The sequence below is a fragment of the Erinaceus europaeus genome, chromosome 2, assembly GCF_950295315.1.
Source record: "Erinaceus europaeus chromosome 2, mEriEur2.1, whole genome shotgun sequence".
Classification (NCBI taxonomy): domain Eukaryota; kingdom Metazoa; phylum Chordata; class Mammalia; order Eulipotyphla; family Erinaceidae; genus Erinaceus; species Erinaceus europaeus.
This window is the reverse complement of record NC_080163.1, coordinates 200,618,486-200,744,839: the sequence shown is the minus strand read 5'-3', so window position 1 is coordinate 200,744,839 and position 126,354 is coordinate 200,618,486. Positions and strand designations below refer to the sequence as shown.

General features: G+C 53.3%; 1 protein-coding gene across 5 annotated transcripts; it reads left to right on the top strand.

Annotated features, from left to right (window-relative positions):
* The first annotated feature begins 12,488 nt into the window (after nt 1–12,488).
* LEF1 (lymphoid enhancer binding factor 1) lies at nt 12,489–110,552 on the top strand. 5 transcript variants are annotated; one of them, XM_060186285.1, is made up of 12 exons: nt 12,490–13,277; nt 15,293–15,359; nt 16,796–16,929; nt 82,666–82,798; nt 89,515–89,605; nt 93,206–93,289; nt 94,579–94,701; nt 95,682–95,844; nt 97,668–97,775; nt 104,455–104,503; nt 104,673–104,713; nt 105,545–105,867. In XM_060186285.1, the coding sequence occupies exons 1-11, from the start codon at nt 13,068–13,070 to the stop codon at nt 104,705–104,707; spliced, it is 1,197 nt and encodes a 398-aa protein (XP_060042268.1). In that variant the 5' UTR covers nt 12,490–13,067; the 3' UTR covers nt 104,708–104,713; nt 105,545–105,867. The 5 variants fall into 5 exon arrangements, with proteins under 5 accessions (XP_060042266.1, XP_060042269.1, XP_060042268.1 ...); XM_060186284.1 differs by lacking the exon at nt 105,545–105,867 and adding an exon at nt 109,617–110,552 and having other exon boundaries at nt 12,492–13,277; XM_060186283.1 differs by lacking the exons at nt 104,673–104,713; nt 105,545–105,867 and adding an exon at nt 109,617–110,552 and having other exon boundaries at nt 12,489–13,277.
* The last annotated feature ends 15,802 nt before the right edge of the window (nt 110,553–126,354 follow it).

Sequence of the window (126,354 nt, the reverse complement as noted above, 5' to 3'; positions counted from 1 at the left end):
GCACAGCGTCAAGCAACCAGGACAGTCCACTAGCGGGGCCAACCCTCAGCCAGTCCCCTCCAGACCACAGGCGGCTGGCTGTCACCCCTACCTGTGACCCTGGGCGCAAGTTCAGTTTCCCTCTCCTACAAGTCCAAGTTCATGAAGAGAAGCAAGGAAGGAAGGAAGGAAGGAAGGAGGAAAGGAAGGGAGGGAGGGAGGGAGGGAGGGAGGGAGGGAGGGAAGAAGGAAGGGAGGGAGGGAGGGAGGGAGGGAGGGAGGGAGGGAGGGAGGAAAAAAGAAATGAGAAAAAGAACGCCTTCCAGATTTCTCTTATGGGAAGTGTTCAGAGTTGCAGAGGGAAGCAGCCTGAGTGCCGCATTGATGATAAAATAGTTGAAGTTCTTGGCCTCCACCCCTACCCCTCAAACACATCCATCCATTCTTCCTTCCTTCCTTCCTTCCTTCCTTCCTCCCTCCCTCCCTCCCTCCCTCCCTCCCCCCCCCCCCTCTCTCTCTCCTTTCTTTCATTTCTTCTTCGTATTTATCCATTACTTTGGATATAGACAGAAATTGAGAGGGGAGGGGAAGATAGGGAGAAAGAGACACCCTGCTCTGCCATTCCTGAAGCTTCCCCCTGCAGGTGCAGACCAGGCGGGGGCTTAAACCAGATGCTTGTACCTAGTAACGTTCTCTACTAAGGACACTGCCACCCAGCTCCCTCTTCCATCTTATTCTTCCTTCCTTTCTTATCTTTCCTTTTTCTTCTTTTTAATTTTCTTTTCTTCCTCCTCCTTCTTTCCCTCTTCTTTTTCTTTAACAGAGCACTGCTCAGCTCTGGTTTATGGTGGTGCAGGGGATCGAACTGGAACTTTTGATGCTTCAAGTTCCAAAGCCCTTTTGCATAAGCGCTCGTGCACAGGCACACACACACAGACACACACACAGACACACACAGAGACACACACAGAGACACACACAGACACACACACAGACACACACACAGACACACACACAGACACACACAGACACACAGAGACACACACAGAGACACACACAGAGACACACACACAGACACACACACACACACAGACACACACAGAGACACACAGAGACACACAGAGACACACACACAGACACACACAGACACACACACAGACACACACACAGACACACACACAGAGACACACACAGAGACACACACAGACACACACACAGACACACACAGAGACACACACACAGACACACACAGAGACACACACAGACACACACACAGACACACACACAGACACACACACAGACACACACAGACAGACACACACAGACACACACAGAGACACACACAGACACACACACAGACACACACAGACAAACACAGACACACACACAGACACACACAGAGACACACACAGACACACACAGACACACACAGACAAACACAGACACACACACAGACACACACACGCACACACAGACACACACGCACACACAGACAGACACACACACACAGACACACACAGAGACACACACAGACACACAGACACACACGCACACACAGACAGACACACACACACAGACACACACACGTGTGCGCCTTCTTTCCTTTCTCTTGGCACCAGAAAGTCCTCCTGCTTGCTCTGTTCAGCTGCCTGGGCTCTCTGGGGGCTGCACGCCACAGAGTTCTGGGAATGCCAAGCCCTGGAGACAGAACCACAGGGAGAAAGCCCACTATGCTGTCTCCACACCCACCCACTTTCCCACCCTCCCACCAGGATCTTCCCCTAGTGCCTGGGGGGGCTCTTGCCTCTGGAAATCTCTCCATCCTCCCTTCCCTACTAACAGCCATACCCAGAGCAGTGGGGACCTTGTGCGCCTTCGCCAGTGGGGCAGCCCAGCTTGTTGACACCAGCCTGGTCCCCCGACTTGCACCCTGCTCTTCCATGAGTCCCTTCCGGGCTGGGATTCGGGAAAGGCACACTTTTTTTTTCTTTTTATTTATTCCCTTTTGTTGCCCTTGTTGTTTTATTGTTGTAGTTATTATTGCTGTCACCGTTGTTGGATAGGACAGAGAGAAGCAGAGGAGAGGAAGACAGAGGGGGAGAGAAAGACAGACCCCTGAAGACCTGCTTCACTGCCTGTGAAGCGACTCCCCTGCAGGTGGGGAGCCGGGGGCTGGAACGGGGACCCTTATGGCGGTCCTTGCGCTTTGCGCCACGTGCGCTTAACCCGCTGCATACCGCCCGACTCCCCCATAGGAAAGGCACCCTTTAATCTACCCAGCTTTCCCCACAAAGCAATAAAATCACCGTTTCAGGGCCATGTCCCAAGCTGCCCATCAGAAATGGGCACGCTAACTGCATGCGCGATTTCACCCCAAAAATTCGGCTTCGGGGGCTGGGGAGCTGGCACAATGGCTATGCAGGAAGCACAGCCAGCGAGGCTCCCACTTCAGAGTGGATTCACCCCTCTGGCCGGTGCCTGGCTGCCCTGCACCTCTTGGAGTAACAGGTCTGGCATGTGCGCCTTTGCCCAAACTCCAAGGTCGGTGGGTGAAGCTCAGCCTGTGCCTGGCACTTCCCACTAGCGTCTGCACACACCACACCCGGGGTTCCCACACCCCAAGGCTCCTGCATCCTCTCCCTTCCTCCTCTCACGTGTGATTCCTTTCTTCCTGTTCCTTTTTCTCCAAGCCTGGGTCTAGTATATGAGTGACTGCACTGGACTGGCTTTTTCCAAACAGAGCAGACAGAGAGAGAGAGAGAGAGAGAGAGAGGAGGAGGAGGAGGAGGAGGAGGAGGAGGAGGAGGAAGAGGAGGAGGAGACAGTGTCCGAGTTTTCCCAGGTCCTGTGGCAGTCTCATGTGGTGCCAACGCTCAAGCCTGGGCTGTACCCCTGGAAGGCAGGTACCTTCCCCGGTGAGCTCCCTCCAACCCCTATTTTTTCCCTTTTCTGTTATCACTGTCAAGAGGTCCTAGTAGTAGTATTTTCATTTTTTTCCTTCAAATCTTTATTCCAGCTGCCCCCTCATCACCCCAGCTTTGGTCAAGAATAAATGCCCAAATAGTACACCTCTTAAGGAAAGGGAACGGCAAGAAGGACACCGGCCAGTGGTCAGCATCTATGGCTCACCTGGGGCTTTGGGGAAAGATGCTAACAATGAACAGGGAGCACCCTCACCTCTCCCCTCCCAGGCCCCAGTCTACAGGGCTGTTGGCAGTGGGTAGCAGAGGGGGCATCTTTATACTCCGTTGATTTTTTTTAAAGTTCAACTTTAACAATATCAATTCAGTTCATGTATGTGCTTATAAAAATCACCCTTGGGGGCCAGGTGGTGGCCACCCGGTTGTGGTTGTTTGTGCACACAGTACCACGTGTAAGGACCCAGGAGAAAGCTTCAGGAGTAGTGATGGGGACCTGTAGGTGTCTCTCTATCTTCCCTGCTCCACTCCCCCATTTCTCGCTGAACTATCCAATAAAATGGAAAGGAAAAGGGCAGAAAGGGGAAATGGTTGCCTGGAGGGATGGATTCTTTTTTTTTTTTCCCTCCAGGGTTATTGTGGGGCTTGGTGCCTGCACTAGGAATCCACTGCTCCTGGCCACCATTTTTTCCATTGTTGTTGTTGTTGGATAGGACAGAGAGAAATGGAGAAAAGGGGGAGACAGAGAGGGGGGAGAGAAAGACAGACACCTGCAGACCTGCTTCACTGCTTATGAAGTGACCCCCCTGCAGGTGGGGAGCCAGGGGCTCGAACCAGGATCCTTGCGCCAGTCCTAGCACTTTGCACTATGGAGTTACTGCCTGATCCCCGGGAGGTGGATTCTAATCAGTCATTCAAATAATTAAGAATTTTAAATCACGTCTAGTTGCACTATTCGGAGATAGCTACTGTCAGGAGTCCACCCTCCTCTTTCTTTTTCTTACTCTTGTAGAAAGACTCAGGAGATAATGTGCCCACTTTGTGGCAGGAATTTGTGCCAGAAAAATGGTTTCAGAGCTCGTTCCTGACACAGCGGGTTTTCATCTGAACCTCCTTCACCTGAGCAGGAGTGGCAAAGACTACACCCTGTACTGAGGAAAGACTCCAGGTCACTGCATAGAATGTCACGTCTGTGTCCTGGTGTCAAGGCCTGGGATGCTGGTCTCTCACAGGGAGCCTGTGTACTCACTTCTTCCTGGAAATTATTCTGCCCATGAATTGCACCTGGGCTGGAATCTCCGAGACGGACAAAGTGGCAGCCAGCGCTGACGGCCTTACTGAGCACGTGACTCGGGGCACAGGGAGACATGGCCCAAGAGTGACTGGGGGAGAAAGTTCATCTGAAAATGACAGCTGGGTGGGGTGGGAGCCCCAGCGAGATTTCCCGAGAAGCCCACCATCTGAACTGGCACCCAGAGAGCTCTGAGCTGAGCAGTTTTGCAGGGGAGGGACTGTTCCAGAAAATGGAACACAGGAAATCTTCAACCTCGGTTACTTCCTCGTGTTCAGTGGCAAGTCCATTATCCAGAATGCAGACAGATAATAAGAGAAAGCAAGTTCAGCCGTACACTTGAACTGTGACCATTTATTGAGACCAAATAACGTACAAAAGCACTGTCTTATGCCCTTGAAATCATCACACCTCCAGCCATGTCACAAAGACTTATTTCAGCCTCCTGTGAAGATCAAAGTCTGCATTTGTCATTAAAAAATAACATGGAGCCACAGCATCCATATATATGTATTACGGCTTTGTGTACTTTATTTTGTACTATTTTGTTTATTACTTTTTGGATAGAGACAGAGAGAAATTGAGAGGGGAGAGGGAGATAGAGAAGGAGACAGAGAGACACCAGTAGACCTGCTTCACTGATCATGAAGTTTCTCTCCTGCAGGTGGGACCCCGGGGTTTGTGTGCTCAACTGAGCATGCCCCTCGGCCCCCCGCCACACCTTATTAGTTTTTTAAAAATTTTTATTCTCTTTATTTACTGGATGGAGACAGCCAGAAATTAAGAAGGTAGGGGGAGATAGAGAGGGTGAAAGACAGAGAGACACCTGCAGCACTGTCTCAACACTTGTGAAGCTTTTCCCTGCAGGTGGGGACTGGGGTCTCGAACCTGGGTCCTTGCACACTGTAATGTGTGCACTCAACCACGTGCACCACCACCCAGCCTCCCACCACACCTTATTATAATGTTCTCTGATGCAGTTTTGACCATCCAAGTGATACAAGGAGGGGGGAGTTGTCTGAGGACTCCAAGGGGCTACAAAGGGGGAATCATTTAAGTGTGTGCCATCACCTTGGCAGTGCCTCTCCCTCCCGAATCACGTGGGAAAGCAATGACAACACAGCCCCAAGCCTCAACGTCAAGGTGAGAAAGTGAGCGCTTTCCTTAGTGAGTGAGATTTTAGGTTGACTGCTTATTGGACTGGTAGCAGTGAGTCAAAGGTCATCTATTATTCAAATCAGTGTTTCCCTCTAGCTTCTGCACCAAGAGTGACAGATGTGATTTGTGTTACAGTCCTTCTGCTGACATTGGTCCGCACGGGAGCAGCTTCTGCTTGCTGAGAGTCTGCTGTGTGCCGGGGGGCCCCTTCCGTCGAGTATCCATCCCAGAAGGGAGGCATTCCAGGTGAGGACGCAGGCATAAGAGGTAGTGTCAGCAAGGGCATTGCTGAGGCCTGCTGGAGGCGGTGTGGTTACAGGACAAAGCCTGCCCCTCTCTCGGAACTGACATCCTCACGGGAGAGAGATAAGTGGTATATCGGCAGGGGTGGGGGGGGGGGTAGGGTCCGGGAGGTGGCCCACCTGGCTGAGCACACACGTTACAGTGCTCAAGGATCTGGGGCTATGTGGGGGCAGGGGGTGATCTTAGCAGAAGCAAGCAGTGAAGATAGGAGTCCTGGACTTTCCAGCCTGTTCACAGCTTCTCACACAGGCAGCAACAGGCAAGGGGTGTGTGCACATGTACACACTCTTCACACCTGGAGGGCCGGGCCCAAAGAGCAGGGCAGGAACTCAGTGGAGGCACTTGGAAGTCCCAGGCCCTGGACATATCGAGGCTCCTCCCCAAGCCTGAGAGAGCTCCCCCCCCCACCGGGGCTGGCCTGACACAGTCACTGAGATTTGCTGTTCCCACAATGCAAAGGACAATAATCTGAACATTATCCAGTGAATCTGAACTGCAGAGGTCAAATAGCTGGAGAACTTGAGCTTTGGGCTACACTCAGGAGGGAGTCTATGGGCGGTGGGGAGTCTCAGTCTAGCTTTGGGGTGGCCACGGGTCTCTGTCCCCTGCCTTCTGCCTGGCGCCCCTCAGGGGAGTGGACTCAGATCCATAATTAGCAGAGTGGGGTTTCGAGACCCTTCAGTCAGAGTTCACATCAAGCCGACAGCTTTCTCATCATCATCTTCATCATAATTATTACTTTGCCAAAGCAAAGTGTTCCGTTAAGACAGACGACAGTTTTGTTGCCCAAACTATTTGTGTCGGCTCCCCACACCTTTCAAATCAGTCTCGAAAGTGGTCATTCTCAACTCAGACACAAGTGCTTAAAGGAGCTGGGGAGAAACCCAACAGTCTGGGAGAAGTGCACGTGTCCAACGCTCTCACTCTGGGTAACATGTCCTGAAGAGACTCTCTTCTTTGGCACCTGCCCTCACGGTACAGTGGCCTGTAGGCCAGTCGCTCCTCTGAGGAGTGAGGGTCTGAGATAGTCATCCGGTTTCCAGTGAAAGCAAGTGCAAGTCGAGACCGCCCCCCCCCCAGGTCATGCCATGATTTAAAAAAAAAAAAAGCCTGGTGGGGACCTCAATCTTGACCCTCAGGCCAGTTTATTTACTTGGATGGAACCCAGTGGAAGATCGGCCCTGCTTCCGGCTTCATGCAGCTGTGTTTTCTGGTCATTGGCCGGAGCTGCTGTCAGTCAGGCTGGGAGCCCTTTGATGTGTGATGACACACATCAAAGGCAGAAGGCAGGCTGCACCCGGGCTGCTCTCACACAAATCTGCACTGGGAGGAACCGAGAGACAATGAGACTAATGACCTTGCTCTGTGTTCATCTCCATGCCGTGCTGGTGGTTCTGCTCTGGCCTTTAGGCAAGAAGGTTGTGGCTTTGGCTGCTAGCCCCAAACTGGGGATTAGGCGCCTGCCCAAAGCTGACAGAGCCCAGGGCCCTACACCCCGGAAGGCCCAGAAGGCTGCAGAAGGGTCTTGAAAAGGCGCAGTTAGCACAGTTCCAGAGGCAGCCCCGCTACTGTGCTCGCTCAGGGCTTGCAGGAAGAGTAAGACCGACGCCTTTACCAGGCCTGCTCCTTCAGAGTCTTTTCCTTGAGTGCTTTGTTCCAGCTGCCCCTCATCACCCCAGCTTTGGTCAAGAGTAAATGCCCAAATAGTACACCTCTTAAGGAAAGGGAACGGCAAGATGGACACCGGCCAGTGGTCAGCATCTATGGCTCACCTGGGGCTTTGGGGAAAGGTGCTAACAATGAACAGGGAGCGCCCTCACCTCTCCCCGCCCAGGCCCCAGTCTACAGGGCTGTTGGCAGTGGGCAGCAGAGGGGGCATCTTGGAAGCTGCTGTGGCCAGCCGCCAGAACCCATCCAGGGGTTACCTCAGGCTAAGAGAGGCTGTGCTGGAGGCCACCCAGGACTCCAGAGCGGGACCCCACGCCTCGCCCAGCCCCGCTCAGCCCCGCTGTTCTGCCCTACAAGTGTCTCTGTCTGCTGTCTGGGCAGCTCTCGGGCATACTCTGCCCTGCCTGCAGGCCTGTGCCTCTGAGCTGAGCCGTGCCAGCCCTGGCCTGTTCCAGTTTCCTTCTTCTGCACCCAGGGCCCCCGACGCCACCAGGCCGACATGGGACACAGTCTCCCTTCTTTTTAGCTAACAGATGCTAAGGTGCCTGGTTCACACCAGGGCTGCAGACCATTTGCTCCTGGGACAAAGACTCCCAGCGCTGGGAGCACCCTTGTTTGGCCTGGTCTTGAGTCTCCTGATGCCTGAGGTTGGTATCTCCTTTTCCAGCCAGGACCTCCCCGAGCTGGGACCTGGACCTCTTCTGCTGGGAGCCCCTAAAGACTTGACCTAAGGTCGCCAAAGCAGAAATGACAGAGCCCATTGCTGAATCCTTGCAGTGAACTGTCTCAGCGGTCGCTCCCTACCCCCCATCTTTGTTGCTGGGACTTCACTGCTCAGAGCTGCCATTTTTCCCTTGTTTTTGTTTGCTTTTACCAGGCTTCCCTGGTGTGGCTGGGGCCAGGCTGGAACCCCAGCCTCCAGCCTGAGGAGCTGTCTTGCAAGCCCTCAAAACTTTTGTTTTTGTGTCAGTTCCTTCGAAAACAGGGAAGGGCACACAGCCCAGAAGTGGAGCCTTCGAGTTCCCTGGGCTGGGGTTCCACCCAGTGCAGTTTAGGGCTGAAGCCCCTACTCTGCTCCTTTCTCCTATATGATGGAAAAATGAAGGCGCCTCAGAATTCTTTTTTTTTTTTTTTAATTTTTATTAGTGATTTACCAACGGCTTACAAATTTGTAAGATTCCAGGGGAACAGTCCCACACCACACCGCCTTCACCACCACAGTTCGGCGCCCTCCCCACCGCTCCCCCTGGACCCCCTGGGAGCTAGAGATTTTTTAAGCACAAAGAGAAACTTTTTGGCCTGGGTAAGACAAGACCCCCACTCCCACGCCCCAAGGCGATCAATTAGAGAGCTTCAAATCCAGGAGTCCTGTCACGCACCAGGATGCCTTCGGAACAATCCGACCCACCCAGGGTTCGGTGGCCACTAGCTGGAGCCTCTGCTGGCAGACAGGCCGGGCGGGCTGCGTGGAGGAGGCAAAGCGCGAAGCCTTGCAGAAACGGCACAGTATTTATGACCGAAGAAATCCGGCTTCGCATAACGGTAATTACGAACAAGCTCTTTCCCCCCAATAAAACCAGTGCTGAACACGACCCGGAGGAGCTAAGTGCTTCCCCATGGCGCCCGGAGAGGCCGGCCCGGCGCTCCCTCCGCCCCGGCTGGGCTGCGCTTTAGCAACTGGAATGTGTCCAGGCTTGATTTTTATTTTCAATTCGCATTTCAGATCCAGCTCTCCCCCCACCCCAAACTCTTTGATCTTTCTGCCTGTCTCCTTACCCGGAAGAGAACCCTTGGCCTTCTCAGCTGGGAGCTGGGCGCACACGTGGAGAGGCTGGCGGGGCTCCAGGTCCTCGCCAAATTTAGTCACACAAAGGGGCCTGCGAGGGCGCGCCGAGGATGAAAGCCGGGAGCCGCCACTTCAAAGCCGCCGCCGCCCGCCCCGCGCAGGCGCCGCCCCGCGCCCCGGCCGGCTGGGGTACAGGGGGGCCGCCACCCACGCCCGGGGGAGCCGGGGGAGCCGGGGCCCGGCTCAGATTCAGACCTCGGCGCCCCAGACGCCCCCGTCCCCCTGCTCCTTCCTTCCAGCGCCGGGCACCCCTCTGCGCCCAGGCCCTGCACCCTGGGCTGGAGAGTCCATGACAACCCGGTCGGGGGCCCCGGACCTCCTGGGTGCTTCTTCCCGGAGGCCCGTCGGTGGTCACCCCGGCTCTGAAGCTGCTCCAGCGAGTGCTAGGGACGTGGCGCCCGCCTCCCACTGGGCTGGGCGGGTGGGGGGCGAAGGGGGCGCCCCGGGGGATGAGGAGGACTGGGCGGGCTGGCGAGGGGGACCCGGGGGAGGGAGGGGGCGCGGCCCCGCGGATGCCGGGCGGGGAGCTTAGCCGGGGCGCAGCGGGCGGAGGAGGCCTGCCCGGAGGAAGCGGCCCCGGGACGCGGGTGGTCACAACCGGCCCGGCCAGGCCCCTCCCCGCGAGTCCGTCAGTGGGGGACGCCCGCTCGGGGCCACTCAGGGCGCAGCACCCTCCTCCCCGTCCCGCCGCCCGTCTCCGGGGATCCCACCAAAGTCGAGGCTGGGAGATCACCCGCCCAGGCCACGCACTGGGGTCGCCCCGCAGTCGGTGGGAGGTTGAGGGAAGGGGCCTCGGCGCCTTGTAATTAAGGGCTCCACGCCAGGCCCGCAGCCGCCTCCAGTCGGCGGGGGAGGGGTCCCCGGGCCGCAGTGCCGGTCACCCCCCGCCCCAAGCTATGGACAGCCGAGGGCGCACAGAAATGCCGATGGAGAGGCGCAGCGAGCGCCCGCCGCCCTGGCATCGCCGCCCGGCCAGGACTCCCGTCTCACCCGAGCGCAGCCAGACACTCACAGCCCCTGGGCGCGGGCCCTTCTCCCCGCTGTTCGGACGCACGGACGCGCCTCTTCTTCTCCTCCGCGGCCGGGGTGGGGGGCATCCCGGGTACCCAGACCGCAGAGGGCCACCCAGACCCGGGGACCCTGCGCCTACACCCGGGGGCCCCGTACCGGCGCGCAGAGAGCGCCCGGCGTCGCCCTTCCAGCTTGTCCGGGTGTCCTGGCCGCTCTGGGAGCCTGCGGTCAGGGGAAGCCTTGGGGGGCCCGGGGCCCCCGGGGGGGGGGTGCAGGCGTGTGGAGACTTCGTTAGAGGCCGGGTCTCCTGAGGAGACGGTGGGGTAGAGCAGCCAGGACATCCCCCGCAGCCCAGTCCTTCCAGTCAACAGGCCTCCCACCGTCCAGCTGCCGCTGCTCCCCCAAACCCCCTCTTCCCGGGGAGCCCGTGACTCAGGCTGTGCAGACAATTAAGAAGCAGAAAATGGGGTTCAAAGGAGACGCATCAATTAGACTGGGGGTGGGGGAGGTGGGAGCTGTGTCTCTCTCTCCCGGGCTCCCAGACGCACCCCCCCACCCCCATGTTGTGCTCCCTACCTGATGGACTTGGGCCACAGGCGCCGCGCAAAAACTGTTTTCCCCTGTTCTACCCCCATTGGTCACCCAGGGCCATCCCTGCGCCTTTTTCTCTGCTGCATCTTCTGTATCAGACTGGGGGGTCCTGTGTGACAGCCTGGGAGGCAGTGATATTGGCTGTCACCCTCCCAAATATTCTCGGGTTTATTTTGTTTTTTATATCTTATTTTTCTGCTTCTTTAAAAAAAACATTTTATTTATCTTAGTGAAAGAGATACCTAGAGGAAGACCAGAGCCCTGTTCAGCTCTGGCTGGTGCTGTAGATTGAACCTAGGACCTCAGAGCCTCAGGCATGAAAGGCTTTTGCAGAACCATTGTGCTGTCTCCTCAGTACCCCCCCAGTCCCCTCTTCTCCCCAATTTCTCTCTAATGTGCAGCGCTGTGGGTCACTTCAGGGGGAATCTAGGGCTTCCTCATCCAGGGCCCCAGCCCCTGCCCAGAACGGACCTCCCCCAATCCCTCAGAACCCTCCTGCCCCTGGTGTGACTAAATGAATGGGAGGGGGGCAGTTTGACAGAGGCCAAGCTTTTGGGCCCGCTAGTACCATCCGCTAAACATCATGGCTCACAGGTGTCTGGGCTGGGCCACAGCAGTGGGGGACAGGGCTATCGCCTGACTGTGAACATCTGGTGCAGGGAGAGGCATTTGTAACTGCCCCTTGTTACTGTTCTGGGTTCTTACACATGATGACTGTATCGGGTATAATAATGTTGCCTGGACTTTTTTTTTTTAACTGAGGAGTTGGTGTGTGTGTGTGTGAGTGTGTGTGTGTGTGTGTGTGTGTGTGTGTGTGTGTGTAGCCGGTGAACAATATGCAGTGTGTTCCCAAACTTGGGCTTTGTGTCTCCTGTAACTTTCACAAAACAGGATCTTTTGAAAGTCCCATCCTTGTGCAAAAGCTAATCAAAGAGGTGGCCGAGTGTTGGGAGGAAGGGGGCTTGATTTCTAAGGTGGGCTTCAGATTTGCATCCTCTGAAGTGTAGGGGCCCTGAGGTGGCCCAGCCTCCCCCTCCCTTGGCTGGCCCTGGCCTTGTTGTTCACCAGGGATACTGTTTTTTCAGAAAAAGTGGCCCCTGAGGGCTGGCCTCATCCCTCCTTTTGCCCTGGAGTCCAGGGCCCCTGCTGTTCGGCCTCGGGTTCAGGACAGGGGCAGCTTCTGCAGCTCTCCCCATCCCTTCCCAGCCTGGCACACCCCCATGGGACTGAGTGCCCCCTCCCGGAGCTGGGGACCCCCCAGGAGCTAGGCATCCCTCCCCGCCTCGGAGCTGCCACCCCTCCTCCGGAGCTTGGCACCCTCACCCTCCTCCAGCCCATCCATCAGCTCCGAGTCCATCACCACCCGGCGGCTCCTTTCATCCCCCGGCCCAAGCACTGGGAGCCTGGGGGGGGGGGGGGAGAAAGGGTTAGTTGTACGTGAGGGGGGCTCTGCCGTTGAAGTTGGGACGCCCACCCTTGGGTGCCCAACTGCGCGGGGCCTCGCCTGCGCCAAGTGGCGGGCCCTCCGCCTCCCCCTCCCGGTGCCCACAGGTCCCGCAGCCCCGGGAGGCTAGGAGGGGCGGAGAACGGGGAGGGGGGCGAGGAGGGGCGGGCTGGGGGCCTCCCTCGCCGCCTCCTCCGCACCGCCCCCTGCGCCCCAGCGCAGCCAAGCAGAGCCGGCGGCGGGGGAGGGCGGGAGGCGGCGACGGGCGGTAGCTTTTCAGCGCCGGCGAGGCGAGGCGCGGGCGGGCTGGCGGGCGGGCGGCGCTCACCTGCGGGCAGGCGCGGGCGGACAGGCGGACAGACCGGCGGACGGGCGGGCTCCCCCGTGGAACAAAGAGCGCTGGGCCCGCCGCCTGCCGCCACCAACTTTCTTCTTGGCCAACTTCGGGGGCTCCGAGCACTCCCCAACAGCCCCGCCCGAGCCGGGGTTGTCGGGCCTGGGAAGGGCCCCGCGCTCCGAGCCGCGCCGTGCCGGGCGAAGCTCGCCGCCCCTCTCCGCGCTCTCGCCTCCTCTCCGGGAAGCGGGCGCCCGCCGACTCCGCGGGGCACTCCCCGCCGTTTTGCTTGATCTCATTTCATTTCTTTTCTTTTCTTTTTTTTTGGGGTACGAGGAAGCAGCTGCCGGCCCCGCGTCCGGGCGGGCGGAGGGGTCTGCGCGCAGCCGCCCCGACGGAGCCCCGACCGCGCTGGGGCCCCAGCCAGCCCCCGCGCTCCCGGCCCCGCAGCTCGGCCCCGCGCGCCCCGCTCCCGCCGCGCCCCGCCGCGCCCCGCCGCCCGGCCCCGCGCTCTCCCGGGCGGGATGCCCCAGCTCTCGGGGGCCGGCGGCGGCGGGGGGGACCCGGAGCTCTGCGCCACCGACGAGATGATCCCCTTCAAGGACGAGGGCGACCCGCAGAAGGAGAAGATCTTCGCGGAGATCAGTCATCCCGAGGAGGAGGGCGACCTGGCCGACATCAAGTCCTCGCTGGTCAACGAGTCGGAGACCATCCCGGCCAGCAACGGGCACGAGGTGAGGGCGCGGGGCGGGGGGGGTGTCCGCTCCGGGGGTTCGGGGCCGGGGAAGGACCCCGCGCTCCGAGCCGCGCCGTGCTGGCTCTGGGGGAGCCGGGCTGGGAGAGCCCCGCCTGGGGGTGCCGGGCCTGGGAGCGCGCGGCTTCTGGGGCGCGGGCAAGGCGGGAGCCGGGCCCCGGGGTGTCGTCGCGTTTGGGGGCGCGGGTCTTGAGCGTTCCGGGTCTGGGGCACCTTGGAGGGGCTGGCCTTGGAGTGCCGGGTCTGGGAGGGCGAGCGTTGGGGTCCCCGAACTGGGGGAGGCTGGGGCAGCCGGCCTGAGCACGCCGGGTCTGGGGCCGCCCAGCTTGGAGTTGCCAGGTCTGGGGGTGCGGGGCCTGGGGGCCCGGTCTGGGGGGCGCCCGGTCTGGGGACCCGGGGTCTGGAGGCTCCTGGTCTGGGGGTGCTCGCCGCCGGCTTTGTGTGCCGGGGTGCACCGAAAAGCTGTTATCCGGGCGCGGGTGGCCACGCCGGCCGCTGCAGCAGGACCGGCCGCTGGAGCCCCGTGTGCACCGTGGACAACCTCCCCTTGGGGGTGGGGGGCTGGGGGCGCTTCCCGCCGGGACACGGGGCTCCGCGCCTCCACCCGCCCTGGGCGCTCGCAGGGGAAGCGGAGCCCGGAGCCGGGCGGCGGGCCCGCGGGGGCGCAATCGGCCTCTATCTCGGCGGAAGCGGGGCCCGACTGGGGCGCGGGGCGCTATCAGATGCCGAGCGGACGGGTGCGGCCGGAGCAGTAAATACAGACACGTGGGCGCCGGGCCGGCCTCCCCGGCACTTTCCGGCCGCACCGGGTCAGTGGGGGCGGATGGACCCCGCTACCTGACGCCCCCGGGCTTGGGCTTTCGCGACCGGAGACGGGCGCATTGGGGGAGGAAGTGCAGTGTTAGGGTCCCACACGGATGGGGGCGGGGGCGGAGGAGCTTTCTCTGCCTGGCAGCTGGAGGCCGGACCCTTTGCCTTAAATGGCAGCTTCTACCCCCAGAAAGTGTGGTTTTGGGGGCGGGGACACTTGGGGTTTAAACCACGTTTTGGTGCGCCTCTGAGTTACCTAGAGCCTTGATCTCCATGGCAGGGGTGAGTCTTAAGCAAAGCTGGGGGCAGCTTTGTCTCAGACCGCCAGTTTGAGGGGGACCTGAGCCTTGGGGTGACTAGGGTTAGGGACTAGGGTACAACCAAGCTGTGCCAGGAGGTGTGTGAGTTTTGGGGTGAGGGGCGCACAGCACACATGATCCCTAAGGGGCCACAGAGGCCACTTGGAAGAGCACACTTCCTTTCCTTCAGCTCCGTGTCCATAAATAAGTAGGGGGCAGCTCCCTTTTCCCTGCACCTTCCTGTGGCTTTGCAGCTGAACCCAGGTGTCCAGGCTGACCCTCCCCCGCCTCCAAGCCTCTAGAGAGGCTCCTGGCACCTCCCCCCCATCCACCCAGGGGAGACATAACCCCACGTGGCTGCCCTGGGTGCATAGTGGTTACCAGGCCCAGGAGAGCAGGGGAGCTGGGCCTCCTCAAGTCTGGAAGCTGCTAGCTCCCTAGCAACTTCCCCAGAGCTGGTCTTCTAGATTCTCAGGAGTGGGCTCCCCCCCCCCCTGCTGCCCCAGGCTGGGGTGACTGCCTCCCACTGCATATGGGAAAAGCCACTGTGAATAGAGCATGCCAGCTGACTGGAGTGAAGGCCAGGGAGTAGAGGCCACAGGACCTCAGCCCACTCCCTCACACTGTCTTCTCACAGAGCTGGTGGTTCAGCACGAACAGCCCCAGCGGGTGGCTCTGCTGCCCACCCTCCAGCTTCAGCTGTTGTGTTTTTCCCAGGAGACTCCCCCAGGGCACACACTAGGAAAGGAAAGGTGCCCCCAGCCTCTTGGGCTCATTCGCCTCGTCCTGTCCCATTGGGTGACCGGCAGACAGGCACTTAGCGCCCTGTAGTCACAAACTCTAAAGTGATCTTCTTTCTCTTGGGGGTGGGTTTTCCCGCTGTTAGGTGACCAGACAAGCACAAGCCTCTCAGGAAGCCTATCACGACAAGGCCAGAGACCACCCGGATGACGGTAAGGCCCTGCGTCCGCTGCCCCACTGCCGTGTGTGTGTGTGTGTGTGTGTGTGTGTGTGTGTGAGTGTGAGTGTGTGAGTGGTGAGTGTACAGAGCTGCCTCCCTCTGGGGTCCCTCCGAGAAGCCAGGGTCAGCTGTGCTCAGACTCATGCAGCTAGTTCAACAGCCCAGGAGAGAAACCCCAGGAAGCCCACACCCCTCCTGTCTGCATGGCAACACGGTTTGAAAGCTCCTTTGGAGTAGTGAAGGGTCTGTGGGTCTCAGCTGCTCCCGGCTCCTTTGTGAAAAGGAGAGAATGCCCCCCAAATGGTTTTTTTTTCCCTCTGTTCCCCCATCACCTGAAGTCCTAATCCGCTTACATTCTCTGTCATTTTTCCCCACCACGTTGTTATAGAGAGAGTTACGGTCTAGGCCGGTTTGTTGCCTGGAAGAATAGTGTCAAGTGGATTTTCTTTTTTGGTTTGTAAGACTGCTGTGTCTGGTACTGTGGGCAGACAGTGGTGATGCAGGCTGAAATGGTTCAGGGAAAGAGAACCTAACAGCTAGACACACACAAGCTTCTCCCAAAAATGAGAGACTCTGCTTCTCCTTTCTCCCCATTTTAGCTTCTTGCTCAAAACTTTAAAAATTGTGTGTTTTTAAAGCTGTACAGGTGAATTGTCTGCAACTTTAACAGAGACAAATATAGGCTCTTCTTCTTCTGAAGTCCATTTCCCCCCTCCTTTTATTATTAATTATGGCCAGCCAGCATGGAGTGGGCAGCTGGCTAAAGTGTCAGCTGGCAAGAGGGGAAGGGGCTACCCTCAGCCTGGCTCCCCCAAGTCACACAGAGACTGGAAGGGAGAAACAAAGAGGCCGGGCTCACCCCAGTTTCTCTGGTAGCACCATGGCAATGTAGCATAGAGAATTGAGTCTCCTGGAGTTAATAGCCCGTGTGTTTGGGTAGTCCCCGTGTGCTGTGAGTGACCCGGTAAAATCTAGGAGACAGTTTTGAGTCTGCCTGAAGGTAGAGCATTCCTTCACCGTGTGTGCGTGTGTGTGTGTGTGTGTGTGTGTGTGTGCGCGCGTGCACCCTGGCATTTGTTTCTACGACTCAGGTCTGTGTGCGTTCCTTCCTCATGTCTGCGTTTCTTATTCTGGTTTGTTAGCATTACAGCAAATTAAGTTAGATGGGTCACACTTCATTTTGTAAAAAAAAAAAACAACAACAACAAAAAAAAAAGACACCAGTCAGTAGTGGAAGTAAACCGAACCACATGTCTCTAGAACATCTGTTTGGCTGTGGAGCCTTCGAGGAGAATAGAATAAATACTGTCAATCTCGCAGAGAGCACAATAATCCAGCGACGGCTGTTTTGGAAACATGCCTTTTTACGTGGTAGCTCTTCCAGCTAGAGAAGAGGAAGTCGTCACTGACTGTTCTCTGGCTCTTCAGGAAAGCACCCAGATGGAGGCCTCTACAGCAAGGGACCCCCCTACTCGAGCTACTCGGGGTACATCATGATGCCAAATATGAACGGTGACCCCTACATGCCCAACGGATCTCTGTCTCCTCCCATCCCGAGAACAGTGAGTACCACACTGGTGCTGCTAATGATTTTCAGAAGTGCAAATTAGGCGGCGTGGTGACACGTCTGCCGTGTGAAGCGTCTGGGTGTGTTTGCGTGGTGGTAGGGGCAGTTGGGCTGGCTCTGGGGACGCCCCCAGTCCACCGCCGCCTTCCCGGCCAACCCTCGGGATGCCTGCCCCGGGGGCTTTCCTGGCTAAATGAGTGCAAAGCCCTGATACCAGGAGGCAGTGTGACGCCAGGTGGACATAAGTCAGCAGACTCAGCTTAGCGAGCATGGTGTGTGGCTTTCTGTGCCAGCCAGGGGGAGCAGATTGGATGTGACCTTTCGGTTAACAGTATGGCTTCCGCTACCCGGGAATGATCTCGAATTTGAACACCTTTGGCTCACGGGGTGCTGGCCTTTGGGAATGTTTGAACTGTGTCTTGCCTTAGTGCACATTTTGTGTGTGTGTGTGTGTGTGTGTGTGTGTGTGTGTGTGTGTAGGGAGAGGGGCTAGTTTTACCGAGTTGATGCTGGTTGAGTTCCCAGTGCACTAGAATCACCGCTTGGTCGTCTCACAGAGTCAGATTTTCCGTCGGTTCTAAGAATGCAGTGAGTGGGCTAAAACTCTCAGTGTGTGCTGTTTGCCGACTGAAGCAAACCTCCTTTGCCTGGTGAGAGAGGGCTTGCTTGTATAGGAATGTGTGTGTGCCGGGTGGAGGGCGTTCTTGAGAAGACACCCACCCTGCAGAGGACGGACTGGACTTCTGGGGGGTTCCGGTTTGAAGCCAGACTGACTGTCTTTCCAGCCTCACTGCCCTCCACCCCCCCCCCCCATCCCACCATCTCCAGGGCAACACACTGGTGTGAGTGTACGTGCGGGTCCGGACTTCAGACTCACTGGCCGCCCGGGAGAGAGCAAGGCTGGCTGGTGGATGGGGCTGGTGGATGGGGCTGGTGGATGGGGCTGGTGGCTCCTGCCTTCTTAGCTGTGCTGCCACTGAGCAAGGCAGTGGCACCTGGGAAAGGAGTGACCTGCCTCAGAGCCCAGGAGGGAGCGTCTCCAGAGGGACAGCCTGCCCTCCAGTGTGGAGGAAGGTTTTCTGTGTCCATCTAGTTATTTTTCTGTCCATTTCCAAAAGGCTGCTGGACCTTTCCAGCCAGGAATCGGTTTCTCCCAATGTCTGTGCTTGTGGCTGCGGTGGTACTCTCAGGGGGAGGGCATGGGGGCGGGGCTGTGCTGCTTGTGAGGGGTTTCACAGCTGCCTTCCAAAGGCTTTTTGGATGTGTAACGTCAGGGTGTCTGTGTGGGGCAGGGGTGACTCCCAGACTCGCAGAATGAACGCAGAAGCAAACACGGGGCTACACAGAGAATACCCGTGTGCTTGCTTCCTAGACACAGAATTGTGGGAATGACTCTCCACTGGGTTAGATATGCAGCCTGTGAGACTTTTATCTCCTAGCTGTTTTTTTTTTTTGGGGGGGGGTGAGATTGTTGGGGGAAAGAGAATGTATTTTCATTCAGGACCACTTGAAGATTCCTGCTGCAAACCTTCTTCGAACAACAGGTGACCTCTATTGTAAATAAATTCTTGCATGTGTCAGCGGTGGCTTTCTGGGACCTGACCTCGGGGTTAATGCTTCGACAGTGTAACGTGTGGTTTTGAGTCCTTGTTTGGCTGCAAAGACCGTCCTCTTCAACTGTCGGGTCTAGGAAAAGTGTTCCCAATATGCAAGGCTGAGTGACTCAAACATCACTGACCCCATGCCCCTGGGGGACCGACTAGTCCTTTGAGCTGCCTGCAAGGAAGGTATCATCGCTGGCTTCTGTATGAAAATTTTGAGGTCAGCAGATCCAGCCGTCATTCACTGGGAAAGATTTGTGGCCAACAGATTTGGTGGGTGTGGAGGGGAGGGCAGAGATGGGGGGTAGGGGGGGAGGTGTGGTCAGGAAACCAGCCCTGGCCCTGTCACCTGCCCTCGGGCCTCGTCCACTTCGTGGCACTCTGCTGCATGCACTCTGCCAGAAGCTTCCCAGCTCCAGACCACAAGGCTCCATCCAGTATTGTTCTGGGGCCTAGCTGAAGCCGATTGTAATCTTGGTGTGTGTGTGTGTGTGTGTGTGTGTGTGTGTGTGTGTGTGTCTAGAGTCTGTTTCCTTGTTTGTGTTCTAACACCTCCTAGCTCTTTTGAATGAGTCTGAGAGCCAGAGCACTCGACACCGGAAGGCTTCTTCGCCCCTCACCACATTCTGCCTCCTCGCCAGCCTGGTGTTTGTGTGATAGGCTTCCCTCTGGGGACTGGGGGTGGGGGCTGGGGGTGGGCACTGAAGCTGGGGGCAGCTTCCCCCTTTTCTCGTGGATTTGCATCGCTGACAACTGCTTGCCGGGGTAGCAGCTGGCGCCCTGATGACGGCGGGTCTCAGGGCTGGAGACCATGTCACCCTGCTGCTTGTCTGGCCTCGTAGGTAGGTCCAGAGAATTCCAGCAGGGACCACCTGTAGGAAAGAGCTCTTCCATGGGTGGACACGCTGGGCTTTGTCCCTGTCTCCCCACCCAGCCTGGCTCCTCCTCCTCAGTCCATGCCATCTTCCCCTTGCTGAAATTCCTAGAGGTGTGTCTCTCTCAGGAGCCTCCTGAGTGAGTGCCTCACAGAACACTCTAGAATTCTGAGCTCGGAAAAAGCCAGACAGGCAGGGCAGGAAGGTGAAGGACGAGACCTGGGGTGGGGGGGGGACGTTGGCAGAGGCTGGCCTCAGAGTTGATGACCACAGTCAAACCTCCCTCTCCCCCAGCCTGTTCGGTGAGCTTGTTTAGCGAAGCACTTTGGAAAACATCCCTTTAAGAGAGGCCAGACCCTCCCCCCCAACCCCGTCCCTGCTGTGCCCCCTGCCTGGCACTGTGGGTGAGACCATGGGAGCCCAGGGCCTGCCCTCCCAGCCTCTCACGGGGCTGTGGTTACTCATCCCGGTGTGAGTCTTCCTTTCGTCCCTCACACAGCTCAGATGTTTAGCCCCTCAGGAGAGAAACACCTTGCAGGTTCTCGCTGCAAGGCAGGCTGGGGGACAAGGTGGCAGCTGGATGCAGGAAGCTGGCGGCCACAGGAACACCCGGAGGCAGCTCACCCGGGTTGTGTTTGAGGACCAGGCCTCGTGGGAAAGGGAGGCATCTGCGTTCACATCCCAGCTGGCTTCCTCTTTCCTTACTTTTCACCTACCGATGGCTGTCTCTGCGTCCCTCTGTTGCCGTTCTGAGCGATTCAGTTTTGTCCTGTGCGTTTTTCCCCCCCTTCTCCTCTTTATCCTAAGAGGATCAACATTTTGCTTTCTGATAGCGCTGAAAACTGTCTCCCTCCCCCTCTCCCCGGAACTTGCCCTGGCTTCAAGGGGCTGGAGTCACAGAGGGGCAGCGAGCGAGGCTCTTCTCTGGGGCAAGATTCTCAAGGCAGGTGTCTATGTTGCACTTGGCTGCAAGGAGCCATTTCATTTGACTTTACTGATGGGAAACTTTGACTTCATTTCTTTTTCCCCTCTCTCCCTTCCTTCTTTCCTTCCTTCCTTCCTTCCTTCCTTCCTTCTCCCCCCCGCCCCATGTGTGTGTGTTTCTTTCTTTTTCTTTCTCTGTTGAGTGACTAAGACTGGAGCCAGTGTTCATTTGCCATGTATCATTATTATTTTTGGTTGTAGTGCCAGGACTCAGAACTCAGCGCCATGTCCATGCAAGGCAGTCGCCGTACCGTACTGCGGAGCTGCCTCCCCAGCCCCTCTGGGGATCTTCTAGTCTACATCCTGTACTTGAAGCTCAGCGTGCTGAGGCGGAGGCCCTCTTACCCCCTCGGAGCTGAGACCGGCCTTGAGAAAGTGCATTCTAGCTCAGATGTGAACAGTGGCACGGTGGAGGGAGAAAAGGGAGAAAAAGGCTCAGGCTCCCTCATTTGCTGCCTCCTTGGCTGAAGTCGGTGGCGGGGGTTGTCAGAGAGCAGCCGGGACCTGTCACAGCCCCCGGGTTCCTCCCACAGCTTGGGACCACATGGTCCCCCTCCACAGGTGTCCCCAGGGGCCTGTGACCCTCAGTAGTTAGTTCCTTGCGTCTGGTCTGCCCAGCCTTTGTGTCACCCCCCCACCCCCCACCCCCATTCTGACATCCCCTGGATGTGTCATATGATGTGAGGATGGCAGGGATCCTGCTCTTGGAGGCCCCCCCCCCCCGGCCCCAACAGGCCCCAGATGGCCCTAATGGGCAGGTTGTTGGCAGTCTCTCACGTGGTCTGAAACGGAGTGGGTTCAAGGCTGGAGGTCGGGTCGTCGCAGATGGGCCTGAAGGGATGCAGCCTGTTGAGTCTTGCCTTGCTTCTGCTTTTAGTTTGCTCTCTGGTCCTGTCAGTTCTTTCAGCAGAACCTCGCTCGGGCTGTGTGGCTGGAGCTTTTAAAGGAGTCCGGTCATCCTATTCCTGTCTGGCTTCTCAGTTTCCCCTGGATGTGTCGTGGATGTGAATGGGGTTTGGCAAAGCTGGTTTCTCTTGGCTGTGGGGGGTAGACCTGGCGTCAAAGGGGCCTGGTGTAGGTACTGCCTGTGGAGCACCCCAGAAGACTATTCTCAGGCAGTGCAGAGGCCCTTCAATGCAAACGCGGGTCCCTGAATTTGGTGGTGGGTGCAGTGTGGAGCCATCCAGTGTAATCTTACAGTCCTGTAACCCCCTATAATGAAGTGAGAGAGGGAGAGGGAGAGAGGAAATAAGATAAAAAGGGACTGGGCAGAGGGGCCGGGTGGTGGTGCACCTGGTAGAGTGCACACCTGCACAAGGACTCAGCTTGGAGCCCCCAGTCCCCACCTGCAGGGGGGAAAGCTTCACGAGTGGTGAATCGGGGCTGCAGGTGTCTCTCGCCCTCTCTGTCTCCCCCTTCTGTCTCAATTCTGGGTTTCTCTATCCAACAAATAAATAAATCTGGGGGGGTGGGGTGAGGGAGCACAGGGAATGGAGAGCTGGGAGAGCAGGGAATGGAGAGCTCCCGCTAGTCTAGTGGGAGGCCAGTCACTGGCAGAGAGGGGGCATCGCAGACGAGAAAGGTGCCTCCCTGTGGTTCGGGAGGCAGTGAGATGGCCACAGACTTTGGGTTCAGCCCCCAGCGTTGCACGGGCCTGAGGGATGCTCAGGTTTTCCATAAATCGTTAAAAGATTTTGCAAAGTTGACCTGGCTGGACTGTGTTTAGAAGTCGTTTTGCTGGTTTTAATTCTGAGAAAGGTGTAGAAAGAGCAGCCTGGCCAGTGGAGGAACACGGCCTACTGGTGAGTTAGGAGGATGCTTCTCCAGGCCCACAGAACGAACAAAGACTGTACTAGAGACATTGAAGACTGCGTCGTGCAAACCCAAGAGGTCTGCTCTGTAATCCTGCCGGTTTGATTGCCTTACCTTTTCTCTGACTGGCGGTGCCAGCGGGAGAGCATTGGGCCCGTGTCTTTGGTGCGGGCCTCAGAGGGCCTCCCTCCAGAACGCTGAGTTTCCCGGGAGCAGCTAAGGAGGGTCCACACTGGAGGGAAAGAGGATGGTCCCCCTCTGCTGAGGACTGAGCTGAAGCTGAAGGAGTACTTGTCTCTCACTTAGGGCCTGGAATCCGAGGGGAGAAAAAGAGGCGTGATAGCAGCACTTTCCTGTCAGAAGGGTGCTTGAGAGAAATACAATCACAAGAATACAAAGAACGGCCGCCTTCAGTTGCCTCTCTGCATCATGCAGTTAATGCTTCTCCGTTCATTTTTATTCTTTCCCAGATAGAAAGGACTTGCCCCCCGGAATACACATTTACCCAGTGGCGTGGCTGTGCCTCCTCCATTGGTGGGTGTGCAGTGTCCCCGGCACATAACAGGTCACTGGGAGTGGGCTGGCGCCCTGAGCCCTCCTGGGACGGGGGTGGGGGGGTGGGGGGGGGATGGGGGAATTCTGCAGCTCAGAGCTGCTGGGCTGAAGCCAGGAAGCACCTGAGGCCGGGAGGAGTCTGGGGGACTCTGCCCTGCTGGCGCTGGGGTATGGTTGTCAGGGTGTACATCTGCCTAAATGGAGGCTGGGGGACGGTCCTTGGCTGGGGTCCTTGGCTCCTCTTTGTCCCTGACTTAGAAGAAGCGCCTCTGAGCCCCCCCCCCAAACCCTCTGCTAGAGAGAGTGAGCTGTCTCGACATCAGCTGCTGGGAACACCCCCCCACACACACGCTTTCTGACGCTGGAGACTCCCAGGCCAGCCGGGAGACTGCAGCCTCCATCCCTGTGGCCTTGGTAGGGCCTTCTCCCTGCGGCAAGCCCTGCAGAGTGACCCCCCCCGCAACCCCCCCCCCCGAGTGTTCTTCTGACTCGAATCTTTCTCACTTTCATGGCACTTGTGTGGATTCGAGCCCACGGTGGGGAGAAGTCAGTGTTTTTCTCAGCTCACGGGAAATTTCAGCTTCTGCCCTGCTGTCAAGACTGTCCCCTCAGCCAAGGCCCCCGGGTGGGGCATCTGTCTCGGCGTGGAGCCCCAGCTCATGCTGCCGAGTTCTTCCAGTTCGGACACTAGCGTCCCTCGGGGTGGTGATCACATGGCTTCTTGGTGCAGCGCTGGCCCAGGCACTCAGCAGGGGGAAGGTGCTGAGGTTTGACCTCAAGGACTGTCGGCTTTGTCTCAGATGCCAACATGGTGGACGCATGCAGTCTGAAGTGAGTGGCCCAGGAGGGGTGCAGTGAGCTGAGCGGGCAAAGTGCTGGACTCTCAAGCATGAGGTCCCCAGCTAGGTCCCTGGCATCACATGTGCCAGAGTGATGCTCTGGCTCCTTCCCTCTCTTCTCCTTCTCCTCCTCCTCCTCCTTCTTCTCCTTCTCCTCCTCCTCCTCCTTCTCCTTCTCCTTCTGCTCCTTCTTTTTCTTCCTTTTGTTTCCCTTGTTTTTATTACTGTTGTTACTGATGTCTTCGTTGTTGGGTAGGACAGAGAGAACTGGAGAGAGGAGGGGAAGACAGAGAGGGGGAGAGAAAGACAGACACCTGCAGACCTGCTTCACCGCCTGTGAAGCGACTCCCCTGCAGGTGGGGAGCCGGGGGCTCGCACCGGGATCCTTATGCGGGTCCCTTGCACTTTGCACCACGTGCGCTTAACCTGCTGTGCCACCGCCCGACCTTCCCTCTTCTTCTTTTACAAATAATCATCTTTAAAATGTCTGAAATAAAACCCAGTGCACCAAAGTAAAAATTACTCTTCACATCAGTTTAGCCATTCAAGATTGAGGAAAAAAAGAATCCAGTCCATTGTGTTGATTAAATCAAATAGTAAAAAATAATTTTCCACACATACTAAATATTTCTGATTTAAACTTGATATTTTGTGTTGTAAGGAGAAGCAATAAACATTGAAAAAAATCCCTTCACCTTGCTAGGAAGATAGCTCAGCACTGGAAGCTCAGGACTGGTAGGCCAGAGGCCCTGGGGTCAGTCTCCAGCACCACCAGATGCGGTAGCTTGGCCCTCTCTCCTCTCTCCTCTCTCCTCTCTCTCCTCTCTCTTCTCCCCTCCCCTCCCCTCCCCTCCCCTCCCCTCCCCTCCCCTCTCTCTCTCTCTCTCTCTCAAAAAGTTGCAACAACAACAGAAAGCTTCACCCTGACAGCTGCAGTGTGGGCAGTTTGCATGCTTGTGTCTGTAGCTGGACGATGATTGTGGAGAACAGTGACCTGAGGCCTCTCAGCTAGAGACCAGCTTCCCGAAAAGGTGCGAAAGCTCGTCCGTCCATCTTCACTGGAGACAATTGTACTTGCCCTTAAGCACACAGTGAATCACAGGATTAAAAGGGAACGCAGAAAAGCAATGTCTGAAGTGAGGATGGCTTTGTTGCAGATTCTTTTCAACAGTGATTACCTGTTTGTATGAAAACAATTTTATGAGACGCCTTGAGTCTTCACGGAAATGTCAGAAAGCCCGGGTGAGCGGGGGGGGGGGGGGGGGGTAGGGGGTGGGGAGCAGTAAGGGTCTCCAGACGCTGCTGTCGGTGACGGCTCTGAAATCAGGTAGAGCTTCCTGCGACCCTCCTGTGACGTGGGTCCTGCGTGTCCCTTCTCGCCGTCACCAGTCTCTGTTGGGAGGTGCTCCCCAGGCGTCACCCCTGAAGAGAGGCAGGTGTCCCCAGTAGAGCCACGGCACAAATTCTCCTCTTTGCATCACTGGCCAGAGGCCTGTGCCTGTTTCACCAAAAGGTGTGCTCGCTTGTTTACTTACTTTTACTGATTATTTATTTTCCCTTTTTGTTGCCCTTTTTGTTTAATATTGTTGTGGTTATTATTGTTGTTGTTATTGATGCTGTGTTGTTGTTGGATAGGACAGAGAGAAATGGAGAGAGGAGGGGAAGACAGAGAGGGGGAGAGAAAGACAGACACCTGCAGACCTGCTTCACCGCCTCTGAAGCGACTCCTCTGCAGGTGGGGAGCCGGGGGCTCCAACCGGGATCCTTATGCTGGTCCCTGCGCTTAGCCCACTGCGCTACCCCCCAACCCCCTTATTGATTATTTTTTATACTACGTAGCATGACCTAGCCTTTCCCTCCCATTCCCAGGATTCTTATGCCTGTTTTTTTAAGCCATCTTTTTTTTTAATATAAGTTCTTTTTTAAGAAATAGCTTATTTGTTATTGGCTAGAGACAGAAATTGAGAGGGAGGAGAGAGACAGACACCTGCAGCCCTGCTCCACCACTCGGGAAGTTTTCCCTCTGCAGGTGGAGACCAGGGGCTTGAACCCGGGTCCTTGTGCCCCGTAACATGGGCGCCACAACCTGTTTGTTTTTACTGATGAGAGAGACAAGAATGGAAGGAGGGAGGTGGGGGCTCTGAACAAGAACCACAACCGCGGCGGCTCGGCTTTGGCATTCGCTACCTTGGGAACCTCACGTTGAACTTGCGAAGTACTCATTCATTCTCCCCCCACCCCCGTGCCACATCCCTGGCTGGCCTTGTCCAGAGTTTGTGTGTTTTGCCACCAGGGTTGTTGCTGGGGCTCAGTATGAAACCACCGTTCCCGGAGGCCATTTCCCCCCATTTTTATTAGATTTGATAAGGACAGAGAGAAATTGAGAGGGGATGGGGAGATAGAAAAGGAGAGAGACAGAGAGACACCTGTAGACCCGCTTTACCACTCCTGAATCTTCCCCCCTTAAGGTGGGGAGCAGGGGCTTGAACCTGGGTCCTTGTGAGCTCAGCTGGGTGTGCCTGGCCCCCCCAGAGATTTCTTTCAGCCGGGATGTGAAGGGCTGTACTCAGCTCAGCTGTTGATCAGATCCAACAGGGGACGTGGCCTTCCTGGGACCCCTCCCAGAGAGGCCAACCATTCTCAGAGATGATGTCCCCCAGGGGAACATCGTGCAGGGCAGGCCAGGGAGGGGACGGGGACACAGGCCGCAGGTCCACCAGGGACGTTTGTCCTGCCATAGTCGTCTCTGAGCTGGAGCCATGGAGCTGAGGGGGGACATGTGGTGGGGACAGTGGGGATACAGGCCTGCACACATGTGCACATTACACACACACACACACACACACACACACACACACACGCACACAACATACAGACGTGCAACACCAGGCAGCCACACACCTGGGACGGGACATGCAGACACATGCACAGCTTGCAAACAGCCCTGCAAGAGACACACACCTCCCCCGCCCCAGACTGCGGACTGAGTTCCCCACACCTGCACCTCCTTTCCAGAGCTCCTCACAGACTGGAAGCGTCCACACCTGCCCCTGCTGATGGCCTTTCCAGACCTGCCCCCCCTCCCCACCCTACATCCCTGCCTGCAGGGTTCTGGCTGTCCTCAGAGGGCCAGGTGGAGTGGTACCTCCTCCAGGAAGCCCCTCCTGACACCACCTCAAGTAGAGAAGGGGTTCTCTGTGGAACTCTGGTCCTAGGGGTCCAGGGGCCTGACAACTCATTGTTTCTCTTGGTCTTAGTCAGCCTTGTGGCCCTGAACCTGCTGTTCCTCCTTGTGCAATACATCAGGGAGGAACAATACCTACAAAACATCAGGGAGGTCAGGGCTCCTGATCAAGGGGTGGGGGCAGCCTCTGAGATGTGACACCATAGATCACAGGGAGTCCCAAGGCTGCCAGAAGCGGCCTCTCAGTGTGGAGTGCAGAGCCCAGGACTGGCTGCTCTCTGTGGAGCCAGGAGCCCTGCCTTGAGCCCAGGATGCAGCCTGGTTCCCACCCAGGCCAGCTCTCTAGTGCTCACAAGACCCAGTGGACTCACAGACACAAGACTGGGGACTGGAGGCCACCAGGCTCAGGGCTAGGGATGGAGAGGTGAGAACACCTCCTGTCCTGAAGGCAGTATCAGTCAAAATCATGGGTGTAACTTATTATTACAGTTTTTAAAACGTTTTGCTTATTTTATTTGAATGAGAGATACAGAAAGACACAGAAAGAAGCAGCAGAGCCCTGCTCAGCTCTGGCTGATGGTGGTGCTGGGACTTGAACCTGGGACCTCAGGGCCTCAGGCAGGAAAGACTTTTTTTGAACAATCAACTAGTCTGTCCAGCCCATAGAACAGAAACCATGGGCTTAAAGATCTGCTTTCTGGGGGGAGAGATAGTGACATGCCCTGCTGAGCACACACACCACCATGCATAAGGACCCAGGTTTGAGACCTTCTTCCTCACCTACGCGGGGGGGACTCTTTACAAGTGATGAAGCTGATCTCCACTTCCCCTCAGTTTCTATCTCTTCAAATAATAAAGGGGGGCTGCCAGGCTGGTGGATTCGTAGTGCTGGCACCCAGCCCCAGTGATAACTCTGTCGGCAACAATTTTTTGTAAGCTAGAGAAACCAGATCATCACCTGCGGTGCTGGGAGTGGAACTCAGGGCCTGTGCTTCACCACTGAGCTCCCTCCGCAGGCCCAGAATGATGACTGCAGAGGAGCAATGTTGAGGGTAGACAGACAGGCATAACTTTGGTTCAGGGCTTCTCTCTTACTTGTTTCTCTTTCACCCCAAGAAAGCAGCGCCAGCAAAAATGACCCTTGTCTGGAATGAAACGCTTTACATTATGAACATAACATTTCTGTGGTCCAGAATTTATCTGTGTGATGCTAAGTATGACTACGTCTTGTCCGGAGATGGAGAGAGAGCCCAATGGTATTATGACTACACTGGCTTGTGATGTTTTTAAAAGCTTTCTTTCTTTGTTTTGAAAAACAGAGATAGAGAGACAGAGAGAGCTATCACAGCACTGAAACTTCCTTCAGTGAGGTGGGGCGCAAATGTGGGTCGCACATGGGCAAAGTAGCACACTGAGTAAGCTGTTTTGCGAGCCCAAGACGGATTTCTTAGGTTAGAGAAAAAGGGACCGAGAGAGGGTAAGAAAGATACCACCTAGCATAAGGCAGTGGTGGGGATTGAACCTCTGGCGTGCAAGATGGTCTCTCTCAACAAGCGGAGCTCTCTCCCCAGTGCTGCCTTGTGAAATGGAGTGAATGTTGCCTGGCACACATGGTTCTCTTAAGTCCGCTCGACACGGTGGCATGGACATGCCAGTCTGTTTCTAGTCCAGAAAGGGGGTAGGGCCCTGAGCAGTGGCTCAGTTACTGTCCTCCCCAAGTCCAGTGACAGGATTTGAACTCAGAACCACTCTCCCCGACTGAAGAGCCACAGCCCAATTCACAAACTGGATCCCTCCTGGAAAGGCTATCGAGAAGAATCCTCGGTCGATGTCCCTGAACTGCTTTGAAGGTTAGCAGCATTTGCAGAGAGAGAGAGAGAGAGAGAAGAGGGAGAAGGAGAAGGAGAAGGAGGAGGAGGAGGAGGAGGAGGAGGAGGAGGAGGAGGAGAAGGAGAGGGAGGAGGAGGAGAAAGGAGAAGAAGAGAGGGGAGGGGAGGGGAGGGGAAGGGGGAGGGGAGGGGAGAGGAGGGAAGAGGAGAGGAGAGTGTGTTTTACTAAGCAGCGAGGCCCAGGTTGGCTTCAGTGGTGGCTGAAATAACAGGTTCTGAGAACACTGGAAGCCTTGTCTTCTGGCTCATTCAACACACAAGCGAGTAATCGCTCAGCACACTTGAAATTGCCCAGCGAGTGTGTGTGCCTGGCTGGGGCAGGTGTGTTTCTGTCGGTGTCCAGTTCCTGTGGGAATCCCTGTCGCTCCCCGTGGGAGTGCCGTGTCCCGCATCTTGAGGACAGACAGGCGAATGGCTCTGATGCTCCCCCTCTCTCCGCTCAGGGGTGTCTCCCCCACTCCCGTGAGACCTGAGCGTTGGCAGGCAAAATGCTGCCATGCCAGTGAGTGCTCTCGGCACAACACACAATTTGAAAGTGGTGTGACTGCTGATCCCAGAAGCTCTTGTGGTGATTTTTCTTGTGGTATGGGCTGAGGGAGAGAAATCAGCTTAGGGCTGACTGGAATCGCAAAGCATTCCTGAGAAGTCACAACAAGCCGTTTCCTCTAAATTTAGGTGAGGAAACTCCCCTTGTCAGGGAGACGCTTACTAGAAATGCACTTTTCTCTCTCTCTCTCTCTCTCTCTCTCGCAAACTCCCCTTGTCAGGGAGACACTTACTAGAAATGCACTTCTCTCTCTCTCTCTCTCAAATGACAATGTACTTTGTTGTGGTGGTTTCAGTGTGACATTTTAAAAAGTTGGGAAGCTCATTAAGGGACAGATGCAAGTCCGAAGTTCCTAGACTACTGTCATTGAGATCAGGTGATTTCTTTCTTACACAGTTATTCCCCAATGCTTTTCCTCATCTAGGCCTATAATCCAAGTATTTTTATTCTTATTATTTATTGTTACTATTTTTGATAAGAGATAGAGAAGGCAGAGAGAGTGAAAGGGGACCCCAGTGCGGGAACTCCCTTCAGTGAGGTGCACGCCAAAGCAGCACAGAGATCGGAGACAGAGCCCCGTAATATAAAGTATTTTATAAAGGGGACCGTTAGGCTATTACTGTATTCTTATTCAGATGTACTGTGTGGCAGAGGGGGATGGCATAATTAGGTTTCTGTGGCTTGTGCTTTTCTGCACCCTATGTGTGTGTGAATTGCTTATTCATGTCTTTCTCAAAGTTTTTATATACATAGCACATAAACTGTATTGATCAGCTACTCTTAAAATCACATTGGTCCAGGGCTGGTGAGACAGCATAACGGTTCTGCAAAAAGACTCTCATGTCTGAGGCTCCAAAGACCCAGGTTCAACCCCCTGCACTACTGTCAGCCGGAGCTGAGCAGAGCACAGGCTCTGGTCTTTGCCTCTCTGCCTTTCTATCTCTCTTTCTCTCTCTCTCTCTCTCTCTCTCTCTCTCTCTCTCTCTCTCTCAGTTTGGAAAGGGGCCCATGCTATGTCTCCTGGACAGGCTAGTGGGGCCTCCCACAGTGGGCTGCCCCTCACAGCACCCCCTGCCTGCCTGACAGCCTCCTTCAGCCTCCAGGTCAGCTGGCCCACCCTGTACAGGTGGGGGCAGCAGTTGGGTTCACTTGCTTAAAGGTGCCAGTGAAGAGCATTCTGAGACCAGGGTAGACAGCATAATGTTTATGCAGACTCTCAGGCCTGAGGCTACAGTCCCAGGTTCAATCCCTCAAACCACCATAAGCCAGAGCCAAGCAGTGCTCTGGTAAAACAAAACAAAGCAAAACCACTGTGTTTGGACTGAGCCACAAAAGCTACTTGGTGAACAGTAGTGTCCTGGAAGGTCAGTATTAGGTGATCTAAGGTGATTTAAGAAAACTCTGACTTTTTTTTTTTTCCCCATCACCAAGACCTCACCAATCTTGGTCAGTTTCTTCAGATAGAAAGAGGGATAAACTCCACGGTACCTGAGCTTCCCCCAGTGCAGTGGGGGCTTGGCTCAAACCTGAGGCCCAGATTTGATAAAGCCGGAACCGCCCCCTCCCCGAGGTGGGCTATTTTGATGGCCTGGAGATATTTTTATAGAGCTTTCCAGATAATGAATTTTGCCATTTCTTTCATTCGTGATTCAATATTGATTTACAAAAATATGAGAGGGCAGGGATCTAATTCCACACCATTCCCACCACCAGAGTTCTGTGTCCCCAGTCCCTCCATTAGAAACCACAGTGGTTCTCCCAAGGTCACAGCTATGGGCTGACTATTACTGCACACACGCGCACACACACGCACACACACACGCGCGCGCACACACGCACGCACACACACGCACACACGCAAACACACACGCGCGCACACACACGCGCGCACGTGCACACACACGCACACGCATACACATGCACGCACACGCACACACACACACCCCTTTTTCCTATGGTCCTGCCTTCTCTTCCTTTCCAAGTGACAGCTACACCTCTTACTACTTGCAGGTGTTCCTTCCTTTTCCTCTTCTCTCTCCAGGTCCTGATGGAATTGGGGTTCAGAGTCCTCTGGTCATCTTCCCCTAACATTTCTCCCTCTCTGGAAAACCAAAAAACGGACCAAAAAAAAAAAAAAAAAGAATGTTTAATTTTTAGGTTGATGAATTTATTCATTGACAAAAGGGAGGGAGTCAGAGCCTCCTTCTGACTCATGGGATGCTGGGGGTGGTGTCATGCCTGCAAGTCCTGAGCTCTAGCCACTGTACAACCTCCCGGGCTAGGGAATTGATCTGTTAGTAAAGCGAGCCAATGCTGCTGCTATCTCTATAGCATCCGAGTGCCACCAGGCCTTCACTGCTCCAGGAACAGGACCTTCTTCATAAAGGGAGCTGCGTCTGGGGAGTAGGAAGGCTGGCTGCCTCCACTCTCCTGTGCTGGCTGCCTCCACTCTCCTGTGCTGGCTTCATATCCTGTTGCCCCAGGACACCCCCACCTCCAGCCTGTGCTGCTAGCATGCTTGCTCTGGGGACTCTTCAACCTTGTTGATGGCTACCACTATTACCGATTTATTTATTTTTATTTGCAATTAATAGTGGGTTACAAGTTTGTCCGATTACAGTGTACAGGTCCACACCACACCCACCACCAGGGTTCCGGGTCTCTGTCCTCCCACCTCCCAGAGATTACCACCGGAGTTCTCACAAGTCTCAGAAACGGTTTGGTTGCTTCTAATGTTTGTTTGGTTGGTTGGTTGGCTGGTTGGTTGGTTTTGTTTTTGTTTTCATTTTTGGGGGGCAAGTCCGTTGAATCAAATATCTAGATTCCACACGAGTGAAACTATCTAGTAGCTGTCTTTCATCTCTACTTATTTCACTAAGCATCATCACCTCCAGTTCCATCCCTTTTGTCCCAAAGGACACAACATCATCTTTTTTGATGGCAGAGTAGTCTTTTTTTTCTTTATTTATTCCCTTTTGTTGCCCTTGTTGTTTTATTGTTATAGTTATTATTGTTGTTATTGATGTCATTGTTGTTGGATAGGACAGAGAGAAATGGAGAGAGGAGGGAAAGACAGAGAGGGGGAGAGAAAGACAGACACCTGCAGACCTGCTTCACCGCCTGTGAAGCGACTCCCCCTGCAAATGGGGAGCCGGGGATTCGAACCGGGATCCTTACGCTGGTCCTTGCACTTTGCACCATGTGCACTTAACCTGCTGCGCTGCTGCCCACCCACCCCCCATTTTTATTTCTTTAAGGGCTTCCAAAGGGCTGCCCCAGTTTGCATCCCCACCAGCAGTGGAGCAGAGCTCCCTTTTTCTCCACAACCTCTCCAACGCCTGTCGTTTCCTGTTTTGTTGATGGAAGCCATTTTCTCAAGTGTGAGATGGGATCTCGGTGTATTTTTAATTTTAATTTCTCTAATGAAAATTAAGTGAAGTGGAACATTTCTTCATGTGTCACAGTTTTCTTTTTTATAAGAAAATCATTCTGTTTATTTTAGTAAGAGAGCGAGAACACCAGAACACTACTCAGCTCTGGCTTATACTGGTGCTGGGGATTGAACCTGGGACCTCAGAGCCTTGGATAGAAAAGTCTTTTGCAGAACCTCTGTGCTGTGTCCCCAGCTCCACTTGACTTTATGTGTTTCCAGGGGTTTTTCCTGAGGTCACACACACACACAATTTTATTTTATTTTATTTTATTTTTTAAACATTTAATTAATTAATTTTTCTTTTGTTGCCCTTGTTTATCATCGTTGTTATTGTTGTTATTGCTGTCATCGTTGTCGGATAGGACAGAGAGAAATGGAGAGAGGAGGGGGAGACAGAGAGGGGGAGAGAAAGACAGACACCTGCAGACCTGCTTCACCGCCTGTGAAGCGACTCCCCTGCAGGTGGGGAGCCGGGGGCTCGAACCGGATCCTTACGCTCGAACCGGGATCCTCACGCCGGTCCCTGCTGTGCCACCGCCGGCTCCCACACACATAATTTTAAAAGGGAGCCAGGGAGCCAGAGAGGAGTGCCACTGGTCCCTGTGCTTGGGGTCCTCTTGGGGTGCAGGGTCTGGAACCCAGCGCACTGTGTTCTACCCGTTGAGCCACCTCTTGGGGCCTTGAACCCATTGAGGTCTAGGTTCCTGGTTTGGTTTGGTTTTTATTCAGGGGATTAATGGTTTACAGTAAGTTCCATTTGTTTATGCTTGTATAAAATCGCTCAGTGTCCTGCAGAACACTCGCTCCCAGCCTAGGTCCTCCTCCGCCATCGGCACCAAGACCCGAAAGACCCCCACCCCCACCCCCAGGTCTTTGACTTCGGTGCAGGACACCAACTCCAGTCCATGCTCTGCTTAGTGTTTCCCCTTCTGTTCTTATTTCCCCACTTCTGTCCCTGAGTGAGATCATCCCACCTTCACCCTTCTCTTTCTGGCTTCTCTCATGTGACATGGTTCCTTCAGCCTCCGTCCAACATGAGATGATAAAGGCATCCTTCTTGACAGTTGAGTAGTGTTCCCTTGTGTCCGTAGACCACAGCCCCTCATTTGTTTTTGGACACCAGGGTTGCTTCCAGGTTTTGAGTGTTACAGGTTGTGCTTCTGTAAACGTAGGTGTCGTGTCCACAAGTCTTTTTGGGTGGGTCCAGGTTCCCGGTTTCATGAAGTGTCTGCTGCCGCGGTGGTCCTGGGAAGGCAAGGCAGAAGGAGGGGACAGAGGGACTGTTGGGACTGTGTTTCCCTTGACCTGTCAGTTTTCTTTCTCAAAAAATAAAGCAATAAATCTTATTTTAAACCTAGATTTGAAGGCTGGTTGGTAGCTTAGGTTGACCACATAGGCTACAAAACGTAAGGACCTGGGTTCAAGCCCCAGGTCCCCACTTGCATGCAGGAGGGAAGCTTCATGAGCAGTGAAGCAGGTCTGCAAGTCTCTCTCTCTTTTCTCTCTCTCTCTCTTTCCCTTTCTCTCTCTCCCTTCCATTTCAGTTTCTCTCAGTATCTATCCAGTAAATGTCTAAATAAATAAATATTTTTTAAAAGCTTAGTTGCTAAGAAAACTATGGACTTTCTATGGAAGGGCAGGGTGCTGGGCTTGTGGTGCTGGGCTCAAGGTGGGGTTCACACTGCATGGGGAGGGCCGACCTGCCTACTTGTCTGTCTTTCTGTCTGTCCGTTGAAGTCAAGCTGTCCCAGCATGAGAGACCCACACCTGTGTCCTGACTCCTCACCCAGCACTCTGCCCGCCGGGTGTTTCCCTAGCTCTGGATGCTCCAGGGGAAGCAGCTGCAGACTCTGAAACATCTGGGGACTGGCCAGACAGCCCAGTGGGTGGCACGCTGCCTTGCCGTGTGCACAACCCAGTTTCGGACCCGGCTCCCACTGCACTGAAGGAAGCTTCGGTGCGTGGTCCCTTTCACACTCTCTGCTTCCTCAGTCTCAGTCTTAAGAAAGCATTTTTGGGAGCCGGGCGGTAGCATATGGCGCAAGGTGCAAGGACCGGCATAAGGATCCCAGTTCGAGCACCTGGCTCCCCACCTGCAGGGGAGTCGCTTCACAGGTGGTGAAACAGGTCTGCAGGTGTCTGTCTTTCTCTCCCCCTCTGTCTTCCCCTCCTCTCTCCATTTCTCTCTGTCCTCTCCAACAATGATGACATCAATAACAACAACAACAATAATTACAGCAATAAAAAAGGGCAACAAAAGGGAATAAGTAAATATTAAAAGAAAAAGAAAGCATTGTCACTCATAGCTGTCATCGCTGTCGTTGCATTTCCCTTGCTGAAGCTCACTGTTGCACTCGAGACTTGTAGGGTCTTTGCCCCTCGATCACAACCCCTCCCCCAAGGGAAACAAAGTCGAAGCAGCAACTGGGTAAACTGAGGCAGGCCGGTGGGTGGAGGGGCTTGTTGGCTCAGGAGTGTTGCAGACACAGCCTCCACAGGACCTTTGCAGTCGGGGTCTCCCACACCAGGCCGGCAGATTCTAGACCCTTGCAGGCAGACAAAGGTGGCTTGTGTGTGTCCGGTGCCTGCTCTCTGAGAAGCAGATCCCTCAGAAGGGCCAGGGCCCGCTGACTTGACAGACGCACAGCCCGCGGCTTGGAGCAGGGAGAGACAGCCAGCTCTTTCACGACTCCCCTCCACATCCGTCACCTCACCCCTGCGCAGAGGGAGTGTCTGCCCCGGGTGAACCACATTCAGCACAGAAGTCTGTGTGCCCCTACCCCCCCCCCCCCCGTGGCTTTGCCACGTTTTTGCGTTTGGAGTTTCTGTGGGTATTTTCAAAACCAGCAAATTAATCCCCAGAGGTGGAATTTCAGAGGCTGCTGCAAGCCTTTGGTTGGAGACCCATGGCCACCCATGAATAGCTTTCGAGGTCGCCCCAGCAATGGGCTGTGGTGATTTGGGGGGAAGATGCGGGTTTTCTAGGCCGATGTTTTAAACGCAGTGATGGGGGAGTTGGGCTGTAGCGCAGCGGGTTAAGTGCAGGTGACGCAAAGCACAAGGACCAGCATAAAGATCCCGGTTCGAACCCCGGCTCCCCACCTGCAGGGGAGTCGCTTCACAGGCGGTGAAGCAGGTCTGCAGGTGTCTATCTTTCTCTCCTCCTCTCTGTCTTCCCCTCCTCTCTCCATTTCTCTCCGTCCTATCCAACAACGACAACAACAATAAAACAATAAGGGCAACAAAAGGGAATAAATAAATTAAATTAAATTAAACGCAGTGATGGATCCTGTCCTAAGTCATCTTTCATAGCAGCTGAGATGCCTGTGTTGGGGGGAAAAAGTAAATCAGAAACTCCTTCCTTCACCTCATTTGCTGTTGTGAGGAAGCTTGGAATGGGGGCTGCTGACCTGCTTGGGGGTTGCACCCAGAAGGGTCAGCCTGTGGGCTTGCTGGCACTGCCCCTGGTGACTGGACAGCAGCCTGTGTGTCCTTCCTGCCTATGAGGAGTGCTGCCCACATGGTCCCCAGATCACCCTGTCCCGTGTCACAAGCAGGTTACTGCTCTGCGTCTGTGATTGACACCGGGATGAGGGGTTGGAGACGTCACCTGTGCCAGTTGTGCCCAGCAATCCTGGTCCTGGTCCTGGGGGAGGGGAGAGTGGGCACTGCCAGTGGGAATCACCCACCCTCTAGTTTTGCATCTGACCTTCCAGGCTTATGAAAGCGTGCCTTCTGCCCTCAGCTCATTTTGTGTGGTCCAAGTCATTAAAAAAAAAAAAAAAAAAAAAACTAAAAGAAAAGAAAAATGCCCCTGCTGATTTTCCCATCTGCAAAGCATGGTTTTCATTTGCAGAAACTTGTGTGTGTGTGTGTGTGTGTGTGTGTGTGTGTGTTTATTGGGGAGAGGGGGAGAGAGAGTGTGTGTATTGGAGAAAGAGAGAGTGAGTGTGTGTGTGTGTGTATTGGGGAGAGTGTGTGTGTCTGAGTGTGTGTGAGTCTGAGTGTGTGTCTAAGTGAGTCTGTGCTTGAGTGTGTGTATGTGTGTGTGCCTGAGTGAGTGTGTGTGTGTCTGAGTGTGTGAGAGTATGAGTGTCTGAGTGTGTGTGTCTGAGTGTCTGAGTGTGTGAGAGTGTGTGTCTGAGTGTGTGTGTGTGTGTCTGAATGTGGGGGGGGCAGGTTGTCCTGGTGTTGCTTTCAATGAAAAGCAAATGTCCTCCCTTCCCCCCCCCACCTCCCTCTCCAGCCCAATTAGGGAGTTGTGAAAATAAGTCATCTCTGGGCTTTTGTTACTTCCAGCCGACTCTGTCCGGTGATGTCAGAGCCGATGCTAAAAGCATTAGGGATGCCGGCAGAACGCACTGCAGCTGCGGGCCCACGTGAGGCTGGAAATGGGGCCGGGAGCATAAAGGCCTGCCTTCCATATTCCCAGGGCGCACAACTGCTCGAGGACTCGGCTTTGATCTCTTCAAAGGCTGCTGCTCTGCTCTGCTCCTCGTCGGAGAGCAGAGGGCCTGGGCTGCCACCCGGAGCATTGAAACAAGGCAGAGGTCTCTATTCAGACAGGAATCAATCACTGCGAGCGAACAATTATGTGTAATTCAACCATCATGAAAAACAGGGCGAGATTACGGGTTTGTTACCTGAGCGACTGGGGGGGGGGGAGGGGGCCGTGGGGGAGGGACGCTGGGGTCCTGCTGGCACGGTGACAATTACAGGGACAGTGAAGGATGTGGCAGGCGGGCGGTGGTGACAAATGTCCAGCAGAGCGGAAAATGGAGACAGAATCGGGAGTGGTGGCTACGTATGGACCCATATTTCAGCCAGCCGGACGCTCCAAGTGCTGGTGTGTGTGCGTGTACGTGCACATACGCACACACATGCCAGCCAGCGAGTGTGCCTGTTGCCTGAGTGGATGGGAATGACCCCCAGGTTTAGGGAACCCCACTGGAAGGGGGAACCTGAGTGGACTTCCATGCCTGCTGATGAGGCGTCTACACAGCTGACACCCACTTTGAAAACACCACCCAGAGTCCAGCCCCGGCGCAGAGCCTGCCTCAAAGTACTACTCATGGAATCCCGGGGAGCCGCTCCGTCTGTCTTCACGGCTTTCCTGTGTCTCAGAAAAGCTAACTGAGCTCTGTTCTGTCTTGATTCGAGCCCTCTGGGCACACGAGGGGGTCACCAGTGCTAGCAGGTTCCCTGCTTTTCAAATATCCTTGTGATGACGTTCAAGATGAAAACCTTTTTTCTTTTGTGAAAGCAGGAGCAGAGCACTCCGTTCGGCTGTGGCTGAAGGTGAAGCCGGCACCGAACTCGGCGGGCAGGCAAGTCCTGTGCTCTGCCGCTGTGCTGTCTCCCTGGCCGGCAGACGCTCTCTTCCTCCAGGGTGCAGGCGGGCTGCTTTCCTGGGTGGGCAGTGACTCCTTGGTCTCCTCCGCTGGGAGCCCTGGCACGCTGGGCCCTGGAGCCATTCAGTTGCTTTTAGCTACTCTTGTCACCCGAACAAAGACATGGGGTTAGCCTCAGCCTCTGCCGGCCCGGGGCAGGAAAAGCAGAGAGAAGATGAAAACGGAGATGGCTGATTATAAGAATTATAAGATGGCACTGTGCTGCCTGCCGCTGCCTTTCAAGCTGCTCCAGGCCTGACATCAGAGGCGTGCGGGCTGCTTTGACTTACCGATCTTCAAACAATAAGTCAACACACACACACACACACACACACACACACACACACACACACACACACACACACACACACACAGTCAATCCCCGGGTGCTGTTGTCAAAAGATAAAAAGGGGGAAAAAAACAAGTGATGTTGGAGCAGGGAGACAACAAGGGGCGGCCAGGGAAACCTAGGGGGGACCCCCGAGAGCCAGCCTCCGGGCCTTCGTGCCCCATCAGAGTCCCTGGATGTCACCCTGGGTGCCTCCCTCCCTCTTTCTCGCCCAGAACTGCGCAGGAATCCCGTGGCTTTGCAGACTTGCCACAGACAGGCCCGACACCCAGGGCGGACGTGGGTGTGCTCCCTGGCTATTCTGCGAGGAGGGACAGCATCTCCCCGCATGTGTATGGGAAGCCAGAAACTGGCCGCAGAAGTCAGGCAAATCTCTCTTGGGTTTGTGTTTTTACTGGGTCCTGGAGCCAGGAGGCCCTGACCCTCTGGAAATCCCCCTAATTCTCCCGCAGGGAGGATGGCTGTGATGGTTGTGGGAGACGACAGATATGTGGAGAGAGTAGTGTGTGTTCTGTCTCTCTCTTTCACACACACACACACACACACACACACACACACACACACACACACAGCGGTTTACTTATTTTCATTGCCACCAGGGTTATTACTGGGGCTCAGAGCCAGCAGAAAGAGTACTCCACTCCCAGCATTTATTCCCCCCTTTTTTCTTCTCTTTTTTATTGTATTTTATTTTATTTATGAGAAAGATAGGAGATAGAAGGAGAAAGAAAAAGAACCAAACATCACTCCGGCACATGTGCTGCTGGGGACTGAACTCAGGACCTCATGTTTGAGAATCCAATGCTTTATCCACTGTGCCACCTCCCAGACCACTCTTCCAGTTTTTTTTATTTGCTAGGACAGGTAGAAATTGAGATAGAAAGGGAGAAAGAGAGACAACTGCAGGACTGACTCACGACTTGGGAAGTTTCCCCTTTGCAGGTGAGGAGCAGGGGCTTGAACCCAGGTCCTTGTGCTTGGTGATACATGCGCTTAGCCAGCTGCAGCAACCCCTGGCTCCGGGCCAACATTTTGATAGAAGAGCCAGGATGGGGTCCCAGAGGGATAAAGAATAGGAGAGCGGGGGCCAGGCAGTAGGGAGCACAGCGGGTTAAGCACACATGGCAAAAAGCTCAAGGACTGGTGTAAGGACCCTGGTTCGAGCCCCCCGGCTCCCCACCTGCAGGGGTTTGCTGCACAGGTGGTTAAGCAGGTCTGCAGGTGTCTATCTTTCTCCCCCCCTCCCCTCTCTCGAGTTCTCTCTGTTCTATCCTGCAACAACAGCAGTGACAACCAATAATAATGACAACAACAACGGCAACAAAATGGAAAAAATGGCCTCCAGGAGCAGTGGATTCGTAGTGCAGGCACCAAGCCCCAGCAATAACCCTGGAGGCAAAAAAAAAAAAAAAAAAAAAAAAGGAAAGCTTCTGGTGGAGGGGATGGGATATGGAACTCTTGTGGGAATTGTGTGGAATTGTTACCCCCTCCCCTTATCCAGCGGACTTGTTGATCATTATTAAATCAATAAAAGAAAAGAAAGGAAAAGAACCAGGAGGAAGAGGAGGAAGAGGGAGAGGAGGAGGCTTCTGTTCTGAGAGATTCTTCCCAAGAGGCTAGGTCACTAGGTATTTCTGAGGTTACCCAAGACTAGGCTTCCTCTTCCTTCATGGGTCTGAGGACCACCTCTGTTTACTAGGGCCAGACAAGGGGGGCTGATGGAAGGGAAGGATGGAGGACGCGCCCTGAATGTGGCTTCTATCCAACAGGGCAGGGGTTCGCTGGAGGTGATGGAAGCCCACCCCCCAGGCCCTGGAACTGCTGAGCCCCCTCCCCTGGGGACCATCAGCTATCCACTCCCTCCCTCACCTCCTTCCCCTGTGTGGATATCAAGCCCAGGAGGGCTCAGCAGTTCCAGGGCCTGGGGTGGGTGGGCTTCCATCACCTCCAGCAAACTCCTGTTGGATAGAGCCACATTCAGGGCGCGCCCTACATCCTTCCCTCCCATCAGCCCCCTCTGGAGTTGGCTTGTGTGCGCCGGGGACGTGGAACACACCACACGTGTGCAGGGTGAGCCTGTGCACACCTGTCTGCAGGTGCAGTGGGCGTGGGGGCTCCCAGCTCCCCCTCCCTAACCCTCAGTTTCCTTACCTGTGTGGTGGGTGTAGGCGTCGTAGTCATCATGGTCCGTTGTCGTCATCGTCATAGCAACCCACAGGCTGGCTGTCACAGTGGAAGTGACTCCCCAATGTTGGGATGTTGGGAGAGCTGGTCTGTCCTTCTCAGGGTTAAAGCTTCAGAGTCGTTTTCGCACCAACGTTTGGAGGTGTTAGCTCTCTGTCTCACTGGTGTGTTGTTCTTGGGACTGGCATTTTTCTTATCGTTTCTCCTTTTTTTTGTTTTCCCCCACCATGGTTATCTCTGGGGATCCCTGCAGCCCTTATTTTTCCCTTTTTTTTTCTTTTCTTTTGTTTTTCTTTCTTTTTTATTGGGTAGGACAGAGAGAAATTGAAAGAGGAGGGGGAGAGAGAAAGATAGAGACCGGTCGACCTGCTTTACCACTCGTGAAGTGTCCCCCCTGCAGGTGGGGGGGGGCAGGAGCTTAAACCCGGGTCCTTGCGCTGATGCATGTGCTCAGCCGGGTGCACCACCACCCAGGGGTGGGAATTTCTTCACGGCCTGTTGCCAAGCTATGGAAGGGAGTGTTGAGTCCCCGTTGCTCTCATCTCAGCCTGGATTTCTCTCCAGGATGCAAAATGCAAGGTCTGTCCCCCCCCCCCCCGACCCCCTTCAATGATTTCTTTATTAGTTAGTGAATGAGAGAGAAGAAGGAGTAAAACCAGAGCTTAGGTCTTGATAAGAGAGAGAGGAGGCAAGAGAATCAGAGTATCACTTTTAATGAGGGAAAGAGAAAGACGTAGAAGAGCAAGAGGACCAGAGCATCACTCTGGCACATGCCATTGCCAGGGATCGGACTCAGGACTTTGTGCATGGGAGTCCGATGTTTCATCCACTGTGCCACTTCCTGTGCTGCAAAACACGTGGCCTTATATGGCGATGCTAAGGACTGCGTGATCGTGGTGGGACGAGATGGCCAACACGAGATTCATAAAACCTAGAAGACCTGGCTGACCAGGCCAGCACACCAGAAGTCTCCAAGGTTTGGAGGCACTTTTGAGGGACAAGGCAGAAAGGGTGGAAGAACAGAAACCCTCCAAGTTTCTAGACCGACACCTCTAGGATGTTCTGTTTGTTTCAGCCAGTTGCCCGCATCTCACATATGACTGAGAACATCTGGGAGTGGTGTTCTGCTTCTTACTTCACTGAGCATAGTCACCTCCAGGTCCACCGTTCTGGCCCCAAAGACACAATCTCCTCTCTCTCTTTGCTGCCTCGCTTGGCCATCTGTCCATGAGCCCTTAGGCCTCCTCCACAGGCTCGAAAAGTCAGATTTCTCAGACTACAGAGACAACATCACGGTTCCGCCAAAGACTCTCCTGCCTGAGGCTCTGAGGTCCCAGGTTCAATCCCCAGCACCACCATCAGCCAGAGCTGAGCAGGACTCTGGACTCTCTGTGTGCTTTCTCTCTGTCTCGTACTCTCTTATTAAAATAAAATAAAGTATTAAGAAGGAAGGAAGGAAGGAAGGGAGAAAGAAAGAAAGAAAGAAAGAAAGAAAGAAAGAGAGAAAGGAGGAAAAGTCAGGTTTCCCATAGGGCCTTGGAGGGTCTCTGTTGGGTTTCTCCACAGGGCTGGACTCTGCACTATAATTTCAGAGTTCTCCTCAGCCCAGCAAGACTGGGTTGAACCTTTTCCATGTTCCTTCCTGGAAGTGCTGGCTTCCAGGTGAGGGAGGGCAATGTTGGGCTGTGACTTGGGGAGCTTTTGTCTTTCTAGAGGGGAAGGAGGAGGTCAGCCTGGGGGATGGTGAAGGAGGGACTTAGCCACATCCTTTGATGTGCTTTCAGCAGGGGGTTGGGGGGGGCGAGGGTTCCTTGGAGCCAGTTAGCTGGGTGAGTGGGCGTAGGGCAGAAAGAATTGGGGTTCCAAGCGGGTTAGGCCCCGAGGGTGCAGGGCTAATTACCTGCACGGAGGCTCCACAGGCCTGTGCTTGCCCTAAATGCTCCCCCAAGGAAGCCCATGGAGCCACTCAGCCAGGGACAGCGTCCCCAGCTTGGACCCTGGGGGACCTGAGCGTGGGAAGGGACTCCTGCTGGCTGCACCTCCTGCCCCAGTGAGAGTAGCCTCTGCACAGCTCTTGCCACCTTGTCTGTCACAGGGCCCCACCACCCAGTGGGTATCCCAGCACCCACTCTCTCACTGCTCTTACCACTGGCTCAAACAGATCCCCTTTCCTAAGAGACTTGAGGCTGCCACCTTAGCACCCCCAGCAAACATTCTCAGACCTCTGACCCAGCCTTCTGGTCTCAGACATCTTACCATCTTGCTCCCTCCCTCACACCTATGTGAGCTCAGTAAAGGCTTAGGGTTTTCTCCCCAGAGCCCTGCCCCACGAGGGAAAGACAGAAACAGGCTGGGGGTGTGGGTCCACCTGCCAACACCCATGTCCAGCGGAGAAGCTACGACAGAAGCCAGAACTCCCACCTTCTGCTCCCCATAAGAATTCTGGTCCATATGCCCAGAGAGGGAAATGTTAGGAGAAGATGACCAGGGGGCTCTTAACCCCAATTCTACTGGGACTCAAAACATTTGCCATCAGGAATCTTTTTTTTTTTTTTTTTTTAAAGATTCTATTTACTTATTCAAGAAATGATTAGGAGGATAGAGAGAAAGAACCAGACATCACTCTGGAACACGTGCCGCCAGGAATTGAACTCAGGACCTCATGCTTGAATGTCCAGTGCTTTATCCACTGCGCCACCTCGCAGATCACAGGAATCTTATTTTTAATCCCATCACTGAAAGGGAAGTGAATCTGGAAGAGACCAGAGGAAGTCAGGCACGGGTTTTCTTATCTGAGAGAGAAGAGGAAAAAGGAAGGGCAGCTGGAAGTATGGTAATAGGTGTAGGGGTGACTTAGAAAGGAAGTGAAGGCAGGGCCATGGAAAAAGTGGGGAAAAAATAGATAGACAGACAGACAGACAGACAGACAGACAAAGATGTAAAGTCAGCCCAAATCTCTGACCTTGGGAAGACTATAGCAGTTTCTGCTGGAAGGGGATGGGGATTCAGGCCTCTGGTGGTGGGAATTATACCCCTGTTATCTTATAATTTCATAAATCAATAATAATGATAATAATAATGGGCTTGGGGCTTGCAGGACTCCACACCTGAGCTTGGGTCTCTCACACAGCGGGGGCTGGTGTGAGAGTTCCCAGTTTCCACACAGATTCTACATGGCTGCTGGTCTGGGAGTCTGAATCGCTTCCCGACGCCCAGGTGCAGAGTTAATTGGGGGCGACAGCTGGAACCTCTCTGCCCCCAGCTTCTCAGTGCAGGAGCCTTTCTTTGGCTGTAGATTTTACCCCTCCCCAAGTTCAGTTCCCTTCTCTGTGTCCTCAGCCACTTCCGGCCAGGTTGGATTCTTTGGGATCTCGTGTTTTTCCGTTGTTTTTTTGTTTTGGAGACAGAGAGGGAGAGTGCGAGACACCCTAGCACTGTGAAGCTTGCCCTGTGCAGATGTCCTTTCTGTGATGGTGATGGGGGCTGAAACCTGGGTCCTTGCCTTGGTGAAGTGTGTGCTCTCCTGGCTGGGCCAGCTCCTAGCCTGGATCCAGTGTTTGTGTTCTTCTCTGATTTATCTTTTTTGTTCTTTGGGAATCTGAAAGGCAGACTCTGAGGAAACATACATACAGCTGGGCTGGGAGCATAGCCCAGTGGCAGAGCACAGGACTTGCATGGCAGCAGCCCCAGGTTCCATCCTCAGCACCACTCTCTGCCAGAGCTGAAGGGCCGTTCCATCCATTTCCTGGAAATAAGTGGAGTCCTTGCAGGAAAGGAGAGGGCATGCGTAGAGGTGGGTCAAGCTGGGAGGGGGCGAGCCCTGGGCTTGCCGAAGAGACGGCCAGCCCTTGACCCCTTTGCCTCCACACCCCTCCCTCTGCGATTCAGGGCCGTCAGACACTGACGCATCTCTGCCGCAAACACCAGTTGCCCGGCTGACCCACGTGTGCTTCGTGAGTCCTTTGGCCAGTGTGTCTCAGTGGGTCCTCAGTGTCCCTACCCTCAGCTGGGAGCGTGATCACGTGCACACTTCTGCTCCTGCCTCAGGCCCACCACAGACTCTGGAGGGGACTCTAGATTGTGCTTTCAGTGCCACTGCAGGGGGAGAAGTGAGGTGACACCACACCTGTGTGAGGTCACTGAGCAGCCTCCATGTCACACGCTTTTTAGTCAGTGTACTTAGAAAGGAGGATGAGGGGAGTCGGGTGGTGGTGCAGCGGGTTAAGCGCACGTGGCGCAAAGCGCAGGGACCGGCATAAGGATCCTGGTTTGTGCCCCCGGCTCCCCACCTGCAGGGGAGTCGCTTCACAGGCGGTGAAGCAGGTCTGCAGGTGTCTGTCTTTCTCTCCCCCTCTCTGTCTTCCCCTCCTCTCTCCATTTCTCTCTGTCCTGTCCAACAGCGACGAAATAAGAACGACAACAATAAAAAAAAAAAGAGGAGGATGAGACCCCACAGCCCTGGGTGCTGTGGATGGTGCTGAGAAAGGAGAGACCCCCACAGCCCTGCCCACCCTCCCAGGGCCTCCCTCGTACTGAATGAGGAGAGACCCTACAGTCTGCCCCACCATCCACAGGGCTCCCTTTGCACCATCCTGGTGCTTCGAGGAGATACCAGAGATCAAACTCAGGGCCTCATGGATGGTAAGACATGCGCTCTACCTGCTGAACTACCCCCTGGTCCTCAGAGACCTGTGTCTTACCTGTTGAGTGATCAGATGCTGGCACATCAAGTGCTTGTCATGAAGACCCAGGGGTCTCAGGGTATGGCTGGGAGCTGGGCCCGGAGCTATCCCCAGAGGGCTGTGAGCAGCGCTCTAAACACGGGGGTGGGGGAGTGGTTCTGCCAGGGACACTGTGCCCTGCCCGTCTCTGATAAACTTCCTCTGGCTCAGATCAGCCCGAGATGGCTTCGAGTCCCTGGGCCTGTCAGCCTCATGGCCTTGTTGGGTCCCGGTCCAAGTCTGATGCAAACTGGAGCTTGGTGTTTGTAGGCCCCTCTGGGCAGACCTCAGCCCTATTCACCACAAGGTGCCTGCTGGCTGTGGGGTGGGGTGGGGTGGGGTGGGGTGGGGTGGGGTGGGGTGGGGTGAGGCGCAAACCAATCTCATCACCGCCTCGCCCACTCCTAGAAAGCAATGCTCTTTGTTTCTTCCTAACTTTTTTTGGGTAATTTTTATTTTCCCTTTTGTTGCCCTTGTTGTCTTTTTTATTGTTGTTGTCGTTATTATTTGTTGTTATTGATGTTGTCATTAGGACAGAGAAATGGAGAGAGGAGGGGAAGACAGAGAGGGGGAGAGAAAGACAGACACCTGCAGACCTGCTTCACTGCTTATGAAGTGACTCCCCTGCAGGTGGGGAGCCGGGGGCCTGAACCAGGATCCTTCCACCAGTCCTTGCGCTTTGCACCACCTGTGCTTAACCCACTGCACTACTGCCCGACTCCCCTCTTCCTAACTTTTTTTCTTTTAATATTTTTATTTATTTATTTATTTATTTATTCCCTTTTGTTGCCCTTGTTTTATTTTTGTAGTTATTATTATTGTTGTCATTGTTGGATAGGACAGAGAGAAATGGAGAGAGGAGGGGAAGACAGAGAGGGGGAGAGAAAGACAGACACCTGCAGACCTGCCTCACCGCCTGTGAAGCGACTCCCCTGCAGGTGGGGAGCCGGGGTTCGAACGGGGATCCTTATGCCGGTCCTTGTGCTTTGCGCCACCTGCGCTTAACCCGCTGCGCTACAGCCCGACTCCCTCTTCCTAACTTTTTAAAGTTAACTTAATTTTATTTTTTAAATCTCTTTATTATTGGATAGAGAAATTGAGAGGAGAGGGGGAGATGGAGAGGGAAAGAGACAGAGAGACACCTGCAGCCCTGCTTCACCACTCATGAAGCTTCCCCCCTGCAGGTGGGGACCAGGGACTCGAACCTGTGTCCTTGCACACTGTAATGTGTGCACTCAACCACGTGCACCACCGCCTGTCCCTTATTAATTCATTATTATTATTATTTACTTGATAGGAATGGAGAGAAAGGGAGAGTAAGGAGACACCTACAGCCCTCACCACTCATGAAGATTTCCCCCTGCAGGTGGGGAGTGGGGGCTTAAACCCAGGTTCTTGCACATGGTAACTTGTGAGCTCAGTCAAGTGCATTACCGCTTGCCCCCCCTTTTGAGAGAGAGAGAGAGAGAATGAAAGAGAAAACAGTGTCCAAACTTCCTCCAGTGTTTTGGAGCTGGACTTGAACCTGGGTCACACACAGGCAAAGCAGTAGCTATCCAAGTGAGCTGTTTCTCCAGCCCTTCCCTGTGGATTTTTTTTTTTTCCTGGCAGTTTTTCACACTGGCTAGTGGCACAGGGGGCAGGATTCTGTCCGACACCAAGCCTGTCCCAGACACCGGGTATCCATTGGTCTGTCTGTCCCCACAGAGCCCGAGCGTCTGGAACCAGAACTCACAGGAGCCCAGGGCATCCTGGTTTAGGGGAAGGGATCCTCAGAGAAAAGTGGTGACAACAGGGACCCTGCTGGCCAGCTCGGTGACTGCACTGCGCCCGTGGCACAGCTCACAGGGCCCTTCTTCTTGTCTGAGTCGATGTCATCTCTTGTTGGCGCTTCAGCTGTGAAATGCATCCTGCCGTCTGGGAGGGGTGCAGTGGCTCGGGGCTTTAGACTGTCACGTTCGGGGTCCTGAGTTTGACCCCCGACACTCACTGCATGTGCCAGACTGACGATCCGGTGTTCTCTTCCCCCTCCAATCTCTCTCTCTCCACCCCTCACCCCACCCCCGCCAATAAATAAGTCTTTTATCACTGGCGCACAGTGCTGACCCCTGTTCCCAGCAGCCTTTTTTTTTTTCCTTTTTTATTTCCTTTTCCATTTTATTGCATAGGGCAGAGAGAAATTGAGCGAGGAGAGGGAGAGAGACAGAGAGACATCGGCAGACCTGCTTCACCGCTTGTGAAGCTTCCCCCATTCAGGTGGGGAGCAGGGGCTTGAACCCGGGTCCCTGAGATCCTTTTTTCTTTAATGTGTTCCCAGCACACTGACTGGAGGGGGCATAAAGTTGTGCCCTAGCCAGTGCCCAGTGTCTGAACCTAGGCTTCTAACTTGCATCTACTAACAAAAGATAAACAGCTAAACTGAACATGTTTCTGACTCTCCAGTATTTTAAATGCCAAGCTGGAACCTTCCTCCGTCGGGACTATTTTGTCGTTGGAGAGAGACCTGGGAAGGCTGTGGAGGACAGCTGTGGTCTTGTTGTTTGCTCAGATTGAACACCCAGGTCAGGGCTTTTGTTCTATATCTGGACTTCTGAAGAAGCTAGACAAGTGTTGCTTTTCTGACACTGTGTTCTCCCTCCTTCCCCCTCACTCTTATGGGGGGCGGGGGGTCTGTGCTCCTGTGAACAGAACTCAAGCTTGTCGCCGCTCCTGACTCGAGTTATGACTGCGGCTTGGAGTCAGCTGCGGTCCAGAGACATAGTTTTCCCCATTGAGAATAATGCTTTTCTTTGGAATCCTAGTGCTCAGATGCCTGAGGGTAGGAGTGAAGAAGGGTCCACAGCCAGGAGACTCCTCTGCATTTTAGAGCAGAAATGAGCTTGGTGCCCAGAGCTGCCTGTCATCAGAAAGACTTTGAAGTGGCCGCAAACCCGTTGCAGGAGCTCATCAGGGAAGCTGGGGTTCTTGCCTCCTCTTCTTCCCCGAGCTCCCCAAGAATCAGAGGAAGAAGAAAAGAAAAACAAAAGAAGGGTCTGGGGGCTGCAGAAGTTGTGTGTCCTGCCCGGGCTGTGAAAGTGTCTCCTGGATTGAACAGCGAGGGAAATGTTCTGTTCTCTTGCTTGCTCTGTGACAGCTTTTATTTCCTTTGTCCAGAAGCCGCTGCTAATGACGGACATTGTGTTGTGTTGTGTGTGTGTGTGTGTTGGGGGGGGGCTCTTTCCTCTTCTCACCTGTTGACTGGTGCTAAAGCAACACCACAGAAAAGCAGTGAATTGATTCACCCCCCCAGCCCCCCGGAGCGAATGAACAGCCCGGCTTTGTGATTCCTGGTCTGTGTGCATCCTTGTCAGTCAGAACAAACACAGGTTTGTTCACATTTTTGCAGCCCCATCTGCATAGCATGGATGCTGAACCTTACTTAGCTTTTTGTGTTTCTCACTTTGTGACTAAAATGAACATCCCCATAACTTAGGAAAGTGCCCCGCTAGTTGGTCCTAAAATAAGTATTACTTTCCGCCCCCCCCCCATAAGTGAAGAAAACGTCTTTCTTCTTTTTTAAATAGATTTTGTTAAAATTTCTAAATGATTTGACTTATAATGAAAGCACTGGTGACCTTTATTAGATCACGAATGTAATGAAATTCTTTAATAATAAGTGATTTATTTAAATAATTTAATTAACAGATATTATGATGTAGTGATTATTATAATATAGTAATTTGGTTGTTACAATTTTAGTCAAAATTATCTTTACCTAATATATGTAAAAATAAGAGGTTCAAGGACACATTTACACTAATAGGAGTTTTGTGCTTTGGGTTGTTGAAGTCGGTAAGAATTGAATGCAGCAGAGGCAAGGGCATTGCAAGATGAGTGAAGGGTGAGGAAGGAGGCCATGAGCAGAAATATTTATGTGGCGCCCCTGGTTGAGCGCACAGGTTACAGTGCGCAAGGACCCGGGTTCGAGCCCCCAGTCCTCACCTGCAGGGGGAAAGCTTTGTGAGTGGTGAAGCAGGTCTGCAGGTGTCTCTCTGTCTCTGTCTTCCCCTAACCTCTTGATTTCTGACTGTCTCTGTCTAATAAATAAAGACTAAAAAAACACTGTTTAAAAAAAAAAAGAAAGAAATATCTGTGAGCATATTGGAGGGGAGGACATATACCATTTCCCCTGATAAATGCTGATGGAAATGAGCATTGGTAATTGATAAGTGCCACTCCACTTGCCTCCATTTCTGGTATAAAAGTGTAATAGTTATCGGGGGACCAGGTATAGGGGATTTGGAGACACACGATGGTCACACGCAAATAGCTTTCAGTCCCCAGGCTCTGAGCTCCCAGGTTCAGTCTTCAGCACCACCATCAGCCAGAGCTGAACTGTGCTTTGCAAAAGAAAAGAAAGAGGGGGCCGGGCAGTAGCGCATACAGGGTGCAAAGCGCAAGGACCGGCATAAGGATCCCGGTTCGAGCCCCTGGCTCCCCACCAGCAGGGGGTCACTTCACAAGCGGTGAAGCAGGTCTGCAGGTGTCTATTTTTCTCTCCCCCTCTCTGTCTCCTCCCTCTCTTGATCTCTCCCTGTCCTATCCAACAACGACGACAGAAGTAACAGCAAGGGCAACAAAAGGGAAAAAATATCCTCCAGGAGCAGTGGATTTGTAGTTCAGGCACCGAGCCCCAGCAACAACTCTGGAGGGAGAAAGAAAGGAAGAAAGAAAGGAAGAAAAGAAAAGAAAAGAAAAGAAAAGAAAAGAAGGAAAAAGAAAGAAAAATCTATTTTTAATGAAAGAGAAATACAGAAGGAAAGATAGACAGAATATACAGAAAATACAGAATATAGACAGAAAATACAGAAGGAAAGATAGACATCAGCTCTGGCTAATGGTGCTGCTGGGGATTGAACCTGGGACCTCAGAGCCTTAGGCTCTGAAAGCCTTTTGCAGAACCTTTATGCTGTCTCCCCAGCCCAGAAAGCGTCTCTCTTCTAGTCACCAGGAAAAAGTCTGTGGGGCAAGAGACAGCTCACAGGGTAGCTTGCCTGCACTGCCATGACTATTAGCCCCAGGCTCAAAGCCGGGCCCCACCTGGGAGGTGCTACTGTCACTGGGGAAGCTCAGGTGATGAGGTGAGTGAAAGAGCTGCTCCGAGAGGTGGGGTTGTGCATGTGTGATGCCCCCATCTTACAAAGAAACACCCCCCCTCCTACTGTGACTGGCCTAGATAACCAGGCGTTGGTGGGTGCGAGCCTGCTCATCTCTGTTAGTGGTTCTTGTACCCCAAGGGGTCTTTGCTGGAGGCAGGAGCTGAAGGCTCGGGGGGTGCTAGGGCTCTCCACCTGCTTCAGGAAGCCCCTCGGTGGGACTCAGGTGACCGCAGGCCGTGTGGATGCATCTCTCTTCCCGGCTCGTGGGTCTGAGGGTGCAGGGACCCCAGAAATGTTCACACAGACTCTGCCGAGAAGACTCAGAGGGACCATGGCAGAAAGTTCCAGAAAGAGGGACACGGGACACAGGACAGACACCCCTCCTCCTCCTGGTCCCTCTCCCACAGAGGGTATGGGTCCTCTCCGCCTGCCCGCCAGCTCTGACTTCACGTCTCTGACGTCTCCTTCTGGGCTTCCTGCTCTGAGACGTCCATTGCCTGTGGTGGCTGCACCTGCCCGGCTCAGCCCATGGGGCCCCCTGGTTGTCTTCAGAGGGAGGGGAAGGGAGAGGACTCGGCTGGGGACCCTTGGGGGCCTCACTGACCGCAGCCCTTGTCACCTGAGTAGGCTCCAGGATTTACAAGGGTGTCTCAGGCCATGTTCCCTCAGTCCCCTTCAAATTAGCTCCTACACGAGTCAGGATGGACTTAGCCAGCGTCCTGGGGACATTCTGTGCGCGTCACGGGCCAGCCATCACTCTGCAACTGGTGTGGAGACTGTGCCGTCACCTCACATGGGGGCCAGCGTCTGAGGGCCAGCCACTCACAGGAATTGGCAGCTGTAGTGTTTTCCAAACTTGCATCCTTAAAAGCAAACAAGTAAAAAAAAAAAAAAAAAAAAAAAGACCCTAAGGTAGTGTCTAGAAGACACCAGTGCGGCAAAGCCTACTCAGGTCCTGTGAACTAGCGATAACCTTCTCTCACCTGCCGAGCTGTGCAGACACGTTCACTGGCGTAGCAGCTGAATGCTGAGAGCCTCAGCATCTCACCTGTGCTGCGGGACTCGTACTCGAGTGACTTCTTAGACAGAAACAGGCAGGGACAGAGCGAGACCACAGCACCAGAGCCTCCTCCAGTGCCATAGGGGCTGGGCTAGAACCTGGGTCATGTGAGCTATGTCACCAGCCCAGGAGCTTTGCTGCTTTTGCCTCCGGGGTTATCGGCTGGGGCTCGGTGCCCAAAACCACTGCTCCCGGCGGTGGACATTTTTCTCCCCCATTTTATTGGACAGGACAGAGAGAAACAGAAAGAGAGAGGAGGGAAAGATGGAGAGGGAGAGAGAGAAAGAGATACCTGCAGACCTGCTTCACTGCTTGCGAAACACTCCCTCCCAACCCCTGAAGGTGGGGAGCGGTGGTGGCGGGGAGCTCGAACCAAGATCCTTGTGTAGATCATTGAAGGTAATACTGTGTGTGCCTGGCCAGGTGCGTCACCACCCTCATCCCCCCTAAAGGATTTTTTTTTCTCTGGCACGCCGGTTACTTTGCGTCTCCCTGATCCGACTGTTCTTGGCAGACTGCTTTTTTTTTTTTTCCCCTCCCAGTCTAAGAGAGGGAGAGGCATCACAGAACCTCTCATGCCTGAGACTCCATATAGCAGCAGGACCTCGAACCCAGGCCCTTGCACGTAATCACATGTGCTAGAGCTCTACCTGATAAGCTATGTCCTGTCCTTCTCAGTGGGAAACAGCTGAGCGGGAGAGCACAGGGGTGGTAGGTAGCACAGTAAGTCATATTGACAGGAGCAGGGAGAGCTCGGCTGGCCTGTCCAGAGACTGATTGCTGGTCTGGTGGGAAGACTCGTGGATGGGGTAGGCATCTGAGCTGAGAGGCACCCAGGTCTGTGTGATTAACGTTCGGGGGGGGGGGATTCTTTTCCCCATTTAACAAGTCAGGTTGGTGTTTCCCACTTTGTGGAAGCAGCAGTGGTGCTGGGGAGACGTGAGTCACAGTAGGGGGACTGAGTGGGACTCTGGGGGGGTGGCTTGCAGACCAGAGAAAGTGGAGACCCCAGCATTGGCTGAAATCCCACCAGGCTGGGAGATGAGGGCTGGCCAAAATGGACGTGAGATTTTTTTTATTTCTTTTCCCTTTTGTTGGCCTTGTTGTTTTCTTATGGTTGTTGTAGTTATTGTTGTTGTTGTTGTTGTTGTTGTTGTTGTTGTTGATGTTCTCATTGTTGGATAGGCCAGAGAGAAATGGAGAGAGGAGGGGAAGACAGAGAGGGGGAGAGAAAGACAGACACCTGCAGACCTGCTTCACCGCCCGTGAAGTGACTCCCCTGCAGGTGGGGAGCCGGGGGCTCGAACCGGGATCCTTGAGACGGTCCTTCCGCTTCAGGCCGCATGCGCTCAACCCGCTGCACCACCGCCCGGCTCCGGGACGTGAAAGTTTTGACACCCTTTTCCTTCCTCTCTGTGAGTGGCTGTTGAGAAAGGCTCACGTATCCCAGTGTGCTGCCTGGCCACACCAGGAATGTTCTAGAAAGCACAGCAGAGCAGACTTGCAGCTGAAGCATGGGCCTGGGGCTGAAAGGCATGGCCTTTCTGCAGACACATCTGCCTTGACGCCTGCGTCTTCCTGAGGGACCAGGGTCAGGTTCTATAGCCTCCAAAAGTCCACATTCTAGTCCATCGGGCTGTTTGCTTTGGAAGTTTCTAGAACACTAGGTCTGATCGGTGACAAGAAGAGATAAGTCAGAAAACAGTCGCTTGGATTAGTGACTTGAAGTTTGAAGTTGGTATTGTGTGTCCTTCTCACTCAGGCATGGTGGTTGAGGGGTTCTGTTTATCTATTTATCTATCTATCTGTCTATCTATCTATCTATCTATCTATCTATTTATCTATCCATCTTGGATAGAGACAGAAATTGAGAGGAATAGGAAAAGAAGCTAGAGAGAGGGGGAGAAGCAACGAAGAGGAGAGAGAGAGAAAGAGCAAGAGAGAGAAAAGGAGAGAGAAGGAGAGAGAGAGAGAGAGAGGGAGAGAGAGAGAGGCCTATCTATAGCATTGCTTCACCACTTCTGAAGCAGGGTGGTGGAGGGCAGGGGCTTGAACCCAGGCCCTTGTGCGTGCTAACAAGTACACTCAACCAGGTGCGTCACCACCTGATCCTTCTTCACCTTCTTTGAGATAGAAACAGGGAGGAAGAAAGGGAGAGAGAGACAGACAGATGGACGGACAGACAGACATCTCACCGGACTGAAGCTCCCTTCAATGCCGTGCTCACACAGCACACTGCTCAAGGAAGCTGTTTCACTTCTAGCCCGGCACCAGGAGGCCAGGCAAGTGGAGGTGCCCAGCTGGCTTTGGCTGAGCCCAGATGCTCACACTGCAGAGAAGCAAGCCTGGTGGAGGAGAGCAGGAAAGTCACAAGGCTGGCAGCGAGGGGGCCCCAAACGCTCTCTCTTCTCTGCTCGGGCAGACTCCGGGAAAGGCAGGGAAATGCCTCCTCTCTGATATTGGGCCCAATTAGAAGAGCAAAGAGCCTCTCCTGAGAACGGTGCTGTCTGGAACTTGCGTCCACCACCACAGCTGGCCTGGGGGGCCCCAGAGAGACCCCCCCACCTGAGTCTTCTGCCAGCGTGTCTCTCCCACCCCACCCAGTCCATCCATGGCAGAAGCAAAGGCAGAAGCTCCTCTCTTCAGTAGGATTTCCACCCACGAACGGAAAAGAAACTGGCAGCTGTGGTAAAGAAAAGGAAGGAAGTCAAGTCTCCAAACACAGGAAGTGTGGCCTCGGGAGCCTCTGTCAGCTGAGTGCACGTGTCCGCTCGGTCACAGCTGCTGTCTAGCGTGGTTTCTGTTGGCGACCAGAGCGACACCCAGCTCTGGCTTGTGGCGGTGTCAGAGGATCGAACCTGTGACCTCTCACATGTGAGACCTGTGTGCTACTGCTGCACTGTCTCCCCAGCCCTCTTCACTCATAAGGCTGTGCTCACCCATGCTTGGCTTCTTGTGCAACTGAGAACGAATTTTAAACTTTATTAAATTAAAATGTTGTGGCTACGTAACAAGTGACTACCAGCACAGTTTTAGAAAATAGAATTATTTTGCACTCAATCTCCAATATGTTTGAAAAACAGAAATGGGAATTGAAAAGCAGGAGCAGAGGTCTAGGCTGCAGCTGTAAAAATGGACACTATTTTAAAAAGAAACCGTGGGGGCCAGGCGGTAGCACAGCGGGACTGCAAGGACTGGCGGAAGGATCCCAGTTCGAGCCCCCGGCTCCCCACCTGCAGGGGAGTCAATTCACAGGCGGTGAAGCAGGTCTGCAGGTGTCTGTCCTTCTCTCCTGCTCTGCGTCTTCCCCTCCTCTCTCCATTTCTCTCTGTCCTATCCAACAACAACAACAGCAATGACAATAATAACAAGGGCAACAAGATGGAAAAAATGGCCTCCAGGAGCAGTGAATTCCTAGTGCAGACACTGAATCCCAGTGATAACCCTGGAAGCAAGAAAGAGAGAAAGAAAGTAAAAGAAAAGGCATTTCTAGAAAGGGAGGGGGGAAACTCAGAATATTTCAAGTTAAAAATTTGAATGGCATCTGGGAAGAGAGCTTGGGTGTTTGTCTTGCCATCCACATGGCCCAAATTCAAGACCCAATACCACATGGAAGGGAAAGGGGCCACAGCAAAAAGAAACTGTCGTGATGCGGCACAGCTCCCCTGCCCCCATCTCTTTATCTAAATGAAAAAGTTGACCCGGGAACAGTGAAATTGCTCATGTGACAGCCCCCCCCCCCCACTCCACAAAAAAGGAAGAAAGAGGGTGGGACAAAGAGCTGAAAGAGGCATGAATTAGAAAAGAGACTTAAGGGGAGCGCAGCGGGTTAAGCGCACGCAGCGTAAAGCACAAGGACCGGCGTGAGGATCCCGGTTCGAGCCCCCGGCTCCCCACCTGCAGGGGAGTCGCTTCACAGGCGGTGAAGCAGGTCTGCAGGTGTCTGTCTTTCTCTCCCCCTCTCTGTCTTCCCCTCCTCTCTCCGTTTCTCTCTGTCCTATCCAACAACGATGACATCAGTAACAATAATAACTACAACAATTAAAACAAGGGCAACGAAAGTAAATAAATAAGTATAAAAAAAAATAAAAGAGACTTGAGGACTAGAGAGATGAAAATGGAAAGTCATGCAAGTTAAGGCATGGAAAGGAGCATGTTCAGACCACCCCAGATCAAGTGGTTGGGAGCATGAAGATCTCAGACAAGAGAAGTTGCAATTCTAAACTGTCAGTGCTTACTCTAGCCTAGCTTGAAACCCTGTAAAGAAAAATCAGCAGACCCACAAGGAGATGTTGGCACATCCAAGGCGTTTCAGCAGAGCTCAGAAACACATAGATCACCAGGCACTGCCCCTTCCTCCCTAATGCAGTTAAGCTACAAAAGACTCAAACAGCACAACTAACGAGCTTGATCAAATGAATTCTATGGGTTTTCTGTATCCAACAACTGCAAGATATAAAATGTCGGCCTGGAAATCGAATGTTACTCACTTTCAAAGGAATAGCTATTGCATGGGCCACACTCTCTGATGACAAACTCAGAGGAGTTCTTGGAGAACTCTCTTTCATCGTAGAGGAAACATCTAAGTGCCTTTAAGTTCAAGACTCCTTGGACTGAGTGATAATAAAACGTTTCCATGAGCAAGAGCAGCTGTGTGCTGTCTAAGATGTACTTTGAGGGAAATTTATAGCCGTAGATGCTAGCATTAGTGGATAAGGAAGTAGTGCAGTGAATGTGTGGGTTAGAGTGAAGCCTGACACTGCATGTGGTGGGAGGGGTGGGCTTCATCACCAGTCTACCAGAAGATTCCCTTTTCAGATCTTGATCAGGACAGCATTTATGGAGGATGAGAAAGGGAGGCAATGACTCTCTCCACCCCCTTCCTTTTCCTTCCCTTCCCCTGAATTTCAGCCTTGTACTTTGGGTCTGTCTACTTCTTTGCCAGGAATAAAAATCAGACCATCACCTCCTTTAGTTGAGTGGATCAGGTCTGGTTTGAGCAGCAAGGGTCTCAGGGTGAATTCTCTGGACCTTGAGTGCTGGCGAGTCTCTTCAGGGCTCATGAGATTGTGACAAGTGCCCTTGACGATAAACCATTCGGTGCCATTTGTGATGTGCTGACCCTCGTACTATTGTCCTGGAAGCTGCAGTGGGTGAAACGCAAGTGAGTGAGCTCAGAGACTCAACGCCGTACAAAAGCGCATAGGCAAGAAGCTTCAGCAAAGCCTTGGTAAGGGGTCAAACAAATGAACGAACAAACAAAAAAACAGAAGAAAAAAAAAACACCTGTCATTCAACCAGTAGAGTGTCAAAAGAGAATATCCATAATTAACCTAAAGCGGCCATTAAGATAATTCTCCTTTCCAGCTACATGTCACCTTGAGGCTGGATTCTCTACATATATTTCAGTGCAGAGAGCACGTCACTATAGTCACACAGAACCAGCTATGAGAACACAGGTGTTTTCTATTAAGTTAAAGGAATCATTTTGGAGAGAGAGAGAGAGAGAGAGAGAGAGAATAGTGACACAGCTTTCATAAAGCTGGCTGTGTCTGACCACATAGATGAGTTTTTTTTCAGCACTGCTTTTCATCAGATGAAGACATCCTTCAAAGTGGTCTTGGTTTTCCAGTATGAGGAATGTTGGAAGATAGAACCCCGTGTTCTTCAGTAATAGTTTGGGGTATACAGCACAGGTGGGAAACCTTTTTTACTACTGAGGATCAGTTGGATATTGATAACATCACTCGTGGGCCACGCAACATGACCAACTTCAAAATCAGCACTTCATCTGATGCCTGAGCAGATTTGGACTTTGTAGGCCAGACACTTCTCATGTCTGGTATAAAGGGACCGGGGGCGGGGGGTATGTTTGAGAACTGCCAGCCTAGTGTGTCCAACGCAGTCAGACTCAGCCTAGTGTGTCAACGCAGTCAGACTCAGGAAGGGTGGAAGTACCCAGCCGGAGACGCGGGGCTGGGGGAGGGGGTTGGTTGCTAGGCTAAACACACACGACCAAGGATACATACATCCTCTTGTTAAAGATTTAGTCGTTAGTGAAAGAGAACCAGAACATTAGTCCAGCATGTGTCAGGGATCAAACTGGGAGCCTTATGCTACAGAGTCTAATTATCTGCTTTGCCACCTCCCAGGCTTTGTCAAAGACTGTTAGCAATGAATGAGCCTGCCGACATGATCTTAGACAGGCCACCTGAGCAGAGATCTTGACACCGTTGGGTGAGCACAGACATTTTAAAAATGCCAAAAAAAAAAAAAAAAAAGGCTGGGTGGCAGTGCAGCTGGTGAGCACACACACAACTGCCATGCATAAGGATCCAGGTTCAAACCCCTGCTCCCAGTGTTGCAGGTCTAGATCGAGATTCTCTCTCTCTGTGTCTCTCTCTGTCTCTCTCTCCCTCCCTCCCTCCCTCCCTCCCTCTCCCTCCTCACCTCTCCTCACCTCTCCTCTCCGTCTCCCCTTTCCTTCTCTCTGTCTCTATCCAAAATAAATCTTAAAATACAATAAAAATACCAAAAAGAATTCTGGCATATGCAATGCTAAGGACCAAACCCAGGACCCACACCTGGGAATCCTACTCTTTGCCACTGGCCCTGAGACTTGTTTGTAAATAGAATTTTTTTTTTTATTTATAAAATGGAAATAGTGACAAGACCATAGGCTAAGAGGGGTACAACTCCACATATTTCCCACCACCAGAACTCTCTATCCTATCCCCTCCCTTGAAAGATTTTCTTCCTTTATCTCTCTGGGAGTATGGACCCAGGGTCATTATGGGGTGTATTATGTAGGTGGAAGGTCTGGCTTCTGTCATTGCTTCTCTGCTGGACATGGGTGTTGGTAGATGGATCCATACTCCCAGCCTGTCTCTCTCTTTTTCTAGTGGGGCAGGGATCTGGGGAGGTGGGGTTCCAGGAAACGTTGGTGGGGTCCTCTGCCCAGGGAAGTCAGGTTGGCATCATGGTAGCATCTGGAACCTGGTGGCAGAGTAATGAATCTGGAGGGTTGGCATTCCACGCCTGACGTCTCTGGACACAATCCAAAGTGAAACATGTCGAGGTGGTACTGGTTGCACTGATTAGGTTGGAATCAGCAGATGCAGTATCAATTGGTATAAATTGGGAGTCGGGCGGTAGTGCAGCAGGTTAAGTGCACATGGCGCAAAGCACAGGGACCGGCGTAAGGATCCCAGTTCGAGCTCCCGACTCCCCACCTGCAGAGAAGTCTCTTCACAGGCGGTGAAGCAGGTCTGCAGGTGTCTGTCTTTTCTCTCCTCCTCTCTGTCTTCGCCTCCTCTCTCCATTTCTCTGTGTCCTATCCAACAATCATGACATCATAACAACAACAATAATAACTACAACAATAAAAATACAATAAGGGCAACAAAAGGGAATAAATAAATACATATATTAAAAAAAACAACAACAATTAGTATAAATTGAGAGAAGCATGCAGGAAAGTGAGCCCCACCCCAGAGACCAAGACTGGGAGAAAGACAGTTTTGCAGAGAATGAGGAGGTTCCTGCTGTCTTTGGGTTTAAGAAGGCGACAGATAGTCATCACTGTAACCAGATTATTGGGCAATCGGGTTGACTCTGAAAATCCCATGGTTAGCATCTGCTGTATCATACAAGACCTCACCGTAATTTATGTCCTTTAATGCTATTTACATACGGCTGTATCTTATAAAGTGATGCCACCACCAGTTGCTTCTGGTCTCCCTGATCTAAGATTATAGATGACTTAATATGTCAAAGAACAAGTCGTTATTAGAGCTGTTTTTTTTTTTTTTAATAATTTGAGCCCACTGTTAAAATTAGTCTGATTACCAATCTGAAGTGCTTAGATTGATATTTTCAGAGCTACGGCCTTTGCGTCAAAAATTTACACAGCTGTGTATCCTACTCTTTGCCACTGTCCTTGAAACTTGTTTGTAAACAACAACAAAAAAATTCCTTTTTTAATTCCCCTCACTTAAATACATGGGAGATTATTTTTGGAGCTGGAGCTTCATACATGTGTGATTTCACTGCATCAGGTGATTTGGAGGGAGGGAGGGAGGGAGGGAGGGAGAGAGAGAGAGAAGAGGTGCTGGGAATTGAACCTGGGCCGCAGAGACGGCAAGGTACATGCCGTCCCAGCTGAGATGTCGCACTGCTCCATCAAACTATCTCTCAGACCAGGGGATTTTTTTTTTTTTTAAACAATGTGCCTGACTGTAGTAACATTCTGGGCCCATCAGTCTGAACCTTCAAATTTTCCTGAATGAAAATTGATGTGAGAATTGGCCAAGACCTTTGCCTTTACTTAATAAAAACCAAAGAAGGGCTGGGTAGCTGTGCACCCACTTGAGCACACATAGGACAATATGCAGGGACCTTGGTTTAAGCCCCCACTCCACCCCGGGGAGCCCCACCTGCATGGGAGAAGCTTCATAGGTGGTGAAGCAGGACTGCAGGTTGATCTCTCTGTCTGTCTCTCCCTCCCTCCCCTTATCTCCCCCATCTTGATTCTTCTATCTCGGTCCAATAAAAATATATATTAAAAGTATATTAAAATCAAAGCAAGGGAGTCAGGTGGTAGCACAGCGGGTTAAGCACAGGTGGCGTAAAGCGCAAAGACCAGCGTAAGGATCCCGGTTCGAGCCCCCGGCTCCCCACCTGCAGGGGAGTCGCTTCACAGGCGGTGAAGCAGGTCTGCAGGTGTCTGTCTTTCTCTCCCCCTCTCTGTCTTCCCCTCCTCTCTCCATTTCTCTCTGTCCTATCCAACAACGATGACAGCAATAATAACTACAACAATAAAACAACAAGGGCAACGAAAGGGAATCGATAAATAAAATAAATATTTTTAAAAATCAAAGCAAAACTGGGATGATCGGGCGTAGAAAGGAGGTTGTCCTAAGTGAAAGGGGAAAGGAAAGCACGCCAGCCCCTGCCCTGCATCCCCAGCCTGCGAGCTGGGTGTGAGAGCTTTAGGCCTGAGTGACCCTGCCCCTTAGCCTCTGGGCATCCAGGTTCCACAGACAGGAGTGACAGCGTGGCCTCGCAGAGTGTTCTAGAAAGCAGACCAAGAAACCAGCGGGACCAGGGGCGGTGGCGCAGCGGGTTAAGCACACAAGAAGCACAAGGATCCCACTTTGAGCCCCCGGCTCCCCACCTGCAGGGGGAACGCTTCACGAGTGGTGAAGCAGGTCTGCAGGAGTCTCTGTCTCTCTCCTTCTACCCTCTCAATTTCTCTCTGTATTATAAAAAAAGACAATATGGCCGCCAGGAGCAGTGGATTCGTAGTGCTGGCACTGAGCCCCAGCAATAACTCTGGAGGTGAAAGGAAGGAAGGAAGGAAGGAAGGAAGGAAGGAAGGAAGGAAGGAAGGAAGGAAGGAAGGGACCAGTGTGACCAGCATACCCACCTTTCCACAACCTCCCCCCCATAAGTCAATGAAGCTGACCCTGGGAAGGCCGAGACGTGAAGTCCACCTCCACAAATCCCATGTTCCTGCATTTCTTAGATGTGGGCAGCCTGAGTGAGTCTTTTCACAGACTACTCTCTGCAAAGCTGGGGCCCCCGGTGCTCTGCGGCTGTCATGTACACACATGCACACGCACACGTGTCCGTAAACACACACACACACACACACACACACACACACACACACACACACGCACATTTGCAACACTACAAAGTAAGTGTTCACTCCCACCAAAAAGGAACTCAGGAACCGACCCGACAGCGCCAAGCAGATGCGTGTGAAACCCAAGCCAGCAAGCAGGTCACAGGTCGGGTGGAGATTGTACTCCACGGTCTCATTAAGAAAATGAGTCAAGATTGGTCTCATTAGCTGACACGATTCAGCACATTTCCCCAGAACCGCCGCCCCTCTCTGGAGCTGCCCGGTGAGTCACTGGCCTGGAAGCTCTGTCTTTAAAACAGCAGCGGCAGCGGCAGACCTGGTAAACAGGTAAACAAAGGTCCCAAGGCCTCTGGCTCTTGGGGATAATCATCAACTGTGATTACAGTCCTGGAGAGTCCGGCCTTCCCACACCTGAAGAGGCTTCACGCTGACCCAGAAAGGAGCCTTTGGTCTGCTCTGCTCTGCTCCGGGTCTGAGAGAAAGATCCTGCCAACTGTGTCCAAGGACGTCTTGGCGCTCAGTGGCTCAAGTTTAGCCCTTTCCAGAGCCACGGCCCGAGTGAACTCCTGGGTTGACCAGAGGCCTGCCCATCTCCGGAGTTTGACGTCAGCTGTCACAGAATGGTCAGGGAAAGATGGAAAGTAGACCTCCTCGGCCACCTCCTCAAACCAGCCGTGAACTTGGGCTCACATGTGGTTTTAAAAGCAATGGAGAGGAAAGGACGCTTCACCCCTACGGCGGTGCGCTCTACAGAGGGGAACGTGGGGATTTGGGGGCCGGGCGGCCTGACCTCCCCCCCACCCGCCACTCGGTGCTGTGGGGTCTTAGGCAAACTCATTTGGCGCCTCCGCCTTCAGGGGGCATAATTACAGCAATCCCAGCAGGGCTGGCCGTTGTTGAGGCCGGTACTTGGTACTTGGTGGGTGAGTTAAGTGCTTGGGGCGCTGGTGGTGGTAATTGGGGCTGTTATCCTGGCTAATGTGAAGGTGCGTTGCACAGGTACTCATTAAGTCCTGTTATCTGGCCGAACCCCACTTCTCTTATCTCTCCAGTGGGGTATTGGCTGGGGAGCTGTGAGAGCCTTCCAGCCGGGCCCTCTGAGCACCCTTGCCAGCTGCCCAAGGAGAGTCTCGGGTGCCTTCCCTCCCGCTCCCCTCACCCTTGGCAGCTCTAGCTGCTTAGCCCCAGGAGAGGGTGGCACCAGACAGGAGCCCCGGGAATGGCGAGTCTGTGCGGCTTTCTTGAGGGGCTGCCCTGCCGCCCACTTCTCTGGGTGCTCCAGTGGATGCTGCAGCCCCTAGGTAGGGAGATGTTTCATTTCATTTATGTACGTTTTAATTTTTATGAGTAATTCAGTATAGAATTAAAAGATTATAAGATAATGGAGGTTCCCATTAAAGTGACGTGTCCCCATGCTCTCCACTGGAAACTGTAGCACTGCTCCCAAGACCACAGATATGGGTGACTGTGTGTGTGTGTGTGTGTGTGTGTGTACACATATATATTGCCCTTTTTTATTCATTTCTACCTTTCTGCCGTCAGGTCCTTTCTTTTCTTTTTTTTATTATCTTTATTTATTGGATAGAGACAGTCAGAAATTGAGAGGGGAAGGAGAGATAGGAAGAGAGACAGAGAGACACCTGCAGCCCTGCTTCACCACTCACAAATCTTTCCTCGCTGCAGGTGGGGACTGGGGCTTGAACCTGAGGCCTCAGGCATTGTAACGTGTGTGTGTGTTACACCAGGCGCACCACCACCCGGCCCTTCAGTTCCTTTCTGAGTCGCCGCTACATGTGTCCTTCCTTTTTTTCTTCTCTCTCTCAGATAGCAGAAACCATGCCTGGCTTCCTCTGGTGCTTTCCAAATCCACTTCCCTTTCAGCACATATTCCTGGTGACAGATGTTTTGGGTCCTGGTAGAGTTGGGGTGCAGAGCCCTCTGGCCATCATCCCCTAACATTACCAGTGGGGAGATGTTTTTAGAAGCCAATTTCCTGAGCATCCGTGGGGCTCAACTGAGCTAGTGGAGAGAGGGGACATATCTGTGTGTGTGTGGGGGGGTCACCTTCCAAAGTGCTCATGGGTGCCGGGGAGTGGGAAGATGGGAGTCCAGGAAAAGGGAATTCAGGCTGGCTTGGGGTGCTGGCAGGTGTGAGGTGCAGGGCATTAATGCCTGTGGGCATCCTGGCAGAGTGTGGGCAGAGGAGGACACCACAGAGTCTCGGGCACCACGACTGCCTGAGCGTCATGGGGGTGTGTGTGTCTCCTGGTTACCTGGCCACTGGGTCTCCAAGTTGGCTTCTCTGAATATTGAGCAGAAGTTCAGAATTCACATCAGGAGAAACAATGCCGGTTTTCTTTCTCTATATCTGAAGGAAGAAACTGTCCCATCCCTCAGAGGTAAAGGTTGTGTTTCGCAGAGGAAGGAGGGCGTGGGTGTGAGCTGGCAGGGAGAGACAGCCCTGACTCTGAGCCCTGCTCCTGACACCCAAGACTCTCCGAGAAGACCCTGCCAGGGAAACTGAGGCACTCGGTGTCTAGACATCCAGGCTTGCCCCCCTCTCCCCCCTCACCACTGGGTAGGAGTGGTGGCCGGTCTCCACAGTCTCATTAAGAAAATGGGTCAAGATTGGTCTCAGCTAGACTAGACCCACCGGGATGGGGTGTTTGCAGTCAGCCGGGATGAGGTGAATGGGGATGCAGCCAGCTAGTGTGAACACCCCAGAACCCTGCGGGTTCCTCCGCTGTCAGGTGGGCTGCACCCACTGGTCCCCATCCTCCCCACAGACCTGAGCAGGACCATCTCATCACGCTCAGAAGACAGGACCCTTTCACAGAGACAGGGCCCCACAGGCAGGAGGTACGTGTGGGAACGGGAAGAATGCAGGCTTCAGCTCCCTGGGTCTCGGTTTCCCCGCTACAAAGATGCAGGGACAGGAGACAAAGCTCTGGGTCTCCTTCATACCTGATTCTGGGACAGACTGACATCATCATCATCATCATCATCATCACCATCGTTACTGTATTTATTTATTTTTGCTACCAGGGTCATCACGGGCTCAGTGCCTTCACAACTTCACTGCTCCTGGTGGCCATTTGTTTTTGTTAAGACTGGGTGGCAGGGATGTGGTACACCTAATAAACTGTGCATGTTATAGTACACCAGGACCCAGGCTCAAGTCCCCAGCCCTCACCTACAAGGTGGTAGCTTCACAGTGTTGAATCAGTACCATAGTTTGTGTGTGTGTGTGTGTCTCCACCTCTTCCTTTCCTCTCGATTTCTCTGTTTCTATCCAAAGTAAATAAATAAATATTAAAAAGAAAAAAAAAGTGGAGGGGGGAATGTGGGAAAGAGAGAAGGAGAGACACACAGCACAGCTCTGGGGCTCAGAGTCAGGTTCTCACCTGGCATAGCTTGCACATTCTGCCGGCTGAGCCACTGCCCACCCCCTTGCCCAGTGATCTTTGCAAATAAAAGTCGGGTATAAGAGCTGAAGGAGAAACACAAAGCAGAACTTGGTGTATTGCACCAAGGAAAAAGATTCTGGGGGCTGGTGGTGGGGTGTTTTCAGGTCCTGGAACCTGGTGGTAGGGGAGGACCTAAGTGGGAGAAGTTTGATAGAAAACTGAGCAGTTTTACACATGTAGCAACAACTATTTGCTGCGAACCATTTATTTCCTGCAGGGCCTCCAAACAAGCTCTCATGAATTTCATTCCTTTTCTTTAAAAAAATTTTTTTTAATTTTTTTACTAGTGATTTAATAATGGTTGATAAGATTGTGGGATAAGAGGGGTAAAATTCCACACAGTCCCCACCACCAGAGTTCTATCTCCACTGCCCTCTACTGGAAGCTTTATCCCGCTGGGAATGTGGACCAAAGATCTTTATGGGGCACAGACGGTGGGAAGTCTGGCTTCTGTAGTTGCTTCTCTGCTGGACATGGGCATTGATAAGTCAGGCTATACCCCCAGCCTGTTTCTGTCTTTCCCAACTAATGATTCCAGAAGCAGAGAGTAGGGTCAAAGTTGTTCGTTCATCTCCTCCTTCTCCTTCTCCTTCTCCTTCTTCTCCTTCTCCTCCTCCTCCTTCTCCTTCTTCTCCTCCTCCTCCTCCCCACCCTCCTCCTCCTCCTCTTCCTCCTCCTCCTCCCCACCCTCCTCCTCCTCCTTCTTCTTCTATCTTTAAATATTTACTTTTCAGGCTTATTTACAGAAAGAGGCCAGAGCACTCTTCTGCTCTGGCTGATGACGGTGCGGGGGATCAAACCTGGGACAACTTCAAAGCCTCAGGCATGAAAGTCATTTGCAGAACCACTATGCTGTCTCCCCAGCCGTATTTTATTTATTTGAGAGAGAGAGAGAGAGAGAAAGGGGAGGGTGCACAGAGCACTGCTGATGGTGGTGTTGAGGACTAACAGCAAGGCCTTTGGTGCCTCAGGCATGAAAGCTACTGCATATTTCTGTAACAGCCCCAAACTCTTCTCTCTCTGTAGTCTCTCCTCTGATGAGCCACTCAGTTGAATTCTGTGGGATTCTATATCATCGGCCACTGAACCATGTTTTGGGGTGAGCTCCCCAGTCACTGGCTCTGGGGTTAGCAGACTTGCTTCTAGAAAGATCCCACTCTCCAAAGTGAGGCATTTGACACTGTCACTGTCATTTGCTGCTCCAGAGCCTTATTTGTAATTAAATTAATTTTTATTTTATTTAATTTATTTATTTATTTATTTATTGCCTCCAGGGTTATCGCTGGGGCTTGGTGCCTGCACCACGAATCCACTGCTCCTGGAGGCCATTTCTCCCCTTTTGTTGCCCTGGTTGTTTTATCGTTGTTGTGGTTATTATTGTTGTTGTTATCGATATCGTTGTTGTTGGATAGAAAGAAATGGGGAGAGGAGGGGAGAAAAAAACGCCTGCAGACCTGCTTCACCGCCTGTGAAGCGACTCCCTTGCAGGTGGGGAGCTGGGGGCTTGAACTGGGATCCTTACACCGGTCCTTGTGCTTTGCGCCACGTGTGCTTAACCCGCTGCGCCACTCTTGTTTTTTTTTTTTTTTTTTGTCCCCGGAGCCCTGCTCAGCTCTGGATTATGATGGTGCAGGGAATTGAGCCTGGGACTTTGGAGCCTCAGGCATGAGAGTCTACTTGCATAACCATTATGCTATCTACCCCACCTTATGCACCTATGATTCAACAATTCCCTGCCAATGTGTCCTTTCTTTTTACTTAAGAGAGACAGCAGGACAGAGAGGGTGAGACACCATAGCTCTCTACCCCCCCTCCCAATGCCTCAGTGTTCCCTTGTTGATCTGGGGCTTAAAACAGAGACTTGTAGGGCTGGGGAGACAGCATAATGGTTATACAAAGAAAGCTTTCACGCCTGAGGATCTGAGGTCTTAGGTTCAATTCCTGGTCCCACCATCAGCCAGAGCTGAGCAGGGCTCTGGTGTCTCTGTTTAGCTCATTAAAATAATTAAACTACAAATTAAAAAAAGAATCCTGGGCACTTAAAAAACAAAATGAAACAATGTTTTTGTAGGTACCTGGCAACCTGTCCCCAACCCCTCAGAAATTGCACTTCAGTAGACGTGCTCAGGTCCCCCACACAGGAAGGAGACCTGCCACAAGGCCCTCTGCCCGCCTCGCCTCTCCCTTGGGTCTCTGTGCTGTTCCTCGAACTCCATCCTCCCCCTCGGGTGAGTGACATGCCTCTGGGCATGGTGGTCGCTCACTGTCTGCCTTCTCTCCCCAGAACCGCCACCTCCAGTCTCCAGTGCGCGGCTCCGGGATTTGGTGGGTTTCTGAGGACCCTCTCCCCAAGAACAGTGGTTCTTAGGTTCCCCAGGGCTGTGTCCCCACACCACTTACCCTCTCACCTCTGCCTTTTATTTCATATTTATTTATTTATTTATTTATTCCCTTTTGTTGCCCTTGTTTTTATTATTGTAGTTATTATTGTTGTTATTGATGTCATAATTATTGGATAGGACAGAGAGAAATGGAGAGAGGAGGGGAAGACAGAGGGGGAGAGAAAGATAGACACCTGCAGACCTGCTTCACCGCCTGTCAAGCGACTCCCCTGCAGGTGGGGAGCCAGGGGCTCGAACCAGGATCCTTAAGCCGGTCCTTGCGCTTCGCACCACCTGCACTTAACCCGCTGCGCTACAACCCGACTCCCACCTCTGTGCCTTTGCCGCTGTCCTTGCCGTGCCCTGGGGTGGGCGTGGGGTAACCTGCAGTAACCACTTTTTGCTGATTGAAGAGTGAAGGACTGGTTGGCATTTCCTGCTACCCAGTTATAGCACAGCAGCCGTGATGGTGGTGACAGTGGAGGTAATACGGCGGTGATGATGAGAATGGTGGCGATGGTGGAGAGGGTAGTGGTGGTAGATGGTGCTTAGGATGAGATAGACAGGTGGCAGTGAATATGGGGAAGGTGGTGACAGTGGTGAGAGATAAGATGGTGCTGATGGGGTGCTGTGAAGCTGGTGGCGGCATGTTGATGGTGAAGATGGCCCCATAACAATCCACCACTGACCCGTCTATAGGTGCGTCTGCCCCTGACATTTAGACAAAAGCTCGACTCTTCTCCCCTGTTTGTACAGATTCTTCTGCTCGACCCTGAAAATAGTTTTAGGTCGCTTGGTTCCCAGAAAGGGGGGGAGCGGGGGAGCCCTGAATCTGGAGGCCTCTTTCCTCCCTCGTGCCTTCCTTTCGGAGGCCACCTGCTCCAGGCCGTTGCCAGAGACACTGAGCTCAGATGCTCCCAAAACTCACGCTGACTTTCTCTGGCGGGACGGTAGGCTTTTGAGAACTTCTCACCAGCCAAGTAAGAATGGTTGAGTGAACGAAACCCACCCTCCACCCCCCGCCCCCGGGTTTCACTAAAACACTTGCCTTCTGAAGACCAGAAGACCCAGGTCACTGTCATTCGTTGTCTTGTTTTTATTCATTGTCTTCAGGTCATATATATGCTTTTTTTTTCATGAATTTTATGTCCAGAGCTTAATCTTCTCCAGTCGAAAAGAGCACAGACTTTATCAGCTTGAATGCCCCGTCTGCGGTGCAAAATAAGGGTTCCCAGGCATTGGTGGTGGCTGAACTGTGGGGCCCCGAGCTGCCTGGCCCGCCCACCCTCCTCTCCCCGCCCTCCCCCACCACTCCATGAGGCCTCCCCCTTCCTTCCATTTTGCAGAGCCTTGCCCAGATCTCAGGGGGTGTTTTTGCAATCTTGCGCGGCTGCTCAAGGCCTGCGGTAAAAACAGGATGTCTCAGGTGAACCCCGTGTGCAGGTGGCTGGGAGAGCTGCCCCCCTGCACCCACGGTGGCTCACTGCTTGGCGAGCCCGTTGGTTTCAAGACGCAGCAATAGAGAGATGGCCGTTGGCAGATAGCCCCCCTGTTCCCCTCAGCCTCCTCCCTTCCCATGTCTCTCTGTCCCTCCGTCCCTTGTGGACATCACAGTCGTTCCATCTGGTGTCTGAGTGTGTGGGTGGGAGGCGTGATGAGCATCCTTCCCCTTGGAGCTGAACTCTGGAGAGCAGCCTTCCCTTCACAGAGTGCAGGGTCCCCTGCCGAGCTCCTGCCTGGGCTGCCCTCCAGAGGGATAGGATAGGTGGCACCAGCTGACTGCAGAGGGGGCACTTGACTTGTCTGCCGACAGACAGACACACTGAGCCGTCTGTCCTCACCTCACCTGGGCCTGACCCCAGCTGCAGACAGATGGCGTGTCTCTATCTGTCCCCCCTCACCTCCACTCACAGTGGCCAGCACAAACCCCCAGACAGGTCCGGAGGACACAGCCCCGAGAGACTGGGAGATAGCTCACCCTGGAGCGCACGAGCCTTACCATGCTCGAGACCCAGATATGAGACCCAGCTCCACACGGGAGCATCACGGCCCTGGGGGAAGCTCGGTGGGTGCTAATCAGTGCTGGGTAGCTCTCTGCTCCCCCTCCTCCCCCTAGCCCTCTCCGAAGTGAAAGTGGGCCTGGGAGGGCTCGAACCGCACACCATGAGGCCAGTGAGAAAGTGAACGGGACACCCCAGGGACAGTCTTTGTGGGAGAGACAGGACCAGAACCGTATCAGTGGAGGCTGGGTGGCCACGAGAGAGGGGCCTCGACCCGGGAGCTCCTTGTCTCAGCATCCAGAACCATCCTGATGATCGGCTGGGGGAAGACGCTGTCTGCCTTCTTCCTGCTCCCTCACCAGGTGCTGGGGAAGAGGACTTAAAAAGCTGGAGAGAAGCTTCTAGAAGCCCCCTGGCACCCCCTGTGGCTGTCCTCAGCACTGCAGGCAGAGCCTACTCAATGGGGTCCGGTGTGTGTGAGTGTGTGTGTATGTGTGTGTGTGTGTGTGTGTGGTGTCTGTGGTGTTTGTGGTGTGTGGTGTGAGTGTGGTGTATGTATGTGTGTGTGAGTGTGTGTGTGTGTGTGGTGTGTGTGTGTGGTGTGTATGTGTGTGTGTGGTGTGTGTGTGGTGTGTGTGTATGTGGTGTGTGTGTGGTGTGTGTGTGAGTGTGTGTATGAGTGTGTGTGTGGTGTGTGTATGTGTGTGTGTGGTGTGTGTGTATGTGGTGTGAGTGTGGTGTGTGTGTGTGTGTGTGTGGTGTGTGAGTGTGGTGTGTGTGTGAGTGTGTGTGTGTGGTGAGTGTGTGTGTGAGTGTGGTGTGTGTGTGTGGGTGTGTGTGTGGTGGGTGTGAGTGTGGTGTGTGTGTGGTGTGTGTATGTGTGTGTGTGGTGTGTGTGTGTGGTGGGTGTGTGTGTGTGAGTGTGTGTTGTGTGTGTGGTGTGTGTGTGGTGTGTGTGTGTGTGTGTGGTGTGAGTGTGTGTGTGTGAGTGTGTGTGTGTGGTGTGTGTGTGTGTGAGTGTGTGTGTGAGTGTGTGTGTGAGTGTGTGTGTGAGTGTGTGTGAGTGTGTGTGTGTGAGTGTGTGTGTGTGTGAGTGTGTGTGTGTGTGAGTGTGTGTGTGTGTGAGTGAGTGTGTGTGTGTGTGTGGTGTGTGTGTGTGTGTGTGTGAGTGTGTGAGTGTGGTGTGTGTGTGGTGTGTGTGTGTGTGGTGTGTGTGTGTGTGGTGTGTGTGTGAGTGTGTGTGTGTGTGAGTGTGGTGTGTGTGAGTGTGGTGTGTGTGTGTGTGAGTGTGTGTGTGAGTGTGTGTGTGTGTGGTGTGTGTGTGGTGAGTGTGTGTGTGTGTGTGTGGTGTGTGTGTGAGTGTGGTGTGTGTGTGTGAGTGTGTGTGTGTGTGTGTGTGTGTGTGTGTGTGTGTGTGTGTGTGTGGTGTGTGTGGGGGTTATTGTGTTAATTTCCCTCTTGCCCAGGCCTCCCAGGGCCCTGTACCATGGGGACTCTCCAGCTGAACAGAAACAGGAAACAGGGAAGGGAGCCTCCCCTCCAACTCCCTCCATCATCACTCTCCCTTCATACCCCTCCCCCACAGGACTTGGAGGTGATAATTGCTTGAAAGGTAGAGACAAGGAAAGTAATATACTTGGGACAGGCTGCCCAGGCGGGTGGGCTGAGGGGCTGTTTCTGGGGCCATCTCCCCTCTCCACCCCACCCCTGCCCCAGACCCCTCAGCTCCTTGAAGGGAAGTTCCTGGTGTGGTAAAGCTGGTTATCCCTGAACCACCAGTTGACTCCCAGGAGGCTCCCCCACAGCACCTTCTAGAAAAGACTTGCAGGGGACACCCTGATCAGCTATAAAAAGTGTAAGCTGGGAGTCTGGTGGTAGCACAGCAGGTTAAGCACACGTGGCAGCAGGTTAAGCACACGTGGTGCAAAGCGCAAGGACCCGCCTAAGGATCCCGGTTCAAGCCCCCGGCTCCCCACCTGCAGGGGAGTCACTTCACAGGTGGTGAAGCAGGTCTGCAGGTGTCTGTCTTTCTCTCCCCCTCTCTGTCTTTCCCTCCTCTCTCCATTTCTCTCTGTCCTATCCAACAACAGCTATGACAACAAGCACAACAACAAGGGCAACAAAATGGGATAGCCTCCAGGAGCAGTGCATTTGTAGTGCAGGCACCGAGCCCCAGCAATAACCCTGGAGGCAAAATAAATAAATAAAAGGAAAAAAAAAAGTGTAAGCTATGGGGCACACCTGGTAGAGCGCACATGTTACAGTGCACAAGGACCCAGGTTCAAGCCCCCGGTTCCCCACCTGCAGGGAGCAGGGCTGCAGGTGTCTCTCTGTCTCTCTCCCTCTCTATCTCCTCCCTTCTCGATTTCTGGCTGTTTCTATCCAATAAATAAAGATTATTAAAAAAAAATTTAAGTATGAACTATTACAACCATGTGAAGGAGAAGTCATGGGAAAGCAAGTAGTCAACGACTGCCACCTCTCCAGATTCAAAGGAGGTCTCAAAACTTTACATCAGGCTCAACCTGATGCTGTTGACTGGCTACGGAAGAAGGGAAAACGCTAGAAGAAGAAGAAGCAAGTTAAGAAGCAAAGAAAGCTCGTGTGGAAGAGAGCCACAAGGGCCAGGAAGAGAGACAGAGAGACAGAGAAGCCCATCCATGTGTCTCCTCTCAAATCCCTGATCAGCTCCTGGCTCCCAGGTCCCTCTCTTATGACCACCCAGCCTCCTCTGGGTAGGGTTCCAGTCCTGCCTCTGCCAGAAAGAGACCATGTCCTTGGGGTGTCTTGTTCTCTCTCTCCCTCTCCCTCTCTCTCTCTCTCTTTCTCTCCCTCTCTCTCTCTCTTTCTCTCCCTCTCTCTCTCAATCTCTCTTTCTCTCTCTCAATTTCCCCTCCCCCCCATCTCTCTACCTTTCTCAGTCTGGTGGTACCTGGCCTCACATGTGTGATTCCAGCCCTCCCAGGCCCACGTTCGTCTCAGAGAGGGCTCGGGGGTCTCTTTCACCCTGCCTCTAACATAGCAACACCTGGTCTGGCTTCTCATTGGCCCACTCCTCCCACAGTGCTCCAGATGTTTCCAAAATCTGTACACACACACCCCACATCATTCATTACCTGGTGCTTCCCCACCTTGAACTCCTTCCCCACTGGCCTGGGGAGACATGTGATAACATGAGACTCCTGTCTGTGTTGTCCCTAATGGTAGCGTTCAGCCTTGGAATACAGGTGTGCTGGAGATGGAACCTGGGGCCTCTGGGGTCTTACTCTGGCATGCAAATCCTGCCCTCTGCCACTAAACTATCTCCACAGCCTTTCTTCACCCCTGGTTTAGTCAGTGTTCTAAGCAGGATCTAGTTAGCTCTCCTTCCCTTCCCCCCCTCCATCTCCCCTCCCCCGTCTCCCCTCCCTGTCCCCCTCCCCTCCCTTTTTCCCTCTCCCTCCCTCTCTCCCTCCCTCTCCCTCCCTCCCTCTCTCTTCTCCCTCACCCTCTCCTTCATGCCTACCTCTCTCCCCTCTCCTCTCTCCTCCCTCTCTCCCCCTCCCCCCTCTCCCTCTATTCTCTCTCCCTCTCCCTCTATTCTCTCTCCCTCTCCCTCTTCCTCTCCTTCTCTCTCTCCCTGTCTCCTGCAGATAAGAGGGGGCTGGCAGCCCTGAAGCTCGGTGTCTGCCAAGCACCTCTGTGGCCAGAGCCCCACCCCTGGGTCCCCGTGTGCCTCGCCCCTCCAGTTTGTGTGTTAAGCTGGGGACACAGCCCAGGGAGGTGGATTCTTGGTCTGGGGCCAGTCCCATGCTCCAGACTGAGACAGATGTTCGTAAATGCACAGGTAACTCCAGGGGCTTGTTAGAGATTCACCCAGACTCCCTGTCTGTAGCATCCGTCCCTCTTGCCAGGGGACTGGAATCACAGCCTGAGGTCGGGGCTGGCAGAACCTTCCAGCAGATGCCACTGGTAGACACACCCCAGCAAGTCCTAAGGTCCTCTCGGTGAGGGTCTCTAGCAGAAGGCTATCGGAGGGGACGGTCACCGGGTGTGGGGCAGTCTGCTGCATAGGGCCGCTGTGTGGGAATTCTGGTTCCCACTGGCCCACCTGCTGAGGGCAGAGCCCTGTGACTGTCCCCTCCGCTGGCCTTCTGTACAGAGTCAAATGAGGTCTGGGCCATAGCTCAGCATCAGTTCATTGGACTTTCCTGTTCCAGGCTCCAGAGGTCCAGGGTTCTGTTCCCAGTACCAACCTCTCCCAGAGCTGAGCAGGACTTTGGTCACTCTCTCATGAGAATTAATATATCTATTTTTAAAAAATTAAAACTAGGCTAAGCAGTGCTCTGGTGTTTCTCTCTCTCTCTCTCTCAAAAATAAAAATAAATAAACACTAAAAGAAAGAAAAAAGAGGGAGTCGGGTGGTAGCGCAGCGGGTTAAGAGCACGTGGTGCAAAGCACAAGGACCAGCGTAAGGATCCCGGTTCGAGCCTCTGGCTCGCCATTTACAGGAGAGTCGCTTCACAGGTGGTGAAGCAGGTCTGCAGGTGTCTGTCTTTCTCCCCCTCTCTGTCTTCCCCTCATCTCTCCATTTCTCTCTGTCCTATCCAACAACGATGACAGCAACAACAATAAAACAACTAGGTCAACAAAAGGGAATAAATAAAAAAAAAGAAAAGAAAAAAATTAAAACTAAACCTTTACTCTGTCCAAATAGGTCTGTATGCCTTTAATCTAGCTTTTTCTATTTTATTATTTTATTTATTTTATTGGTGGGACAGATAGAAACTGAGAGGGAGAGATAAAGAGAGACACCTGCAGACCTGCTTCACTGGTGAAGCTTCCCCCCTGCAGGTGGGACCTGAGCTGAGGCTAGAACCCAGGTCCTCTCGCATGGTAATGCATGCACTTAGCCAGGGGCTTCACCACACAGCCTCCCTAGGTATTGAACTTGGGTCCTTGTGCATTGTAACAAGTGGGCTTAACCACTTCCTCCATGAATCACTTTTTAAAGGTTTTTTTTTTTTCACAGCCATCTGCAAAGCATAAATGATACTTTTCTCCTTGCCCCCCCCCCCAAAGCTGCACCTTTCTCTGAGTACTGTCTTCCAGCAACCTGGAAACAGACCACAACACCAATCTCCCTTCAGTGCAGTGGGCGGCCAGGCTTGAACCTGGGTCCTGCACACAGCACAGCAGTGTACTATCCAAGGGAGCTACTTTGCTGAGCCTTTGCCAGTCTTTTTGTTTTTTAATGTGTTAATATTTTATTCATTTTAAAGAGAGAGATAGATCAGAGCCCTGCTCAGCTCTGGCTCATGGTAGTGCTAGGGATTGAACTCGAAATCTTTGGAGCCTCAGGCATGGAAGTCTCTTGCAGAACCATGATGATGTTGTGACCCTCCATAAATCTTTTTTTTTCTTTTTTTGAATATTTATTTATTTCCTTTTTGTTGCCCTTGTTGTTTTTATTGTTGTAGCTATTGCTGTTGATGTCGACGTTGTTGGATAGAACAGAGAGAAATGGAGAGAGGAGGGGAAGACAGAGAGGGGGAGAGAAAGACAGACACCTGCAGACCTGCTTCACCACCTGTGAAGTGACTTCCCTACAGGTGGGGAGCTGGGGACTCGAACCAGGATCCTTATGCCGGCCCTTGCATTTTGCGCCAAGTGCGCTTAACCCACTGCCCTACCACCTGAATCCCAATTTTCTTTCTTTTTTTTGTGTCCATCTTAGTGAAAGGTGACAGGTCCCTGGCTTTTTGGTGGTTGAGAGAGTGAAAACCAGATTGATTCTAGTTTACTTTTGCTTGCTGTGTGATTCTGAACTTTCCTGGGGCTTCTCACCCCTCCCTGAAATGTGAGGCTCAGTATTCTCTGTCCTGTATCCAGCTGAGATCCAGGTGAGCTGAGGAGACTGACAACGCCATGCAGACTGAGAGGGACTAGCGTCTTCTAGATCCAATTTATTTTTAGTTTCTGCCGTGCCGGGGGGAATGAACCCGGGTAATCCTACTTTTGTTCAGTGTTCCAGGTCCCGGTGCTCGGAGACGTTAGTGTAGTGACAATGACAGTGGGCTGTCAGCTGTTGTGTCAGCTTTACCAGTCTTTCTGGTTGTAGAACACACTGCCATCAGAGCGTGACACCACACAGCTCCAGTGTGACATCACAGTGACATCACACTGGCTCACAGTGACACCACGCCAGCCCAATATGATATCCCACCAGCCCACTGGACCCGTACAATGTCCAGGGAAGTGAGTCATTCTCCTCCCTGACTTCTTCCTCCTGCAGCCACTTCTAGAAGAACTGGGACTGAGGGCATTGAGGGGCGGTTGGAATTCAGAGCCATGTAACATAGCCTCAGATCTACACCTGTCTCCTTGCCTCCGAGTCACAAACTTCAAGGAGTCCTTTATTTATTTACTTATTTATTTATTTATTTAAACTGAAGTCACATTGTTTCGTGATGTGACTGGTCCCAGTTTGTGTCTGTGCATTTGAACGTGTCACCTCCCACGGTGCCACCGTCCGTCCAGGCCGAGCCTCTCAGGACTCCTGAATGTTCAGCACCCAGCTCAGTGCTGGAGACAAGGCCCACCTGAGCCAAGCACTGGGCTGTTCTCAGGAAAGGTTCAGAGGTGGGCTGTAGCACCGGCCACACCAAGCGGTGTATACCCCAAAAGATCCCCACTGAACTCAGAGAGGACGCTCCCATCCACCACATAGGGCACAAAACAGGTCTCCCCTGGACTCTGGAGCTACACCCAGGAGGCTCCGTCACCAGCAGAGCCCAGCTCTCCTCCCCTCTTCTCTAGAATCTTCCATCGTCCGCAAAAGCCTCTCCCTGGTAATGCAGAAATAGAATCGAGAGTCGGTGAAAGGTCTTCACAGCTGGCTCCCTCTTTGAACCCCTGAAGCAAATGTTTTCAAGGAAAAAGTTTTTTTTTAAAAACAAAAATTATTTTTGGTGGTCAGGCAGTGGCGCAGTGAGTTAAGCACATATGTCGAAAAGCGCAGGGACCGGCATAAGGATCCCGGTTCGAGCCCATGGCTCCCACCTGCAGGGGAGTCGCTTCACAGGTGGTGAAGCAGGTCTGCAGGTGTCTTTCTCTCTTCCTCTCTGTCTTCCCCTCCTCTCTCCATTTCTCTCTGTCCTATCCAACAACGAACAACATCAACAATGGCAATAATAATAACCACAACGAGGCTACAACAACAAGGGCAACAAAAGGGGGGGGAATGGTGGGGGGGAAATGGCCTCCAGGAGCGGTGGATTCATGGTGCAGGCACTGAGCCCAGCAATAACCCTGGAGGAAAAAAAATTTATTTTTAATAGAGGAAGATAGAGAGATACCAAAAATAGCAAAGCCCTGCTCAGCTCTGGCTTATGGCGGAGCTGGGGGTTGAACCTGGGTCCTCAGAGCCTCAAGCATGAAAGTCTTTTGCATAGCCATTATGCTGTTTCCCCAGCCCAAGGAAAAAGCATCGTGTTGGGGTCTGTGGGGCCATGGGCTTGGAGTCCATCTGGAAGGCCGTTGTTTAGCTATTATGTGACTCCCACTATTATGTGACCCGGCTCCTGTGAGCCCCCACCCCGCCCCTCCCCAACCCCTGCTGTTATTTCACTTTCCGTTTGCTGCCTCCACTGGCCTGAAGCTCATTTCAGGATCTTGTTCTTCAATCGCGAAACCCGAGGTCCTCTCCCCTAGATGCAGCCAGCCCTGGTGTGTTTGTTGTTGCTTTCCACACGGCCTATTGTGGGGGGCGCTAGAGAGAAAGGGCCTGGCGACCTGCCCGAGGGTGAGTTCATTCATGCGTTGGGTGATTCTGGCGACCTAGGTGTGTATAAAATTTAATCTCAGGCTGCAGTATCGCCCTCAGGCTCCCTTACGCCAGACCCAGGCTCAAGCCCTGGCATCACGTGGGAAGTGCCATGGCATCTGGGGAAGTCCCAGTGGTATGAGTCTCAGTCTCTTTCTCTCTCTGTCTCTCTGTCTCTCTCTCTCTCTCTGAATTTAAAGGAATGAAAAAACGGACTGGACAGCGGTGAAATCTCACTTACCTGGTCCAGCACCCAGATAGGGAGAGGGAAGGAGAGAAAGAGGGAGGGAGAGGGAGAGGGAGGAAGAGGGAGGGAGAGGGAGGGAAGGAGAGAAAGAGGGAGGGAGAGGGAGGAAGAGGGAGGGAGAGGGAGAGGGAGGGAGAGGGAGAGGGAGAGGAGGGAGCAGGAGAGGGAGGGAGAGGGAGAGGGAGTGAGTGGAGGCTGAAAGGGAGGGAGAGGGAGGGAGAAGGAGAGGGAGGGAGAAGGAGAGGGAGGGAGAAGGAGAGGGAGGGAGAAGGAGAGGGAGGGAGAAGGAGAGGGAGCAGGAGAGGGAGGGAGAGGGAGAGGGAGGGAGAAGGAGAGGGAGTGAGAGGGAGCGGGAGAGGGGCAGTGAGGGGGAGGGAGAGGGAGAAGGAGAGAGAGTAGGTAATCTGATGTGACTGGCAGGTTAAAGCACTTCTTAGTAGCCTCCTCACAACAGGCTGTGCTTTGAAAAGGCTCCTTTGAACCACCATCCTGTTTCCGGTGCCTCCACACAGGAGCCTGTGTGCCAGCTTCCTGCCTGGGGACTAGGGGTGGGGAGTTTAGGGCTGAGCTCCTGAAATCCCAGCTTCTGGCTCTGCTGTTTCTTTCCCAATCCCTCCTTTTCCTCTCTAGGACCTCTCTGTAAAAGCAGCTTGTTAGTACACATTCTATAGCCCCCCTCCCACCCTTACTTTTTAATATTTATTTTATTTTATTTTATTTGCCTCCAGGGTGATTGCTGGGGCTCCGTGCCTGCACTACGAATCCACTGCTCCTGGAGGCCCTTTTCCCATTTTGTTGCCCTTGCTGTTGTTGCTATTGCTGCTGTTGTTGTTGGATAGGACAGAGAGAAATGGAGAGAGGAGGGGAAGACAGAGAGGGGGGAGAAAGACAGACACCTGCAGACCTGTTTCATTGCCTGTGAAGTGACTCCCCTGCAGGTGGGGAGCCGGGGGCCTGAACTGGGATCCTTACGCCGGTCCTTGTGCTTTGCGCCACGTGTGCTTAACCTGATACGTTACCGCCCGGCCCTCTAACATTTATTTTATTTTAATGAGAGAGAGAGAGACCAGAGACCTGCTCAGCTCTGGCTAATGGTGGTGCTGGGGATTAAACCAGGGTCCTCAGAGCCTCATTTGTGAGAGTATTGTACAGAACCCCTGTGCCGTTTCTCCAGACCCCATTTTCTTCTTTTTAATATATCAATTTTTTAATCTTTATTTATTGGATAGAGATAGCCAGAAACGGAGAGGGTAGGGGGAGAGAGACAGAGAGACACCTGCAGCACTGCCTCGCCACTTGCAAAGCTTTCCCCCTGCAGGTGGGGACCAGGGGCTGGAACCCAGGTCCTTGTGCCCTGTAACATGTGCGCTCTACCAGGTGCGCCACGGCCCGGCCCCCAGCACCTGTATTTTCTCTCAGTAAGGTTGGAGCCCAGGAAGGAGGCAGCATAGTGGTTATGCCAAAGACTCCCATACCCGAGGCTCTGAGGTCCTAGAGTCAGTTCTTGACCGAATTGAATGGTGCTCTGGTAGACAGACTGACAGACAACACAGACAGAAAATAGAAGTGGGCTGACCCTGACTCCAGATTTGCCAGGTGGACTCGAGAGCAGCTGGTGGAAGCCGTCACAGGTTCTTACACTCTGCTGGCCTTCACAGCAGAGCCGGGGCAGGGGCGGAGGGGAGATTTCAGCAAAGACTTTAATGCCAGAGAGCCGGCGGTTCTTCAGCACTCCTGGATGGCCTCTGCGTGCCCATGTCCTCAGCACCCCGAGTCCCCACCCAGGAGCCACGGGGGAGGGAATCTCCATGGCCTTTGCCCTGCTGAGTAGTGTGGTGGGTAGGGTACAGGACTTGTATGCTCAGGCCCTGAGTCTGACCCCTGGTGCTGCATGTGCCAGCATCGTGTTCTGCTTCTCTTTCTCTTTTTCTCTCCCCCCCTCCCTGTCCCTCTCCCCCACCTTCCAGGACTCTCCAGCACCCATGCAGACGTGCCTTCTCACACACCTGCTTTTGAACAATGAGGTGCCCAAGCTCTCCCTCCAGGCCAGGCAGCAGAGTGGCCCCAGGGCCCCTTGCACCCCAAGGCCCAGGCAGCACCCCTGGTCAGGTGTGTTGGGGTGTCAGTGAGCAGGTCTCCACGGCATGGGACCTCACGGCCCAGGCAGCTTCTCTTGCTCACACCTCCGGGGGCCCGTTCTCCATCTTTGAGCCCCGAGCCCACACCTGAGATACAGAGAGAGAAGAGCGGCCTGTCGTGAAAGGGGCTATGAAGAGGGTGTGTTGCAACCACAGTGGGAGTCCTGCTCCTGCGGCTGTGGTCCGAGGCTGTGCAGGCACCCCCCTCACTTGGGGGCAGGTTCCTGCCACAGGAAAGCGGGGGGTTGGGGGGGTTCCCCTACCTGGGGTGAGTGAGTTGCCTGTCATTTTGTGTCCGTTGGGGCTAACTCAGTGGAATGGCAGTGACTGTGCTGAGTGAATGTGGAGTGAGTAATCTTTGTGGGGTGGGGTGGGGCAACTCCGCTTACCGCGTGTGCTGAGCCTCTTGACGTCCAGGGCCTCAGGGAGCAGAAGGGATGCTATGGGGGGGAGAGGCTGCTCAGAAGTGGGGGGCTTGCATGTGCTGCTAAGAAACATGACTGGTGCTGGGAGACACCACGGCATCGGCCCTGCTCTCACCCAGTGGGGCCTCTGAGAAAGGTGCTTGGCGCACAGTACCCTCGGAGAGCAGGACCCCGAGTGACCCACGCCCCCCTGTAGTGACAGCGGTCATGACTTCACCCGGTGCTCCCTGGCGGCTCCATTTCTCGGCTTCCTTCCTGAGGAGACGGGTCCTCCTGTAGCCAGGAAGGTGGCCCAGTGAGTAGTGCGTGTTCCTTGTGTGTGCAGGACTCTGGCCATATGCCCAAGCGGTGCCCAGCTGCCACTGCCCGTCCATCTGTCTTCTCCTCCCTCCATCTTCTACAGAATAAACAAGAAGAGGGAGTCGGCGGTAGCGCAGCGGGTTAAGCGCAGGTGGCGCAAAGCGCAAGGACCGGCATAAGGATCCCGGTTTGTGAAGCTTCTTTCCCTCCTGCAGGTGGAGACCAGGGGCTTGAACCCGGGACCTAGCACACAGTAATGTGTGTACCCTACTGGGTATGCCACCAACCAGCCCCCAGACCTGATTTAGATTTTATCTGTCTTTGCACACTGTCCCCTTGTCTATTCCACGAGCCCATCCGGGGGACCCCAGGGCAGCTGGTGAGTCTGTATTAGAGTTTATTTTTCCACACCTTCATTTTTCCACTGATGTCAAGACTGCCCAGTTTTGCCCCAGGGTGAATATGTTGAACAGCTGTTTCGGGGCGAGGCGGTGGGCGGTGGTGTACCCAGTGGAGCACACATGCTGTCATGCACCAGTACCTGGGTTCGAGCCTCCACAGTGAAGCAAGCCTACAGGTGTCTGTCTTTCTCTCTCCCTATCTCCCCTCCTCAGTTTCTCTCTGTCCTGTCCAACAAAATGGAAAAAGAAGCCACCAGGAGCAGTGGATTTGTAGTGCCAACTCTGGAGGCCAGGAGAGAGGAGAGAGAGAGAGGATAGAACAGCTGTTTCTCTGTCTTTGGCCGATAATGCCAATGTCTGGGTGATCTCACAGTTGCTGTTTTGTTGTCCGTCTGGTAAAATGCTCCCCCCATGCCACACCTCCTTTCATTCTTGGGGGGAGGAGGCTGTAGCCACCAGGTGTGGGGAGTCACTCTGAGGAGCTGGAAAGGGAGTTGAGTGTCACAGGGATCACTGTCCCTCCGGCAGGAGCCACGTGCTTCCCCCCCCCTTCACGGGCAAGCCTGTCTGACACAGGTGTCATACAGCACGGCCCCAGCCAAACGGAGCCACAGGTGGAGGAGGGACACCCCTTGGGAGGTCCCCACACTTCCTCTCTAGGAGAAGTCCTGATCTTTGCTTCCGGAGAAACTGAGCCCCAGCAGGCCTTCATCCAGAGCGTGGCAGTGAGCTCACTGCACACTTGAGAACCTCCACCCCCCGCAGCTGGGGACCGGGGGCTTGAACCTGGGTCCCTGAGCATCATGACCCCATGCCCTCTACTGGGTGTGCCGCCACCCGGCCCCTCACGCGTCTGTTTCATGTCAGACACACTCAGTGTCCCCAGAGTCTGTGCAGCATTCATGCCTCTCTGCTGACCTTTGCCTGCGACCCCCCCCCCCAAATAAATCGGGTGGGGTGGGGGTCCTGACCTAGCGGGCTGGAGACTCCACGGGTTTACTCTCTCCTGCTGCCTACCCCTCCACCGGCACCATTAGCCCCCGGGGTTTCTGCGCGGAGATGGCTTTAATTAGTAGGTGAGTCTGTAAATCAGAAGCACATTTTGGGTGGATATAATCACATCGAGTTTACTTTCTTTAGGGGGTGGCGGTGGGGGTGGGGGGCTGAGTAGAGTTTCTTTTAGAAGTCCCCTGGATAAAATTGAGCTGCCCGAGTCCTCTGGGGTCAGGATTAGGCTTTAGTAAGCACTTTGGGAGGACCTGGGGGTGGGGGGCACTGGGGAATGAGGGAGAGATTCAGCTCTAAACAAACAGAAGCGCCACAGGCTTCAAATCTATGAAGTCCAGACACAGGATGTGAACCTTCCCAAAGTGTGACTGCCGGTGTCCTCTTAGGCTTCCAGGTGAATCGGCGTTCGGGCGCCCGACGTGGGCCACGTGTTCAGACAGAAAATTCGGACATGAGGCAGCATCCCTACAGACTGTGATTCCTCCCGTGGGGTCCAGTCCAGGAAGAGAACCTGGGGGTTGCAGGAAGACCTGAGCGGGGGCCAGGCCCCCCTTGTTCAGTCTCATGTGGTTGATGAAACTGTACAGCACACACACACACACACACACACACACACACATACACACACATACTGGTGTCTCCCGGCTTCTCAGATGTACAGCCAGAGAGGGACGGAGCCCCCGGCCACACCAGGCAGCCCTGCCAGCTTGCCCGTGTTGGGTTGCTGAGGGCTGCAGCCTTACATGTGCCCGTGCGTTCCTTGAACGACTCCTGACTGACTGAAACTGCCTGCTTGGATTAACGTCTCTTTGTTTTGAATAGACAGAAATGGCGAGGGGAGGGAGAGATACAGAGGGAGAGACAGAGGAGCCTGCAGCCAGCCCTGTTTCACCATTTGTGAGGCTCCCCTTCCCCTGTGGTGGGGATGTCCGGGGGCTTGAATCCCGGGCCCTTGAGCACTGCAACCCATACCCTCTACCGGGTGTGCCACCACCCGGCCTTTCGAGCGTCCGTCGCACGTCAGACACGCTCAGCGTCTCATCTCCAGGGTCAGTCCAGTGCTGATGCCTCTTTGCTGACCTTTGCCTGCGTCCACGAGGAGTGGCTGTCTGAGTGAACAGAGGCACACGCCTTGGGGTTCAGCGCCCACCGGCTGAAGGCTGTGGGCCCAGCGCAGGGACTCCTGGGGACACAGTGGGGCCTTGAGCATCTCGCGGCAGCGGCTGGCCCGGGACTCTGGGCTGGGGAGGGGGGGGTTGATGCCCCACCGAGGAGGGCCGCCGTGGGGTTCTGGGGGAGCAGGGACGAGGCCGGACCCCTGTTAACTGTCGCCCTGTGGTTGCTTTGCAGTCCAACAAAGTGCCCGTGGTGCAGCCCTCCCATGCCGTCCACCCCCTCACGCCCCTCATCACCTACAGTGACGAGCACTTTTCTCCGGGGGCCCACCCGACACACATCCCGCCAGATGTCAGCTCCAAGCAAGGTGAGCACCTCGGGGTGGGGCGGGGCAGGGCCCCAGAGAGCAGCCCCCGGTGACCCCAGAAGAACACAGGGGCTCTTTCCAAAGCAGATCTGGACTCTCCTGCCTGAGGCTCTGAGGTCCCAGGTTCAGTCCCCAGCACCACCATCAGCCAGAGCTGAGAAGGACTCTGGGGTCTGTCTGTCTGCCTCCCTCCCCCCCTTCCCTCTCCCTCTCTCCCTCTCTCTCCCCCCCCTCTCTCTGTATCTCTGTCTCATTAATGTAAATATATAAAGGGCTGGGGCAGTGGCATAACAGTTCTGCTAAAGGCTCTTGTGTTTGAGGCTCTGAAGCCCCAAGTTCAATCCCCAGCACCATCAGCAGGGCTCTAGTCTCTCTTGCACTGTATTTGTCTCTGTCACTGTTTCATACATAAATGTTAGCCTTCTTTTTTAATTTTTATTTATTTTCCCTTTGTTGCCCTTGTTGTTTTTTTAATTGTTGTTGCAGTTATTGTTGTTACGGATGTCATCGATTTTGAATAGGACACAGAAATGGAAGACAGAGAGGGGGAGAGAACTTGTAAAGCAGAGTGGTGTACACATGTGCTAAAAGTGGACCTCTGCTGCCCCCTGCACTTCAGGCTTATTATCTGCAGATTTCAGCCAGGGCTAAGAAATTAGCAAGGGGAAAAAAATAAAAAAAGAAAGGAAGAAAGAGAGAGAGAGAGAGAGAGAGAGAGAGAGAGAGAAACAAAGAGGGGGTCGGGCAGTGGTGCAGTGGGTTAAGCGCAGGTGGTGCAAAGCGCAGTGACCGGCGTAAGGATCCCGGTTCGAGCCCCCGGCTCCCCACCTGCAGGGGAGTCGCTTCACAGGCGGTGAAGCAGGCCTGCAGGTGTCTGTCTTTCTCTCCCCCTCTCTGTCTTCCCCTCCTCTCTCCATGTCTCTCTGTCCTATCCAACAACAATGACATCAGTAACAGCGATGATAGTAACTACAACAACAATTAAAAAAAAAAAAAACAGGGCAACAAAGGGGGAAAAATGGCCCCCAGGAGCAGTGGATTTGTGCTGCAGGCACTGAGCCCCAGCAGTAACCCTGGAGGCACAAAAAAAAAAAAAGGCAAGTACTCCCTCCAGTAGTCTATACCACAGGCTCCATGTGGACTCCACTGCTGGCCTTGGGGCTGTGCCCTTAACTGTGACATCTGCACGGTCACAAGATGGGCTAGTGGAGTGTGACTGGATGGATGGATGGATGGATGGATGAATGGATGAATGGTTGTGTCTTGGCAGACCATGCTTGAAGAACCTTTGGAATCAGGATCTCCTTCTCCTTCTCCTCCTCCTCCTCCTCCTCCTCCTCCTCCTCCTCCTCCTCCTCCTCCTCCTCCTCCTTCTCCTCCTTCTCCTTCTCCTTCTCCTTCTCCTTCTCCTTCTCCTTCCTTTTCCTCTTCTTCCTCCTCCTCCTCTTCTTCTTTTTATTTATTGGGTGGTTAATGGTTTACAGTTGACAGTAAAATACAGTAGTTTGTACATGCGTAACATTTCCCAGTTTTCCACATAACAATTCAACCCCCACCAGGTCCTCCTCTGCCATCCTGTTCCAGGACCTGAACCCTCCCCACCACCCCCAGGGTCTTTTCCTTTGGTGCAAGACACCAACTCCAGTCCAAGTTCTGCTTGGTGTTTTCCCTTCTGATCTAGTTTTCCAACTTCTGCTTGTGAGTGAGATCATCCCATCTTCATCCTCCTCTTTCTGACTTATCTCATTTCGCATGATGCCTTCAGGCTCCATCCAAGATGGGGTGAAGAAGGTGAATCCACCATTTTTTATCAGCTGAGTAGTTGGAATCAGGATCTTAAATGACAGCAGATGCTTTTCCCGCTCTGGGACGACTTGTGTGAGTGAGGAGAGACTGTCTCTCCTAGGTCAGGTACCCACACAGGAGTCATCCACACAGACACCAGAAGAAGCAAATAAGGAATATCCACGGAGCTGGGCAGTGGTGCACCCAGCCGAACACACACCTCACCACTCACAAGGACCTGAGTTTAAGCCCTTGCTCCTCACCTGCAGGGGACACTTCATGAGCACGTGATGCAGGGCTGCAGATATCTCTCTGTCTCCTCCTCCTCCTCCTGTCTCAATTTCTCTCTGTCCTCACAAAGAAAAATAGGAAGGGGGGGCCAGGTGGTGGCGCAACTGGTTGAGCGCACATGTTACAGTGTGCAAGGACCCAGGTTCGAGCCCCTGGTCTCCACCTGCAGGAGGAAAGCTTCACAAGTGGTGAAGCAGGGCTGCAGGTGTCTCTGTGTCTCTCTCCTCTATCTCCCCCATCCCTCTCGGTTTGTGGCTGTCTTTATTCAATAAATAAATGGAGATGTATTTTTAATTTAAAAAAAAAAGAAAAGAAAAGAAAAGAAAAATAGAAAGAAAGAAAAGAAAAAGAAAGGGGGCCGGGTGGTGGTTCACCTGGCTGAGCGCACATGTTACAGTGCACAAGGATCTGGGTTCAAGCCCCCAGTCGCCATCTGCAGGGTGAAAGCTTTGTGAGTGGTGAAGCAGGGCTACAGGTGCCACTCTTTCTCTCTCCTCTTATCTCCCCTTCTCTCTCAATTTCTAGTTGTCTCTATCCAATAAATAAATAAAGATAATATAATTTTAATTTTAAAAAAAGGAAAAAAAGGAGGGGAAGTTGTACCCCTCCTACCCTATGGTTTTGTTAATTTATCCTTTGTTAAATAAAAAATAAATGTAAAAAAAAGCTAACAAACAAAATAAAAGTAAATAAATAAAAGAGAGGCAAGAACTCTCTAGACTCATAAAAAAAAAAATAAGGAGGGGAAAGGGAAAAATAGATTCGTAGTGCAGACACTGAGCCCCAGAGGTAACCCTGATGGCTATAAAAATAAAAATTAAAGAAAGAAAGAAAGAAAGAAAGAAAGAAAGAAAGAAAGAAAGAAAGAAAGAAAGAAAGAAAGAAGAAAGGAAAGAAGAGAACATCTATCTGAAGCATCACAAGACAGCACAAGGGACATGCGGCTCCAAAGTGAAGGGTGTCTTCCCAGTGCCGGCCAAGAGCAAATTCGGAGCAGAAACTGCGGCCTGGGAAGCAGCACTCGCTGTCCCTGGTGTCCTGTGCTCTGTTGACGGCTGCTCCGTTTTCCGTGCTGTGAAGACAGAGCAGGCGAGTGTCAGGCAGTCTGCCCTGGGCACCTGGTGAGAGCTGTCGCTCCTCCGGATCCTGACCACTCTCTGTCCCCAGGCCCCAGGCAGGGCACCTGGACCCTCACCCAGGCCCTCAGAGCAGAGGGGACAGTCACACGCCCTCACTCTGCTCGTGGTGGCTTTCTGTCCTGGGAGCCAGCTGGGCTCTTCTGAGTGAGGCTGACTTCCCTAGACTGAGCACCCAGGTAGGGTCCATGCTGATCCAAAGCGGCAGTGGCTCCCCCCCTCAAACTAGAGAGTTGAGAGTCTTCTTTGAAAACAGCAAAACCAGGGCCAGTGAGATACTTGTCTTTGTCCTAACTTGAAAGCCACGCCATCTGTGAAGGCTGCATGAGTGAAGTCATTGCCCCGTCTGGGGCGCCCTGGATCTCTGGGAAATCCAGATGGACCACATTCATAGCATACAGGCTTTGGAAAGCAGCATTCCTCTTCCTCTTCCTTCCTTCCTCATCCTCCTCCTCCTCTTCTTCCTCCTCCTCCTTCTCTTCTCCTTCTCCTTCTTCATCTTTATTATCGACTAGAGACAGAGAAATTGAGAGGAGAGGGGAGAGATAGGGGAAGAGACACCCTCAGCCCTGCTTCCCCACTCATGAAGCTTTCCCCCTGCAGGTGGGGACCAGGTGCTTGAACCCGGGCCCTTGTGCCCTGTAGTGTGTGTTCTTGAACCAGGTGTGCCACCACCTGGCCCCAAAGCAGGATTCTTCCAAACAAAATATGTAATTATTCTGGGAGAAAAGAGACCTCCCAGAACACCACTCAGCCCTGGCATAAGGTAGTTCCGGGAACTGAACCCATGGCCTCTGGGACCTCAGAGGTGGGGGTCGTTGCTCTAGCACCCAGCCAGCTCCTCACAGCCAGCCTCTGCGCCCCACCTCCACAAACCAGAATTCTTTTTTTTTAATTTTCCCCTGTCATCACCAGAGTTTCACCCCTCTGAGGTGACTTTTTGAGACAGAGGGAGAAGGAGAGAGACGGAGACAAGCAGAACACAACACCAAAGCTTTTCCTCCAGTGTGTCAGGGGCTAGACTGGAAGCTGACTGAGTCTCTCCCGTGGCAGAGCAGCACACTACATGAGCTGCTTCACCAGCCCCAAACCAGAGCCCTGTAAGAGCTCCTTCTCTGTGTTCAGTGTCTTCAGTGACAGAGCCAGGAAGCTGCTTGCTCTACACATTGGTCCGGGAGTTGTGTCTGTGTAGTCGGAAGGCCAGATTCCCCTGTCCCGTGCACAGAATTCCTTGTAGCTTTTTTTTTTCCCTTCTTTTTTTGCTACCAAGGTTATCGCTGGGGCTCAGTGCCTGCATGACAAATCCATCGCTCCCAGCGGCCTTTTTTTTTTCTTCTCCTGTTTCTTTGTTTAATCACTAATGTTTAATATTTATTTGTTTACTTATTCCCTTTCGTTGCCCTTATAGTTCTTATTATTGTAGTTATTATTGTTGTTGTTGATGTCATTGTTGTTGGATAGGACAGAGAGAAATGGAGAGAGGAGGGGAAGACAGAGAGGGGAAGAGAAAGACAGACACCTGCAGACCTGCTTCACCGCCTGTGAAGCGACCCCCCTGCAGGTGGGGAGCTGGGGACTCGAACCGGGATCCTTACGCCGGTCCTTGGTCTTTGCACCACCTGTGCTTAACCCACTGAGCTACCACCCGACTCCCTAACTATTTATTTATTTGATAGGACAGAAAGAAATTGAGAGAGGAGGAGGGAGATAGGAAAGGAGAGAAAAAGAAAAACACCTGCAGACCCGCCCCATCACTTTTCCCCCCTGCAGATGGGGAAGCAGGGGCCTGAACACAGGTCCTCACGTGTGGAACTCTGTGCCATCACTCATCCCTCCCCACTTTGTGGCTTGTGTTCCCCCAGCGTCTTACCCCCCTCACCCCATTCATGGAAGCTACACACTCATGGTGTGTGTGTGTGGGGGGGGTTGTACCTCCTTTTCCGTGCCCAAGTGAGACCAGAGCACAGAGGGGTAATTGGCAGCTAGGATTTGGGGTGACCTTCCAGTTAGAGGGCAGGGGTGCTTCTGGGAGTGGGGGGTGGGCTGTTCTCTGAGGATGATGACTAATCCAGAGCAGAGAGCTTAGCAGGGACCAGAGTGAGAGGCCCCCAGAGTCTTGAATTTGATGAAAACTCAACAAAGGTGGGGCCAGGACCCAGCCCACTGGGTATGTGTGTGTTCTGCCCTGTGTGTGGTCCAGGTTTGAGCCCCGGGCACCACATGGAAGTGCCATGGAGAAGCTTCAGTGCTGTGGTGTCTCTCCCTCTCCAGGGGCCTCTCTGTGGCTTTCCGTCTGAACTGAAAGTAACGGATAGGCCAGCCCAGAAGTGGGTGATGCCTGAGGGCCTGGCAGCACCTGGAAAAGCGTCCCATACCCTCACGGGCAGTGCTGGGGACCACCATGGGAAGTGGAGAGGTGCCCTGGTTCTCTGTCTTTCTCTGCAGCCTCTCCTTCCCTCTAAAGAAAAAAGATGAAGGGAGCCAGGCCAATTAAGTGCTCACATCACAGTGCACAAGGACAAAGGTTCAAGCCCCTGCAGGGGGAAAGCTTCAGGGCCGCAGGTGTCTCTCTGTCTCTCTCCCTCTCAATCCCCCATCCCCTCTCAATTTCTCTCTGTCTTTATATAATAATAAGTTTAAACTGAAAGAATGAGGAAGAAGGGAGTCAGGCGGTAGCGCAGTGGGTTAAGCGCACGTGGCGCAAAGCGCAAGGACCCGTGTAAAGATCCCGGTTTGAGCCCCCGGCTCCCCACCTGCAGGGGAGTCTCTTCACAGGCGGTGAAGCAGGTCTGCAGGTGTCTGTCTTTCTCTCCCCTCTCTCTTTCTTCCCCTCCTCTCTCCATTTCTCTCTGTCCTATCCAACAACGACTACAACAATAAAACAACTAGGGCAACAAAAGGGAATAAATAAATATCTTAAAAAATAAATAAATATCTTTAAAAAGAAGAAAGAAAGAAAGAAAGAAAGAAAGAAAGAAAGAAAGAAAGAAAGAAAGAAAGAGGAAGGAAAGAGATGAGAACCTGCCAGGCCCAGGGGGCTGCTCAGCGACCCACGACATGATCGAGGCCCTGGGTTCATTGCCCAGTGCCAACAGTGGCTCCGACAAGGCCAGTGAAGTAGCTCCCTTGGGTAGCGCGTTGACGTAACAGGTGTGCAACCACCACTGGGTTGAAGGAGTGTAGTCTCTTTCACTGTCTCTCTGTCTCTTTGTCTCCTGTCTGGGAAAAGGCTCGTGCTAGAACACAGCCCCACAGAGATGGTGACAAAAACAAGCGTTAAGAGGAAATGAGTACCGCCTCCTGCTAGGTCTTTGGGGTGTAATGGGGCTTCGTGCCTGTGCGGTTGAGCGTCTCCCCACAAGCTCTTATGAGAGAGGGGAGGAGAGGCGTGGAGTCTGGTGCTGTGGTAGTGTGCACACGCCATGGGCTGAGCCCTCCCGGCCCCTGCGGGAGGCTGGCGTGTGTGCCTCTCTCTGACGGCTGTCCTCTTTGTTCCCTCCACAGGCCTGTCCAGACATCCCGCGGCCCCCGAGATCCCCACCTTCTACCCCCTATCTCCGGGAGGCGTCGGACAGATCACCCCCCCTCTTGGCTGGTAAGCTCCCCCCTGCGCCCCCAGTCTGGTGTTTGGATATATGCCCCCTCATTCCACGTCCAACAGACAGACACGGCTTTGTGGCACCAGCTCTGGTGAAGAGGACACCTTCACACGCTAGTGAGGCGCGAGCGTTTCAGTGTGGAGGCTGGACGGTCCCACTCGACATGTGGATAGTTTGCGATAGACGTGGGGTAGACAGTGTGTGGGTCCTCGTGTAGCTCTGTGCACGAGCTGTGTTGCAACCAAGAATTCACGGTGGTTTACTCTCCCCGCCCTGCACCCCCCTTTTTTTTTTTAAACAAACGGTTTTATAATTTGAGATGTAAACTTGAGACACATGGAGTATCTGTCTCTCATTGCTTACAAATGGGCAGGTAGGGGTCAGGTGGTGGCACACCTGCTTAGGTACACACATTACAAATGGACAGGAGTATGATGGCTGACAGAGAGAAACTTTAAAAAAAAAGTCACGTCATCTTTTGAATTTGAATTTGAGTAAAGGAAGCCACTAGTCTGCGCTCAGAAGAGCAAAACAAAGTGATTTTTAAAAAAAAAAATTATTACTTATTTTCCCTTTTTGTTGCTTTTGTTTTTAATTATTGTAATTATTGTGGTTGTTGATGTCGTCGTTGTTGGATAGGACAGAGAGAAATGGAGAGAGGAGGGGAAGACAGAGGGGGAGAGAAAGACAGACACCTGCAGACCTGCTTCGCCGCCTGTGAAGTGACTCCCCTGCAGGTGGGGAGCCGGGGGCTCGAACCGGGATCCTTACACCAGTCCTTGCACTTTGCACTATGTGCGCTTAACCCACTGCGCTATTGCCTGACCCCCCTGATGTTTGCTCTTTTTTCCCAGAATCCACAGACTTTTTGTTTTATTATTTCACGAACAGTGCTCAACTGCTACTTTAAAAAAAATTATTATTATTACTATTATTATTATTATTATTATTATTATTGGCAGGAGAGATAGCCTAATGGTTATGCAAAAAGACTCTCACGCCTGAGGTTCCAGTGTCCCAGGTTCAATCCCCCATACCACCGTTAGCCAGAGCTTATCAGTGCTGGAAGTGAATAAATAAACCTGAAGGTCAATAAGACATATGTGGGGAAGGAATAAGTGATTTTGTTTCATTTATTTATGTATTTTGCCACCAGGGTGACTGCTGGGGTTTAGCGCCTGGATGGTGACTCCATTGCTCCTGGTGGCTTTTTCTCTTCTCTGTCTTTCCTTTTCTTTTCCCGACAAAGAGAGATAGAGAGAGGGAAGGAGAGAGACCCCTGCAGCTCTGTGCCACTGCTCCTGAAGTCTCCTTCCCTGCAGGTAGGGTGTCTGGGGCCTTGAACCCATGCCCTTGACATAGTAGTAGCATGTGCACTCTAGTGGGTGTACCGCCACCTGGCCCTGAGGATAATTTTACTTAGTGCGGTCTGTTCTCGTGGTCTTGCTGCCAGACACAACTTCCTTGACCCTCCTCCTCTGCCCCTTCCCCTGGGAATGGGTTGAGGGGGAAGCAGGAGTGGACATGCGCACTCGAGTGAATGCTTCCCCTCCTTTCTCTAAGTGTGCCCCCACCTCCACAGCTTCAGTGTCCCCACCATGACAGCCTGTTCTTAGCCAGCAAGGTCACCTCCCTGCCACCAATATCTCGGCGTTCTCTCTCTCTCTCAACAACTCCCTCCATGGGTGACGCTGTCTGGGGGTTTAAGGGATTGTGTCTGCACTCTTCGACCTCAGTTAGTTAACTCTCTCTTGACATGACTCTTGTGTTGCTTCAGGGCAGCAGGAAAAAGCCTGCCTGTGGGAACTACACGGCGTGGGGGAAAAAGGAGGGCGCTGTGGGAAAGCCATCCTGAACTCTGCAAAATTCTGGTGTGTGTGGGATGTGCGTGTGCATGTGTGTGTGTATGTGTGTGTGTATGTGGTGTGTCTGTGTGTATATGTGTGTATGTGTGCGTGCATGTGTGTATGTGGTGTGTATGTATGTGCGTGTGCATGTGCATGTGGTGTGTGTATGTATGTGTATGTGTGCATGTGGTGTGTGCATGTGTGCATGTGGTGTGTGCATGTGTGCATGTGGTGTGTGCATGTGTGTATGTGGGGTGTGTGTGCATGTGTGTATGTGTGTGCATGTATGTGTATGTATGTGTGTGTGTGGTGTGGTCTGGTGTGTGTGTGGTGTGTGGTCTGGTGTGTGTGTGTATGTGTGTGTGTGTGGTATGTGTGTGTATGTGGTGTGTGTGTGAGTGTGTGTGTATGTGGTGTGTGTGTGGTGTGGTGTGGTCTGGTTTGTGTGTGTATGTGTATGTGTGTGTGTGTGTGGTATGTGTGTGTGTATGTGGTGTGTGTGTGTGTGTGTGTGTGTGTGAGTGTGTGTGTATGTGGTGTGTGTGTGTGTGAGTGTGTGTGTATGTGGTGTGTGTGTGTAGTGTGGTCTGGTGTGTGTGTGTGTGTGGTGTGGTCTGGTGTGTATGTGTGTGTGGTGTGGTCTGGTGTGTGTGTGCATGTGTGTGTATGTGGTGTGTGTGTATGTGTGTGTGTGTGTGAGTGTGTGTGTGTGTGAGTGTGTGTGGTATGTGTGTGTATGTGGTGTGTGTGTGGTGTGGTCTGGTGTGTGTGAGTGTGTGTGAGTGTGTGTGTGTGTGGTTTGTGTATGTGTGTGTGTGGTGTGGTCTGGTGTGTGTGTGTGTGGTGTGTGTGTGGTGTGGTCTGGTGTGTGGTGTGTGTGTGGTGTGTAGTATGTGTGTGGTGTGTAGTGTGTGAGTGGTGTGTGGTGTGTGTGGTGTGGTCTGGTGTGTATGTGAGTGTGTGTGTGTGGTGTGTGTGGTGTGTGGTGTGTGTGTGTGTGGTGTGGTCTGGTGTGTGGTGTGTGGTGTGGTCTGGTGTGTGGTGTGTGTGTGGTGTGTGGTATGTGTGTGGTGTGTGTGTGGTGTGGTCTGGTGTGTGTGTGGTGTGTGGTATGTGTGTGGTGTGTGTGTGGTGTGTGGTGTGTGTGTGGTGTGTGTGTGGTGTGTGTGTGGTGTATGTGTGGTGTGGTCTGGTGTGTGGTGTGTGGTGTGGTCTGGTGTGTGGTGTGTGTGGTGTGATGTGTGGTCATACTCCACTCACTGTGAGCAGTCTTCAGGCGCTCGCTTTATTCTGAGCATTGCCAGGGTGAGCAGAGAGGCAGGGGCAGAGCCAGGTGACTTGTGCACTGCTTCACTTTGTGGATTCCATCTCATTTTAGTGGAGCTGACGCCCGGCCCACGTGCATATTCACATAGTCAGAGAGGGGGAGACGCCCACCATGGCACCAAAGCTTTCTCTCTTGCCACAGCCTCTCCCATACTTGGTGCCTGGGGCTCGCACCCCGGCCTTGCACATGGGGGTGTAGCCACCCAGCCTGGTTGCTGAGTGGCTGCCCCTCTGCCCACGCCCCACCTCCCACCCCCGTCAAGATTCTCTTGGAAGTGCAGGATGGCGTGTAATAGGGGATGGAAGGCCAGGAGGGACCCTAGGGTGAGGCCATGCAGAAAGACAGTGGTCCTCGGGCCCCGCCCCCCACCCGCCGGTGGCTGGTATGACATCACTGACGGGTTCCTTTCTCTGTGACCTCAGGCAAGGTCAGCCTGTCTATCCCATCACGGGAGGATTCAGGCAGCCCTACCCATCCTCACTGTCTGTGGACACCTCCATGTCCAGGTAGGTGGGCGCCCTGCCCCCTGCTCTCTGCGCTTGCATCTGTGCGCCCCTGCTTGCCTGGGGGCTCGGAGGGTCCGTCCGTCTGTCTGCCACGTGCCTGCTCCCCACACTAGGCAGACCCCCAGATCGCCAGCTGCCCATCCCTGGGGAGGAGGACTCAGCCACAGGGAACCCAGCACCCACCCCCAGAGCTGAGGAAGCTGGTCCTTGAAGACACGCAGGGTTGGGGATGGGCAGCCAGCCAGGGGCGGGGCGCTCTGGCTGCTGGGGGGGGGGTGCCTCTGTGAGAGAGTTGTTCCCAGAGGACCCCGTGGTGTGGGAGCTTGTGTGACCTTGCTGTCAGAGAGAAAGTGGGGCGTCCCAGTGTGTGAATCAGGCCTCTCGAGGACACAGCAGCGACCGCACCCCTGCTCTTGTGACGCTCTGGCTTCGGGGAAGAATGGCTTCTGGGGGCCACACGTGCACTGTGGCCTCCCTGTGCCCGCAGTCACCCCAAGGGCTGCCCCCTTCCGGGTGTGTGGGCATAAAACTTACAGGGCCTGGTGGATTTTGGCTGCTTTAAAGGCCGCCTCTGGCCTTTCTGACGTTCCCAGAGCTGCCCGGTGGCGGCCCGGCCTCCTGACTTGCTCCCCACGTTTCCAGGGTCTGCCTTTGAGATCAAGGGACCGGCCACACGGACGGAGCAGGACGGGAGACCAGAGTCTCTGTCCTGTTACTCTCCAAGGCCGGGAGGCCAGGCTTCTCAAAGCCCATGCAGACCCCCCACCCCCCCGGCTCCCTCTTCTGGGATGGGGGTCTGGGGGTCCTTTTGTGCTCTGCAAACAAGGTGCCTGGGCAGTTCCCACCTGGACGAAGAGCCAAGGCCTCCCCACAGTTGAGCCTCTCCCTTGGGTTAGATCCCCCTGGACCTGACATTCTGGAGGGTGCAACGGCCACCGTGTGGACACAGGGACAGAAGAGAACGCTTCTGTCTCTTAATTTCATGGCCGACACCTCATTAATAAGAACCCCCTAGAAGCCGAGGGGGTGGAAGGATTTGGGGTGGTGGCTTTGTAGCTATGCAAACACCCCTTAAAAACCAGTGAAGTGTCTTACCCCACCCCCACGCCCACCCCCCAGTAACTGCCCTTCTTGCCAGAAGACTGACTCCTATTTGTGGTCTGAAGGCCCAGGAACGGGGTCAGGGTCTCCAGAGACATGGGGCCCAGCCTCACCTGTTCCCACCAGCACAAGGCTCACCCAGCGCAAGTGGCCCCGGGTCCGTGCCCACCTACTCTGTCTCCCCACAGGTTCTCCCACCACATGCTGCCCGGGCCGCCCGGCCCCCACACGACGGGCATCCCGCACCCCGCCATTGTAACACCTCAGGTCAAGCAGGAGCACCCCCATACTGATGGCGACCTCATGCATGTGTGAGTTCCAGCTGGAGCCCTGTCCTTCCTCCCAGACCTGCCCTAACCTGCCCCAGCCTGCCCTGCTCCACCCCAGATCTGCCCCCCAGATCTGCCTCAACCTGCCCTCAGGGAGGGGGCTGAAGGGCTCCTGGAAGGTGGGGTAGGCAGTAGTGCACCTAGTAGAATGCCCATGTTACCACTGCAGGGCCCAGGTTCGACGCCAGAGGAAGTCAGGCACTGTTTTGCTTATCTGAGAGGGAAAGGGAAAAAGGAAGAACACTTAGAATCAGTAATAGGTGCAGGAGTGACTTGGAAAGTGAAGGCAGGATGATAGAAGTGAGTGGAAATGGGCAAAACAAAACAAAACAAAAATAATCGACAGAGATGAGTATGCAGTCAGCCCATCTCTGTGACCTGGGGAGAAGCGCTGCAGTGGAGGGTGGGGACACAGGGCTCGTGGTGGGGACGGGCGGAATTAGACCCCTGTTGTCTTATAATCTTGGGAATCAGCATCTAACCACTGATAAAGAAAGGAAAAGAAAAGAAAAGCCCAGGGGAGTCGGGCGGTAGCACAGCGGGTTAAGCGCAGGTGGCGCAAAGCGCAAGGACCGGCATAAGGATCCCGGTTCGAACCCCGGCTCCCCACCTGCAGGGGAGTCGCTTCCCAGGCGGTGAAGCAGGTCTGCAGGTGTCTGTCTTTCTCTCCCTCTCTCTGTCTTCCCCTCCTCTCTCCATGTCTCTCTGTCCAATCCAACAACGACGACAACAACAATAATAACTACAATAATAAAACAACAAGGGCAACAAAAGGGAATAAATAAATAAAATAAATATTTTTTTAAAAAGCTTAAAAAAAAAAAGAAAAGAAACGCCCAGGCTTGAGCCCCCGCTCCCCACCTGCAGGGGCTCCCAGGGTCAGCGCCCGCTCTGGGGGGAGGGTGGATGGGGGTCCTAGTGGCTGGTGGGGTGTGTGACTGGGCCCCCCCCCACCCCTTCAGGAAGCCCCAGCACGAGCAGAGGAAGGAGCAGGAGCCCAAGAGGCCGCACATCAAGAAGCCCCTGAATGCGTTCATGCTGTACATGAAGGAGATGCGGGCCAACGTGGTGGCGGAGTGCACACTCAAGGAGAGCGCCGCCATCAACCAGATCCTGGGCCGCAGGGTGAGGGCCAGCGCCTCAGGGAGACAGGCCCGGACGGGGCGAGTGGGGCTGCCTCAGACAGATAGACAGGGTGGGTGGGGGCTGCCTCAGACAGACAGATGGGGCGGGAGGGGGGCTGCCTCTGACAGACAGACGGGGCAGGTGGGGGGCTGCCTCAGACAGGCAGACGGGGCAGGTGGGGGGCTGCCTCAGACAGGCAGACGGGGCGGGTGGGGGGCTACCTCAGACAGACAGACAGGGTGGGTGGGGGGCTACCTAAGACAGACAGACAGGGTGGGTGGGGGGCTTCCTCAGATCTGGGGGCACCTTCCCCAGACAGATGGGGTGGGGTGGGGGCTTAGGACCTGGGAGTAAGATGTCCTGGTTTAAAGCCGGGAGTTCCCAGAGCCTGCGTGGTCCCTGCTCGGCCATTGCTGGGGAAGATCAAAGCACTTGGCACCCTGGAGGCAGCAAGGGGTGTTAGCACAGGGCCCACAGCACCCAAAAGAACCATGGGGGTTGGAGGAGGGGAAGAGGCCAGGGGACCTCAGGGCCCAGGCCCCACATCCCAGGCTCTGTGCTGCAGACCCTTCCTCTCCCTGAGGGCGGGGAGCGCTCCCCAGCCTCCAAGACTTCAAGGCCCAGTGGTTTGTTTTTTAATTGCCACCAGGGTGATCTCTGGGGCTCGGTGCGGCGCTGCAGATGCAGCTGCAGATGCATGGCCCCCAGTGGCCATATTTCCTTTCCATTTCATTTGTGCAGACAGAGAGAAATTGAGAGAGACAGAAGAGACCCCTGCAGACCTGCTTCACTGCTTATAGGGGGGACGCCTTGCAACGGCTCCTCAGAGAGTGGAGTTTATACGCAGTCCACTGTGGCTTTGACCCCTCCCATTCCCCTTTTTCGTGACTCCTCCAGTAGGTGTTCATCACGGGGGGGGGGGGGGCTGCTTAGAGTCTCCCTTTTGTAAATAACAAGAGCACCAAGCTGGCCTTAAAAGAAACATTTTTTTCCACCTGGGTTGTTGCTGGGGCTCTGTGTTTAGATGATTCCTCTGTTCTTTGTTGTTTATTTTAGATGGGAGGGAGAAAGGGGGAATGGGAGACCCACCACCCTTGTGGTGACTGGGGGCTCAGACCCATGTCCTTGCACGCTAGAGAAATGTGCACGCTATTCAGCGGACTGTCTCAGCCAGCGCCCCCCCAATAAGGTGCTTAAAAAATTATTATCATTGTTTATTGGATAGAGACAGCCAGAAATCAAGAGGGAAGGGGGTGATAGAGAGGGAGAGAGGCAGAGAGACACCTGCAGCCCTGCTTCAGTCGCAAAGCTTTCCCCCTGCAGGTGGGGACTGGAGGCTCGAACCTGGGTCCTTGCGCACTGTAATAAGTTTAATATGTGCGCTTAACCAGGTGCGCCACCACCAGGCCCCAATAAGGTGCTTTGAAGACCTTCTCTACTGTCCCAGGAAACCCATGAACCACAGTGTTGGGCCTATTTAAGTTCCTCCCGTTGAGATGGGCAGCTTCTTAGCAGCTTTCTCAAACCTCAGCAGTGAAATTGGGCCTTAAAAAAAAATTCTGTTTAACCCTTCAATGTTTAAATAAAAGAGAATGGCCTTTTTAAGTCTGTTGTTTCTGACATTCCTAGGAAGTCAGACCATCTTCCTAGTTTGTAGTGGAAACTAGTCCTGTTGTCTGTGTCCTCTATCATCTGAGAAGCCAGGCTCTGGGGTCGCTCTGGGCCAAACCCCTGGCAGGAGTCCTCAGAGGGAGCAGGTCCCGGCCGGAGCGGCTGGCCCAAGTGTGTCCTGACCCCCGCCCCCGCCCTCGTCTATCCCCCAGTGGCACGCCCTCTCACGGGAAGAACAGGCCAAGTACTATGAGCTGGCGCGCAAGGAGAGGCAGCTACACATGCAGCTCTACCCCGGCTGGTCCGCACGGGACAACTACGTGAGTCTTGTCTGTCTTGTCTGTCTGTCTGTCTGTCTATCTGTCTGTCTGTCTCTGCTGCTTCCTGCGGGGCTGGGATTGACTGGGCACAGCACTGGGCTTGACCCTGCAGATGTGATGAGTCCACTGCACCTTCAGAGCCGACGGCTGTCGTGCGGGGCCTCTCTCTCGTGACAGCTGTGACCAGTCCTGCAACGGCCTCGGCCTTTTCCTTCTGGGGACGGACGTCTCTGCAGGACGGGTGCACGGTCACAGGGGTGGGGCTGCATGTGGCATGACGGTGGGGGGAGGGACATTTGCAGACGCCTGCCGCATGGCGGGAAATGGCTTTGCACAAGGATGGCGTCCTTGGACAGTTAGAACAAGCAGTGTATCCGCTGACTTGTTTTCCTTTATTTCTATCTTTTATTTTTTTGGCCACAGGTGGGTTAAAGTGTGTGTGTGTGTGTGTGTGTGTGTGTGTGTGTGTGTCCCTCCCCCCGCTGTGTCTTGATGTCCTTTATCATCCACTCAGATGGACGAGGTGAAGGTCTGGGCATCTTGGGGGAAGCTCCACACCAGGCCCCACACCTTCCTGTGGATGAAGTCTTTAGGACAATGCCTGTGATTTTTGGATTTCAAATTTCAGGGATATAGCTTCACCCTGGGTCTGTATGTGTGAGTCTCCCTTCCCTCCAGCTACGGTTTATACCCCCGTCCGTAACCACCATAGTTTTCAAAGTCTAAGAGACAGCTTTTTCCTTTTAAATGTTTGTACTGATGATTAAGAAACTGGGGGGTCAGGCGGCAGCGCAGCAGGTTAAACGCACGTGGCGCAAAGCGCAGGGACCGGCTTAAAGATCCCGGTTCGAGCCCCCGGCTCCCCACCTGCAGGGGAGTCACTTCACAGGCGGTGAAGCAGGTCTGCAGGTGTCTGTCTTTCTCTCCCCCTCTCTGTCTTCCCCTCCTCTCTCCATTTCTCTCTGTCCTATCCAACAATGACGACATCAAGAATAACAGTAATAACCACAACAAGGCTACAACAACAAGGGCAACAAAAGGGGGAAAAATTACCTCCAAGAGCAATGCTGTAGGCACTGAGCCCCAGCGATAACCCTGGAGGCAAAAAAGAAAAAGGAAAAGAAACTGGCTGGGTATGAGTGTAAGCTGAAAGGGTTTAGAGGAAATAATTGTACCGTCCTCTGTATTTTGCCATGAACCTAAAACTACTCGTAAAAAAAAAAAAAAGGGTCTAGTGGGGCCAGGTGGGTGGCACACCTGGTTGAGCGCACAGTTAACGGTGTGCTAGGACCAGGGAGGTACGACAAGTGGTGTAACAGGTCTGCAAGTGTTTCTCAGCCTCCCTCCCTCTTCATCTCCCCCCCTTCTCAATTTCTCTCTGGCTCTATTCAAAATAAACAAGTACATTTAAAAAATAATAATAATAATAATAATAATAAGGTCCAGGGCTGGTGAAATAGCTTGCTTGTGCTGTGTGTTTCTCTGCCATGTGCAGGACCCAGGTTTGAATCCAGCTCCCCACCGCGCTAAGGGAGGCTTTGGTGCCGTAATCTCCTTCACTCTTTGAACCTTAAAAAAAATTTTTTTTTTTAATTAATAAAAAGCCCAGTGCAAAATAGTGCGCTTTCCGTCTTTGCAAGTCTGTTTGCTTCGGTCGTCTGCATTCCCTGCAAGAATGAAGCCATGAAGCTGGAAAGCTGTCTCTTTCCCCTTTGTTTTGGCTGATAATGGTCACTTCCGGTGCCATCCCCAGTGGCCCAGAGAAATCATTCTCGCCTTCTTCAGTTGCAGAGCCGTCCTCCCTAACTTGTGCTCTGTCATCTTCTGGCGGCTTCCACACTTGGCTCTTGTGAAGAGGGCGGCAGCGGCCGGGCACACGGGCACAGACCACGTCACGTCTCCACGTCACGTTCTCAGGCCCTTTGGAGATGTGCCTAAGGGCGCTATTGCAGGATCACACGCTGTCTCTGTTTCCTCGAAGGACTCTCCGTGATCAAGGGTCCTGAAAGAGCAGAGACTGTTTCCTTTGTTAACTGGGAGGTTGATGGTTCACAGCACAGTCCTTGGCACGTAGGCACAGTTCCCCATCTCACCGTGATAGGGTGAGATGGAGAACACTCCTCACTCCCAGCTTGGACCCTTTTTCCATCATCTTGGACCAGGATCTGAAAGCCCCCCGCCCCCTCTCTCCCTGTCTTCCTCCTCCTCCAGAGTCCTTTGCTTTGGGGCAGTACACCATCTCCAGTCCAAACTCTGCTTTGTGTTCCCCTTCTATTCTTATTCCTCCACTTCAGTGAGTGAGATCATCCCATACTTCTCTTCTCTTTCTGGCTGATCTCACTTCACATGGTTTCTTGAAGCTCCATTCTTGAGGAGGTAAAGGAGGTGACTTCCGCCAGGCGTGGTGGCGCGCCTGTCGTCCCAGCTACTTGGGAGGCTGAGGGTGGAGGACAGCTTGAATCCAGGAGTTCTGGGCTGCAGCGCGCTATGCCGATCGGGTGTCAGTACTAAGTTCGGCATCAATATGGTGACCTCTCCCAGGAGCGGGGGGGAGGAAGGGGGGGGACACACACACCAGGTTGCCTAAGGAGGGTTGAACCGGCCCAGGTCAGAAAAGAAAGTGACTTCTTCATTCTTCACAGCTGAGTAGTAGTCCACTGTGTGTCTAGACCACAATCAAACACGTCCATCCACAAAAATGGACTCTGATTTCCTCGTAGTTGATGGAGAGGGAAGGAGTCTGGATTACTGGACTTCCTGGCCCAGGGCTTATCCCCATGTCACGTGATGTCAGTAGCTCTGGACGTAGCGGACAGGACAGTGAGTCCGAGGAGGCCTGTCCTGACGAGTGTGGCCTCCATGCCAGGCCCAGTGGTCACCCGCAAGAGAACATTGCACCTGCTTCATGGCCCCACAGGCGAGACCCTGGGCTGTCTCAGCTGCAGTGATGCCAGTCTCTACCTCCGGCAGGCTGGCTTCCAGAAGCTTCTTAGGAAGAGCCCTGAGGTGAAGGGTGTTCTTTTTTTTTTAAAAAAAAAAAAGATTTTTTAAAAATATTTATTTCCCTTTTTGTTGCTCTTGTTTTTATTGTTGTAGTAGTTATTGTTGTTGTTATTGATGTCGTTGTTGGATAGGACAGAGAGAAATGGAGAGAGGAGAGGAAGACGGGGAGAGAAAGACAAACACCTGCAGATCTGCTTGTGAAGCGACTCAGTGAAGGGTGTTCTTCCCCTTCTCTGGGAGGAGTGGGTGTAGGCTGACCCCACACACCCCACACCCCAGAATGTCCAGACGTGGCCCCTCCTCCCGTCCCGTCTGGAGGCCTGGCTGTTCGCTGTGGGCAGGGGAGCTTGCTGGCACCCTGCACAGACCCGGCGTTGCCTGTGGGGCATCCTCGAGGGAGCATCTGCTTCTGCTCCTTCAGGGTCTGTTTGCTGGCAAAGGATGGGGGGCAGCAAGGGCTCACCTGGCACTGCACACGTCACCATGCACAGGGACCTGGGCTCAAGTCCTGGGCCAGAGCCTGGGAGCCTCTGCAGCGGGGAGGCTTCAAGATGGGCGCGTGGTGCCGCTGAGTGATGCTGAGTGCTGCCCAGTGCTGCCCAGTGCTGTCCAATGCTGAGTGCTGCCCAGTGCTTGGAGTCAGCTGCTGTGCTGGCTCAGGTCGATGGCTCCCCACTCGTTCCTGTAGCTTGGGTTTTAGCCCAGGTCCTCCCCGGCCTGCAGTGGTGGAGACCCAAATGAAAGCACCTTTTGTTCAGCACACGTGGCTGTCGTTTGTGTTACTGTGTGTCTGTGTGTCTGGCTATGTGAGCTGAGTCTGACAGAGGCGAGAGTCCCTCAGAAGCAATGGGAGGGGGAGGTGCGGGGAGCTGGGAGGAGACGTGAGGAAGATTCCAGACCCAAGGAACCAACCGTTTCATGGCACCTCTGGACACCTCTGAACTCCCCTGGAAGGAAGATGGTGATGCCACCTCCGCTCACCCTCAATCCCTTTGTTTATTATTATTATTATTATCATTATCATCATTATTATGATTGTTATCATTATTATTATTACTGCCAGGGTTATCGCTGGGGCCTGGTCTACATGACAGATCCTCTACTCCTGATGGCCATTTTCCCCTTTTGGACAGGCAAGAGAGAGGTTGAGAGAGGAAGGGGAGAGAGGGAGACATCTGCAGCCCTGCTTCACTGCTTGTGAAGCTTTCCCCCTGCAGGTGGGGACCGGGGGCTTGAACCTGCGTCCTTGCCCGTGACTAAGTGTGCTTTCTACTGTGTATCCCGCAGCCTGAGCCCACCACTGTCCCTTCCTAAACAGCCGGCCACCCCAGGGTCACTGGCCTGCTGGGGTGAGAGGGGGTCAGGTCCTGCGGCAGGAAGGGGGTGCGGGGGAGTGTTTGTGACATTATCCCGTGCGGGGTGCTGGGCGTGACCCTCACGGGGCGTGTTCTGGGGGCGACGTGTCCCGTGACAGGGTTTTGTAGAGAACTAACTCGGTCGTGACCCAGGGGCCCCAGTCACTGGCCCTGTTGGTCAGCCAGGCGCAGACTGTGTCCGCGTCTGCTCAGAACTCCTGCGGAGTGGATGGCGATGAAGGACTGTGGAGGCAGAGGCCCATGGGAGTGGGAGGGAGGCCGTGCGGCCAGGGACGAAGGGGGCAGGGTCTGGTTCCCGCTTTCTCTGGTCCACAAGGATGTGTCGGGGTGGGCTGCAATGCCCCTCACTCCCCCTGTCCTGGGCCCATCTTTCTTGCTGTGTCACGGAACGGGAGGCCGAGGAGGTGAGGGAGGAAGAGAAGAGACCACCGAGGACCTTGTCTTCTGGCTTTTGTTCGTTTTCCATCTGTACAAGCGTGGCCGGGGACTGTTTCCTCCTCTGAGAGAGGAGAGGAAAGAAGGACCGTGGAGTAAGAGGTATAGGCGTGAGCTAGAAAGGGGTGAAGGGAGTCAGGCGGTGGCACACCCGGTTACGCTCACGTAGTGCTATGCATCGGGACCTGGGTTCGAGGCCCCACTCCCCACACGAAGGGGGGATGCTTCATGAGCAGTGAAGCAGGTCCACAGGTGTCTACCTTTCTCTCTTCCTCTCTCTCCCTCCTCTCAATTCCTCTCTGTCCTGTCAAATAAAATAGAAAAAGAAAAAGGGAAGGAAGGCAGGATCTTTGAAAACATGGGCCAAAGGGGGGAGGGAAAGATAGAGTGATAGATATAGTCAGCCCATATCTGTGAGCCTGGGAGAGCTGCCTCAGCTTCCAGTGGAGGGAATGGGGACGCAGATCTCTGTTGTCTGACAGTCTTATCAATCAGTATTAACTCACTAATTAATTAAAGACATATGGCTCATTGACACTGGGGCCTCACCACTCAGCACTGACTTTTCCATCTAGAAAGAGACAGAGGAAGGGCCAGGTGGTGGCTTATCTGGGTGAGATCACACCCACTACCGTGTGCAAGGACCCAGGTTCAAGCCCCTGGTCCCCACCTGCAGGGGGAAAGCTTCACGAGTGGTGAGGCAGGGCTGCAGGTGTGTGTCTCTGTCTCTCTCCCTATCTCCCCTTCCCTCTCAATTTATCTCTGTCTCTATCCAATTATATATATGAGAGAGATGTGGAGAGTCAGAGAGAGAAAGGGAGAGACACCCCACCACCAGAGCTTCCTGTGTTGCCGTGGAGGGTGGGGCTGTGAGCGGGACTGAGGGAGTGACAAGCAGGTGCGCTACCCCAGTAAGCTATCCTATCGGCCCACTGTTTTGTCTTCTCCCTCATGGGAGACAGGGACATGAGGAGAGAGTGGAGATAGTCTGGGAGGAGGGCCCAGTGGTAGGGCAGCTGGTTGGGCATACGTGTTACCAAGCACAAGGACCCAGATTCGAACCCACGGCTCCCCACCTGTAGGGGAGTCACTTCACCAGCGGTGAAGCGGGCCTGTAGATGTCTTTCTGTCTCTTTCCCTCTCTGTCTCCCCCTCTTCTTGATTTCTCTCTGTGTCTGTCCAATAAATTAAAAAATAATGATAAAATAAATACCTGGGCCACAGGAAGCATGCTTCATGGGTGGTGAAGCAAGTCCGTAGGTATCTAACTTTCTACCTTTCTTTTTTTTTAATGTTATTTTTATAGTTATTCCTTTTTTTGTTGCCCTTGTTTTATTATTGTAGTTATTGATGTCGTCGTTGTTGGCTAGGACAGAGAGACATGGAGAGAGGGAGGGGAAGACAGAGAGGAGGACAGAAAGACAGACACCCGCAGACCTGCTTCACCGCCTGGGAAGCGACTCCCCTGCAGGTGGGGAGCCGGGGGCTCGAACCGGGATCCTCACGCCGATCCTTGCGCTTTGCGCCACGTGCGCTTCACCCGCCGCGCCACCGCCCGGCCCCCAACTTTCTACCTTTCTATCCCCTCCTTCCCTCTCAGTTTCTCTAAAAAGAAAAAAGAGAAAAGAAGGAAAGCTTGGGAAACGGCACAATGACTCTGCAAAGACTCTTGCCTGCAAGGGCAGAGGGCTCAAGACCTCACCTTGCAAATAAGCGTCTCCTCTGTCCCTGCGGGTGCCTGTCCTCTCTCCAGGGACCTGTGCTCAGGTGGGGCCCTGAGGGGGGAGGACACCTCATCTAGCAAAGTCCTGCATGGGACCTGGGGGCTGGGCCCTTCCATGACCCGTGTCTGTCTGTCCTTCCAGGGAAAGAAGAAGAAGAGGAAGCGGGAGAAGCTGCAGGAGTCCACGTCAGGTAGGCCCCACGCTGGCAACTGTCCTGAGCTGCCCCTGCACGTCCCCCGGGGGCCTGCGTGCCCCCCAACACACACACACACACATGCGCCAAAGCCAGGCCTCGCCGCCCCTGAGTGTTAGGGAAACGCCTCCGGGTGGCCCGCTGTTAAAGACCCCGTTTCCTGCAGGTACAGGGCCCAGAATGACAGCTGCCTACATCTGAGATCTGGTAAGAACTGCGCCCCAGCCCGTTTGGACTCAGGCCTGCTGGCATGACCCCCACATCTGCCTGGCTGACCCCTTGCGCCCCCCCCCCCCCCGGCCCTCACGCCTACCCACTGTTCCCCACTGACCTCAGCAAACTCACTGCTTCATCCAGCACCCCAGGACCCGGCTCTGGGTGGCTGGGGCTCAGCCTGGCAGACGAGGCCCCGCTAGCTGGCTCTTTGGGTTGGGGCTGGGGGGCCCTCTGCTGAGCGGCCTCCGTGCCCCCCTGTTGTGTAGATGTGGCTGGGGGCACCTCCCCAAGGGCTGTTCTGACTGTGTTTCTCGACGGGGACCATGGCCAGGGGAACCCCTTTCCCCCCCCCTCCCCCAGCCGCGGGAACCCTGGTCTCAGCTCAGATGTTCTGGCGCCTTCCTGGGCCATTCAGACTTGAGGGTCTGCTGCCTGTCTCTCCCCTACCTGTAAGATGAGGTGACATGGCCTGCACCCCCCCAGTTCTGTGCGTCCCCTGCAGCTTCCATCTGTCTTTCTGTGGTCTTGTCTCTGAGTGGAGGGGGGTCTCTGGCGTGCTGACTGCTCAGGGCTTCCTGCTGCCCTCGGCATCCTGTCCCAGGCACAGACATGAGGACACCCATCACCCCCACCCACAGCCAGGACTCGCCCACTTCTGGTGGCTCCAGAATCCTTGGCACCCTCTCCCAGACACTGCGGAAGCCATGCCTTTGCTTCAGAGCTGGGCGTGCGTCCTGTCCTGAGCTGGTGGTGTCACATCCTTGGGTTCCTGGGACGACCTTTCTGTTAGGACGCACCCCTGGCATCTCTTGTCTCTGTGAGACGACTCCTGGCTGCCACTGAGCTCCCTGGTGCCGCCACACGGCCCCCCGGCACTGACACCCCCGTGTAGGCCTCATCCCTCCCTCAGCCGAGACCAAGATCCACCCCACTCCACCCTCAGCTGGGGCTCCGGAAACCATGGCCTCCAGCCTGAAGCAGGAACACCCTTAAAGCAAACGGAGAGCAGTGATCAGGCTGGGCAGAGGTGCCCCGGTTGAGCACACATGTTGCCACGCACAGGGACCCTGGTTCAAAGCCCCCAGTCCCCACTATAAGGGTGAGCTTCATTTGTGGTGAAGCAGGGCTGCAGGTCTCTCCCTCTTCCCCTTCCCTCCTCTCCTTGCCCCCCCCTTCTCAATTTCTCTGTCTATATCCAACATAAATAGGCAATTAAAAAAAAGATGTAAATGTCTTTTGTACAACATCTATTTTGGGTTGGGAAGACAACTTAATGGAAAAAAAGACTCTAGGCCTGAGGCTCTGAGGTCTCAGGTTCTTTGTCTTTTTAAATCTTTATTTATTGGGTAGAGACAGCCAGAAATCAAGAGGGAAGGGGGTGATAGACAGGAAGAGAGACACCTGCCGCCCTGCCTCACCACCCATGATGTTCCCGGCTCTAGAGGGGGGGACCAGGGACTCTAACCTGGGTCCTTGCGCATTGTAACACGTACACTCAAGTAGGTAGGTGTGCCATCACCTGGCCCCCTAAGGGCCCAGGTTCAATTCTCAGCACCACCAGAAGGCAGAGCTGAGCAGGACTCTGGTGCATACCTGCCCCCCTCTTTAAATTAAATTTAAGAAATAAAAACTAAATTTAAAGAGATAAAATACAAATTCTATGAGAGAGACTTCTGGCACACATGGTACCAGGGATTGAACCTGGGGCCTGGGGTAAGCGTGTCCTGCTCCCTACTGGCTCTGGGTTCCAGGATAAGGCTCAAGGAGGTCTGGTCTGGGTGCTTGTGCCCTAGGCTCAGGAGGCTGGGACTGTGGCCACTGTCACTAGGGGTGGGGAGGGAGGCCTGGTGGATGGTCTCACTCAAACTGCTGAGAGACGGATGGGGCTCTGCGGCCACTCAGTCTCTGGGTCTAGGCCGGAAGCACAGCCGGGCCCCAGAGCGGCTCAGCAGGGAGAGCACAGGCCCTGCCTGTGTAGCCCCCCAAACGCCCATACTTAGGGCCTCCCTATCCCCAGCAGGCCCCCAAGCTTAGGGACTTTATCTCTGGAGCTCAGAGCCTGCAGGGATCCGCCGCTTGTGGTGGCCATCCCTCATCTCCCTCCTGTTCTTCCTGAGTGAGGAGACAGAGACAGAGACACCTGCAGCAGACCAGGGGCTTGAACCCAGGTCTTTGCACATGGTGATGTATGTGCTGTCCCTCGCCAAGGATTTTATGCATTTGTTTATTTACTTAACTGCTACCTGGGTTGTCACAAATCCTCTGCTCCTGGTGGACACTTTTTTTTCTTTTCTTTTTTCTATTTTATTAGATAGGACAGAGAGAAGTTGAGCGGGCAGGAGAATAGAGAGAGGGAGAGAAAGAGTGACACCAGGAGTCGGGCAGTAGCGCAGTCGGTTAAGCCGCACGTGGCGCAAAGTGCAAGGACCCGGCATAAGGATCTTGGTTCGAGCCCCTGGCTCCCCACCTGCAGGGGGGTCGCTTCACAGGCGGTGAAGCAGGTCTGCAGGTGTCTATCTTTCTCTCCCCCTCTCTGTCTACCCCTCCTCTCTCCATTTATCTCTGTCCTAGCCAACAATGATGACATCAATAACAATAATAACTATAATAATAAAACAAGGGTGAATAAAGGAAAAATAAATACTAAAAAAAAGAAAAAAAAAGAGCGAGACACTTGCAGACCTGCTTCCCCACAGGTGGGGGACGGGGGATCAAACCTGGGTCCTTGTACATGGGGTAACATTGTGTGCCCAGCTGGCTGTCCGCCCCCTGCCCCCCAGGATTCTCTAGGTCTCCAGAGCCACAAGTGCTGGGGTCCAGAGCATAGGCTCCCTGTACCGATGGCGGGGGGGAGTGAGAAGCCCCATGTTCCTGCCCGGACACCAAGCTACAAAAGAACAAAAGGAGAGGGTGAGGGCGAGAGGAAGCCTAAGAGGTGATGGCACTGTTCACAGAAGCCCTTGGCATTGTGTGACTGTTGGTGTGTGTGTGAGTTGATGGAGAGGGGCCAGGCAGGTGGCGCACCTGGTTGAGCACACACCTTACAGTGCACGAGGTCCCCGGTTCAAGCCCCCGGTCTCCGAGCCCCAGTGATCACCCTGGTGGCAATTAAAAAAGAAAAAATATGCAGAGACCAGAAAAGAGCTCGCTCAGTAGTGTTGCCTTGTCATGTGTGAGGCCCCAGCACCACATGGGAGCACCATGACGGAACCAGGGGAGGCTCCCTGGATGGTGGCTTAGTGCGCTGGCGTCTCTCTCCCCTGAATGAAGACAGAGTGAAAAGTTGGGCCCGGGGGGGCTGCTCTCTCGTACACAGTGGAGACCCCAAGTTCACTCCCTGGCACTCCACCACAGAAAGTGACCCCGTAACCAGAGTGGGACCTCATGCGACAAATGGGGGCCCAGACGTCGCTGGCCAGGCCTGGGAGGGACAGGGGCACTGGGCACTGGGTGCATGTTGGGGTCCCCCAACAGCACCCCATCTTCCTGGAAGCTCTCTCTCTCTCTCTCTCTCTCTCTCTCTCTCTCTCCCTGAGTCTGAGAGTCCAACCCATGTGCAGCCTGTGCCACCACCGGGAGGGTCCCTCACAGAACAGGCTTCTCCCACCTGTCCTGAGGGTTTGGGTCCTGGGTGTGAGAGCAGGGCGCGTGGGCGCCTGGGAGGGGTGCGGGCGGGCGGGCGGGCGGGCTGCTGCGTGGCTTCAGACTCCCCCGGGGCCCCCAGCTTTGAGCCTCCGATTGCCAGGACCCTGTGGGCAGAGTCCTATGCTGGGTGGCCCAGAGCTTACGGGGTGTCTGGATGGGCCCCGTCTGTGACTGTCACTGACCTTTGAGACCCTTCCCCAGAGTTTGGCTGTGCTTGAGGGGCCCCCCCACGTCCTCCCTAGCACCCCAGGGGAAATGGGGGCTCTTGTCTGTGTGACTCTGCCAGCTCCTCTGAGGTACTTGCCCTCTCGCCAGTACCTCCGGGCTGCCATCGCTGAGCTGTCTCCTCGGCCCGGGATCGAGAAATCCTTAAAAAGGAAAAGACAGGGGCTGGCGGTGGTGCACCCACCAGAGCGCATGCATGACAATGCGCAGGTACCCGGGTTCAAGCCCCAGGTTCCCACGTGCAGGGGGGAAGCTTCATGAGTGGTGAAGCAGGGCTGCAGGTGTCTCTCTGTCTCTCTCCCTCCTTCCCTTTCAGTTTCTCTCTCTGTCCAAAGAAAATAAAAATGTTTTTAAAAGAAACAGTCAAACCCCAGAGGTGTCTCGGCAGCTCAGTCAGTCTTTCAAGGTGACACACCTGCTGGTGACAAGACTCCCCACCTCAGCCCAGGAGGGTCTCCACCTCTTCCCCAGCACCCCATCCCCACCCCCAGCCCAGAGTGGGTGCATACACTGGAGGAGGAGGCAGGGGAAACTCGGGGGAGGGGGACAGTTCCTCTCCTGACTGCTGACAGCTGTCAGACCACCTTCTGTCTGGCAGGGTGACACCATGTGCCCCCCCACACACACACACACACACAGGGAGGTGGACTCTGCTCTGGCCATGTCCTGGGGAATGGCCTGGTTCCCGGGAGGCTGTCCTGGGCCGCCGGCACAACCCCACAGTGGTCTGGACAGAGCAGAGATCGACAGTCTTATTTCATGACACTCGGAGCTTCCCCCCTCCCCCCACCGCACATACAGGGCCAGGGATTGAACCCAGGGCCTCACACCTGCAGCTCCTGCAGCCTAGCCCTCGCTGAAGACCCTGCACCCACTCCGCAGCCCAGGACGGAATCCCACGGGCAGAGCAGGGCTGGGCAGGGCAGAGCAGGGCTGGGCAGAGCAGGGCTGGGCAGAGCAGGGCAGGGCAGGGCAGGGCAGGGCAGGGCCTGCACTGAGCATCTCTCTCCTCTTTCTTCCTGAGGTGGAAAGCGGAGCGCCTTCCCCACCTGCAAAGCCAAGGCTGCGCCCCCGGGGCCTCTGCTAGAGATGGAAGCTTGCTGAACCCAAGGCCACCTCAGAGCACCGGAGCCCCCAGACGGGCCACAGACAATCACTGCCACCCCCACACCCTCCACCACGCTCCCTGCGCCCGCAGCACCGCACCCAGGGGGCCACAGACTGGATGGAACAGCCCCCCACCCACAGTCACCTCTGGGAGACAGTGACTCGAACCCCAGCTCCTTCCCCCTCCCCCCTTCCTCCTCCTCCCCCCATTGCTTTTATTTAACAGCAAAAGGATCACTCTCATGTCTGCTTTTCTTTCTCCGCCCCCCTCTCTTTTTTAACTTGGATTTTTTTTTTTCATTTTCATTTTCTTGTATATTTTTGCTAGCTCTGAGCTTTTTAAGTTGAAGATCTGGGAAAGAGTCTGAGATACAAAGGGTGCCCCCTTGGGCCTTCTGGGGAGGCGTCTGGAATTTTCCAGAACATTATCATGGGCAGAGCTGGGCGGCTGCTGGCAGCCCAGCTTCCTTTCCTTCTGATGTCTCTCTCTCTCCCTCTCTCTCTCTCCCTCTCTCCCTCTCTCTCTCTCTAATGGTAAACATAAACAGCTACTTTTTACAGGCCTGTCTGCAGTGAGTTTTCAGTTCCTTCTCCCCCTCCTTGTTGTAAAAAGCCCAGCACTTGAATTGTTATTACTTTCCATGTTCTGTATTTGTATCTGTTTTTATTAGCCAATTAGTGGGATTTTATGCCAGTTGTTAAAAGGAGCAGTGATGCACCCATTTTTTTTTTAAATAGCAAGGCACAGCCTTTGCCCCAAACTGTCATCTAATGTTTGTCATTCCAGTCTGAGTTAACGTGCTGAGCATTTTTTAAAAGAAGCTTTGTAATAAAACATTTTTAAAAATACATTTCTCTTGACTTTGGTTTCAAGGGGCGGGGGAGGACTCCAGACAGTGGTGAGGTACAGGGAGGGGTGTCACCTGTGACCTGTCCCCAGTTGACACTCAGCCCAGGAGTGCTTCTTGAAGAGGCAGAGTTCCCATGAGCTTTTCATTTCTTTAAATAAAAAAAAATTTTTTCATGATTGAGAGTGACCCTGAGCATCCCTCTGGCACATGCGTTGCTGGGAATTGAACTTGGGACCTCCTGCTTCAGAGCCCGGCTCTTCATCCACTGTGCCCCTGCAGCCATCACTGTACCCGTCAGCTTTCCTGGGAGCTGGCAGGGCTTTGGCTGAGAGCAGCCAGGTCAGGACGGACAGCTTAGCCAGATTCTCCGGCCAACACACTCAGCTGCATTCCTGTTTCAGTCCTGGGCACAGCTGGGGAACAGCTGGCCCCCACATCTGCAAGACCCCTCACATCCTGCGCTTGGAGACGGCCACCAAGTCACCCCTCAGCTCCCCCCTCCCCAGGCTAAGGGGGGAGGTGTCCTTTGCTCATGCTCAGGGACCTCTCTCGGGAAGCTCTCTCCCACCCACCTCCCCAATCCTGTGCTAGAACCCAGTGCTGGGAAGGCTGCAGACAGACCAACTTCCGACCTCGGCCCCACCACCCACTCCTGCAGGGAACCCACAGTCAGGATGTCCTGGTGCTTCCCCCTCTCAGGCTCTCTGACCACTGGGGAGCCTCAAACACGAGACAGTAAGGAAGCACGAAAGGAGACACAGATGGAACAAATGACAGTGACAAGAGAGCAGAATGAAAAGGATTATTCCGGTGGCAGAAAGCTGCGGTAACCACATGACAAGACAGACAAACAGGACAACTACAGGACAAACAGAGCAGAGGCTCATAGCAGGACCAGTGAAGAAGCTGAAACCTCACTCGCCGTGAAAAACCGTCCACGTGAAAAGACACAACAACCAGAAAATAAACCGTGATCACACCCCATGTGCAGGTAATCATCCTGGACGGAGATGGTAGAACTCATCAACCCAGTGAGAGTGACTGGATGGGTTTTTTGTTTGTTTGTTTGTTTTGTTTTTTGTTTTTTACACACTGGAGTTATCTCTGGATAACCAAGTGTCATCCTGCCATTCAGGCCTGGAGAAACATCAGGGGCAGGGAGAGAGCTCACCAAGTAGGGTGCACAGTGGTGTGACTTCACAAGCACTGGACTGGTGTGGTGGTGTCTCCTCTTCTCGTTTCTGTCTCTCTCCCTCTTCCTGTTTCATCTTTTTTGTATATATTTATTTAGTTTACTTTCGGGGAAATTTTAATGATCTTATTTTAATGAGAGATACAGAAAGACACAGAACAGAGCCTTGCTCAGCTCTGGCTGATGGTCGGTGCTGGGGATTGAGCCCGGGCTCTCAGAACCATAGGCACAAAAGCTTTTTGTATAACCATTATGCTGTCTCCCCAGCCCTTTATTTAGTTTTTTTTATCTTTGTTTATTTATTTATTTCCTTTTGTTGCCTTTGTTGTTTTTATTGTTGTAACTGATGCCGTCGTCGTTGTTGGATAGGACAGAGAGAAATGGAGAGAGGAGGGGAAGTCAGAGAGGGGGAGAGAAAGATAGACACCTGCAGACCTGCTTTCGCCGCCTGTGAAGCGACTCCCCTGCAGGTGGGGAGCTGGGGGCTCGAACCAGGATCCTCTCACCAGTCCCTGCGTTTTTCACCACCTGCGCTTAACCCGCTGTGCGGTATACCGCCCAACTCCCTATTTAGTTTTCTAACGAGAGAGAGGGAGAGAGAGACTAGAGCACTACTTAGCTCTGACTTACTGGTGGTGCTGAGGATGGAACCCGGGACCTGGGAGTCTCATACATCAATGTCTTTTTGCAGGGCCAGGTGGTGGAGCATCCTATTACCAAGTACAAGGATATGGGCCCCTTGAGAAAAATACCCACCTGCCGGCGGGGAGCCAAACTGGGCTCCTGGGACTCAGGCAGGAGCCAGAGTCAGTGCACTGAGCTGGGGCCTACAGGCCTTATCTATTTCCAACACGGATCAAACACAACTCCAGGGAATGGCGGGCACAGAACTAGTTTCTGGCTTGTGAGGAGGTGAGCTGCCCGCCGGTGGAGGCAAGACACGGCCACTTAAGTAGGAAGCTTCAGAGCTGCGAGTTCTTCCCCTTGGAAGAAAAGTGGAAAGAGCTCCGTCTGAAATAAAAGTCACCTGGTTGGGGGGAGCCCAGCCAGAGAGAGAGAAACACACACAGCCTGAGGCAACTGGGAAGCTGGAAAACCATGCAGGCCTGAGCCTGGGGTGGGAGTCAGAGTGTGTCGGCTCCAGATCCCTGCTGGGGGCACAGGAACAGGCCCTCCGTCCCCTACCCAGCACAGCATGTTCTCCCAGTGTCCCCCAGAGTCCCAGGCACATGGAAACCCAAGGGGGCCGTCCACTGGGAGCCAGGTGCCCTCAGGAGAGACACTGCTGTGACATTTCGCCGCCTTGTGGACACGCAGTAGAATGCACCTCAAGGGAGACGAGCCCAGCAAAGGGCTCCCGTGTTTCTCTGAATATTGTCTTCATGGTATTTTCATCACACACATCCAGTGAGAAAAAAAAAAAAAAATAGAGAAACACCACCGCACCACTCAGCTCAAGGTCAGGATGGTGCCAGGGACGGAAATTAGGTATTACCTATCACACAACAATTAGGGAAGAGAAAGAGAGAATTTCAGAGCATTTCATGCTCAGACAGAAGTCAGAGGAACTCACACATCACCCTCCAGGGCCCTTTGCACTGACCTGTTGTGAGTTTGGGACTATGAGCACACGAATGACGTCAGCCTGAGGCGGGACACACAGAGAAGGGAAGGTGTAAAGCATGGGACCTGGAGCAGGGCGCTCTCTCTGGCTGCTGCTGCTTCTCCTGGTCAGAAGCATCTCGGCGGAGGTGTGCCAGGTATCCCCCATGGGTACCTTCTCCTGGGATCTGATCACGTGTGACTCTGCTAGCCGGTAAGCTTTTAGACCCCTCTACAGCCATGAGCAACCTTTACCTCAGCTGATAATTGTTTATCTGATGGGACTAAACTTTTGATAACTATACTCAGACTTTATGGACCTAGCATACTCTTAACCTTGATGATAAGTGCTTATTTTGCCTGTTTCACCATGAAAAACCTTGTATTGGTCAAACCAATTCCCAGCTACCCACTGTGAATCCTTTTACACATCGCAGCTGCCTCCAGAAGCCCCCTTTTTAAGTTAAATTACAACACTGACCCACTCACTCCTGGGTCTCCGGAACCCTTGTGTACATGAGGGGCCAGTTCAGAGCCCTCCTGGGTCTACAGCTGGGATGGAATAAATCCCCTGGAAGGATCCCTGCGTGTGTGACCTCCACCCTGACTCCAGTCACTGAGCACAGCTTGGAAACTTGGAGGCACTTTCTGCTTGCTGGTCCAGTAACAAGCACCAGCCTTGCCCTTCATTCCACCAGTTCAATACCCAGCACCTCCTGTGGGGAGTCCTGCATTTGTGCTTTTCTCTCTGTTTCTATTTCTTTCTTTCTTTGTGTCTTATATTTTTTGTAAGCCCCTTTTTTCTCTTTCTATTTTTTATTTACTTTTTTTCCATTTTCTTTCTTTTCTTTCTTTTTAAGTCGGAGCACTGTTCAGCTCTGGCTTATGGTGGTGTGGGGCATTGAACCTGGGACTTCAGAGCGTCAGGCATGAGAGTGTCTTTGCACCTCCAAGATGGTTCCTACCCAAACCCCATTTTCAGATACCAGTAGGTTGACTGCTGAGGCTCCTTGCCGGCACTAGGACTCCAGGATGTCAGCGGCTATTACCCCCGAGCCTCTCCCATTTGCTTTTTTCACTTTGATTTAAAGTCGACTAAGAAATGGAGAGGGGAGGGTGAGATAGAGAGGGAGAGAGGACGGACGAGATGCCCGTGCAGACCTGCGTCACCTCGCCTCCCCCTTGCAGGTGGGGACGGGGCTCCCAGCCTGGTCCTTGTGCAAGTCTGGGGACTCCCTGGGGTTGTCACTGCCCAGCTCCCAGCAGAGGCTCTCCAGTCGCCTTTTTCCTAGAGGGGGTTTTCAACAGAGCAGGAGACAGGGAGGAATGACCCCAGGGACAGAGAGAGGGAGCAAACACAGAGCTGCAGGAACCTTGTGTCTCTGTGGCCACCTGCCAACCAGGCCAGGGAACCTGGCTCCTCAGCCACGCAAGGCTGCTGCTCTGCCCAGTCAACTCTGCCTCTGGCCTCTCTAGCTCCTGGCAAGGAAGCTGCTAAGGACAGAGAGCCTGTGAGCAGACTGCAAACACCCTCCCCACATCAACACCCAAGGGGGCAGCCCCATGGGAGGCAGGACACCCAGCCGGGACACTGCTGAGAAATGTCGCCGCCTTGTGGACACGCAGTAGAATGCACCTCGAGGGAGACTAGAGCCAAACAGTGGGCTCCCATGTTTCTCTGAATATTGTCTTCATTGTCTTTTCATCACACATATCCAGTGAAAAAACACACAGAGAAACACCACCACACCATTCAGCTCAAGCTAAGGATGGAGCCGGGATTGAAACTGAGTTTTTGGCAGGGATAGATAGCATAATATTTATTGAAAAAGACACTCATGCCTAAGTCCCAGGTTCAGTCCTCCACCCATCATAAGACAGAGCTGGGCAGTGCTCTGGTAAAAAAAAAAAAAAAAAAAACATCTGGGTTCTTGAAGCCACAAGCATGAGAGTCTTTGGTAGAACTCCACTCATAGCTCCTAAGCTCAAGGTCTTCTTCCTTTAAATATTTGCTTTTTATTTAATTAAATTTAACTACTGATAGAGTAATAGAGACTGCTGCGAATTAGTAAGATGTCTCCCAGGCCATGGAATTCTTTTATAAATATGTTTATTTATTTTATAAATATTTTTATGTCTTCATCCTCTCGTTCTAGCTCGTGGCAAGGAAGCTGCCAAGAACAGGCCCTGTGAACAGGCTGCAAACACCCTCCCACATCAACACCCAAGGAGGCCGTCCAGTGGGAGCCAGGCGCACCCAGCAGGGGCACTGCTGGGAAATGTCGCCGCCTTGTGGACTCGCAGCAGAATGCACCTGGAGGGAGACTAGAGCCCAGCAAAGGGCTCCGGTGTTTCTCTGAATGTTGTTTTCATGGTCTTTTCCTCACACACATCTAGTGAGAAAACACACAGAGAAACACCACCACACTGCTCAGCTCAAGCTCAGGATGGCGCTGGGGATTGAAACTGGGGTTTTGAAGCCACAGGCATGAAAGTCTTTGACTGAACTCCAAGGATAGTTCCTAAGCCCAAAGTTTACTTATTATAATTATTTTCATTTTATGCTGTCACTACATTTAGCTATTGAGAGAGAGAGAGAGAGAGAGAGAGAGAATAGTGCTAGCTACTAGCTAGCTCCCATCCCAAGGACTTGTTATTTTTTATATTTTTATATTTATTTTTACTTTTCTTTGTTATTAGTTTTAAGGAATGAAACATAGGTATAAAGAGAGAAAGATGATAACTAAGAGGTGGTCACTTCTGCCAAGCTCTCCTTTCTAGTTAAATGTTTTATTATATTTTATTTATTGTTACATTTAGGAGTGAGGTCTAGAGACCCATGAGGAAGATTCAGAGACACTGACATGGGCAGGGGTAGGTGTCATATTGGTGATGCACAGAGACTCTCACACCTGAAGCTCTGAGCTTCCCGCAACAGCAGGGTCCAGGGTGGAGTCAGGCTCTGGTTAAAAAGAAAACCCCAGATTGAGACCACAGCACTACTCAGTTCAAACATATGCTGGAGAGCTGGGGATTGAATCTGAAGACCTGGAACACCAAGCATAGAGCTTTTGACATAACCATTATGCTATCAACTAGCTCTCAAGGTATTTTCAACATGAGCCCAGATTGTTGATTCAGGCCAACGATGGAGCAGCCTGCCAGAGAGCTCAATGCAGGTCAGGGATTCTCACACCTGAGAGCCCCAGCTCCATTCCCTGCCCTTCCCTGGCACAACTGCTTTGAACCCTTCTCTTGACTGACTCAGTTAAAATACACAAACCTGTTTCCCCCTGAAGAAAAGAGTGAATTTCTGTGCAGCCTGGGAAATGCAAACTCGCCAGATCCCTGGACACAGAGGAGACCTTGACTCACATCCCCCAGCAGTGGGCAAAACTCTGCTCTGCTGGGTGGATTGTCCATTTTCCTAGCACTGAGCATCTCCAAGCCAACTGGATTTCCATCTCTCTCTCTCTCTTTCTCTCTCTCTCTGATCTTTTTTTTTTAATTGCATCAATTTGGAAAGCAGCGTAACTGGAGGCCCGGCAGTAACACAGTGGATTAAGCGCATGTGGCACGAAGTGCAAGGCCCGGCGTAAGGATCCCGGTTCCATCCACCTGCAGGGGAGTCGCTTCACAGGCGGTGAAGCAGGTCTGCAGGTGTCTGTCTTTCTCTCCCCCTCTCTGTCTTCCCCTCCTCTCTCCATTTCTCTCTGTCCTATCCAACAACAACAACATCTATGACAACAATAACACGTACAACAAGCAAAAAAAAAAAAAAAAGTGCAACAAAATGGGAAAAACAAAAAGGCCTGAACCCGGGGGTTCAGGCACCCATGTCCTGTGTCTGCAGACCTCCCTTATCACCTGTTATCCTTCTCGGATATGTTTTAGGCAGGGGCGGGGGAGAGGGGACACAGGGACGCGTGGAGTGTGCTCTGTCCACTGAGCCCCCTCCTGGGACCCAGAACAGCTCAGTCTTAAAGGAAGGTGTTTGGGAATCCAGTATTGCAGACATTCTTGGGAACCCCCCCACACAACACAGACACAGAAGTTTTGAAACACATCCTTGGGCACACAGGCTCTGAATCAACTTCCTCTGTGTCCTCTGCCCTGTGGGGGACTCACTACCAGCTCTGCCAGTGCCACCCCCATGGGACACCTGGATTTTCCAGGGAAGATGTCACCTGCCAGTCCTTCCCATTTGCTGGTCATCAAGGCAGGAAGGACCCCTTGAAATCCTCAGGAGCTGGAGAGGCAGAAAGGACCCCCTGGCGCCCCCAGGAGCTGGGCAGGTTTGGGATGGTGAATGCAGACAGACAACCGTGAAAGCTCCAGGAGAGGATGGACAGAAGCATAAACACCTCCAGCTTCACCCGTTTTGTCCAGAAGACAATACTCTGTTTACTATGGCACGATAGATCTCCACTGAGTCTCTAGCTCATAACTTATTTTATTTTGATATCGACAGAGAGGCAAAGAGGCAGAGAGAATGAGAGAGCCCACAACACCAAAGCTTGCTTCAATGAGGTGGGGTGCAGGGTCAAACCTGGGTCATGCACAGGGTAAAGCAGTGCATTTCCAGGTGAGATATTTTACTGGTCTTTAAAAGATTTACTTAGGGTGGGGAGTTAGCCTAATGGCTATGCAAAGAGACTCTCCTGCCTGGGGCTTCAAAGTGTCAGCTTCAAGCCATACCCCTCCCCCAGCACTACAAGAAGCCAGAGCTCAGCAGTGCTCTTGTTAAAAAGAAAAGAAAATATAAAGAAAAATAAATGCATAGAAAAATCCAAGTCAAACTGGTAGAGATGAAAAATAGCAATTTGAAGTTGCAAATTAGTGACTTTGAATGAAGTCCAGTCACAGGGCTGGGGGACTGCATAATGTCTGCAAAAGACTTTCGTGCCTGAGGCTCTGAAGTTCCAGGTTCAGTGTCCAGCTCAGCCCTAAGCCGGAGCTGAGCAGCTTCTGCAAAGAGAGGAAAAGGAGGAGGAGGAATTGCTAGAGGGGGAGGAAAGAGACTCCCTGAGGGTGGAGGGTCGGGGTGCAGCCCCCGCCCGCGGGAAGCTGTGTGGCGGGAGCAGCCGCACACCGAGGAGGGCGAGCCCGGCTCCCCTGCCCCCTGGCCGCCCCCATGGCCGCGGGAAAGGCTCGGCCGGAGCCCAGGTGTCGGCAATCGCGGCTGCGTGCGGCTGCGGGGCCTGCAGTCTGATCCCGGCTTTCCCGGGACGGGAGCCGGGCGTGGAGATGGCTGCCCCCCAGAAGACTGGCCGCCCGGCCACCGACACGGGCATGGGGCGAGATGGCCACCGTGTCCGCCCTGCGGGTGCCGCGAGCTGCGGGACGGAACCGAGTGGCTGAGACTCGGCGCTTCCCGACTCGCCTGCGGCCGCGAGAGACGAGCCCCCGCAGGTCAGCCGGGCCCGGGTGGGTGTGCGGGTCTGCAGGGCACCTCGGGGCGCTTTCTGCTTTGGGGAGCGTGGGGAGCCCTGGCGGGGCCTGTGGGGGAGGGTCGCAGCCGGGGCTCGGGTGGGCCCTGTGCTCCGGGGGTCTGGGGCAGGGCCTCTGTGTGGCTCTGGGGTGGGACAGCTATGGGGGCTCCCTGCTCCCGGATGAGTGACCTTTGTTTATTACTTTGATACCTTTTTAAAATTTTTATTTATAAAATGGAAATATTGACAAGACAGGTTCCTAGGATAAAGAGGGGTACAACTCCCACAATTCCCACCACCAGATCTCCGTATCCCATCCCCTCCCCTGATAGCTTTCCTATTCTTTATCCCTCTGGGAGCATGGACCCAAGGTCATTGTGGGTTGCAGTAGGTGGAAGGTCTGGCTTCTGTCATTGCTTCCTTGCTGAACATGGGTGTTGGCAGGTGGATCCATACTCCCAGCCTGTCTCTCTCTTTCCCTAGTGGGGCAGGGCTCTGGGGAGGTGAGGTTTCAAGATACATTGGTGAGGTTGTCTGCCCAGGGAAGTCAGTTTGGCGTCGTGGTCGTATCTGGAACCTGGTGGCTGAAAAAGAGTTAAGACATAAGGCAGAAAAAATTGATGACTAGTCATGAACCTAAAGGCCAGAATATTGCAGATGAAGATTTGGGGTCTCCGTTTTTGGAGAAAGCTAATAGGTCTGTTTTAGTTATATTCCAGAGAGCCCATGACTTTACTAGTTTTTGCCTGAGCCTGACAGCTAACCTGCAGGTGGACTCAAGTTGTTGCCTGGGGAGATGTTGTTATAGATGGAAAAAAGACTAGAAAGCTGAATCAGGGCAGAGAGTAGATCTCAAATGTGGGGAAAGTATATCAATATTGTTAACTGTAACCCCATCAAAATTTCAAAATTTATTTATTTATAAAAAGGAAACAGTGACAAAAACCACAGGATAAGAAGGGTACAACTCCACACAATTCCCACCACCAGAACTCCGTATCCCATCCCCTCCCCTGATAGCTTTCCTACTCTTTATCCCTCTGGGAGTATGGACCCAGGGTCATTGTGGGATGCAGAAAGTGGAAGGTTAATTGCTTCCCAGCTGAACATGGACATTGGCAGGTTGATCCATATTCCCAGCCTCTCTCTTTCCCTAGTGGGACAGGGCTCTGGGAAAGCGGAGCTCCAGGACACATCAGTGGGGTCGTCTCTCCAGGGAAGTCTGGTTGGCATCATGTTAGCATCTGGAACCTGATGGCTGAAAAGAGTTAACATCTCGAGGCTATTTTGATATCTTTTATTGCTACCAACTGAATGGCGGGTTGCCACATTGTAAGATTTCAGGTAGAGGGTCACAGACTGGGTGTGTATAACTCTAACACCCTCCACCAAAGTCCTGGGGCTCCCCACCCCTCTAAGAGCACACAAGGACTCGCAAAGTGAGTCTGTTTGGTGATCTCTGAGTTGCTGTACATTGGGTTGCTTTGGTCATTGCAGTTTCACATATAAGGGACATTATCTGGACTTGTCTCTCGAGTCTAATTAGCTGAGCAGTTTTATCAGTTTTTCTTTAAATGACACAGTCTCGTCATTTTAAACTACAGGGTTGTGTTTCATTGTATCTTTGCTGATTTTAGTTTCATTATATCAGAGACAGAGAGGGTGTGTGTGTGTGTGAGAGAGAGAGAGAGAGAGAGAGAGAGGGAGACTGACTGCAGTGCACAGCACTGAAGCTTTATGTGGTGGGGGCTCAGACTTGGATTGTATACATAGCAAATAAACACACTGCTCAAGTGAGCTCTTTCAACAGCCCTCCTTGCTAATATTTAAGATACAATTTATTTCTTTCTGTTTTAAGATTTTGTTTATGAGAAAGATATTTGTACATGTGCTGCCAGGGATTGAACTTGGATCTCATGCTTAAGAATCTGATGCTTTATCCACTGTACCCAGACCACTTAAGTCACTATTTCTTTTTCTCTTTCTTTCTTTCTTTCCTTCCTTCCTTCCTTCCTTCCTTCCTTCCTTCTTTCCTTCTTTCTTTCTTTTTTTTCCCTCTAGGGTTATCTTTGGGGCTCAGTACTTGCATTATGAAGACATTGCTCCAGTGGCCATTTTTTTTGTTGATAGGACAGAGAGCAATTGAGGGGGCAGGGGAAAACAGAGGGAGAGAGCGTAAGACAGACACCTGCAGACCTGCTTCATCGCCTGTGAAGCGACTCCCCTGCAGGTGGCGATACGGGGCTTTGAACTGGGATCTTTATGCCGGTCCTTGTGCGTTGTGCCATGTGCGCTTAACCCGCTGCCCTACCGCCCGACTTCCCTGTCTTTCTTTTTTTAAATATTTACTTATTTATTTCCTTTTGTTGCCCTTGTTGTTTTATATTGTTGTAGTTATTATTATCAATGTTGTCATTTTTGGATAGGACAGAGAGAAATGGAGACAGGAGGGGAAGACAGAGAGGGGGAGAGAAAGACAGACACCTGCAGACCTGCTTCACCACCTGTGAAGCGACTCCCCTGCAGGTGGGGAGCCGGGGGCTCAAACTGGGATCCTTCTGCCGGTCCTTGAGCTTATAGCCACATGCACTTAACCCGCTGCACGACCACCCGACTCCCTTCTTTCTTTTTTTTAACCAAACTTCTGCTTGGCGCTAGCATATGTTGTTAGGAGGGATTGAGCCTTGGGCCTCACCACTGTATTCACGTTTGCATAACCCTCATGCTAACTCCACACTTGTTCTTTTTTTTAAATGGAATGTTGGGGGCAGAGCTGGTTCCCCAGTAACGCAGAGGGAGGAGAGGTCAGTCCCTGCAACTCCTCCCACAGCCTCTTGACCACGTGTGTAGGGAGGGTCACAGCCACAGAGCTGACGTCCCTGGGGCCATAAATATATATTTGCGCAGAAGATACAGAACTCTAGCGATGGGTGGGTGCAGTGGGGAACTAGGCCCCTACAATCTTCCGATCTTGTAAATCACTAATCATGATAAAATAAAAAAGTAAAGTAAAATAAACATAATTACAAAAGAAGTCCTGGGAGTCAGGCGGTAGGTAGTGCAGTGGGTTAAGCGCAGGTGGCGCAAAGCACAGGGACCAGCATAAAGATCCTGGTTTGAGCCCCCAGCTCCCCACCTACAGGGGAGTCACTTCACAAGCGGTGAAGCAGCTGTCTCTATTTCTCTCCCCCTCTCTGTCTTCCCCTCCTCTCTCCATTTCTCTGTGTCCTCCCCAAGAACAATGACATCAATAATAACAGTAACTACAACAATAAAAACAACAAGGGCAACAAAAGGGAATAAATATATAAATATTTAAAAAATTCCTGTGATGGGAGACAGCTTAGTAGCTAGGATATTTCTGTCTCCATGTATCAATAGGTAAATATAATAGTACAACAAAATGCAAGTATTTAAACTTTCAGGCTTAAGAGCTCTGTTAGGATTTCTGCCAAAGATCTTCATGCCTGTGCTTCAAAAACCCAGTTTTAGTCCCCAGCACCATCCTGAGCTTGAGCTGAGCAGTGTTGTGGTGTTTCTCTGTGTGTTTTTTCACTGGATATGTGTGATGAAAAGACAATGGAGACGATATTCAGAGAAACATGGGAGCCCACTGTTTGGCTCTAGTCTCCCTCGAGGTGCATTCTACTGCGTGTCCACAAGGCGGCGACATTTCTCAGCAGTGTCCCTGCTGGGTGTCCTGCCTCCCATGGGGCTGCCCCCTTGGGTGTTGATGTGGGGAGGGTGTTTGCAGTCTGCTCACAGGCTCTCTGTCCTTAGCAGCTTCCTTGCCAGGAGCTAGAGAGGCCAGAGGCAGAGTTGACTGGGCAGAGCAGCAGCCTTGCGTGGCTGAGGAGCCAGGTTCCCTGGCCTGGTTGGCAGGTGGCCACAGAGACACAAGGTTCCTGCAGCTCTGTGTTTGCTCCCTCTCTCTGTCCCTGGGGTCATTCCTCCCTGTCTCCTGCTCTGTTGAAAACCCCCTCTAGGAAAAAGGCGACTGGAGAGCCTCTGCTGGGAGCTGGGCAGTGACAACCCCAGGGAGTCCCCAGACTTGCACAAGGACCAGGCTGGGAGCCCCGTCCCCACCTGCAAGGGGGAGGCGAGGTGACGCAGGTCTGCACGGGCATCTCGTCCGTCCTCTCTCCCTCTCTATCTCACCCTCCCCTCTCCATTTCTTAGTCGACTTTAAATCAAAGTGAAAAAAGCAAATGGGAGAGGCTCGGGGGTAATAGCCGCTGACATCCTGGAGTCCTAGTGCCGGCAAGGAGCCTCAGCAGTCAACCTACTGGTATCTGAAAATGGGGTTTGGGTAGGAACCATCTTGGAGGTGCAAAGACACTCTCATGCCTGACGCTCTGAAGTCCCAGGTTCAATGCCCCACACCACCATAAGCCAGAGCTATGAGTGCTCCAATTTAAAGGAAAAGAAAGGAAGAAATGAGCAAAAAAAGCTAATAATCAACAGAATGAGAAAAAGAGCCTACAAAAATATGAGAAAGAAATAGAAACAGGGAGAAAGCACAAATGCAGGACTCCCCACAGGAGGTGCTGGGTATTGAACTGGTGGAATGAAGGGCAAGGCTGGTGCTTGTCACTGGGCCAGCAAGCGGAAGGGGCATCCAAGTTGCATAGCTGTGCCCAGTGCCTGGGGTCAGGGTGGAGCAAGCAGAAATCCTTCCAGAGGATTTATTCCAACCCAGCTGTATTCCCAGGAAGGCTCTGAGCTGGCCCCTCATGTACACAAAGGTCTCGGGTGTCCCAGCAGGTGGGTCAGTGCACAGGGCTTTGGAGGGTGAGGTCTGCATTCCTCTGACTTTTGTCTGTAAAAAAAAAAATGCTTTAAATCTCTCTCTCTCTCTCTTTCTCCTCTCCTCTCCTCTCCTCTCCTCTCCTCTCCTCTCTCTCTCTCTTTCTCCTCTCCTCTCCTCTCCTCTCCTCTCTCTCTCTCTCTTTCTCCTCTCCTCTCCTCTCCTCTCTCTCTCTCTTTCTCCTCTCCTCTCTCTCTTTCTCCTCTCCTCTCCTCTCTCTCTTTCTCCTCTCCTCTCCTCTCTCTCTCTCTTTCTCCTCTCCTCTCCTCTCCTCTCTCTCTCTCTCTCTTTCTCCTCTTCTCTCCTCTCCTCTCCTCTCTCTCTCTCTCTCTCTCCTCTCCTCTCCTCTCCTCTCTCTCTCTTTCTCCTCTCCTGTCCTCTCCTCTCTCTCTCTCTCTCTCTCTCTCTCTCTCCCTAACTGCTGGATGGTAGGTAATACATAACATCTTGAAAAAGTTGTATTCTCAATTGATGCCATTTTACTCACAAACAGTAAAATTGAGGTATTCACTCTTCTACAGGGGGAAACAGGTTTGTGTATTTAGCTGAGCCAGTCAAGAGGGGATCAGAACAGTTAGGCCTGGGAAGGGCAGGGAATGGAACTGAGCTCTCAGGTGTGAGAAGCCCTGCCCTGCACTGAGCCCTCTGGCAGGCTGCTCCATTCTGGGCCTCAATCACCAATCTGTGCGCTCACAGATAGAACACCTTAGGGGCTGTGCAGACAGCATCATGGCAATGCCAAAGGCTCTGTGCTTGATGTAGCAAGGCAGCAGGTTCAATCCCCAGCTCTGCAGCATAAATGTGATCTGAGCAGTGCTATGGCCTCATTATGGAATTTTTCTCTTTTTCTTTCTTTCTCTCTTTCTACCAAAGCCTATCAGCCCTGCATCATGCAGTTGTGGGAACCTCAGAGCTTCAGGAATGAGAGACTCTTTGCATCTGCATTGTGATATCGGCCCCTGCCCATGTCAGTGTCTCTGTATATTTCTCATGGGTCTCTACCTCTCATTCCTAAGAAGACAACAAAATAAAATGAGAAATAAGAAAAAAGAGCTTGGGCGGAAGTGGCTTCCTCTTATTTTGTTTTTTATTTGTCTGTTTTTTGTTTGTTTATTGTTTTTGAGTGACTGCCTCTCAGTTATCATACTTCTCTCTTTAACCCTCTCATTACTCAGCTGAGGAACCAAGTGCAGTAAAATTGGCATATTTAAAAGAATTGCATGGGCTGGGAGACCACTTAAAAACTCAGCTTCAGTCCGTGGCACATATTGAGCTTAAGCGGATTGGTGTGGTGGTGTTTCTCTGTATGTTTTTCTCACTGGATGTGTGAGGAAAAGACAATGAACAATATTCAGAGAAACACGGAAGCCCTTTGCTGCTCTCCTCTCCCTTGCGGTGCATTCTACTCCGTGTCCACAAGGCGGCGACATTTCCCAGCAGTGCCCCTGCTGGCCATGCCTGGCTCCCACTGGACTGCCCCTTGGGTGTTCATGTGGGAGGGTGTTTGCAGTCTGTTCACGGGATCTGTTCTTGGCAGCTTCCTTGCCAGGACCTAGAGAGAGGCAGGAGACAGAGAAGAAGAAGTCACTCTTTTCTACAGGTCGAAACGGTGCATAGAGCAGGAGCAGAGTTTTGCCCACTGCAAAGGCTGGAGGGGGAATGAGTCTCCCCTTTGGCCAGGCATGTGGAGAGTTTGCATTTGCCGTGCTGCACAGGAAGTCCCTCTTCCCTACAGGGGGAAAAGAGATTTGTGTATTTAACCAAGGAAGTCAAGAGAGGGGGTCAGTACAGTTAGGCCTGGGAAGGGCAGGAAATGGAACTGGGGCTCTCTGGTGTAAGCAGGACTGTCTTATTTTGAACCATGTGGCAGGCTGCTTTTGAATCAACAGTCTGTGGGCTCCTGTCGAAAGAAGCTCATGGGGGACACCTTAGTGGCAGGTAAAAAGCTTTCATAGTTGAGGTTTCAAGGCTTCAGGATGACTCCACAGCTCTCCAGCATACGCCTGAGCTGAGCAGTGCTCTGCTCTCACTCCCTGGTTCACACACACTATTTATTTATTTATTTATTTATTTATTTATTTATACCAGAGCCTTTCTCAGCCCTGAGTCATGGTGTTTCAGGAAATTCAGAGCTCCAGGTAGGAGAGTCTCTTGGCATCAGCATTATGATATCTACCATTGCCCATCTCCCGCTCTCTGTATATTTCTGTATCTCTAGCTCTCATCTCTAAGCAGAACCATAAAATAAAATGTGATAAAATATAAATAAATAAAGAGCTTGGGATGAAGTGACTGCCTAGTAGTTTTTATCTTTCTATTTTTTTTACCTAACTCTCATTCCTAAAGATATATAAAAACTAAAGAAAAATAAAAGTATTTTAAAAGAAGTCCTTGGGGTGGGAGATACCTTAGTAACTAGCATCATTCTCTCTGTATTTCTTTCTGTCTCTCTCTCTGTCTCACTATCTCCATATCTAGATATAACAATACAATAAAATATTTCAAGTAAGAAGACCGAGTGCTTAGGCGCTATATTAGCAGTTCTGCCAAAGACTTTCTTGCCTGTGGCTTCAAGAACCCACTTTCACTCCCTGACACCACCATTAGCTGGAGCTGACAGTGTTCCGGTGTTTCTCTGTCTGCTTTTCTCCCTGCATCTGTGTCAGGAAAAGGAAACGAAGACAATATTGGGAGAAATACTGGAGCCCTTTGCTTGGGTGTGTTCTCCCGTAAGGTGCATTCTGCTCCGTGTCCACAAGGCGGCGACACAG

Coding starts and splice junctions, on each gene's coding strand:
- LEF1 (XM_060186283.1), top strand. CDS start 13,068: ATGCCCCAGCTCTCGGGGGCCGGCGGCGGCGGGGGGGACCCGGAGCTC. Junction 82,799..89,514: donor AGATGTCAGCTCCAAGCAAG/GTGAGCACCTCG, acceptor TTCCCTCCACAG/GCCTGTCCAGACATCCCGCG. Junction 89,606..93,205: donor ATCACCCCCCCTCTTGGCTG/GTAAGCTCCCCC, acceptor CTGTGACCTCAG/GCAAGGTCAGCCTGTCTATC.